The following is a 132,772-nucleotide window of genomic DNA, read 5'->3' as shown; positions in this document are numbered from 1 at the left end:
TAGTTCTTTGCGTATTATGCCTGCGCTTCCCGAGAACAAAAGATAATTTCTGCAATGTCACCTTCGTAGTTACCGCGAGAGCTCTTGATCGATATGCAGAGTCGACAACTGCCTAAAGCAAAAATGAAACGGGCCGACGCGCACGTCCTCTCCCTTAATACTTTTACCGAATGTGGATGCAAGAATTTGAAAACATCAAGGACCGAGTGGACAAAATGCTGTGGGACGATGAAGTCTACATTCTAAAGAATCCATGAGGAGCGCGGGCTACTTGTCGGAAAGGAAGGTGGCTGTCCAAAGTTTTACCATCCACTACCACCAACCAAGCACCACACAGAAAGTGATTACTCCCTTACCAAAGGTCTATGATAACCTCGGCTAACTGTCTCACAATTACTGGTGATGGTGTACGAGAATAGGTACTGGTGAATATAAGGCAGCGACAGAGAGCGAAGGAATAGCAGCATGTATATGCGTGTACTGGTTCGCACAACACGCATTCAGAGTTTAAAGTCAATCTTTTCTCACCTATCTGTGCAGGCATATGCGCTGCTAATTTAGCCACGTGAAATAATTGCTTATGGTGTTTAAAGTACGAAGATTTGCAAAGAAATTGAATCGGTAAAACCTTTCTTCGAGCTAGAACTCACCTGTGGGTTTGTGTGCTACCGGCATCTGAATTTTACAAGGTTAGGTACGCGGTGAAATGTTTTATTTTGACAGAGCAAAGCATGTAAGAGACCTGACTGTCTACAATTATGAGGGGGCGCCCAGTCTTCATCCGCTTCAAACAGTTCCAGGCAACTGAGTCTCAAGACAGTTTTTTTTTTTTTTTTTTTTTTTTTTTTCGCAGAGCATCGCGGAAACTTTTCCGCCATTAGCGTACCCTTTTGTTTGGGTTGCGTACAACACATAAACAAAGTGTGGTCATTAGGAGCATGCTTAAAACTTTGAAGGAAGTCCCCAATTGTCTTTGCAGCGAATTCTTCCTCTCACTGACCTTGAGCAAGCAGAAAGCAACCGGGCCTGTAGTATTCGTCATAGGTTTGCTGAGACGTTTAATCAGGTAAGACTTCTTGTGGAAAGTGGGCACGCGGACTTAATGCATTCCGGCGCATGCAACAGGGAGGAGAAAGTATATTCATGATTCACAGTTTATATATTTATAGTCTCTCCCCAGAAACCCTAGTGCGGCTTATATGTAAAGTAGCAAACTTGCCTCCGGTTAAAAAAAAAAAAAGCAGCACGATTATAACAGCACGTCTAAACAACGCCGTCGGTCAGTGTTTGTTCAATCGCTACCACTTTCGTGCTGCACCAGCACGATGTTACGTATTGCGTACGCATCGACTAAGTGTCCAAGTTGTATTTGCGAGTGACAAAGGAAATGTCCATCCATCTTAGGACGAATATAGCTTGCAGGTAGGAATGAGAATGTTGCGAATAACTGAAGCATAAAGCTCATGCATTGCAGTAAGCTTTACCATTCGGGGAACTGCCTTATTTTACCTCATCTGAAACAGCGTCTAAATAGAACAGCAGAATGTTCCATTTGTTCGCAGTTTTACGGAAATTATATTCTACCAGCGCAACAGAAAGAGATGTGGCCATGGTTTCATGATTGTTATGACTTCATCATCTTTTGTTATGATTAATGTATTTTCGTGTCCAATGTTTCTAACGTGCATCATTTAAAGCAAGAAAAAAAGTGATCTCGACTCACATACCTCGTCCCTTATTAGAACTGCCACCGTAGTGTTTTCTTTATGCCTCTAATTTTTAACATTCATCTTTCTGCAGGACTTGCGTTCCCCTCTTCTTCGTTGTCATGTGCATGTACTTGCTGCCGCTATTTGTAACCGGACCAGACACACAGGCATTCTACCAGAAGTTTTACAGCGAGATGAATCGTCACGGGTGGCACTTGCTTCTCCAGATCAGAAACTTTTTTTACATCTCACCATCGGTAAGCTTTGTGCTTTATCTTACAGCTGGTGACTATGCGCAATACAGCGTTGGCAATGCCTGGTGGGGATGCTGACCGATAAGGAAAAAAGCACCCAATAATATAGAGCGCGTGAGTTCCTTTGAAAATGACAGAAAGTGTCCGCCATGCTCGAGATGTACACTATCTTCCCGGTGAGTTGCAGATCGCCTCTCTAGCTCTTTTTACAAGGCTTAGCCAGGTGTTATACTCAAGTATAGCTTAGCCATGTTACAGTCGATTACAGTCGTAAACAAAAGCAAAGTCTTATGGTTATTAACCTCGCGTTACTGAGGTCGATGTCGCAAAACGCACGACGCTGTGAAAAATGTTTCTAAAACATATCAATGTATGAAATGCGTCTAGACGTAGCTAATAGTCCGGCTTTTTATTGCTAACCTGCGATATTCTCAATATGGCTTGCCGCACTTGTCCAGGACTTTTTTTTAAGGCGAAAGCCTTGATTGCCTTGCCTGATCGTTGTCGTCAGCAAAAGTGTCACGCTTTTGCGGCGGCTCTTAGTGGGGTTGAGACGGGGTGACGTCATGGAGGTCTCGAGCAATCACAGAGCACCAGCACAGTATGCGCGAATGCGTGCCTTACATGGCCATATGCCAATCTATGGTTAGTTCCTAATTAATTAATAATCTAATATTGACGAATAAATAATTACGAATTATTTACTACCGGAATAATAATTACTAATTAATGCCGTGGCCCTATATGGCCCTATGCCAATCAAAACATAATTACTAATTAATGACTAATTAAGCAACATATTGACTGAATAAATAATTTATAATAACTGACTGCGTAACTATATTTGAAATTAGTAATAATTTCGTAATAATAAATCACTAATTAATGCCGTGCACCCGGCAACATCAACAGCACAACAGTAAACGTAGAACTACTGCGAAGATACAAGGAGCATAAATGCACTCGCAGAATGTGAGAGAGTAGTCGCTTGCTTTACTCGTAGCAGCATTCATAGCTACATGCTCAACAGTCGCTTAACAGAATGCAGCCCTCAGGCTTTCGCCTTGCATCACTTTAGTCGCCAAAGTGCCCTCGAACTTTTTTCAGTCACTGTACGAAATGCACGGAGCTTTTGGGGGCCAAGTAAAAATCAATTCACCTTTCAATTGCTTTCCCTTTTAAGTTTCAAGCCTTTATGTTCCTTTATTATTCGTTGTTCATTGTCATCGTCAAGACATTTCAATAGCGGAGTTCGAATTAGACGTTGTACTGGTATCGCTGGACTGACTCGCACCAAGAATTGTTTTTAGAGCTAGACGTGCGACGAAAACTACTGGCCAAGATTTCAAAATTTGATTTGGAGACGGGAATCGATGTTAGCTCAGTTATCACGATATTTTGGGCAAGTGCTAGGCGTGATGAAATATATGCAGTAAACACAAGGGGTGGCGTTGGTGAAGTAAGACCAGCATATAAAGGAATGTCGCTTACATGGCTAGGAGCAGGGAGACCATGTGCATGTGCATGTTCGTGACACAACATCCACGCTGAGGTAATCTGTTTGGCAACTCATTCCCATGCTTGAGGTGCATGGCACTGCAAGTAAGAAAGAATGGCTAGGACGCGCACTGGATGCGTGAGTAGAAAGGGATTCGCGTGAGCATTATCAACCCAGTGTTGTTCCACAAGGGATCCGTCACGAATTGGTACCAATGTAGCAATGACGTAGTTCCCCCCTTGATGATAGCAGCATGAGGTTGTAGTAGAAAGGTGTAGTCGAAATATGGCAATGGCAGTGGCGGTGTGTTGGGGGTTTCGAGAGTCTATAAAGTGAGGATTTCGACCTACATCTGACAACAAAAAAAAAAGGCACTCGTCTTATCCTAGTCGTAGCGGTTTAGCCTTGCGTTAACATAACCGAAGATGAGTGGAGGAAAGAGAAATAACGTTCTTAATGTGTGTCTTGAGATTGTGTGAAGCGGCTGGGCACAGTAAAGCATGCCCTTTTTGGGCCACAATGTCAGTGTTGTGCAGGTATTATCGTTCGTACTTCTTACAACGGGCGAAGGAAACAAAACCGAAGTGACTTCCAAAGATTTGAAAAAAAAAAAAAAAAAACGCGGTGTTGGTATGGACCGTGTTTAGTAGTTATATTTCTTATTGAAGGGTGCGTGTTTTCCCTTTGGGAACTGTCAATTCTAAGGGAAAATAATATAACTATGGAACTGCTTTCTGGAAAGCAGTCATAAAAAGCGACCATATTTTCCCTTTTTATAATTTGTGCAATTCCATATGACGCTTCACAGGTTTCGTTACTTCACACGCGCTGCAGGGTGAAGAGAAGAATTATCTTGTTCGACATGGTTTTCACACATAGGCATGAAAAAAATATAGCAAGAACAGAGGGGAGTGCTTTGAGTTAGCTGCGTTGAAGATGCTGCAGAAATTCAGCATTATAACTCTAAAATAAGAGTAACTGAAGCTTTCTGATGACGAGCAACCGCCACATGAACCATATCAGAGCACGAATATACTGAACTGCCCTCCCTCCCCCCTCCTTCTGCACCAACCTCACCAAACTGCCAACGACCTAACACTACACTTTCTTACATTTCCTTCTAGAAGATGCCACCGCGACATGCAGATGACTCAGTGAAGCATTCTTTTTTCCACAGCATTTTATTTTACATACTTCCAGTGCGTCTTTTGAAGCGTTACTATTTTTTTCAATACTTTAAAATTTTGCTGGGTAAAGGGGAAGGTTAGTTGTTCTAAATTATTCTTGAAACGTTTTTTTTTTCGCTTTTAAATCAAGCATATATTTCGGGCCCCAAATATTGCTTCTCTTTACAGATAAAATAATTCAATGTTTCATGCAAGCATTTGGCAGGAAAGAACACAGTAAGACAGAAAAGGTATCACTCTGGCTACGCAGACACATCGATGCCATTCCTGTTCTGCTGCTTTCTGACACTTTCTCTTCCATGCATTTAATATCGCAGATGTCGATTAAATGGCGCACAATTTATAAGAAGCAAATAAAACTCAATATTAACCGAATTCTTGTTCAGTAAGAAACCGAAAATACTAACTAAGCCACATTAGTGGCTGCAAAATATATCACTTAGATATTTTCCTAGTGTTGCTCGCTGGAATTGTGACATAATTTTCTCTTCAATGACAGAACGTGGTGATTCATTTCTGGTACCTTTCGGCGGATTTCCAACTATTCACGATATCTCTACTGGTGCTACTACTATTTAAAAGGTAAGGAGCGCCCAACCCCTGACACAATACAAAGGCGAGCTTTTGAAGGAATAAAAGTGGAAATGTTGCTTTAGAAGTTTTTTCTTCGTTGATAGCCGATTCGTGCTGAAAAAAATATACCAACACTTTTTCGACGGTTTTGGGACTGAAATTTAAGATGGCCCATGAATTTTCACACTTTTTCATTTAGAAATGTTGTTGAGTTTTGTGCGTTCATTTTAAGATGATTGTTCCTTGCCGGTTTTTTTTTTTTTTTTTTTTTTTGCTATTAGAGGGAGAAAAAATAACCCAGAGGTTTAACCTTACTAAGCCTAGTACAACCAGCGAGGCAGTAGTTTGGCGCCGAACGCCGAACTAACCTGCCTGTTTGAACTAGGGGCAGCGCATAGGGCTCATTATGCTAGGCTCCTGGAAGAGTGGATTGTGATATCACTTATCCTACCATCCGAATAGCGAAGCTCGATTAGGCCTTGCCAACTGAGGCGAATTGGATGACGCGCCAAACTGGTGAGCCAGATAGACCTCGTGAACTAATAATATCGCACTTAAAGAAAATGTGATAACGGGGAACGATACGATGTATGTTCCTTTTATTACTTTTTTTTTTTACGAATATTGCTCGAGCAAGATGTGAAAAGAGAATGAGTAAGTACGTTCCAAGATACTGCCTTTCAGGAACGACGCGTGAATAGCGTTCCAATAAAATATTGCTCTTGCCATAAACCAAAATAAATTTGAGCGACGTGAAAACAAGTTGCATAAGGACCTACGACTGAGGATGATATATTTCTGTTAATACTCCGCCTCAGAAACGGGTGAATTTCACCGGCAGTCTGGGTTCATAGGCAACGAGTATTTAGTCAAAGCAACATTTTTTTTCGTCATTTGCATGTGACTGAAAAGAACAGTGTTATCAAGGAAGTCAGCATAAAGAAAAATGTGATTTAAGCCCCCCCATCGCGAACTCGACAAGTACTCGAAATACTAAATATAATAAAGTCTCATATATCATTTCTAATCATCGAAGAAATGGGTATGTGTTGAGCATTTCAGAAGAGCGAAAGAGCTCTTCAATACTCCACAAGAAGTCCACAAACTTTCCGTTTCTTATACCTCGTTCTGTTGTTGAATACGGTCTTTCTTTTTCTTTTTTTTTTTTTTTTTTTTTTGAACGATGAATTTCAGTGTGTCCTCCGGTATTTATACATGACTGCATGAAAATTTCGGAATTCGTTGAAACTGTTTTTCCACATTACCAAATCAGGATTGCGTCAGGCGCGAATACGAGTACAGGCATGGAGGCCATACATAACCGGTTCTTGTTGCATTTTTTTTTAGATTCAGGAATATTACTTGTCTGACGTGTAGACACAACATCTAGTGTAGATGCTGGAACTACACTAGATACGTTTTCCACTTAATGAACTTAACTGCTACTAACGCGACAAATTAAGAGCAGTTGTGGCTCAATGCGGAACTCAAGCCAGGAACAAAATTTATTTACCGGTTTGGGTTACAATATATTTCCCTCAAACTAAGAGCACGCGCGACTCCCATACGTATGGTGCACTGAATCGTCTGTTGCGGTGACTATGCTGTTTGCTAATCATTCTTGACGCTCAAAAAAGCTGAGAAGAAAATTGTGTCCATGTCTGCCTAAGTTTGACGCCTAAAATACGCGAACGACAAATAAATCTCATTGCTTGCTAGGCCAAGTCGGTCGCCCAAATCCCATACCAGAGGAAAAACATGCGGTAACAGTCACTGATACGTGGAGGATAAATCCTACACTGTGAGTACGCCATGCCTCAACAGGGATAAATTGCCGCAATTCTGAGCCTAGAGCCATATTACGAAACACAATTCGCGACAAAGCTGCAGAGCTAGTAAGAGGCGTCGCTGCTCTCTTTTTAATAATTTTTAATAATAATTGGTTCACAGGAAGGGAAAGGCGCAGTATCTGTCACACTTGCTATGTGGACACCTGAACCGCGCCGTAAGGGAAGGGATGAGGGTGAGAGGGAAAGTGGATAGAGAGAAGGAGGAGCCGTAGTGGAGGTCTACGGAGTAATTCTCGACGAAAACAGCGTCAGGCTTCGAATGTCAACTCTGGCGCGGAAATTTCCCAACCTTTTTAGGTATGCTTGAATTATACACCCTTATTTCAAACCATTGGCAAATATTGGTAAAATGTACGCACGTTTACAGAAGGATTGGTTTTAAGATTATTCTCAGCAGAATATTGAAACCTGAATCATCAATATCTCAGTGTCTTTGGTGGTTGCTGTGGAACGGGGCATGAAGGAATATTCTGTCCAGGAATTTCTGTGATTGATCGAAAGTAGCAAAAATAAAACCTGAATGTAGAAACACAAACATAATGCATTTCCTCCAGCTTCTTCTTCTTGGAAAATTGTTCGGTGGTGGGTATCAGGCTCCCAATCACCTTTAATCATTTGGTATGTAAACATCCTCAAGTTTCTTCTTGACAGTCGCAGGATGCTGGCCGTGGCGGTGTTTTGCCTGTTATCCCTAATTGGATGCTCTATCGGAACATGGGTCGTGGCTAGCCGGGACCTGTCACCATTCATCCTCTTCCCAGGTCCCATTTTGCAGTGAGTATGTATTGGGACCACTTATGCAGATGTAAAGAATGAATTTCACCTCTAATAGTTTGGATTATAGGATTTTACGTCACAAACGAACATCAGCTCTGAGGGTGGCAATATGAAGGTCTTCGGAAATTTATACACCGTGGGCTGCTTTAACGTGCTTTAACATGGCACAGTACACGAAAGCCTTTGTTTTCTTTTCCACCGGAAAGTGGCCGCCGCGGCAGAGACAGAACCAGCCTCCTCGGGATCACAAATCAAAAGACGTAACCCCTGAGCAACAGCGACGGCGCTGCCCCTACTCAGATTTTACAACACTTTTCACATCTTAATGGGCTGCAAGGTCTATGCGAATGAAACACTGTCTCCTACTCGAGAGGCTTTACAGTCACGACCACAAAGCAAATTGTTCTGCAAGCAGCCGGAATGGCTACATGTACTCATCACATGGTCTCAGAAGTTACCGCGATCGGCTACTGATCATAATGTTCCATACTAGAACTCAGATACGAAGGGCTAATTTCAACGATGACAAAACTTAGCATGCCTCTGTTACAGAAAGTACAGTTTTGCTGAAAAAACTCAGGCATTACGCTTTTCCATTGCCCCCCCTCCCTCGCGCACTTCAAAAAGACAATCTTCTCACAGAGCCCGTAACTTGCTTTCAAATAAGTTCCTCTCCTGATCACCTTAAAAAGGGACGAACATTCCAACGACCTCCATTTAGCAAGGGACGATGCTTTTGCAACCTTGTGTCACGCACGTAGAGGCACAGCGATGACAACAAAGCGCTGAGCCCGTGCGTGCGACGCAAAGAGGACTAAGTGTGATTATGTCGTGCTGGACACCGCTTTCCCCATGCTGTACGGATGCACATTTGTCAGCGGTTCCTCTATAATAATATCAACAATCTCTGCATACTTTTTTGGTACTACATTACGTCGGGACGGCTTGTTCGATCAATGCGATGAATGACAAGCAGATGCCAAAACATGATGGAGCACTCCGGTCTGCAGCTTGCGCTTGCAATCAGAACACATAGCGCGAGAACAGTTTTCTACCGCGTTTTAGCGCGCTAGCATTTGATAAAGGCGCAGATTCTGTGATCCAAGTATAGCTTTGAAACTGGGCCCATTGTAAAGGTGTCATGCAGTATTGCTACCCTTACTAGATTACACAAGGCGGCTAACATCCTTATAGCTATCTGTAGGTATTTATGCATATCCATGCTCTCTTTCGTTACAGGGTGATGCTAAAGACGTCCAACGGGTACTACTTCCGGCCCTACTACCATGGCGTGTGTTTCTTTAGCGGCTGCGGGACGTTCCTAGTCATAGAAGACTTTAAAAAACGACAACTCAGCAAGGTATTTGTTGAACTACAGAAGTATGGCTTTTTCATTTGGTCAAGCGTTATTTACATTTCTTAACAGCCTTTTTTTATGTACTTTAGAGTAATATATGTATTGGAATAACAAATATCTTTAGAATATAGATGTACCATCCTTAAAAATGATAAAAGCAACACTGCACAAATAAGCAAGCATACCAGCTATGACATCTCACAGTTTGATAAACGCGCTGCAAATGCCAACCAACAGAGCAGAACTTCCAAATGACATTTTTAGTTTCAAATTAATACCGTGGAATACCCCGGTAATGGCTGATATGCCATTACTGATGGTTGCGCCATCCGTGATAACGGGGAATTAGTAATCGACCAATCTTCATCGCGGAATAATTACAGTGTGCATGCGAGCTATGGCACACGCAATATAAGGTATTTCGTTTCATTTGACTGCTAGTTTTGCTTTTTGCACATGATATCCTTAGCTGCCTACCTGCCATGTACTATACGCAATACAAAACTAATATCACTAGTTGCAGAACAAGGATACCGTGAGAACAGTGTAAAAAATATTGGGACCTATTTCTTGAAATAAAGTTGTAGTATTCTAAGAGTGATATGATTCCATCACTGTTACAACATTGAAAACGGCTAAATGGGAGCTTAAGCTGTCCTTTAAATACATTACGTAACAGCTTTAAGACTCCTGTCTGCGGCAGCCATGTGGGTCCTCGTCCTTCTTTATGTATTTTGGTACTTCCTTCATCGTTAAACCCCTAAAGTGTTTCTCTGTTCTTTCTCACATACTCATTAAGGCGCACTTAAATGAAAGGCCGCTCGATACAGACAATGTTCAGCTTCAACCGAGGTCAAAAAGCGTGCCTGCGTGGCTTAGGCATAGCGTGTCAGACTCAGGATCCAATGGCACCAGAAGATTTGGTTCGATCTCACCCTCCATTGAAAAGAGTTATTTGAGTTGGCAGCTGCTGCCAACTCGCCGACGTAAAATGCATTCGTGACGTGACGCAATCCGCCAGCCAATCAGTGAGTGGTCATACCACCTGCCAAGTAGTACCAGGTGCGAGGCATGTTCGGTATTTTTCGCCCACAACCTCATTGTCTAGAAAGCAGACTCAGGATTGTCTGCAGAACAGAGCATTTAACGTTGTCGCGTTGATACGGGACACTAAAAATACAGGGGCCGACAGGAAACACTCCAACTGCGCAAACTTTCAACCGTAGTTCGAACGATTGTTAACAGTTAACGCTTTGTGTTTCCCGTTTGCCAAAGTCTTGATAGCTCTGCTTATCTCTTAAATATACAACAATGGTTGAAGTCAATTCTGGATGCTAGAGCGCTGTGTGAGTGCATCCAATCAGTCCACATTAGATGGCTCTGCTTCGTATCACGTACCAGCAAGCCCAAGTGTTTACCCATAATAATGTCATTGTCTCGCCATATTTACTTATTAGATGGTCCAAAACGCTTGTAAATTAAACAAAAGATTATTTGGCTGCACCAGGTATCAAATAAAAACATTTCCACATAACGATGGCAGGTTCAGAGCTAGCTGTAACAAACTCCCGTCTTATCAGTCTCCCCGTCATCTCAAGCACAGTAATGGGTAGCTGTGGCATTGAAGCGTTATTGGTCACCTCGGAGCATGGAAAGAAGTGTATGTGTTACGTTTAAACTCAATTTAAGGCAGTTGAAGGGAGCCACTATAATTTCTTTAAATCGGAAACTTCGTTATATTCAGTCAGGTCTTTCTCGTTCACTCATTTCGATACATTCGATTATATGGTGTAGTAGCATATTCAAAAGCTACCGCTGCATCATAGTGGCAAAGCGCAATTGCGCTGAAAATGAAACTGTGGCCCGCGGAAAAAACAGATACTGCAAGAATGTGTGAAAAGAGCTACAAACATTGTTACCCTAACAAGAAGAGCATCAAACGACTACAAATGTATCTCCCGGAAAAGAAAGCCGGAGTTGATTAAATGGGTGCACTTTGTAGGCGAGACTGTACAGATTCCTCTTAAGTTTGAAGTGAGTCCAGCACGTCTTTCGTATCCTCATGTTTTGGCAAACTGCTTTGCAGATAAAGGGCATCCATAAAGTCTCTGAATCAGGAACTTTAGGCGTCCATCACTTCTCTCGCCATGGTGAATTCAACTGAAAATATAAATTCACGTTTCACGGCGCAGTTTGGCAAAAGCAGGACGAAGGCGCTCCCCGATGTTACCATCGGTTCGCAATCAAAACAATTTGGGACGTCCTCTACAAAGCAGAATAAATTGACAATTTGCACCTGCATTTAAAAAAAAAAAAGTTTCGTTAAATCGGGAGACAGATCGCGAAATCCGTTTCTTTATTTCGAGTTAGTCAAAGCATTGAACCCTAACGGTGTCTTAAGGGGAACAGGGATATCTTCTTTAATTCTGGCATTTTGTTAAATCTGGTTTCGGTAAATAGAGTTCCGAATGTATATCCGGTGCTTTCGTGGCGCTTGACCAGAGGATTGCACAAACTGTGTGAGACATCGTTTATGCTACCGACTGTTTGCCGTTTAGCGGTGCCGGACAGTACTACATGCGCCCAGGTAATTCACGTCAGCTGCAGCGAGGACCGACCTTCCTTGTCGCCAGAGTTTAAATCTCCTTATAAAAAATAAAAGCTGTCCTTTTCCGTTACGGTTGTTTAGGCCGTCCTGTGTGCAGGCTGGGTCGTGGCGGTGAGCTGCGCCCTGCTTTGTATCTTCATGAAGCTAGCCTGGTACAGAAGTCCGGAGCCGACTTCACAGGGTGTCACATTACTGGCAGCGTTCTTCGACCGCGTCTTGTGGTCAGTCTTCCTCGTTTGGATCACGCTGGCTTGTTCTTCAGGACGCGGTGGTGAGACTGCTTGATTCATTTTCATACAACATGCATTCCAACGGTACTTGTAAGCAGCAGATGTGCCCTAAACATCTATGCGCCTAACTGCAGGTAATCCAGAGCTTGTTGATCTTGTCAGTTCTGGAACCGCATTTAGAAACCAGACAGCTTCACGTGGCCGATGGTAGGAGGGTGCGAGACGTTGGCGGTGCCTATGACCTGGGCTTGCAGCAATTTGGAGCACACTGGAGACTGGTTTTAGCAGCCATTCTCTGTTTTGAACAACGTTGGGTTGTTTGGATAAACCGCGAGCCACAATTGGCAGAGCAATCCAGAACCTTCAAATTTGTTTCCATGACTTGGCCTATTTTTATACGTTGATGTGTCAGGAACGTTTGTTACAGGTATGAGCAAACAGCTTTGTCGTGAACAAAATTTCCTTTGAGTAGACCCTGATTGTCAGTTTTTATTCGTTTGCTTCGTTTTTGTGCGGCCAGCCTACCTACGTTCGGCCACGAAGCAGCCGTTTAATACATCCCTAAAGGATACGTGTTACGGTGACATTTATGCTACACGGAGAAGGTAACACAAGTGGCACTATCGAGAGCTTTGGGTACGTCAGCATGCAATGGCAGCCGCACGACGTACTCCATTTTTTAATTCTCCTATCTGGAGGGCACTGCACTGACTGACAACCTTTAAAATGTCCTTGCAACTGTGGGCTATGTATGAGCAGCATAAAGGAAGCACTACATTGAAGATTTGTGATGGAACGAAGAGAAAAATGCACATATGGGAAAAATGGTGTGTACAGGTAGCCGCAGATGACAGCATTAATGTTTTCGCGTAATGCCCTAAACCGTATAGATTAAATGTGCTGCAATTTTTTCAGAAACTTTATAGGATTTCATGCACATTGAAACGGAGCACTGCTTTTTTAGTCTTCACCTTTCTCTCTATACTCCCGTCCTACTCTCTTCCGTCTTCAACACAAAGTATCACATGAGTCCTTTTCCTACGCTCCTGCTAAAATCTCTATTTCTTTAAAGATCCTCTCCTTTTCACTCAACGCAGTGCGCCACACAAAAGGCCAAAATATTATGTGAGAAAACTTTAGGTAATGGCGGTCTGTAATTTATACAAAGTGAAAAAATATGGAGCCAATGGTTGCAATTGATGCGCGCAACTTGCTCTGTTGTAGCATATGATGGCACTGCATTTATTTTCCAGACCTGATGGGATGCTTGTGAGAACGTGGAAATTATTCAGTCGGAATTATTATTCCTACTGCGTAGCCAGAAAATTACCCAATACTTCAATTTCACATCCGGATGATTTATGCTTCAAAAAAAGCCAAAATTTCATGCTAAACTGATACACAGACATAACGAAGCTATACAAACAAGCAAGGACTTCTTTAAGCCAAATCTAGCCGGTAATAATGCTAGGCTGAGCAGGTGTGCGTGCTTGCATTATGTTTTTGTTTTCTTTCCCAGCGCATGCAAGAGGTGAGGAATGAGTTGCTTGCAGAATTTACGCTTAATCGAATGATTAAAAGAATTCTCCAAGAGAGAGTAGGTTTGTAAGAAACTAATTACTCATTAACGTCCATCCGAGCTCAGACATACTGCTACAAGGGAAAGCTGTGGAGCCAGGTCGGCCGCTTTAGTGTGAATTTGTCTTAGTTACCGTGCTTTTGGGCGTGCTCATGCTTATAAATGGTATTTAATTGGAGCTTTCGCTCTGCCTCATGCAACCTTCAGTACAAACAGTTAGTGATTTATATGTTGTTGTTGTTGTTTCTTTTTTTCATGGCGGCTGAGCAGTGCTTCAGCCTGACAGATGGCATTGTATTGCTGGAAAGGCGGCACAATGAAATAGATCGCCTTGGCTTCATTGCTTACACGCTTGTCTTCGTGAACAGAAGTTCTGAACGGTACGCACCATAATGACAATAAAAAGCTTGACGCAAAGTAAAAGCTGTGGAGTTCTTTTTTTTTTTTTTTGTAGCACTATGGGGGGGGGGGGGGGGGGAGAGATCAGCGGATTATCAGTGAGTATTTACTCCCTTATACAAATTACACTTGTATCCTATTGCGCTGAAGGAAATTTAGACGTGGGTGTTTTTCAGGTGCATGTCAAATGAATAGGCGAGCATTCCTTATTCTAACGATTTTTCTGCAGGACCTGTAGGAAAGTTCCTGTCCTGGAGTGCCTTCGTCCCGCTGAGCAAGCTTTCATACGGCGTCTACTTGATCCACCTTCCCTTCCTTGAGCTGCTCCTGCACGCCTCTAGGGAGCGTTTATACTGGTCAATATTTTATACGGTAAGGATATCGCTACAACTAGCATTACTAGGCAGTGAGAGTGCAGGCTGCAACGCACTAAATCCATGTTTCCGAAGTGATTTGAAGGTTATCTTGCCCACGGAAGAGGACGCTTCTCAGAACAATTAACCGCTAACGGCCGCAACCGACATTTAACAGACAGCAACGAATGAAAACGCAATGGTGTAACAGTCACCATCATATCATGGTGCGCCAGAACATCAGTTTAAGAAAATTCCTAGAAACGAGCCTAGAGCAAACGAGAGAATGGATAAATATTATCGCGCAACATTGCTCATTGTGAGGCGCCACCGTGTCGACACGTAAACGTCAACTGCAACGACATTATGTGAATTGCGCCCCGCAGACAAAGCAAGGATGCAGACACGAAGGGATTTCTTAGAACCGCTTTGCCTGTAACTTATCGGATGCACTTCCTGCTAAGATTCAAGTGACGTTAGCCTTGTAATATTCCGCCCTTAAATTTATCCGCTGTCCCTCTGCCGTTCATGCACCAGCTTCATGTGGGAGATTTTCTCATAAATAAAATACAAAGGTGCGGGTTCAAGTATGTCATGTTGCTTTGTTTGGTATGATCGAGACCTGCTTTGGAGATAAATACGATTTTTATTAAGTCTAGTAGCCATCAGTGATTGTACAGAAAAACGACTGTACGCTAAGTGACAGAAAACAATAATCAACCATGTGCATTTTTTTCATTTTGTGAGAATGTTCAACCGCATACGCGAATGGAGCATTCTCGTTTTGTCTTCGTTTTGTTGTCAAGGTATTATTGTATCTTTATTGAGTTTTATATGTGATATATCGGTTCAAGCTCAAGCTGCTTTCCTGCCACAGTATGTCTTATCGTCGAAAGCTCTTTTCAGGTGACTCGGTTCTTCGCGGTTGTGGTCTGGAGCTTTCTACTGGCCTACTTGGCATTCGTTTTGTGCGAAGCGCCGACGGGAGCTCTGGACAAGCTGCTTTTCGGCAGGATGTCCCGGCGTGGAAGTTCATCTAAACGACAGCCCTACAATTTCCCGGAGAAGACAGCGCTGGAAACCAAAAACAGCAAATGCTCACGCTGCTAGCAATGGGGAAACACCAAATAGCATCGACTGGCTCATTTCACTGAACGGTCGCGTAAGGAGTAGCCCTAGAGTATTGAGCATCTGCCTCTTCCGCTGCCGCACGCTGCATGCATGGAGTTCACATCTTACTTTACCGCAATTCCTGCTCGTTTTCTTACGAGCTCATGCTTGTCGCGGTGGTTGAAATGTATTGTGCGAAACTTTCGCAGAAATAACCCTTTGACCTCAACTCACTCTTTCCGAAAACTCATCAATCATGACACTATTTGACCAAGCATATTTCGTGCTAATAAACTGAAAACACCGCTCTCACTATCATTCGCTCAGTGAGCGCTTTTCACTGGCAATAGTTTTTAGCGGATGTATGGGCTATTTCAACTCACGCTATGCATAGGATATCAGGTAGGAGCACACTCTATACGGTATGGATGGATTTCCACCACATTCGTATGAAGGAAACCATAACAAATGTTTGATTAATCCGGTATGATGAGCAAATATCCCAAAGGAGAAAAGAAATTGCAGGCGACTTCGCTCTATTGGCAAACGGAAAGTGTGCATGCAAGCACGGCGCGTTTCACTTTGTTTTCGAGGCGAGGTTGCCAAACTGATGCACCAGGCAAACATCTGCGAAGCAGGTGGCTGGGAACCATATGGTTAGTCCACTACTAATTTTGGGGCCGCTTAATCAAATGTCAGACCACAGTGCAATAGAGGCGGATTCTCGAGCACAGATAGATGTTGATGAAGACAACACGCAGTGCAGAACCCGAAATACTGAAGTGTGACCTTTCCTCCACCGTAGGTATGCGCCACATGCACACAGACGAGAGAAGAAGAGTGGCAGTAAGCATGCGAGGTGAATAATAGTGATGATCACCCCGGGTGTGGCAAAGAGTGATTCCTTTCTCTCAATAGCAGGGTCTAGGGTTCCTCGATACCAGCGCCGCCGTACAGGGTGGTGACACCCTTTGGCATGCCCCGCGCCACCGTTTTCTCCGCGCTCGCCATGTTCGGGCAAGGTGCTTCGTGCCGTTGCTGCGGAGTGTCCGAAGCGGTGGGGCTGTGCGCTGGGTGCTGGGCGATTGTACTGTGTTCAGTCGCCAAAACTAGCATGCCAGGCTGTTGTGTTCCACTGTATGCTGGCTCAGCAAAAAAAAAAAAAAAAAGGAAAAAGAAAAAGGAGCCAGATGTTTTCGTTTTCTACGGAATAAGAGACGGAGAAATGTATGGGAGGCGAAAGTGAAACGTGAAGACTGGACGGCGAATGGCAACGCGAAGATCTGCAAAGTAAGCCACAATACCTGTGCTGCTTTTATATATTCATAAAATTTCTTTTCAGCGAATAGGTGCATTTCGATTGTGTAAAAAGGTCTAGCGCAGACGCAGATCACTAGAAAGATTACACACACACACACAAGCGCTTCCGTATGTGCGCGTGTCGTCTTTATTGCGGTCTGTATCTGTTTATACGAAAGCGTTTTATAAGATATTTTGTACTCGTCCAACGCAGTTACCCACTTCTGTTTGGAATCACATTATCTCACGCAGCTTCACCCATCTGCTTGTAAGCACGAGCTTTGTGCGGTTTTTGGATTCCCAATCTAGCATTGTGCGCAACAGATTTTGGTCTGCCTTCAACGTTGAAGCAGGTCGAAGCATCGCATTGCCTGGCATCGGGAGTAGCGCGCTGTGTTATTTAAGTGTAAATTTTGAATTTTCTGTTACGTGAGAGCTCATAAGATAAATATATGGACAATTGCGTCTGCTATGTTGTAGTCACTCGGGAAAATTTAGTGTAAATTTCAGTGAGTGACACTCGATTTTAGTACCATTCGCGTAGTGTTACACAATAATATCTGTTGTTGAGGATCTGCCTTTCTATGTTCATAGCCGCACCAAGAACATGTGGACAAGGTCGAGCCTGGTATTTGCATTTGCCAAAGGTATGCACCATTTCGCCCTTTCGATCGGTCCCTTTTGCACTTGATCTTGAAAGCTGGTGGCAACCGCCGAGGCTTCAGATTCACACAGATTACATTCCCTCTCTCCTTCTCGGAAAATAATGCAATGGAGAGCGATGGATGGCATGTCACCTCGCGACAGAGTAGGAACTAAAACGCAGTTTGTAACAATTATTTTGGTTGTAAAAAAGATTTTAAAAAATCCCCGTGAGTCGACCGCACTGGAATTTGGCAAGTGGGCTTATCGCTAGTACAACATTTCACGAAAAATATATAACAGGTCCTCTGAAGCTGTCTTTTTTAATTATACACAGGAGCAGTTTTTCGCGAGATTTTTGAGATTCGCAATAATATAAAAAGTTGGCTTCTCATGAAACTTAAGTCATTTTAAATATATGATTGGCAGTTCGACAAGTCGCAAAGAAACTGCTCTCGTGAGCTGGAAGGTGTAGCGGCGTGATGTTGTGAAAGCGGTCGTGAGGAAGCAAGGTGCTTGCGCAGCACAAAATTTCATCACAAATGCAGCTTTTCCTTCCCTGTATAATTAAATACACATCGCGAGGCTATGTGCAAGTACTTGTCCCCGCAAGTACTCGTCTGAGGTTAAGCCAAATTTAGGTGAAGCTAAATTTGACCGCCTGACACCCGAATTAGTGCTGTCGCTTGTTTGGCATCTATTGAAAAATTGTGCGAATGTACATGTAAATATCGCATTGCTTCCATAATGTTTTTATTATTTCATTCATTTGTGTGCGCACTACAAAAGACGCAAAATGACCGTTTCGTCGCCTATCTAATTTCAGCGCCGGTTCGAGGGCAAACAAAGCGTATGGACGGTGGCTCCTTAAGTCAACGGCTGTCCCGACATTGTTTGATTGCGTGTAAAGCTTATCGGAGCAAAACGACATCTGCTATTTGAAGAGCCCAGTAAAATCCGTTAAATGCCTTATCGAACAAACCGATCCGATTCTAGTGGTTGATTGCGCGGAACACCCAAAGCTGATAAACAGACTATTAGAGCGGTTTGGGACGATGCGCTTGCGCATTTACTTTAATTGGCTAAGTCAGCCAGAAAAAAAATGATGGGTACGGCAGCAAACTGTAGCTGGCGCCAACTTTGATTAAAAGATGTAGGCGTGCATCCAAAATCAGCTTCAAAGTCTTCATGAGGATTGTTTTGGAATAAAATGCCGTGTGCATCAGCGTGTGACACGTGTCAAAGGTTGATTTACGCATCGTTTTTTGCTGTGTCTTTTCTACGGTTTACGATGGGCCATTGCGATACAAATAATTTTTTATATACGGCTGACTGAAACGTAGACATAATTTTTGATCAATAGCAATAGACGCAGCTGAATGTTATGCACCTCAAAACTTCATTCATGTTCGGCAGTACAAAATGCATTGCTTTATAAAACAGCCAGTCGTCAAAATAACCGCATTTGAACATCCGAGACGGCGAAAGAGTAAATGCCTACCATCCGCAATTTTATCATTTCCTTTTAGAACTATACGCATGCTAGCAAGCAGTAGTTGCTTTCACATTTTTTTTTTCGAGCAAAAAAGCGCTCAAGATTGCGAGCATGTGTGTAAAAACGTTACACAGCTGAGTCTGCTAGTGCAAGCGCGTGCTGAACAAAAAATCGGGCAGACGCTCCGTAGCCCGCCGTATCTGGGTTTGCCCCAACATGGCATCGTTGAAGGCGGTGTCTCCACCCTGTACGGCGGCGCGCTGTATCGAGGCACCCTACTAGGTCCTCTGAGCAACGTCATCTGGTGACAAATAGCAGAAACATTGCTAAAACGCATTAGAGCACATTTAAAGATTGCCATTCCCGTCGTTATTGTAGTGCAATGGTCTTTTCCACACTGTCGGAAAGAGTTTTATTTTTGGCCTGTATTGCAAAGAACGCCAATGAAAGATTTCCTGCACCGCATGGTATACGATACTTATGCGTAGAAAGTGAGGATGGGGTACCATTTGATTTAATTATGCTTATAGGCCTCCACTGTATATGGTGCTCAAGAACGGCTGGTTACCACTGTGATAAAGACGCACGGCCTGCCTGAATTTATTTGCGAAAACGTGTGGACAGGTGTTTGGCCATTCAGAAAGCGGCAGCAGGACCTCCCGAGTGGCTCTTGAGATTAGAGCCTTTGTTGTGTATGAGTGAATTTTAGTGTGGTGGGGCCAGTTCCATGCTGCCTGATCACGACGTCTGATATGTAAATAGCGTTTTTTGTGATTTTTGTTGGTTTTGTTTTGGTGAAATGCGATGTGTGAAAGCCAGGCAATAAAAAAAAAGCTATTGTGGCGCAATGAATTAACACTTGTTTTCTACACGCTGAAATGTCTGTTTGAATCCACTGAGTTAAATTTTTTTGCTATACTTTCTTCTTCTTTTTTTTTACAATTCACAACATTCAAAAATAATTACTAACATATTTCTTGGGGTGGGTTTCTCTTTAGTTTGCATAATGTGATGTTGTTGTTTTTTAAATCCTTAATGACCGCAAAACCAGCCGCAAAGAGAGTCAGGAGGTGACAGTATGTACCGCTTACACTACGCAATTAGTTCACCGTAATCATTCCCTGCCTTCAGTGAGTGTCTGTTACCTTTAGGTTGCGTTCAGAGACAGCTCTCAGCAGCAGTCGACGTCTTTACATGACTGTTTTTATCAACTGTATCGTCATTGTCATCGCTACTACCATCATTACTATTATCACTAACTGCAGCGTAATTATATTCAATGCTATCATTATCACTAATTCATCGTCATTGTCATCACTACTGCCATCTTCACGCTAGACAAGGAGAAGAGCGAAGTAATGGTTGTAATTAATTAGCTTTACTCGTCAAGCAGCCCTGCTCTAAAGTTGAATGTCGTGCGTCGGGGAAAATGGTTGCTTCTAACCTGCATTCCCGCTGCAGATCGATAGCTGCGTAAAAGTGAACGTTAAAATTCGCCATTTGGTATTCGCCGCGAGGAAATGTGGTTTCTATAACCTACATCCAAATTGCGAATTTTAACTATTTGCATCACGTCCTGTAGATGAAGTCTCAGTAGAAATGCATCAAAAGTATGAATCGTTCCTCCGCGTCTACTGTGCAAAATGCCGCCCGCTTCGCGTAGGTCATCCAAAACGATGACGATTGCTTCCGCCGCCCGCTGTTAAGATACTACAATAAGGTACCGGGCATCGCACACCATGCATATTGCATTTCATTCGGTAAATCCAGCAATATGCGGTACCCGCTCCACTTCGATCGTGCAGCCTATATTCACGTGACGCTCTGAACCGCGCCATATATCGATACCGGTATGAAGTTAGCCAAGAGAAACAGCGCGTGGGCTTATTACTAACATTATTGGGCAGTGTAATCCGAGTGAGATGCTACTATTTATAGGACTGTCACGTGAAACGCATTGTCCAATTCCAAGCACACATACACCCAATAGAGCCAAAATTTAATCCACTCAGTTGAAACCAGAAACGGAACACTACATATATTTCTGGCTTAAAGGATATCCACACACCATTACTAATCAGCTCGGATTGTATGTTCATGCGTCAACGCGACTCCCCCAGAACCCAGGCACGAGCTCTTGAATTCGGAAACAAGGTGTCGTTGTTGGTTCGAGTGGCCTCATCTAGAGAAGTGTAGATAGGCGATTAAAAGTTTTGAAATTTGAGCTGGTTTTTGAAGCGTTCAATGTGCTCAGTCCAAGCCCCTCAGTATCTTCCCCGCTAAGGGCGGTGGACCGCATGTTCTGCTGACGCTCATAATGCCACGGAAAGTACGCTAACAGCTCCCTTGGAGAATCACATCCCTACAGCATGTGCCTTGGCAGAAGTCTATTTGGCAACTACTTTTCAAACTGGATAATCAACGCCGTATAGGTATAACGTGCTGAAGCCTTCTCTCTGTAAAGTAGAAGCATTCTGTGAACACTGTCGCCCGAGTGCCGATTCTCGCCCTTCCTGCTGTCCCGCTTATATACGGTAGCTAGGCGGGCGAGTCGGGGATACATTTTCCAAAAACAATAACAGCTCGAACAACGAGAATGAAAGATATGGTTTTTTTTTTTTTTTTTTACCTTTCGCCCCGTTATCCGCGCTGTTATTTTTTGAAAAATATCTGATTGGTGCATTCGAAAGTGATGAGTTGCTCATCTAGTAGTCTCCATAAAGACGAGACCGTGGCGTTAGCTTTTATTGATCTTTTTTCAGCACGGTCCAGTTGCCGGTCGGCAGGTTATCCAAGGTACATGGGCTATCTTCCGCTGCTGTACAGCTGGCGATCCACCGTATGACTGGCCAGATGCGTGGTCCACAGAGCGTCTCGTGAGCAGCATGCAGGCACACAAAGCAGGCAAATCTTCACAGAGTAAACCTAGAATAAAGCGTGTGCCGAGTGCATTGCGAGAGAAGGAAACCTGAGCTGCGGAGGAGAGCATTCTTACTTTCTGGGTCAAGGGACTTATTACATGCACGTGCAGTCGTCCTCCGTTCAGTCTGTGGTTCCGGTTAAGAGTGGGCAAGACAAAATAATTGCCCAGCGCACACCGCTGGCTGGCACAATGGGCTTGATCTGAACTTAATAATAAAGCAATTTACTGATGCCGCTCGTAGATCTTTGCATTGTTGCCCGCCATGAGTGTCGATGTACAGTCTTTGTCAATAATATACGGCCCAAGGTGTTCGCTTCTAAACCTTGTAATAAGGCTCCTGTAAGCAATACTGGAATATAATAGACAAGCTAGAGAAGAGTTCGGACGAGATTTGTCATCTACGAAGTTTCGAACGCTGGAGATGTGCAACGAGCCCAGATACGGTGCTTAGAATTAAAACCCGTGGGCCGTATATACTTTTGACAAATACTGTACATGGCGGGCAACAATAACTACATATATGCAGTGAGCAACCAGGGTGATTTTGATGTAATTTTGGGGCGACGTTTAGTTTACTTTGCGGGAAATAGTTTGTATATTTCCTGCATTTTTCTTTTCTTTGGAAATGGCTAATGCTATTGAGAACACGATCTGTTTTTTCACAACTTAAATTATTGCACGTTCAGTAAATTATTGCACGTTCAGTAAATTATTGCACGTTCAGTTAGCAAAAATAAATCAACCTTCTTTGAAGCGCAGAATATGTTCCGCACCCGCCAAACTAATCAAAATAATAACATTCAACAGACGCACTCAAATCTCAGTCAGATTGTTGATACATTTATTTTATTTGCTTGCTCTATGCGTTTGCAGCCATATTATCGCAAATAACAAAGGATACAGGAACGGAATGCGTTGAAGTATAACATAAAAACATGCAACGAAGTTAAATGTCCGAAATATGGCTAGTAAAAGAAAGTCCAATGCTCCGTCCTATCCAGCTCTGTAAATATTCAAACGGCTCACCAAAACATAGTGCGACACCTACAAAGCTTTTGGTCATCGTGCTTGGGCAGACACATTGTCTGGTTCTTGAATGAGTCCAACCTCTGGATCGCCGTGACCCGCGTCGTCCGCCAGGAGTTGGCAGCTCTACCCGGTATGGCGAAACCACTCACCTCGAAGAAGGCCTCCGGTGAGGTCACAAGCGTCAGGCGGAACAGAAGCTCCTCATCTTCGTCACTGGTGGCATTACGTGGCTTAGAAAAGGCCGCATTTTCCACGCGCATCAGTTCCCACCAGTTGCACTTGCCGGGGAAAGTGGATCGCGCCACCTTGTTAATGTGGGCCACCACGGCAAGCGAGAGCTGGTGGACGGCTGCGGGTTGCTGCCTAGACACTACGTATTCGTTTGCACACGGACAAAACTCGTCAGGGACAAAAGCGTCGGCGCATGTGCGTTCGGGTGGAATCCTGCCGAATAGGCTCAAACCACGCCTCGTTACCACGGGCTTAAAGCGCGGCAGTTCAGCCAGACTAAGAAGAGTTGCGTGCAGGTCGTATGAAGTTATGAGGCGCTGCTGGTTCACCTCCAGATTGACAACGGCTTCGGGGTGCCGGCGGAGAAAGTTCTGAGGGAGCGCTAGGAAACAGGCCGGCATGCCGTCTTCTTGGCGACCCACCTCGGTCATTCGGCTCAGGCCGTAGCGCAGACCATGGTCGGCGAACACGAGTATTGCGGTGTCGTTGAAGGCACCGTAAGCATTCAAGCTCCGCAACATGGCCTCCAGTGGCTGGTCCAGGTAACCAGCTGTATTTAAGTCGTCATGTGTAAAGCAGGTAAACCATAGTAAGGCGAAAATCTTCTGCTCTCTGAAGGATAGAAGCTGCGTGATGTACCTGGAAATGTGGCAAGTTGAAAAAGATATTTTTTATTCTCAGATCTCTGGACTCTATAACAGCATAAAGCGTATGACTACAAAAGCTCCGCAAAACTCAGAATGGAGTAGATCACTTGCAGAGTTTATATGAAATTTGTTATGATCAAAACAAAAGTCTTGCTCATCAGCGCACCCTTCAACCGTTCAACCGTAGCGCAAGGTAGGGATAAATGGTAAACTTTTGAGTCCTCCATGATATTTTCGGCCCACCGAACCAGAGTTTTGTTTGGTTTAAACGGTTGATGTCGCAAAGCATTTCGGGCTATGATGAACACAGTTGTCGAGGGATCTGGATACTTTCTACCCCATGGGTTTCTTTACGTGTACTGGCCTCGCATACTAGCGAACAGAGCTTGTGCCTCGTGTTCGGGTGTTCCTCATCCGAGTTCTACAATCAATAATCCACCATGCTGGGTACTCGCATAGCGAGCATGGGGACGAGGGCTAACTTCATTTTCACTCCAGCAAGGCGCATATATGTCATAAGACAGATGAGTTCAAGGTGTCACAAGTCTAGGTACTTACAGATATAGTATTGCCGTAGTTTAGGTCAAGATTGGGCTCATGCTACACAGGGCAAATAATCGGCCTGCGAATCATCTCACATATTTTCCGACATCAGCTTCACCGTATAAGTCTAAAAACATTTTCCACAACAAAGCAACCTTAATAAAAAGGCGAGACGCTAAAAATTTTCACGAGTACTCTTGACAGTCTTACACAAACATTGACGTGTTTTTGAACTGAGTAAGCGAATACGTTTGTTAAAAGGCGCTGTTAAGAAGGTCTGTTTTCGGCAAGGGGGAGTATGGGGAACGGGAGGTCACATTTTAAGGTCAATGCCTGCCTCACGTGAGCAGTTTTAAGAGATGGCAGCGCAGGTCATGCTCAAGCGTCCTCGCTTGGAATTGTCCAAGCCGCGAAGTTTCTGAAATGGCCAGAAGGTACTTCATTCGGATGTAATCGCAACTGGGCAAGTATCGAAATATGTGTAGCATCATATGGTGGGCGTTCATGCTGCATTTTCTGCGTGCGTCTGTCCACGTGTTCATGGTCACATTTTTTACGTGTGTTTGGCGTTGCTCTGTCTATTGTCAGGCCTAGCCGCGGGAAGGTCATGATGCCTTTTCTAAAAACCGCTTGGCAACCACATTCAAGGTTAGTGAGTAACCTTTAAAGGCCGCATGCATAAGAACCGGTGCCCCGCAGCGAAGCCCAGATGGCAGGGGCTTGGGATTAACAGGAGTCAGCGCCGCGAGGGCACACCGGCTTTCTTGCGTGGCCGCGCTGGCACGCGCGATCAGGTGTCACTAGGGATCTGTCAGGTTGACGCGGGGTCACTCGGTGCGGGCCTGACCTATGTCGAGGCGGAGTAGTCAGCATTTATAATCTTGGTCGCCAACGCGTGTGCGGCCTCTTTGCCCAGACTGTCGGCATATCTAGGTACCGAGTCCACCCTCACCTCCACGTCACGGTCTCGAGAGGCTAAGTAGCAACATGGTTTGATGGTGCTCAATATTGGGCTGATCTCAGAAGCATTTGCAAGGCGTTTGAGGGATTCGCGGTTGTTGATGTTTATGAACAATGACCACAATTTTGGTCATGGATATGACCTGGTGTCACTACAACATACACAACAAGGGAAGGAAATTTATTGCCGCGTTCGTAAAAATGGATTCATCACCATCAGGCGGTATATACCCACTGAAGGGTGCATGCCTCTGCCGTGCTCTTCCAATTAACCCAGACGGATGCTAGCTGCATCCACTTGACCCCTGCGAATTTAACCTCATCCTCTTAACTTTCTGCCGCCCTCTGCTACGCTTTTCTTCCCCTTGATTTCAATTTGTTACCCTAATCGACCATCGGTTATCCTCTCTTCGCACCAAATGCCCATTTCTTTTTGATTTCAAGTAAAACGTCATTCCCTCGAGTTGTTTATCTGCCCACATTGCAAGCTTCATACCTTAAGCTTCATGTTACAACTAGCAATTTTCGTTCCATAGCCCTTTTCGTTGCCAATGTGAGTAGAAATGTTTTCGTTAGCCTCAATCATCCCAAAATCCGTTAGTTGAAATTATTCCGGAAGTATTCATAAAAAGCGTCCATTGTCCATTTTCTACTAGTGTATTTCGTGGAAGTCCAAAGAAAGTAGCGGGATGCGCGCAAATCAATACCATTATCATTGACATGAGGGCTGCCATGTGCCTCCGCGTTAAAATCTCTAACTGCACTGTCTAGTTGTGCAGAAGCATTGTGAAGTAGAAGACAGTATGATGCATACAGACTGACCTAATAACAGCGCAGGTTGGTGTCTTCCAGTTCAGAAGCACTGCAGTAGGGTAGTAGTCCGCAGGTGCTTTCCTGAACCCGGTGACGACTGGGTACACGAACATGCCTACTGTCGGTTCTTCTTCAAGGAACAGTATCAGGTATTGCTTCTTCTTGTACACGGACATCAGGTGAGCCAGCCCGTCGAAGTAGCTGCTGCATGATGGGGGAAACAAGCGCAACTAGGACCGTTTAGACGCGACGCTAATTTCAATGAAACAATTTGCTTAGTCCTCCGTGGAATCATTCATTTATATCAACTCTTTTAATGAAATCACTGGATTGTAGATTCCATTTCTTTCACTTCCGCTGCCCTTCTCTTAAGGCGATGCCCAAGTGTCCTCCGAAAAGTGCGACAGATAATGCGCCTTTCTTATAGAGCAATCTACTATATTTTTATGTTTTATAATAATATGATCACATGTAATACATGAAGAAATGTGTAAGCACATTGTATCAATGTTGAGGCAAACACCTGTTGCAACGGTGATGTCAATAGCCGATTCGGACATCATCACAAACTCGCTAAATGTACGCGAGATGTAACGCTCTAATAGCATGGCCACTGCCGTTCTCGCTTATGCCACTATGGTCTTGCAGTGGTTCGGGCGCTCGACTACTGTGCCCGAGGATGCGATATCGAATCCTGGCCGCAGCGGTCGCTTTACGATGAAGGCTAAAACCAAGGCATTCGTGTACTGTGCGATATCAGTTTGGTTCAAAGCAAAAGGAAGACAGTACATGTCACACTTGTTCTGTGGTCATCTGAACCACACTTTAAGGGAAGGGCAAAGGTGGCAGTGAAGATGGAATGAAAGAAAACGGCGCTAGTGAATGACTACGCAGTAATTTCAATCACCTGGGGATCTTTAACATGCACAAACATCTCACAGGACAGGGACAAATCTTTTCACGGGCAGTTGTCCGCACTGTGCGGAGAAGTCTTCGGACATCTACCACATGGTGTGGGCTTGCCCATCCAACCCAGCTATTCCTCCTCACCCCAATCCACTCGGAAGGACTGGGAGGCGACCCTGCTCGGCTGCTATGACCTGCAGGCCCAAAAGGCCTTGGTCGAGCGCGCCCGGGCAGCGGCCGACGCCACTGGGGTCCCGTACTAGGGACCCCACCTAGTATCTGTAAGAGCTGATAGTCAAAGATCCGGCCATGCATACATCCACCCTTTTAAATCAATAAACGTTTGTCACCACCACCACCACCACCACCATTGAAATGCAGCCGCTGGCGTTCGGGCTCGAACCCGGGCACTCCATTCCGGTAGTCTGGTGTCTTCACAATTTCGCCACTACGGCGGGACCATTTTCAAAGCGAAAGCTTTACTAGTTTTGCTGTCGTTGTGGCTGTAGGAAGAAAGAAAAGAAAATGCATGGGCCTGCTACTGGCTCTGTAGCTGAGCTACCTCCACTGCCTTGTGCGGACAGAAGAGAAAATAAAAAAAAAATTACCGACGATTACGTTACTTCCTAATGCGAAATTTGAGCGCAGCAAATAAGCTGTTTCACCTTTTCGATAGATTGAGGCAAAGAAATCGAGCAACACATGTATGCGCTATCACAGAACTTTTTTTTTTTATTTTTCACACGTATTCATTTAACAAAGACTCCACTAACAGTTCTTCACAGTCATGAAGGAAGCTTTGTGGTTGGAAAAATAGACTGATATATGTTCGACTTGGTACACCAATGCTTGATTCTCAAAGACGAGATCTATACAAGTGCCTCGCGAGGTTGTCACAGCCGTGGGACGCGTTACGAGCGAGAGGAACGGGATACGAAGAGGCGTCCGTGTGCTGTGCGATGTCAGCGCACGTTAAAGATCCCCAGGTGGTCGAAATTACTCCGTAGCCCTCCACTACGACTCCTCTTTCTCTCTTTCCACTTTCACTCTCACCTTCCTCTCTTCCCTTACGGCTTGATTGCGGTGTCCACAGAAAACAAGTGAGACAGTTACCGCGCCTTTCCCTTCCTATTAAAAATAAATCAGTTTTTCTACGCGGTCATGCCCCGCCGGGGTGGTACAGTGGTAAGACGCCCGACTACTGTGCCGGAATACCCGGGTTCGAACCCGACCTCGGCGGCTACGTTTCGATGGAGGCGAAACGAAGAGGCGTCCGTGTGCTGTGCGATGTCAGCGCACGTAAAGATCCCCAAGTGGTCGAAATTACTCCGTAGCCCTCCACTACGGCTCCTCTTTCTCTCTTTACACTTTAACTCCCACCTTCCTCCCTTCCCTTACGGCGCGGTTCAGGTGTCCACAAACTCGTGTGACAGATACTGCGCCTTTCCCTTCCTGTGAACCAAATATTATTATCTACGCAGTCACGTTGTCTTGACTCGCTAGCGGCGGCAGCGGCATCAGACAGTCGCTGCTAGCGCTTCCTCCGGCGACCCCCCCCCCCCCCCCCAACCCCCTTCCTTTCCTTGTGTTATCCGGCTGCTCCGCGCTTCCTGCGAGGCTTCGGTTGCCAAGCACCGGCTCGAACTGGGGGGATGAAAGTGTGGAGGCGCTGGTTACGAGGCCGACGCCGACGCCGACGCGAAACCCAGGAACGAGCGCCAAAGAGCTGCGCTCTAAAATAAAAAGAAGAGGGAGAGAAAGACGCCCGCCGCAACAACAGCCGTCGTCCACCACCGAAGTAGTGGTGGGTGCAATGACGGCCTACAACAGATAAAAATCAGTGGCAGGCCAGACCCCGCCGCAAGCGGCGGTGACCTACCTGTCCCAGCCCCATCAGGGCCAAGATCAGCCACCCTTCAAGCTTTACTAGCCTAGTCAGCGACAAAGTCATCGGTGGGCCAGGTTTGACGAAGCAGAGGAGAGATAGGTGTCGCCGTGCGACTCAGGTGTAAGGAGAAAATGTGACAGATGCGGTGCCTTTCTTTCCTATAAACCAATATAGTGTCCTTGGGACAGCAGTGAACCTTCAAGAAGACAAAATGATGAGTATACTACGGCGTCTGAGTTCCCCAATAACACCGTCTTTTTTACCTGCAAAAAAAAAAGAGTAGTGTGACCTCCAGCTCACATGGGCCTCGAAGGCAATGAAACGGCCGACGCCGCCGCCCGCGCGCTCACTCTCCGGGCAACGCCTTCAGACCCTTATGATACGGATCTCGAACCAAATCCGGCTCTCACTTTTCGAGAAATTACTGAATTATTTCAATTCGGCCATGCAATTTATCCTAAGCTTTGTTAGGGTCTTACAAAGGTGGAGGAACGCACAATCCTCCGCCTTTACACCAAAACGCTGCTGTACCTGGCAGTTTTAAAACACTTTGATCTCGCTTTTACAGGAAAGTGCCCGCACTGTGCGGAAAAGTCTTCGGACATTTTCCACATGATATGAGCATGTCAGTCAACCCCGAACCTCATCCCCAAACCCAACCCCACCCGGGAGGACTGGGAGGCAGCCCTGCTCGGCTGCTCCGATCTGGCAAGCCAGAAGGCCCTGGTCCACCGAGCCCGAGCCGCAGCAGTCGCCAATGGGCTCCGGTGATGAGGAGCCCACCTAATGTTTGCGTGAGGTTGCCCCGGCTACCTCAAGCTTCCTCCGAATGAAGTTTTTACACACACACACACCTTGACCAGACGCCGTGTAGATGTCACAATTAGGTGGTGTTCACCTAAAAGTATTACTGCGCCTTACTTTCCCGAGAAAAACCTCCCTTTCCTTAAGGCGGCAAGGGAGAGAGCCTTTCTCTCTCTCTTTCTTACCACGGTGCATCAGAATTATTTGCAATGCTTTAGCTACGAACACGTGATTTGACCGCCAGCTTCAATATGAGAGCGGCTGAGGAACGAACGAGAAACCGGCAAATGTAAGTAGCAAGAACAAACGCTCTTAATAAATTTCCCCGCCGCGTTAGCGTAGTGTGTAAGACGACCGACTACTGTACCGGAGTACCCGTTTCGATGCCGACCGTCGGCGGCTGCATTTCAATGGAGGCGAAAATAAGAGGCGTCTGTGTGCACTTGTGCGTAAACATAAACATTCCCAGGTGGTCCATAGCTCTCCACTATAGCACCTCTGATCCTTTCTGCCTTCACATGCGCCTTCCTCTCTTCTTTGAGAGCGCGGTTCAGGTGTCCATAGAACAATCGTGACAGATAAAGTGTCTTCATTTCCTATAAACCAATTTATTTAAAGTAATAATATGAAAAATTGCGGATTGAAAAGGTGCTGTTGCAGGGATTACTGTGTATTCTACACGGCTTTTTTCATATCACTAGGCTCAGGCAATGCTTAAAAACCCCACACTTCTTTGACATGCTTTCCCAATCGTGGGTTACCATGATAGCGACATTTATCGACCGAATGAGCTGCATACGGTTTGCATAAAACATCGAAAAACCAAAAAGCGAGAGCTGTTTGTTCGCGGTTACACCTAAATATCGAATGATGCTTTTGGTCTGGCGAGACACAGTTTTGTAGGCGTAAACTCTTAACTGTAATAGATTATCCTTCAGTTTAACCCATTTTGATGGGTACAAAGACAAAGTTATTATCAGCAGTCGCAGCAATGAAGTGTTCATCCCATTTTCGTGTGGCATCCCGGCAAATGGCGATGGAGGAAGCATCGAGCATGAGCAGTGCCTAAAATAACTCATCCCACTAAACCTATTTAATGTAGCCCAGTCAGCAGTTAGACTCAGCAATTCGGACGGCCCAGGCTTAGCTACGAAAACGTCCCGCATGTATGTCACTCTGCTAATAAATTGTTCACGCGTAGAGCGAACATTTTCATCGGTGTGAGTAGCCTGCATTCTTGGTCTCCAAGGGATGTTCATTCATTGCTAGCATAGAAAATAAAAGCGCACCAATGAAGGCCATGCAAACATAAAGCACATGGTCGCCATGGTGCATCGTGGCGAGCCATGCATAGCTGGTACTATGCGTAACGGAAAGAAGCCTTTAGGCGGCGCAACCAAGAAAAGCATATGGGATTTCTTTTCTTTCTAATGTAACTTGTGCTGTTGGCATGAATTAGTACTGTAATTATATTATAGTAAAAATCATATTGTCTAGATATAAAGCAGACGAAAAACAATCCGTTGCATATAGGATCCTAACACAGGTCCTCCGACTTTGGCGTCCAAATAATTCGTAAGAACACAAGGAGTGAAACTCGGAAGTCCTTTTTGGCTCCTGCCCCGCAAATGGTGACATTTTCTGAATACAGCCAATATATGAATATCATCTGAGGCCTCTGACCTAAATGGTTTATGGTTGTTCATCTGCAACTTCCATTACCATCACGTTCGGTCTTCTGTAAATTTTGATATTTGAAAATATTGCGTAACAGAAATTATACACTGACACGGTACCTGTTTCCAACGGATTCCCTCACGGCTTCTCCCGACAGGCCGGTCATAAACGGCATCAAGTTGGGGAACGTATTGATTCCGACCTTGGTGTATCCACGGAACTCGAAGGCGTTAAGCTTCTCAATCAGGAAGCGCCTCATCCTGGGTAGCTGGCGAATGGTGTTGAGTCTTGAGGTGCCGTCCAGGCCGACAATGAGCACATTCAGACGCTCAGCGCTCGCGCTTGTTTTGCCAGTGTTCTGCTTTTTCCTCTTTGGTATCAGGAAGTATTGAGAAAACAAGATATGGCCGGCGAAGGACATCTTGTTGCACCACAAGAAGATGTACTCGGCCTCGGTTAAAGGGTTGCCGAATACGACGCGTTGCGGTATTCCCAGAACGCTCGTGTTGTCGGGAATGGGAGCGCTTTCGTTCCTGAACATTTCGGCGTAAGAACACTCAACGTCTTCGGGCTTCAACTTGTACCTGCTTGCCAGGAGAGCTTCGTCGAGCAGGGGCACGTTGTAATTGCCGAAATAGACGAGCATGTTCTCCGTGCGGCAATAGGAGTCGTTCCCGGAGTTATTTCGGTAGAAGGGAAGTACCATCCAGTGGAGGGAGTCGTAGCTCGGGAAGCGGCATCCGGGCGTCTCAAAGATGAATCCCGTGTTGTGGTGCGGTGCATTATCTTTTAAAAAAACGATGAACCAGATGGTAAAAGTAGGTACTAGGACGCAGGCTAAGCACAGTCTGATCTGCGGCCGAAGGACTCGTATCATGGTCAACACAGTACTTCCGTTCCTGTTCTTTCTGTCTCCTACTGGAAAGCGTCCGGGGGGAGGACAGGGCAATGACACGGCATTGAACGTGCGCCATCAAGAACGTTCTTAGATATGAGAGATTTAGAAAACTGCGCGGTGTAGAGTGGCCACAATGATTGCCTATATGACGTCAGCAAGTCCCAAAACGACTGCAGCGCCCCTCCACCTCCGCTGCGTGGACACCTGAACCGCGACTAAGGGAAGGGAGAAAGGTGGGAATAATAGTCAAGATGGAAAGTTTAAATGTTTATAACCATCTTCTTTCAGCAACGCAACGGGAAAAAACTGCGTTTGCATTTTTTGAACACACTTTTGTGCGCATGAAAAGCCACCGCGTTTGCAGACGTATATCGAGTGGGCAGGCAGCATACGACACGCCTGAGCCGTGTCCGCAACTAACGTTGTCTGCAACCTCCTTGCTTCAGACGCGTCAGAAGACGCGATGCCTTTCATATGCGCAAAAAATGGTGTTTAAAAATGCAAACGCAGTTTTATTTTCCATTGCGTTGCTGAAAGAAGAGGTCAAGTAGCATTTAAACTTTCCGCCTTACCCATCCACCGAAGGGGGACGGGGCGCTGCGATCGTCTTGGGATTGCCTGACGTCATATAGGTGATTGGGCTCTCTCGTCAGTGCAGTTTTCCCAACTGTCTCTAATAGCCATCAAGCACGAAGTCTGGTCGCGTGCATGCGAATTGGTGAACGTTATCGCGTGCTGCGATAGATGGGGCATTGTCCAGGTGTGAATATTTGAATGTGTTTGTGCGGTGTTCATTCGTCGTTTGCCGGGAGGTGCGTTACCCCGAGCTGAGATCGGCTCGCGAGAGAGACTCCACGTACAAGGAAATTACGAATTGGCATAAAACCAACAGACTGAAATATCCAGAACCCCCCCCCCCCCCTACCCTCAGCAAATCACAACAAACACTACTCAGAAAACTTCAAATATGGTCTTTAATCCACATAAATAAGCACAATGGTATCCAGGCGAATACAACCCCTCATGTTCCCTCTGCGGTGCTCAGATGGCAGATCTAGAGAACATCATGTTTAAATATGATATCCTGCACCAGCCGAAGGGCCTGTAGATTACCAATTCGGAACAGTGGGAAGCCGCATTGCTCAGCTCTAATCGAGGCCGGCAACATGCCATCACGGCCTGGGCCGAGGAGGTCGTCGAGCGCCATCGAGCGACGGCCACCACCGGGCTTGAGCAGAAGCGTCCTCTCACTAAGAAACAATATTCCAATTTCTCCCCAATAAAGTTTCCTCCTCCTTCTCCTGTGCTCGCGGGTTTGGCACCCGCAATAGGTTTGGGGTTCGAACCCGACCTCGGCGGCTGCGTTTCGATGGAGGCGAAACGAAGAGGCGTCCGTGTGCTGTGCGATCTCAGCGCACGTTAAAGATCCCCAAGTGATCGAAATTACTCCGTAGCCCTCCACTACGGCTACTCTTTCTCTCTTTCCACTTTCATTCCCACCCTCCTCCCTTCCCTTACGGCGCGGTTGCGGTGTCCACAGAAAACAAGTGAGACAGTTACCGCGCCTCTCCCTTCCTATAAATAAATCAGTTAAATCAGTTTGGCACCAGTGAGACGCAAATGTTCCTCTTTGCGGAAAGCCTCTTTGCAGGCACAGGCGATTAGTGGCACAAAATGACAGGCTGAGGTTAGGTCAAGTCGGTTCTTGAAACGCCATCGGAACAAGGGCTCGCATCTTCTGGTTAGGGTGTTGTACAATACTCTGCACTAGGCACTAAAATCGCAGAGGGTTCATCTGTCCGCCTCGTTCGGCATAGCCTGCCAGCCAAGTGGATTATGTCCGTTAAAAATTAAACAAATAAGAAAAATTTCACGGGATACGTTTTGTCATACGGGGTTCCATGGCTTGAAACAATTCAGGCTATGATTGACGCTATGGTGGAAGACTCTATAATAATACAGCCACCTTTGATTTTCAACGTGCCCGCGCAGAACATGGGCGGTTTTCATCGAAGCTCAGCCGCCTTTGCATGAAGGGCATGCTTTATCGCCCGTCGTAGGCGGCCAAACTATGTGTTGGTCATTCGAGTTCAAAAAATTGCAGGCTAATGTTTATTACATGACCCCGCTCCAAGGATATACCCGTTCTGTTTAGTGTTTGGTCCATGCAGTCGTGGAGAATAGCAGATAAAACATCGTCGCGGAATAAAGCCTTATGGAACTCCGTATGCGGTAACTCGCCTTAGCAGTCTTACACACGCTGAGGAGGTTGCTCTACGGAGGATCCGGGTCGGCGTAGCCCTCACACTTGGTGTACCTCGAACATGGCCTCTATACCGATAGTTATATCCACGTCCAGGGTGTCCTGTCTTTACCTCAAAAAATAATGAAGCAGATATTTATCACTTTATGTCGGTTTGTCCGGCACTAAAGCCGACGAGAATTCGACACCTGCCAGCTGCAGGCCTTTCGCCCAACTACCGTCTTCTTACATTGCTTAGACGCAGGAGCCTCATCATCGTTCCCCCTTAGACTTTCTTAGAACAGCCAACCTTTTTCTTTTATTTAATGCCCCTTTTTATTTTACTATTAAATATTTCTATATGCCCTGAGGCAGCAAACAACGTAAATAAAAAGCTCCTAAATTACTTCGGCATATATTCACCACTTATTAGGACCGTCAGGAGCTGAAGGTAACGAGAATTCGGCACCTGGTAACTGTGCGTCCGTCTGCGAACAAGCCATACTCGTTTTGCTTAGAAACAGCTGACACATCGTCGTAAAATCCTCGATTTTACGGGATCGGCCTACCTTTATTTACAATTTTGCTTCCCTTCCTCCCCCTATTTTTTTCATCAACTCTCGTTATGCCTTGAGGCAATAAACGACGCTGTAAAAATCTTTACGTACATTTTACGCTACTTTAAGTCCGTAGTTGTCATTTCACAGCAGTTTCAGCGCGCCAGTAAACCAAATGGAGCTAATGAAAAAAAATCGCGCTGCATCGCTTGGACAGCGCAACAAAATGACCACTAAACTATACGTCTAATTAGACGCGTAACTAACCGCAAGTCGGGGATGAGAAAAGCCGACCTTCCAAGACACGTACAAGCCTTGGTCATCAGCAGGATCACCTATACTGTCCCGTATTTACACCTAGCTAACTGCAAGAAGGTTAATATTGATGGGATCAAGCATAAAACAGCCTTTGTCCTCCCAATAAGCGCATCTGCAGACAGGCTAATGAAGCTGAGGGTGCAAATACCTTAGCAGAAATGGTAAAGGCCCCAAATCTCCCAATACGAAAGACTGGACGGGGCGAAGCATACTTCTAATACAAGGCATTATATTCCTGAGTCCGTAAATGGAGCACCGCCACATCGCTGACATGGCATGTGCGGCGCATGACGTTTTTTTTTTTTTTTCGGGATGTCTTCCTGCGCTGTCATGATGATATTCGCACAGATAATCTTTGCTTGTTGTCTGTTTCAGTGAGTGGCGCGTTTCTTTCTGCGCTGGACTCTTTCGGTAGTTGCCACTTAGGCATTTGAGGCATCCACAGTGGTGACAGAAATTGAAGACGCTGCACTGCAATACTTGTTGCTGCTGTCACCTCTTCCACTGGAAGCACTGTGCTGTGCTCAGCTTCGCTGCGTACACGGGTAGGTGTGGGCTCGTTCTTTCCCAACGAACTGGCGACGTTCCAGCTGGGACTTTACGTCTAGCACACTGACATTGGCAGTAGTGAGGCCTTTTTCTCCTGGAATCACCTCCATATTCAACCTCCTGCCCTTTCCGGATGCGGTGACGTTTACGCGAGTGTTGAAACGCGGTGCGGTGGACAAAAATGTCCTCGTCAATGTCAGTGCGGTTGATGAAGTCATAGCCGCCTATCACGTTAAACCACTTCACTGTTCTACTCATGCAACCTCGGGAAACAAAGGCTTCCTTCGCGTGTTGCATCGCTTCCTGTTGGTGTTGCATGCGGTTAGCCTCACCTTCAGGATGTTTGTACACGGGTGGGCTAAGGATGCTACGGCACGTGCGAAGCTGCGCGTTTGCCGTTTTGGATGGATAGAGCCATGCATGGACGGACTGCATGCTGAGGTGCTGCTGATGGCCCGGTGACAGCAAGAACCCAGCCACGGTGTCATGCAAGGCGGCCGCCCGGTGGACAAGGATGGAGAGGCTGTCAATGTCCAATGTGGACATAATCGATGCGTGGATGGCATCGTAAAGCCCGTCGACGATGTACTGTTCGGCTGCGAATGCGGGCCACTCGATATTACAGGCCTGAAGAAGACGGACCTTATCATAAATGTAAAGGGCGACGTATTCATCTGGAGCCTGGCGCCACGATCTCATTGTCGTGAGTTTGACGTCGTGCGCACTGGTCAGGGGTGTGAACGCGTCAAGGAGGGCAGAGGTCCAGGCCGACCAAGTGGTGTAGCGGCGGCCTTCATACCGGTGCCAGGCTCGGGCGGCACCACGGAGATGGTCTTCCGCGACGGCGAGCGTGATGGAAGGAGACCAGGCGGAACGCCGGGCAGCAGCGTCGACAAGTTTAACCCACACTTCGGCATCGTCAGAAAAGGCGACGTCTGCTAAGCAGGAGGAAGCCTGGAATTGACATCATAACGAGGTGAAAGAGGAATCGAATTGCCCAGGAAACAGAGGAACAACGCACCGAACGACCGGCTAAACGCCGTGAATATGCCGCCTTTCCTGTAAACCAATTATCATTGGTTTACAGGAAAGGGAAGGAGCAATATCTGTCACACTTTCCCCGTTAAGTGTGTTTGGGCGGTACTCCATCGCTCCTGTCGCGTAGCGTTCCTTGGCGCGCGTTGTGTGCGACTTCAGATGGCAGTAACGCTAGACAAGAACACATCTCATGGAATCTCGTGGAATATGACAGACCTCGCGCACTAATATCACGTACTGGATTGCGTTTCATGAGCCTAGAAAGGCTTTTTCGCCTTAAAATGCATGCTATCAGAACAGCATACCACCCCTATGGTGAACTAGAACCCCCCCCCACCCCAATTATCCTTTCTAGGCTGATGGAAAAAAAATCCCATGCGCGAGAGTTGTGCACGAGATCTGTACAAGAGATCTATCATATTCCGCGAGATTCGAGACATGAGGTCTTGTCTAGCGTTTCTACAATCGCGCACTTGAACGCGTGCCAAGGAACGCCATGTGACAGAGGCGATGGTGTAGCATACAAACTCGCACTTGCTGAAGGAGACGTGACAGATACTGCACCTTTCCTTTCCTGTGAACCAATTGTAATTGTATATAGCACTGCAATGAACGCCGATAAGAGGCAACGCCGATAAGAGGCAAACGATGAGAGGTAAATGATAGGGGAGGAAAGGTAGGCTTTCGCCATTCTCGTCTGAAGAGACAACTAAGAGACCCTCTAATTTTTGAAATGTTCTTATATATGTTGCAGCCATAATCAACTGCTTAGATGTATAGCATTTTTGTAATGGGTCCGAAACAAAGCAGTGGCTAAGGATCCTGATGCTTCCATCAATATAAACTTTGTACATAATTTTTGTGTAATAAACCTGACGCCCAATAAGACCAGACTTAGCTGAGTAGCCAATAACCGTATAATACATCTCTGAATCGACAATGTTGACAGAACAACGAAATATTGGCACTGCAATCACCCTGTATTGGAGAGAGACCTATACTCTTGGACAACAATTTCTGGCTATACAGCCAAGGCAACGGGGTGGAGCGTTTTTTATGGTGTGACTACACCATGTGGTTCTGGCATATCTGGCTTCAGTTACGATTTCGGTTTCAGTTCAACATTTACTTAAAATTATAGTGTTCGAGCTCCCAATCACGCAGAATTCTTTCTTTCGACCGCTTAAAACCTATAAATGAACGTAAATTCACTGTCTGTTAGTGAGTATCACGCGCTGCATATGCTCCCGAGACAAGCCCATTGTAACAACGCACAGAAACCGGCGGATAGACGCAGCAGAAGCAGCTGACTTACTCTTCATGAGGTTCCAAAAAGATAGTGCAGCAATTTTGTTTGCTTGGCGTACTGTACCGATAAAAAAGCGCACTACACTAATGTGTACTGTCTTGGGTTGTAGTACAACCGTGGTGTAATAATAACGTGAACATTTTCGTAATGGCATAATAATCCAGAATACGATCCATAAAATTTATGAAGGGACTATATTCTGCTGCGCAATGAACCGATGCGTTTTGGTGCTGTAGCTATGGCTGCATAGCAAGAAAAAGTTTTCCGGGAGTATACCGCCAAATAGACCAGTCAGCTCTCTAGTGTGATGTATAGTGGAATGATACACACTTTCGTGCGAAATATTGTAGAAGCTGGAATTTATCTGACAAACATTTTACACTAGGCTGCGGCGTACACACTGGCACACTCGTGCTGTACACTGTTGTCCCCAAGACTTACCAAAATTCCATTATATCTGAAGAACTTCACGTAAAGTTATTCGTTAAATTCAGTTCCGAACTCAAGGTTGAATCCAACCACCAAAGCGTTGCTCAATTTGCTTGGCCACGGCAAGGCACAGACGGTCATTTCCCCTCTTCGCCACGACTTGAACAGCCAGAGGCAATCCTTTTGCAGACTTCATAACAGGACACGCCGTCGCGGGCACCTGGAGGATACTAAAGAGCGCCATCATTCCGGGTGAATCATTGAAAAGTAGGTCTTGATTGTGGTAGGCGGCCGTGCTCATTGCTGCTGGCAGAATAAGAACGCCATCGTCACCCAGCGTCTTTTCTAGGCGCTGGCGCAAGGCCTCCACTGAGGCAAGGTGCGCTTCTGCTTTTTCCCTGTGCGAAAAACGGAACGCCGCTGCCGTCTTGCAGTGAACCAAATAGGCAAGCGTGTAGCGGCCTATCCCCACAAGAGTACGGAGGAAGTCAACCAACACGTTCACACCACTGAGGCCGAGGCATTCGGGAGCTTCCGCTGCGTAGACTTTGTACCATATTACCATGGCGTACTGAAGCTCTGGTACGTGCAGACGGCGTACATCCGAGCCAACTTCTTCCTTAAAGTGCCGTACTACCTATAAAAGAAACACAAAAAGGTCCATGTGTAAGGCTTTAGGAATGATTCCTATGAGCAGTTCGCTAAGATGCCGCAGAAGTTTTTTCACACTGTTTTTTATATACAGCGTAATTAACCTCAATTGCCTCCGAGCAAAAGTAGCAAAACTCTTATTGCATCCTGAGAGTAATTGGTGATCCCCATCACATCTTGTTTTAACGCTTTCACGGTATTTCATTATGGGTTGCATCATTTGTTTCAATGATATTCCTGCGACTGCGAAAGCACATATGATATAAGCAATCCACAAAGACCCGGCAAATGCACGAGGTAGAATGCTGCGGTAGTTGCTCATGTAATCATCAGTATGTATGTAATCATACTGTGCAATCATACAAGTACAATTGCCGTACTTGTATTCACATTCTGGTTCTCCATACTATTCTCATACCTTCAAAGAAATGTTTTGCTTTGTTCAGCTGATGGACAACAATCCGTGACGCAATTGCCTAACCCCAGAGTAAATGGCACTACCACTTAGCATTACATGTTGAGAGCCTGATGTTCCTACAGTGCATATCTAAAGATTTATTTTTACACCTTTGTACAACTTAAAAACGTATAACCTCATTGGAACATGTGGAATGGGCTGAACAGTGACATTGTAACGAGTACAAGGCAGCGATCACTGATCGGAACCGTTTCACGCGCTACCTCAGCTTCGTCCTCTTTGTCCTCTGTTCTTCTTTGTCCTCTTTTCAGAGAGGCATGCGGCATTACCCCCCCTCTTCGAAAGCGGTGACTCGACGCTGGGAGTGTCTTCAGATTATGCACACAGGAGAAGCAGGGAACACAAAGCTGCACACGCGCAAAAGATCACTGCCTCTCATAATACGGTTTCATCCGCACTACATGAACAGTTTCAGCACTTGAGCGCCGCCGTGTTGAAGGTCGTTGGCTCCGGGCAACAACTTCGTAAGTCACGTTACTAAGACGCCGAATGACCTCGTATGGCCCAAAGTAACGGCGAAGTAGTTTCTCGGAGAGTCCTCGACGGCGCACTGGTGTCCACACCCAAACAAGATCGCCAGGTTGGCAGTGAACGTCTCGGTGTCGGAGGTTGTACCGACTGGCATCGCGATGTTGTTGTTGTTGAATACGGCATCGTGCGAGCTGTAGAAATATGTCGACGTCTGCATAGGCGTTGGTGACATCGTCGCCATGACTTATGGGTAGCATAGCGTCCAACATTGTGGTGACGGGACGACCGTAGACTAGCTGGAATGGCGCAAGACGCGTCGTCTCCTGTTCAGCCGTATTGTATGCAAAAGTTGCATACGGAAGGACTTCATCCCACGTGCGATGCTCAACGTCGACGTACATGGAAATCATGTCTGCAAGCGTTCTATTGAGGCGTTCAGTCAGTCCGTTTGTTTGCGGATGGTAAGCAGTAGTCCTACGATGACTTGTGCGGGTAAGACTGAAGAGAGCCTGCATTAGTTCAGCCGTAAAGGCTGTACCGCGGTCAGTGATAATAACCGATGGGGCACCGTGGCGCAGTACGATGGTCTTAAGAAAAAACTGGGCTACTTCTGCAGCAGTTGCACGGGAAAGTGCCTGTGTCTCGGCGTATCGCGTTAAGTAGTCCGTCGCCACTACTATCCATCTGTGCCCTGATGCGGACGTTGGGAAAGGGCCCAGAAGATCCATGCCCACTTGCTGGAAAGGGGCTGTTGGCGGAGGTATCGGCTGAAGGAGCCCTGCAGGCTTCAGCGGAGGTGTCTTTCGCCGCTGGCAATCTCGGCATGTTCTCACGTAGTGCTGGACTGAAGGTAGCAACTTAGGCCAATAGTACTTTTGTCGAATGCGTGCTAATGTTCGCGTGACTCCTAAATGACCAGCCGAAGGCTCATCGTGGCATGCGTGCAAGATTTCTGGCCTGAGGTCGGACGGCACAACGAGAAGAAAGGTTTCCTTGTTGTGCTGAAAGTTTCTCTTATATAGGACGCGATTTCGAATGCTGTCAGAGGTTAAACCCCGTGCGAAAGCACGTGGGACAGCTACATCAAGGCCTTCGAGATGCTCAATAAGTGGGCGTAAACCGGGGTCAGCCCGTTGACGCTGCGCCATGTCGGTGGTCGTGACGACAGCAAGAAACGGGAAGTCATCGTCTTCTCGGTCGGGAGGGGCAGCATCAACTGGTGCACGAGACAAGCAATCGGCGTCGCTGTGCTTACGGCCGCTCTTGTATACAACCGTAATGTCGTATTCTTGGAGGCGGAGGCTCCACCTTGCAAGCCGTCCAGAGGGGTCTTTGAGGTTGGCTAGCCAGCATAACGAATGGTGGTCGCTCACAGCCCTAAAAGGTCGGCCGTAAATATAGGGTCGGAACTTAGTTATGGCCCAAACTACCGCGAGACATTCCTTTTCCGTGGTTGAGTAGTTCGTCTCTGCTTTTGAAAGAGAGCGACTTGCATAAGCGATAACTTTCTCAGTGCCATTTTGCCACTGAATCAGAACGGCACCGAGTCCAAAATTACTGGCATCGGTATGGATATCCGTAGCGGCGTTTTCGTCAAAATGGGCAAGTATCGGGGCGGCCTGCAGTCGCCGGCGCAACTCGTTAAAAGCATCCTCTTGATCTTCTTGGCAAACAAAAGGAACATTGTCTCGGGTAAGACGCGTAAGAGGCTCGGCAATCACTGAAAAATTCTCTACGAAACGCCTGTAATAGGCACAAAGCCCCAAAAACCTTCTAACGGCCTTTTTGTCGGTTGGGCGCGGAAAATTTTTCACAGCAGCAGTCTTATCGGGATCTGGTTTCTCGCCCTCAGAACTAATAACATGGCCAAGAAAGCGGAGCTCCTGGAATCCGAAATGGCATTTCTGTGGTTTTATCGTCAGTTGGGCTGAACGCAGTGCCTGTAGTACCATTCGCAGTCGGTCAAGGTGCTCCTCAAAACTAGCCGCGAAAATGACGACATCGTCGAGATACACTAAGCACGTTTGCCACTTCAGTCCAGAGAGAACGGTGTCCATCATTCGCTGGAAGGTTGCTGTTGCAGAACAGAGACCGAAAGGAAGCACTTTAAATTCATAAAGGCCGTCGGGGGTGACGAACGCTGTTTTCTCTCTGTCCCTTTCGTCCACTTCTATCTGCCAGTAGCCATTCTTGAGGTCAAGCGACGAGAAATATTTGGCATTGTGTAACCGGTCCAATGCGTCGTCGATACGTGGGAGTGGGTATACGTACCGTTTCGTTACCTGATTTAGCTTGCGATAATCGACGCAAAAACGCAAGGTGTTGTCTTTTTTCTTCACTAACACTACAGGCGAAGCCCAGGGGCTGGTAGACGGTTGTACCACGTCATCGGTAAGCATTTCCTGCACCTGTCTTCGAATAGCCTCTCGTTCCGTTGACGACACTCGGTATGGGTGTTGGGAAATCGGTTTGGTCTCCGCGTCAACCATAATGCGGTGTTTGGCTACTGGGATACGCCCAACTTTCGAAGACGTTGCAAAGCATCCAGCAAATTCATGAAGGAGGTCTAGGAGTCGCCGCCGCTCAACCACCGACAGATTGGCATTAATGTCCACAGTTGATAGAATGTCGGGTGCATTATATTGGGCTGGCGACGGCGGCGCCAGAGTACAGATGTTCCTTGGCTCAATAAAGTCGGCAACATACGCGATGGCCGTTCCTTTCGCAATGTGCTGAAACTCGGTCCCGAAATCCGTAATCCAGAGCTTCGCACAACCGTCCCGTAAACGAACAAGTCCTCTTGCAGCGCAGATCCCTTTCTCAAGAAGCAAACCCACGTTCGTCTCTGCCAGTACGTCTCGGTCGCATGGTGAGTCGCTTTCTACCAAGACCATAATGCTGCACCGTGGCGGGACCGTAACATCACCAGCTGTAATACGTAAAGCGGACGTTGATGAACCGTCGACGCTAGATCTCGCAATGGCTTGGCTCGGCGAAAATGTCACTCGTGATTCTTGCAAATTAATTATCGCACCACTAGCCTGTAAGAAGTCCAAGCCGAGTATGACGTCTCGCGAACAGTGGGTAAGTACAACGAAGTCGCAAACATAAACAAATCCGTCAATTGCAACTCTCGCAACGCATCTTCCAGCCGGGGTAATAAGGTGTCCCCCTGCAGTGCGGATCTGAGGCCCAGTCCACTCGGTTAAAACTTTCTTCAATTTCCTGGCTAACCCACTGCTCATAACTGAATAGTCCGCCCCCGTATCAACTAAAGCTGTAATGAGACAATCGTCGATAGAAACCGGTATGTCCGAAACTGCGCACTCAGGATCATCGTTACATGTCGACGTCTGATAGCCGTTATCTTGTACTAAGCTTGATGGAGGATGTTCAGCACTTCGCTCGTCAGCGGCCTCACCTCCGCAGGTCGCTGTTCCTAGTTTTCCCGAAGCCTCGGGGAGCGGGGGCTCGTCGAGCGGCTAGTGCGGTGTGTAGAGGGCCGTGGACTTGGAGAACGATAACGGGAAGAGGTAATGACGCGGGACCCGTATTGTGGGACGTCCGGAGGATTCGTATGCGTCGACAGGTACTCCTCGATTTCGGGTGGTCGTTCACCATTCCGAGGACATCGTGCACGCGGATGGAAGCCACGAAGTCCGGCGCGGCGGTACGGACAGAACCTTAACATGTGACCGGCCTCACCACAGTGGTAACAAAGGGGCTGATTGTCAGGGGTACGCCAGACGTCAGTCCTTCGGAATCGTGCTTCGGCTAGAAGAGGAGGATGGCGTGGGCTTGGATCAAGAGTAGGGGGCTCACTCTGGCTCTGGGAGAGCCGTACCCACTGTGGTGCTGGTTTGGATGCGGCACAGTGGGGTTCCCTCTTGGAGGATCACAGAGGTTATGCTGCTGAAGCACGGCCGCGTACGTTGGCACACTCGGTGGCAGTGGCTGCACACCAGGCACATACGGTTCCTGGACGACGGCTTGCCTCACTTCTTCGCGAACGACCTCCGCGAGTGATGGAAGCCTCGACGACGATGTTAGACCCTGTAGCTGAATATGTCTCAGCTCTTCCCTGACCACAGATCGAATCAGCTCCCTTAAGGCATCATCAGAACCGTTGATGCCGGAACCGTAGACGACCGGTGACATGGCGGACACGTTACGGTTATAGTGCTGAGCCCTGTGTCGAAGTGTTTGTTCTATAGTGGTGGCCTCCGCTAGAAACTCTGATGCCGTGCCAGGTGGATTGCGCACAAGCCCAGCAAATAGTTCTTGCTTCACCCCGCGCATTAGGTGGCGCACTTTCGTCTCCTCTGACATATTTGGATCAGAACGCCTAAAAAGGCTGATCATGCCCTCGTAGAACATTCCAATGCTCTCGTTTGGGGCTTGGATACGGGATTTCAGTGCCGACTCCGCACGCTCTCTTCGGTCGTTGGCAGTGTAGGTCGCCAACAGCTGGCGACGAAAGAGGTCCCATGTTGATAGTGTCGTTTCGTGGTTCACGAACCACGTCCGCGCTGAATCTTCAAGAGCAAAGTAGACATTATAGAGCTTCCTTTGCTCATCCCAGCCGTTGTAATTAGCGACCCGTTCGAATTGGTCCAGCCAGTCTTCAGCGTCCTCATAAAGCTCGCCATGGAAGGACGGTGGCGTTCGAGACTGGAGGACGACAAAATGGGGTGAAGACTCTCCGTTAGCAGCAATGTTCGTGTTGGATCTATGCATGTTGGCCACAGGCGTGCAGGAAAGAGGCCCGAACTCTGGCGACTGACCTCGAAGGCGGCGGCTACAACTGCGATGGACCGGTGTCAAATCCGTGGTGGCTCTCGGTTGCCCTTGAGGGGTTGCACTCAGCAAAAAGGGAAATCGTACCCGGCTGCTCCACCAGAAAATGTAACGAGTACAAGGCAGCGATCACTGATCGGAACCGTTTCACGCGCTACCTCAGCTTCGTCCTCTTTGTCCTCTGTTCTTCTTTGTCCTCTTTTCAGAGAGGCATGCGGCAATATAACCTCATGAGATGCGCGAATGGGCTGAACAGTGGTATAGCCTCATGAGATGCGCTTGCTAAGATGGCAGCACATACGCACAATCACACGTCACTTTTAAACGGTATAATTGAGGTCAGAAGGCGCTAGAACGCATTTATCTCTATGTGCGGTAGCCTTGGTGGAGCACGATAGTGCTACTTGCCTTCAGGACAGCCTGACGAGCCTCAGCGGTGACGCGGCTGAAATAAAGGCTTCCTTCAGTGTCCGAGAAGAAAACCTTGAGCTGTTTCATATCCACCTGCAAAAATGTATCTATCATTAGCAGGGCCGCAATAGCTTTCACGGTTCAACTGAGAGCTGTTTAACGGTGCCGCTTCCTGCTTTCTCACAACACACAAAATGGGCTATACGAGTTCATTTTTTTTTTTTTTGACACAAAGTTTCATCCGCGCGGTCTCTTCAGGGGCATTGTACAACAATTCGGGAATTATGTACGCGATGCAACTGAATATATAGACCAATAATAACAAAGTTAAACGACCGCTTTTTTATTGTTTTGATTTTAAGGTGAATTTATACTGCGAAATTCGAATTCATCGACATCGGTGGTGAACCCGTTTTTTAAGTATTCATAATGTTGTTCAACACATCTAACGTCAAATGTACGCATTTTGAAGCTAGTTTAGCATGCGTCTTCGCTATGTGCATTTTAAAATTAAGATGCGGTTTGTACCTCGTCAGAGTAATGTTGATTGCTTCTACGTAATAAAGTTGTACATTAGAACCAAACCGACATCAAACTAAAGGAAAGCGAACTCAACAAGCTTTCAAATGAGTTTAATGTAAATTTTCAAAAGCATATATTAAGCTAACTTTATTCACAAAGCAAGTTTAAACGAGTTGAATCCTGAGGGAGCTTTCAATGAAATTTCGATTTTTGGGACGTTAATATTGTAAAAGGCTCCTATTTCGAAACCACATTGCCCATTAAGAACGTTCTAAAACTCGGGCCACCTTCAAGGGCCTACTATTTCACAATTGTGTTTTGCACCTTAAGAAATAAAACCTGATATATTAATTCATTACATAATTGGCAATTAATCAGCTTCAGCATGTACATAACGGAAGTTGTGCTGTAAATTAACCAACCGGCCATGACTCCACCTAAGCATATGTCCCAATTTTTTAAAACTAAACATGCTTAAACGTTAGAGGCATCACCTCATGTAAATAGCTGTTTGCGACCTGAGGAAAAATAGACTTCCCTGTGCTTATCTTTGCTAGAATATATTCTTCCTTCCAGTGTGCCGGCTGCAACTTGCATTCAGGAACAAACCGGATTCGAGTAATTTCGTCGCCTCGTTCGTCACTCGTGCACACAGGATAAAATAGTGGTCATTATTAAGCATGTTTTACAGTATCGTAAGATAATAATTTATATCGGTACACGGAGTCATATTTCACGCTAAAATTAAGCCTCAAGAACAGCCTGAATGTAGCCAACACTCATTCTTACTGCGCTTAATTGGTAGTGATTTATAGTTAAGATAAATGGAAGCTTCTTTGCACCTCCGGACTGTATCATTAGAGAGATTGAAATAAGCGCAATCTACGAGCCGTTACCGTGATCTGCCACTGCACGTTCCATTGCTCATGCTCAGATGGAAATCTACACACAGACCTGCCGCTTCACAATAAAGCAGCATGTATAGCACTGATGGCGCGCGGTTGCAGGTGACGGTGACGGATTGCGGATAACGCTACTTTAAATCTCTATTGTATGAGAAACGATCGAAAAAACCATATTCGCTAGGTATGACAGGAAGTATTCAGTCTGGATACAAACCTCATCGTCTAGCCTAAGCTGATCGGCTGAATCTCCTGCCAGAACCTTCATGAGCAGAGGCAAATCCTCTGAAAATCTGGTCATAGGGCCGACGCAGTTGTACTTCGCCATGTTTGCTCCAACGTCCGGGAGGAGGCCGGTATTCGGCACCACTCCTGCATGCAAGAACATGGGCATGACGTGCAATCGTTGTTCGTGAAAGCATTTTCAGCTCTGGTTCGGTTTGTCAGCTACAATTATAATAAAAACATAGAACATTTGTGCACAAACTTCCATGTTGCTGCAGAGAAATCAGCTACAGCCGTCACCTAGGACTTTCTCTGGGTGTTCATAGAACGAAATGCTGTGCGCGGGAGTTGTGCGCCAGATGTGCGTGGGATCTGTACGTTGGATCTGTGCGCTGATGTGTCACTTGACAATTCGCTGTCAATCATCCTGATGACGTCATCAGAAAATACATCCTGTCTCCACCGGGAGTCGAACCTCCATCCTTCTGATTTCCAGCCGTACGCTTTAATCAACTGCGTCACGCCAGGGATTTTTTCCTTTATTGCATGAAAGTACTTCAAGCCCGATTTAACCGGGTCGCATTCCGCAACCGTCACGCCCGGGATCGTGAAACGCACGTCATATTTCTCCTTATCTATCGTGAGGATAATAGTAGCGATGACAATGACGCTGCAATTAGTGATAATGAAATTGATGACAGTACCAATGATAATGACGGTGCATTTAGTTGATAATGATAATGAGAGCAAACGTTATGCACCATGTGTAGCCGCAATGCTCCGGCTTTCGCATTTCTGCAGCGTGGATTCCACAGAGTGCTCTCGAAATTTTTTTTTTTATTATTTTTTTGCGTTGATACGTTTTGGCGGATTATTTCTGTTTTACACTAGCAACGCGCCCCAGAAATCACAACGACTAAACTTTGGCCACACGGCTATATTCATAAAAGTGAATTTCACAAAACTGTAGATGAATGCATCACTGTGTCGCGTCCTTTTCATGTTTGGCAAAATCATTGGGGAGCAACTGAGGCACAAAATGATTTCGGGACAACGGAGAAAAGTGTAGGAAGTGCATAGTTGGAATACGGCAAAGAACTCACCAGCTGTTGGCTTGTGGCCGAAAATGCCGCAATACGCTGCCGGTGTTCGCACGCTTCCACCTATGTCTGTGCCGACTCCTATCAAGGAGCCAGCGGACGCCAGAAGACTGCCTTCGCCACCTGCGTCAACAACAAATATGGCGCTGAAGTTGCCGAGAAAAAGTGGTTATCTAATAGAACACCGGCGCGAATTTCAGGAGGGATTCTTCTTTGACACTGTACTGACAAATTCGCGGAGCAAATATGGTCAAAAAAGAAATGGGTAACTATTAGAGACACCGCCGCAGATTTCGTGGTTGAATTGCTGTGTCTTAAGAACCCAAAAATTTATGTTTCGTACTTAGGACTTTCGCATATGAGAAGTGATACTGTAAAGACTGCGTTCCCACTATTTCTCCAGTCCTCTAAGGCATACGGAGAAATATGGGAAATAAAGCTTGTATATGCTTACAAAGTAAGTCGCGCTTAAAATTTATTTACAAAGAGCATCTATAGTTATTAAATATTAAATCCCACCAAATATTTCTCAAACAATATTCAGATATATTACTGCGATGTGTTTTTGTCGTTCCTGCTACTTCTGATACGTTCTTCGCAGGCAATCTCTCAGCCGTTCTTTCGGGAATGCATGATTATCGGATCTTTCCATTAAAGTCCGCTTATAAGTGAGTGGACGTATGCTCTTGCTGAAAATCTTGGAGCCTAGGTGGCTTGGATCAAAGCTGCGTAGTGAATCTCCACTGGTGAACAGGCTATCACAAAAATCAAAGTGTGCTGCTTGATTATTGTAAGGAATAAAAGCAAGGCGGTTTGTAATCTAAATACGCTCTGAAACTTAAACGTTCTGGAGGAAGCATAAGGGATTGTGTTGGAATACAAGCCAGCTGGCGCACCGCTACTTCCTCCTGGACCACGGCGAGTGTCGTGCGGATTTCTGGTTGTGCCGTACAAGAGGTTGTGAGCGTCGTCCCACGCGCACAGTTCGGGCACATTGGTCAGGGCGAGCGGAATGGCTCCTGCAGCTCGCATCCTGGCCACGGCGGGGGCGTCCTCCACCGCACGGCGTCCGCGGTGCAACAAGGAGCCGGCGTCTTGCCGCATGCCTGAAAGCAGAGGTCATAAAGTTATTCTCCCTATGCCTACCAAGTCTGCTCGTATTCAAGACATTTCTCTATGGTTCAACGAAGGTTTCTCATTTTTTTACGCGAAGCGTATTGGGATTGATGTGACGAATAGTCGCTGCCGTACTCAGGTTTGAAAAAAAAACATTTGAGTGGTGCTTACTCCTTCATTCAGTGGCCACCGGAACTGACATGGTACGTATTTGCCAAGATAGCTGGAGCCAGCGTCAACTGTGCGTCTACTTCAACGGCACCCTACTTAGGGACGAGTCGAAAAACGTGCCTCAAAACGATGGACGCGGTGCATATCATATATCTAGTGTTAATTCACTGATTGGATGGCGGTTGATAAAGTGATTAGTTTACTGATTGATTACTGAGTAATGACTGGTGAATATAAAAGATATAACAAATATATCCACCATATGCAACTCTCACCAGCCAAGGGTGTAAACCATGGTGTGGCGAGACCCGTCGTCTCTCCACGAGATACAACACGAGTACGCATTACAAAATTTGTTTTCCTTATTTTACCTATGCCTACCTTAAGGTCTATTCGCACTTGCGACTCGCGAAGGACCAGAGAGAAACCGATGTTCACACTTGAGAATTCGACTTGCGGGTTGGTTTCCCCATCGTGGCTACCTTGACTGTACACCACATAGAGTAAAGCTAATTTACGTTCCCGTCAGCTGAGCCGCTGATTGGTTTAACGGTTTGCGACCAGCAGTCGCGCGACTGGAAATCGAGCAGTGCCCGAACGACCCGCGGCAGTCGCTTTTCAACCGATGCTACCATTTGCGACTGTCGCTTTTCGATCAAAACGGTCGCGCGACCGCTGCGAGTCGCAAGTGTGAGCGGGCCTTTATTGTTTGGCGCTAGCACAACCATATGAGGTGATAACTCCAGGCAATCATTGCTGCCGCATGACTGCTATGTACGCACAGTAAATAAGGTCGGTAAAACATCAGTTGTTTAGCGGGGCGATATTATCTGCAAGGCATGGAATACTTAAGTGTTCTGCTTTTATTGTCGTTCCCAGGCTTCCTAGTGTCTTGAAATATATATCGAGAATACGGAGTGCGCTGACTTTGTCCTCTTTGCTGATAGACATTTCGAGCGGTGTCCCTGAACTCTGCCTATAGGAGGAGCATATCACCTCTAGTCCCCGGAAATATGTTATTCCATACTGCCACAAATTACTGTGAAGTTTTCCTTTTCCTCAAATTATCCTCAAAAGAGGCGACCCGCTGCTTTACCACTTTGCTCCTAATGGCAGATTTTAGGTATAAATTTATCTGAAAAATTGTTAGCCACGCTCACTTTGCGCTATGTTCTTCGAGATTGCCGTGGATGATTACTGAGCCAAATCGTAATAATTCTGCGTGAACTTTGAAACGAATGCGGGCAAGAGCGCGCAGGCCTTCTGTAGTTCGATGGTGACCTAACACGTTTCCTGTTCTTACTACCACCGAGTTGAACGTTTAGTTTTTGGCTGCAAGTCAGAGTAATCAGCTACACACTTCTAAAACGCATTTAACTATCTTCCTGCCCCTAACCTGCCGTAAGCACAGTAGGTACAAATATTACTGAGTACTCTATTCACCCATGCAGTGCATGCAGCCTGATCTTGTTATCAGCCTGAAACGTCATCATATTTCTCTTGAACGAATCAGAGCCCGAAAAAGACGGGCTATAGTATTTATGGTTGTCAACGCCCTATGCATCTTATCTTCAAAATTCGCCACTACCTCTTAAATCAGCACAGACGACAGCGATGGACATTTTGATTTCAAGTAAAGCTCAGTGCATTTGATACTGCTGTCGCCAACCATTTAGTCTAGTCTCTCCGGGCAAAAGTTCGTCCAACAATAGGCTTGTCTCGGTGTGAATACAACCTTCTATTCTGTTGCCTATGACATCGTCCGGTGATGTACAATGCATTTCCACGAATAGCCTTCTGTTTTCGTTGCTAGTAGCCTAGCACTGCTGCTGTCTTCTTTGCAGTCAAATTGAAAAATGTGTTCGGCAAAACGGAAAGGTTAACAATAGGCTTATAATTTCCAAGCATTGGTACCGATTGATTTTCTTCTCAACTAGATTTATGACATCCGTCTTAAGCGTATACTCCAGCCCTGCTCCAGGAGACCTGCAAGACCTTGAGCACATGCCTGTTGTACGTCCCGCTTTCCATTTGTGGTTTAATTTTATTTTATTCACGCACAAAATACAGTAATAGTAATGCCGTCAATTTCACCAGATAGGATGCGGAATAAGTATAGCAAGAAACAAGTTTCGAACAATGGTTGTTGTGAAGATTTAGGTGATTGAATTCCCGCACCTTTAATGGCGATGCTGTTTTTGGCAGTGAATGGCACGCCCAGGAGCGGTTTCTCCTGGCTGAGTTGCCGCATGCTCATTGTGGCAGAGGCTACTAGTTGGTCTGCCGCTTCGGCCTCCCGAAGTGCCTCCTCGAAACGTTCTTCGACGACCGCATTGATGATGGGCTGCACCTCCTGGATACGCTTGATGTACGCCGAAACGAGATCGACGCTTTTCACCTGCAGTCAAAACGTGAAATAAAGTCACGGGGAGCAGCCTTGCACTAGCCTAGCCGACTAGCGTGCACTCTTGGAGACCAGCTTATTATGAATCGGGGAACATTCGAAATTTTTGAATAGACAAATAAATATTATCTTCCGCTACGCGCTGACTGAATTGAAATGTTTTATAATTTATTCAAAAGTAACATTATGTCTAAAAAAACTATGAATATTTGACATGAGGTTAGAATAAGTCTCGTCGCAATTTTTATCGACGACAGCTTCAAAAAGAGGACGCCCCACAGCATAATGCTGAGATCGGCCCTCCTCGAATGCATTCGGATCAAGGTTAATTCAGCACCACGATGATCTTCATTCGTGAGGCAGCATTGATAAGCTGGAATATGGTCTTCAAGACGAGGAGATGATGCTTAGTTAAGGCAGATTTATCAAACACTCTCTTGATTCTGGATCTCGAAGTCCATGGCTCTGAGCTTTCCCCTTTTCCATGTACCACGATTTGGCGCCAGTGTATACACTGACGTCATAGCAGGAAGAGGTAAATTGGCCATTCGTATACCATTGGTATCATAGAGTAAATACCGACTTTATGTACCCTATCCTCTCGTGGAGACTAGTACTGTGTCTCTGAAGAGCTTTTGCTCTATCTCCGTGATATCGCCCGCAGAACCGCTGTTTTTGCTCCGCTGTCTGGCATGAATGTTTGTTATGCACAAAAGATCAAACATATAAAGAATTTAGGTTAGAGTATTCATCTCGGTTCTATTATTTTCAGATTCGCATTTGATTTGGCGCCTGTAATTGTGTAATTGGTCTGGTACCTAGATACATTGTTCTGATCCGATTTGGCTTAGAAAAAAAGTAATATTCCCACCACCCCGGAATCTACAGACAATGTTTCACGGAAATGCAACATGTATTCCATTTCTGTCTTCCTATGCAAATAGCCAGCAACGTATGGAGCAAAGATGGTCGCAAGCACTTTCAGATTTTCTTGCAGCGCGTTCGTTTCATAAAGAAAAGCAGTGCATATTTTCGCTTCGCGTTCACCTAAATGTTTGTTCAGCTGCAGCTGTAAATGGCAATAAGCGCTATCTTTTGCGGTGAGAAGAATCTGAAAATGGCAATCGCACGTTGGATGCTGACCAAATTATAAGCATCTAGCAAAACAAAATATAATAATGAAGTTATATGACCGCAAAAGAAGTTTTTATCTTTTAAAAGTTTTTTACACGATATCAACGTAAGTGGCCTTTACTATTTCATGTGATCGCATAAGCTTCTACTAGCGCCGGGAACCAAATTATTCGAACGCGCAATAATTCGGCTTCGGCCTCTATTAAAAATACAAAGATGATTCTTCGTCCGACGTCATTATAAATAAACCTATTGTCATAACACTTTATTATAATAAGTGTTACTCACCGTTTTGGCTTAGAACAAAGCTTAAATACTGATAAAAGCGCACCAAATTCTTTTTTAACCTTTTTGTTTTAAATTAACAGGGTCGATACTTTTGTCATGCATGTACAACCAGCCAGCTCTTTTGTACCACTTGCAGCTGGTAACACGATAAAATTAGGAACTGCTAGAGCCAGGAACGCGGTGACACAACGACGTCTTTGCAATTTAGTGTTGGGGCCTTCGCTTTGAAACCATTTATCTGAGAACTCAGACATGCTATTTTCTAAAGGGAGACCCCCGTCTTCTAGCCAAGCGTTGCCAGCTTGAGTAGCTTTTCCAATTCTCTCACTGATATGACCACTCTTCGAGCTTTAACGGGCCACAGTCAACCAAAAACCAGGAATAAAATGCACCAACGTTCACGAAAGTTCCATCAGCATGAACGTCTTATCATAGCCTTCAGCAAGCAGACCTAATAATGCGACGTACATTACTCAGACGTAGAATGTCACCAAATTGTAGTAAAGCAGTCCTGGGAACTAAACTACCATTCATGTAGTAAAGTGGTAAAACAACAGCAGGCGGGGGACTCTTGACTGTAGGTCAAAACCATTATACAACTGTTTACAAGGCGTATTTACAACTTCGAAAAGATGTGAAAAACCGTGGACGGCCAAGCCGACTGCCTCAATCTCAAAATACGGATTCCGCATTTCGAAATAATTGCTTAGAGCTCCTTAGGCTAGTTAGACTCAAGGCTAGCCGTTTTATAACCGCCTTGGTCTAGTCAGGCCCTTCTCAAGGTTGTCTGTAGCCACGCGTACAAAATAAAGAAAGTTGTTTTACGTTTTCTGGAAGCCCTCATTTTGGCATCCCGACTGCGATAATTGGTTCCTTGCTACTAGTTTCTTATTCGGTATCAAAGGGGTCCCGAAGGATTGATTACCCTCTCACCATCCGATTTCAAAGGAGCTACCCGAGTAAGCGGCACCTGCCAACTCTACCATGTAATGCCAATACTTGACGTCACACAACCCTCCCAACAATCAGAGACCATCCATGATACCTGCCAACTACATGCTGTGACAGGCATGTCCCCGATTTGTCTCTCACAATGCCTACGCCGACAACGCCAATGACAGATTTTCTCTAGAACGAGGCCTGTAACCTTGTCGCGTTTAAAAATAACTGAATCTTCCAATCGCTATTCATTGCGCACTATAGTTACTCATTTGTTTTAAATTCGATGGCATACATGTGCCTAGCACTCCCGTTCTCATTAGAGGAATTATCTCGTAAAACTTTAAACGGCCATGCTTTGTGATGTTTATATTATTCTGGGTTTAAGGCTACAGCAGTGCTGGTGAATTCGTTTGTTTGTTTGTTTTTGTTTTTTTTTTTACTCTCGAAATAAAATAGGTTATTGGACGATGCATTATTTCATGAATTTTTTCAGATATTTACCGACATAGGATGCAGAACGCCTACGTTGAGCAAGCTGAAGCCGTTTGTCTTTGGAAACAATGAATTTTGCTTTTAGAAATACTATTTTTGAAGCTCATGGTGTGTTAAATGACTATTATCGTTGATGGGAAAGAACATGCTAACGCAAAACGGGACATTTATTTCCGATCAAGCTAACCTAATTCATGACAACTTTTGTATCAGCTTTTAAAAACCTGCTTGGCCTGAGCACTAACAGCTTTGAAGGAGCTTTTAGGCACTGATGAAGATAAGTCCACTTCTAGAAACGTTGGCTCGGCTTGGGAACTGAGGCTTCCCCTCTACCTTGGTTCATTTCTCTTTCCTACTGCGTAGCCATCGTCTTTCTCTCTTTCTACCCTGGATTAACAGCTTCCAAATCTTTCATTTTGGCCCGCTATAGCACTGCCAAGTAAGAAATTGTTGGAATGTGGATTCTTAACGGAAAACAATTTTTTTTTTGTTTTCCAACAATGGAAAACAGAAATTAACTTTTCAGGTGCCATCCCTAATCAACAACATACCAAATGTGAAATTTTCATTGGCACCTAGGGTATTTAAAAAGAACGCAAAACAATATTTAAATGAATCTCCCCTATAATTTCAATGGTGGTAGTAACTGTATTTTTCTCATATGCAATCTTTTTTGTGCAAATATTTTTTGCTATGAAATTTGTGTTATTGACAGCGTGGTCTGTTGATTTGTATATCCAATGAATACTGCATGTACTGATATCTTTTACATATCGTATGTAAGTGTTGCATACTGTTTTTTTTTATATTTTATATACACTAGAGGTGTGTGCTGTTGTCTGTTGTTATCTGTTTTGGGAACCAAGGCCCAGTCAGGCTTGTCGCCTTTTGCCTTGGCTTCCCCTTTCTTGTAAAAGAAAGGAATAAACTTTAACTCCAAACTAATTGCCCCCATAGCCCGCAGAAATTGCGCACTGCTCAGCTATTTATCGCGCAGGTGATTGCTTCGTTCACACCACGGTCCATATACTATAGCACCGGCCGTGTTGTGAACGAGCGCACACTATATTATGACCTAGATCTTACTTTTTTCGGCGTCTGTACCAACGTGCACGTGATGCTCCACGTTATGCCCACATGCCCATACGCATATAATGTGGCGGCCGTGGTGGGAAGCAAAAGGTGAAGGTTTTCGTTGTATACATTTTCTTCTCCGAGATAGCTGTATACTGATCATGGCCGATATGCGGACGCCCGAGGTCTCTCTCATGGCAAAGAAAAAAGAAGAAATTTACTTATTTCATACGTGTAGTCTCCTATACAGTATCGATGTTAGAGCTAATGGCATAAATTTACTTCTAGCAAAGATCTGGTACGCTTCTGCGGCGGCATGTCTTGTCCTCTATGGGAAGTTCGCGTTTAATGGGAGGAGCCGGTGACTACAACGCTCCATCATCGCCTTCTGCGGCCGTCGATGGGACAGGCAAGGCCATAGCTTCCTCCCGCTGCTGCTTCCGCGTTCACGAGCACATGCGGCTTTCATCTGCCAGTTATGCGCACTTCGCTCCGAGCGACGAGCAGCTGCGGGCTTCGCGCATGGCATTGTCTTGTCTTATCCTACGCAGGTCATGCCTAAAATCAAAATCCACGAACGCCATCAGCACGGCGTACTGTGTCCATATCTGAGCTACTGCTCATTACGCTTCATCTTACTTGCACTCCTCCTCCGGCCTCCTCCACAATTCTAGTGATTGTTGTTGCTGCTCAAGGAAGACGGGAAAGAAAATGTCCAACCCGTGCCAAATGGCTCGAGCTCGGCTACCACCACCGCCTTGCGCGCACAGAGGAGAAAAGAAGGAGATGAGAGAAGAAAGATAAAAAGTTAGAGTGCACATAAGACCACTTACGTGCTGTGAATACACAGCGGATGTGGTTCTACCGGAGCCAGTTGGCAGGCGTCTGTATTTCTGTTTTCTTTCAGTCGCAACAGAAACAAACATCAACGTTTCGTCGTGCGTTGCTTGTGAACTGTCTGTGTTTCTGCTCTTGTGGCTTATTTATTAGTTTTTTCGCTATCACTATCACATGTATTGACGGCATCGGCCGGTTATTACTTGCGCATTTATTCAGCGACGACCAGCGAGCCTTTGTGACCATGGTGCAATAAATAAAAAGCCTTCGTGGTAGGTGTGTAGCCTGTCCGTCTCTTAATCTGAAGGCCTTGGCGCAATTCCCGATCTATCCAAATTTACTCAATAATATTTTCACATTAATTACTTTCTTTCGGTCACAAGAAGCTTTCTGATAAATCTGCCGTTAATTCAAATATTTTCACCTGTTCTTCCTCTGACATCTTGTTCCCCTACGGCCCGTTGGAATTTATCGCCGGCTGCGGATTGGGCTTAGGTGGGACGATGTCACTATCGTTGGTGAGTAACCTGAGGTTTCGGGACCAGATTTTCTGAGAGAACAGCTGGTTTTCTTTCTTTGCGCCTTATAAGGCATTTCCCGTTAAGAGAGGAGACGCGCGTCGCAAGAGTAGGCTGCCACCACAGCGGCGAGTATACGCTGAGTGCATGAACAGATACCCCTGTGGCAAGGAGTCTGTCACCCCTTTCGAAGTCTCCTAGGCTCCCAGTTTTGAGGGCCAGGATGAACCACCAACCCATGATCCCGTCCTCTGAAGATCTGCGCCGAGGATTCAACGCTGCTAATGCACCCGTTAAATAAAGCTGCAGTCAGGTTTTTTTTTTTTATTTGACATGGTCGTGCACCCTCCCTAATTTCAGGTGGATTGTACTGTTTCAATGTTGGCCACTTGCTTTAGGCACTGCTCGTTTTATAGCTCCAAAGACATTCATTCTATGAATAAAGCATAACACAGTGCACGAAGGTAGACAACCGGTGTCAGTCTTCATGCTTCTTTTCATAGGCGCCGTCACGAGGTAGGTGGCTTTAAAAGAAGTTAGCACGTTTGTCATCCGCTTCTTCGGTGTGCCAAACAACTTAAGTCTTTTAGGGCACTTCGCCCCAGCTGGCCATTGACGCGGCCTACATATCTTTAACAATGCCTTTAATGTGCTAAAAAGTATCACGAAACTGGTAAGCAAAGTGAATCACTCAGGGTCAACGGTAACGTTATACCAACGGTGGAAACCATTAGAGTTCTGGGATTACGAATTCAGGCCAACGGCAGGAACTCGGAAACGATACAGAGGCTAGACGCTAGCACGAGTCAAACCTGTAGACTCCTGAAGCGGATCGCAAACAAACATGCGGGAATGAAAGAATTTAACCTCCTTAGGCTAGTCCAGTCTTTTATAATCAGTAGGATAGTCTACGTGGCGCCGTATTTACGGCTTCACAAGGCAGAAAAGGAGAAACTTGACGTTCTCATTCGTAAAGGGATAAAAACGGCACTAGGTTTACCACCCAATACATCGACAAACAAGGTTATGAGACTAGGGGTCTCCAATACCCTCGAAGAGCTCATTGAAGCTGCAAGGACTTCACAATACCAGAGACTGTTGCGCAGTCGTACTGGTCGGAGCATTTTGGAAAAACTGGGGTATGAGCCGCAAGCATGCTCCAGACGTACAGAAAAAGTACCTAGACAGGTTAGAGACAAATTAAAAATACCTCCACTCCCCAAAAACATGCACCCCGTTTACCATGAGAGCCGGAGGAGTGATAGAGCAACAGCGCTGCAAGCCCGTTTTGAGGGAAGACAGGACGTCTTATATACAGATGCCGCACAATGCGCGAACGGTAGGGGACGTGTTTCAGTAGCAACTAGAGAAGACGGGGGCTCGGTAGTATGCTGCAGCACCAGAAATTCGACCACAACGGAGGCGGAAGAGGTGGCCATCGCGCTAGCTCTAACACAACAACAGGTCAAAATTATAGTTACAAACTCGAAGTCAGCGATTAGAAACTTTGACGCGGGCCGCATTTCTGCCATAGCAGCAAGAGTGTTGGCCAGTGGTTCACCACCGGCAGAGCAGGTCGCGCTCATTTGGACACCGGCGCACCAGGGGTTGAGGGGGAACGAGAAAGCGCACGTACTGGCCCGAGGATTAGCTACATTCCGGGATCCCAGTGACGACTTATGCGCAACCCCGTACCCCTTGCGCAATGAGGAGCCCCTGCAGTTCGACGACGACCTTAACACCTACCAAGATATCCTAAATCAATACAAATTAGGCAGATCAGTACTACCAAAAGCGTGTAAGCAACTCAACAAAAGCGAGGAGGTTATGTGGCGTAAGCTACAGAGTGGAGTATTCCCGAACCCCCAGCTTTACAGCAAGTGGCACCCGGAAATTTTTAGCCCCAGGTGCAAACGTTGCGATGGCATAGCGGACATGATCCATATGATATGGACGTGTCCTAGATTTAGAGAACCTGACCGAACAGGTGAGTCCTGGGAGGCACTACTTCTCAAGCAGGACGAAAAAGGGCAACGAGAAGTCATCCGTCTTGCCCTGGCCGCTGCTAAGATCCAAGGGATCCAGGTCGACGGCTGAGGGGGAGGACATGGTTTGGACAGAGCTTCGCCTCGGATCCTCACCAACCTTTTGACGGGTGCAATAAATGTTATTTCTCTCTCTCTCTCTCTCCCTTCCTGTAAAACCTAAACAATAGCAACAATACCGCTCTAAAAAACGCACACTTTTCCCACTCATGGAATATCACGAAAATCTATTCCAGCTAAGGGTAGGTGTTTTGCTGTCTTAGCATCATGTGTGTTTGCTTAGGATTTCGCATGGTCTTCCAGATACAAACTTTCTACATAGCCCGCCTTCAACCGTCCTCAAGCGCAGTATGTCACAGACAAGAATGCTGGCCCAAGTGGGCTTGCAATTAGTATATTATTATGAGAACATTATGAAAGTCGGAATAAAGTTATATGTTATATCAAAAAGGTTAGCTTAACGTTCGATTTAATTACTAGTCTAGTGCTCTCTTTCAAATATGGTTATAATGTTACAAATGAGCAAATAATGTTATGTTGTAACTAAACCAGTATATTTTACTCCAATGAGCATTGTTTTGTAGCCTTCTGGACTTATTATAATGGTTGGATTTTAACTCTAAAATATATTAATATTACATTTTAGGCACTGGGTCTCTGAACGCTTCCCACTGTCCTACAAAATGGATGTTTCTCGACAAGCAGTATTTCGCGAAATGAATATCTTGGATTGTGCCTACCATAGGTTACTTGCACAGCGCCACTATAAATTCGCAGACATGTTTTTATTATGGCCCATCGTCGATCATAGTCCACTGCTAGGAAAAGTTCACGACTTCTTGGTAGGAGTGCATTGTGGCATGTTGCGCTGCGTGTATCGTGGAGCACAAGCGTCGCACTTTAGTTTGTCTCCAGAAAGTTAAAAATTTTGTACCTTCATAACTGACGAGTCTGCATGCCCGTGTAGGGCTATTTTTTATATTTTAGAAAGCATTGTATTTTTGTCCCATCTGCGTTTCATTCATATTATTCAAATTCTCGGGGTAGCTGTGAAAAGTTTGATTGAAGTTATTTGACAGTACAAAAACGCTAGAACAAATAGCACTAAGAACACTCAAATAACATTTGACTAGAACAGAAATTGAACATTATTGCAATTGTTTACCGCTACCTGGGCCCCGTTCAGGCGCTGATCACAAAAACTACTATAATCAGTAGCGGAGGTATGCACACTGAAGATTTCTGCGCTCACTTGGGCGTGGCTCAGAGGATACTGTCAGAAGTATGTACGGGGAGGAGGAGGGGGGGGGGGGGGGGAAGAGGGAGGCCTTTGCCGCTTGTTTCATGCTATCCAAAGCCCAATTTCCACAGCGCCTTGTGTCATCGGTAAAATCATAAGCAAATATAAAAAACTGTAAGCGCACGGATTGCCGTTTCGCGAGTTGGTTTCAAAACATTCCGTGTAGCTCGATACATTTCCGCATGCGGCATGCAAGGACATGTAAAATTAGACATGTACGTATAATGCGGTCCGGATCTATTTTCTTTCAATACATCAAACAGTGGATTCGGTTTCAATAAACAATATGTGGAAATTACATCAACTTGGAATCACTGTTTTAGTTTTCACACGGGCTACAAGCGCATCCATGCTCACAAAAATAACGCTTTTATCAGCAACAAACAGAAAAATGCATCGGTCACATATTTTCAGCGGTGGCGCCCACGATGCTTGATTAAGGGAAACTTCTTCCGACAAAACTCGTTCCAAGACTACGCACAAGAAACTGAAACGAGGCAACGTCTTACCTCGCCGTTTCTGATTGCAGCAGCGAGCGATGTCGCCGACCGCAGCAGAATGTCGTCTTTTGCTGGCGGAACTGGTCGCGGCTTTTGCCAGAAAAACCAGAGGTGGAACAGCAGCCTAGTAGCGTTGCACCATAGGTACACGACGATTTCCAAAAGCACAGCCTTGCAGCTTTGCAGGAGAGAAGGCATCGTCGAAAGCGCAGCTTTCGCTCTGCTTCTATACTGTCACAGAAGCCTAGAGCGTGGCGCAATGAAGCTGCCACGGCAGCGTACTGCTACACTTCACGAGATTTTTTCTAGACACTATCGCCTTATCCGGATGTGGCAGGGAGATTAAGCATCCCACTCTCTTTCCCTGTGGCGATAACACGAAGACACCCTGCTAAAGCACATCCCCTAAGTCTACCGAAGCGTTCATCCCACAGAATCAGAGCCTCCTACGTTATCCACACCCGGTCATCGACGCCGAGATGTAACGATGCGAGCGTCTCGCTCTAGGCAGTCCAAGAGGGTGGGTGAAAGCTTCATCCTAAATTTAGGTCTTCCGGGATTGGAGCACCCCGTTGCGGCGAGCACCTGAACTAGACATCGCTGCGATGATGCGCTCGCCAAAACGAGGCGCTGGTATCAACGCTACCAAGCGGATACGTTCTGGCCTGGCATACCCTTCATCTATATTTAAGAGCAGTTTTGTCTTTATCGACACTGACTTTTTTAAAGCGGCATGGGGTTGTAAGCGTTTTCCCTAACATCGCCATGTTTGTTGGTTTCGAATCTCATCGCGCCACATTGTTCACATATAGTTTCTGAAATCGCTGAAATGTGGAATGCAGTTACGAAGGGAGTGTATCTTAAGTAAGGGGGAGGGGGGGGGGGGGTCGAAGAGTTATTCCGTTTTGGGCTTTTTAATGTGTATGCAATGGAGGAGTTCTTATGGTATTACAAATTTAGTCCCTGTCAAAAGGGAACACTGCTATTTTTTTTTCTTTGTGGTTTGGAGCGATTTATAGTACTATTAAATATTTATTGAGGAATCTGGTTTACGTTTTAGGGGCGAGATTGTTCTGGTCCTCAGTACGGGACTCCGTTGGCTGAATGTATTAAAAAAAGTATTGTTAAAAGCTCGTGTTCAGCCTGGCGCATTAGTGTGACTTGTCTTCAGCCAACTTTCTCGCCACTCAAACATCTGAAAAACTCTGATTAGCAGGCGATGACATATGCGCTCAACTGCTAAGCCGAGGTGACCTAGATTTGATCTCGACTGCGGCGGGTATACGCTTCAATGGAGGTGACACGCAGGGCGCCCGTCTGCTGTCAGATATAAATGTAGGTTGAAGAATCCTTTGTATTCGAAATTATAGGAGCCGTCTTCTACGACGTCTCCCATAGCTTATGTTACTTTTTGACATTTAGCCACACAAGAGCCGGAAAGAAGGCGATTAAAATTGCTCTCTAATCATTCGTCGAGGCATTCTGTAGTAACTTGGAAAGCTAGAAACAGGCCTGAACGGAAAGGAAACAGTCATAAGGTCTTGAAACCGCATTATTTTAGTTATTTCCGATTTTTTCTTGCTGAAAAACCTGGTTTCTCCAAAATTTGTGTTTCTTTTTCGGCCTTCGCATCTGAAACTAAACCAGCCACGTTGCGTTGTCTTTAAGGAGTATGAAATAGTAAGTCCATGCCGTTAACTACGTAAACTTGTTTAGTACGAAATCATTCATACGCTCACCTCTACCAGATACTTGTCCGACTATTTCCGTTTGTTTTCAGCGTGATTTTCAGAATGAAAAGTCATCAGAGCAGATTCGAACTGGTCTAGCTCCCAACCGGATAATCGGGTTTAGAAGCTGAGCGGCTTATTCTAAATTATTTTTTTTTATTGCCTGCAAATCTACAACTTTACACTGGTGCTTTCACTCGGTATAACCATGTTTAAGTAGAGTTAAACATACACCATTTCAGTCGGTGGCTTCCAGATGGCGCCACATGTGCAGCTCAAACTGCAGCTTTCCATGCTTTCGCACTATAATGCGTTTAACTACTTTTAAATGTTACAGGGTGTATATTGCGTAATCATTACTAGGGAAAAAAATGAATTTTCAGTGATCACGCATGTATGGACACAGTTTATGTAACATAGTATTTGTCCTGTTTATATATCTGCAACTTCGGCAACAAGTACATACATGTCTGGGAACACTGCACAACAAAATATGGACGTACGATACAGGTTCGCGGTGGCAATTTCACTTAGCGCTGGGCTTCGATTTCTAAGCTGTGATGTAGTATTATCGCTAATTTCTAAAGGACGAGCGGACGTCTGTGGCCAAGCAAGGCTGCCTGTTTAGACTGGATAACAGCAACTGCTAAAACTTAATCGTATACAGCTGTCTGCATATAGACGTCCGGATCGCAGCCTGGGCCGCACTAGATTGTTCTCAATATAAAATGTCCCTTCGGATAGACTAACGTGTGGGGACTCGGGAGCCAGTGCATGTCCATTACCGGCTTTTCTGAAAGGTGCGAAACTTTGTCTGCTGCATTTATTCACTCCTACAGGTAAGTCGCTTTCAAGTTTGTACCGGAATGTCTCAGCGCATTTATATTCGTCCTTCATTTTCGCAGCATATCCCTACAGCCAGCTGTTTTGGCTCATTTCAGCATCATGAAATGATGGCGTCGGAAGCGACGAACTGACTGAGCTTAATATGAGCACTTATATTCATAAACACGCTTTGAAACGTAGGGTTTCGAAACCACGATTTGGCTACCTGGTGGTCGAGCCGCTTTCTGACTGAACCACCCGACACTCTGTTCACTAAGTACACTTCATAATGCTCGTTTTATTAAGGCAATGCAATGATCGATACAGAAAATAACAAAAGTGTTTATCGAGGAAAATTGCTCGAAATTCGTTCTGGGCTGGTACTGATTTTGCGTGGGCTAATCTGCAAACGCAGATCGGTTCAAATTAAGTGCCCGATGACAGACAGTTGCATATTTTGGGATCCCAATGAGCTTGAGAACAGCAGACAGCATAGGAACGCGGAGTGCGTAGTTTTACCACTTCATTTTGCAGGTTTCAAACAAGCGATGATTTCAATACCAGTAAGTGGCGGAGGAGGAGGAGGTGGGGTGAATTGAGGTTGAGGAAACAAGGCAAGAAAAAATCCTGGAAATACGACCCATAGTTAGGCGCAATCTGAATATTCCACTCTAATGAGAGCTTTGAAAACGCCCATGCGCAGCGAGAGACTGTCAGCCAGTCAAATGCGTGAAATGTTATCCGCGTGGCTTAGTTGTCAGGGACAATAAACAATTACCGCAACCTAAAAGCAACGAGAACAGACTACTGTAGGCACTCTACGGCAAACTCAGTGTTCAACAGCAGCGCCCCTATACAAAACGACACGCTCATATGTCATTGATATATTGAGGATTGCCTTCAAAGAAGTCTTCCCAACTTAAATGGTTCAAAGAAATGACTGTGGTCACAGCTACTTTTTTAGAGTGCGCTTTTCTATCCGTAATTTTCTCAAGGGTGCGCCGTTTGACTAGTTGGGAAAACAGAAAATACACCGCGGGGACATTGAGCGAGAAAGCACGCAGAATGCTTGGTTGGTTCGTGGGGTTTAACGTCCCATAGCGACTCACGCTATGAGAGACGCCGTAGTGGAGGACTCCGGAAATTTCGACCACCTGAGGTTCTTTAACGTGCACTGACATCGCACAGCACACGGGCGCCTTGCTTTTCGCCTGCAAAATGAAACGCAAGGAAACTCTTACAATTTTCCTTTTTAGTTGTCTTACATTCAGTGGTATCCTTACTAGCAGTGAAAATAGAGAGGCGCCTTTTTACAAATCGCGAAAGAATGGTGCGCCTATTAGACACTGCAGCGCCAACCCTCTTTCAGATGTTTCTCACGGAGGCCGCAAGGTGGCGAGGTATGATCTGTAATTGCGAATATTTGCGCATGTAAGGAGCATAGCGAAAATCCAACTGAATACCACAATACAAACAAACACGCCATAATAACAAAAAGCGCACAAGCAGCAAACATTTCAGGCAGTGCGGGCCCAAATGTCGCTGGTCGCTCCGCTCCATCAAACTTAGGCCGGCCATTCTTTCCTACGCAAAATGAGAAGATTGCGGTAACGTCTCGAACTGATTTGGCTGCGCAGGTATGTTTTAAAACGTACTAAACTTTAAAAGCCAACTGGGAGGTTTTCGACATTCTCGTTTTCTTGCAAAACATTTGCTGTATGTTTTCGTCTCCGTCCTGAGGCATTCCACCAAATTTGGGAGGCGCACGATGATTCATTTGTGCACTACTCGATTTCAAAGTGTACTGGTTTCATGACCTCAGTTAAATCGATTTCTTCGAACTACAGGTATACAGGATAGGCGTCAAATTATCCGCCTAACCACGGCCCGGAGCCCTTGTACCCGGCCGGCGTGTTCGGCCAGTTGAACTACACCCAGCTGAGTCTCAGAGTGCGAGCTCAAGAATAGAATCTCCCAAAATTCTTACGTTTTTGTCTGTTCATTTGCATTTTACAGAAGGAAGAGGCAAAATTAATGGAATAGAAGAATGTCAGTCAAATTGCGCACGTTGACACTAAAGTTCGTTAAAGCGGTTAATGCTTCAATTAGCTATTTACAGGAGAGATCTAGGAGTTATGCAAGGAAGGAAGGAAAAAGCAAGTTGGGCTTGTGTTTCCTCTTATGAAAATAACCTCGTTCAAAAACGATTTTATTACTCCGCAGTTCTACTACTGGTTTAATCATTTCGTTTGGTGCAAATGTTAGAGAATTGTAGTTGTAGTAGTAATAGTAGGGGTAGGGGTTTATAAATTGAAGAACAGAGGAAGCAAGCAGTAAGTGCGGGCCAAGTTAACTGCCATTTTCTTGCATATTTATTCTACAGCTGTATAAGAAATGAAAGTGAGTGTGCGCAAAGGAAATGAAACATCCAATGCATAGTAAAATATAGTAGAGAGAAATGTATTCGCAGATACATATGCGGTGTAATTACGTGTTCGCTGTATCTGCACCAAGCAGATATTGTGAACAGAACTGCTGGGGTTCATGTATGCCTTTGATAGACTCGTGCTGTGGCGGAGATATAAGAATATCTTACGGAATGGTGGTCCGCTTGGACATTCGTTGATGCTGTGACAGGAATAAAGATAAAAAATGCTGATTGTGAATCCTAAGGCTAGCGATTTCATATCAACTACTGTTTTAATTGCTTTCAATACTCCTCGCCTGTGAGCAAGAACACAGGAGGAAATGCAGGTTCTGCCGAAATATGCACCCACACGGCGTTTCAGTCTCTGAAAGCACAACTGTAACCGCTCGTGATCTATGATGCACTTGTCACACTTGCAGCTCACAAGCGCTGCTTAATCACATCGAGCTGACCTTGTTTTCTTGCTGCAGCAACGAAGAAATTCTGTGTCAATTTGGCTATGGGAATGCAGAAGACAGATGACTGCCCTTACTATGAATCAATCACGGGCTGTTTTCTTGGAAACCAATTGGTTGGCAAGAACATGAGTGCCTTTATTTACTAATTTACAAACTAGGCAGTCTTTAAACGTCATGTTTCCCTCAATCGCTTAAGAAAGGCGGGTAATTTATTACAAATTTACCCTTAACCCCACACATATTAACCTGATGCGAGTAGGTCAGTGAGGCAGCGCTATGTGATCGTACTGCTTATAGGCTTTCACTGCGGAACGGAAACTTTGATTTCAATTTTTCCAACGTTTTTCTCTTATTCCACTATTTGCGACGCTTTACTAAATCCTCGAAATATTGTTAGTTATTTTTTTTTTTTCAAACGTTAGTCGCTGCGTTTAGTTTCCAACTCCAGGCTTTATCCATCCACCGAAGTGTCGCTCGATCTCCTTGGCCACGGCGAGACAGAGCCGGTCGTTTCCCCTCTTCGCCACTACTTGAACGGCCAGAGGCAGCCCGTTTGCTGCCTTCATAACTGGACACACTGTGACGGGCATCTTGAGGATACTGAACAGCGCCGTCATTGCCGGTGAATCGCAGAAAAGCAGGTCTTGGTTGTGGTACGGAGCCGTGCTTGGTTCCGCCGGTAGGATGAGAACACCGCTGTCACCGAGCACCTTTTCGAGGCGCTCGCGCACGGAATCGACGGAGGCCAGGAACTCTTCCGCGTCCTGCCTGCGTGTGAACCGGAAGGCCGCTGCAATCTTGGAGGCAGCCAAAATGGCTAGCGTGTGCCGGCCAGCTCCCACGAGAGTTCGTAGAAAACCGATGAGCACGTTCCCATCGTTTAGCTCGAGAAGTTGGGGCTCCTTAGCAGCGGAAACTTTGAACCACGTAACCATTGCAAACTGAAGTTCTGGCATGCGCAGCCGGTGAACTTTTGAGCCAACTACTTCCTTGAGCCGGCGTTTAGCCTGTAAAACGACCACAAAACAATGTTGATATAGGTGTTGGTACTTTGGATAAAGAGTATAGAACTGATACCGTGCAGTCGCAATCGGCTTTTAATAAGCACTCTACGCACTTCAAGCTGTTTATGCCTCCTTTATGGACTGCTATACACTGAAGCTATAACCAGCCCTTATACATAGCATTCATTGATTACGAAAAAGCATTTGACTCAGTTGAAACCTCGGCGGTGATGCAGGCGTTGCGAAATCAGGGGGTAGACGAGCCGTACGTGAAAGTGCTGGAAGATATATATAGTGGCTGCACAGCAACCATAGTTCTGTATAAAGAAAGTAACAAAATTCCCATAAAGAAAGGTGTTAGGCAAGGAGACACAATCTCCTCAGTACTATTCACAGCTTGTTTAGAGGAAGTATTCAGAGACTTGGAATGGGAGCAGTTAGGGGATAAGGGTAGATGGAGAATACCTCAGTAATCTGCGATTTGCTGATGACATTGCCTTGCTAAGCAACTCGGGGGATGAACTGCAAATAATGATTGATGACCTAGACAGAAAAAGTAGAAAGGTAGGCTTGAAAATCAATATGCAGAAAACTAAGGTAATGTTCAACAGCCTCGGGAAGGAACAGCAGTTTACATTAGGTAGCGAAATACTGGAAGTAGTAGGCGAATATGTCTACTTAGGACAGGTAGTAACCGCAGATCCGGACCATGAAAAGGAAATAACAAGAAGAATAAGATTGGGATGGAGCGCATTTGGCAAGCACTCGCAGATTATTACTAGCAGCTTACCGGTATCGCTTAAGAGGAAAGTATACAACAGTTGCATCTTGCCTGTACTCACCTATAGGGCTGAAACGTGGAGGCTAACCAAGAGAGTTCTACTTAAGTTGAGGACGACCCAGAGGGCTATGGAACGAAAAATGGTAGGGGTAACATTAAGAGATAGAAAGCGTGCAGAGTGGGTCAGAGAAATAACTCAAGTTACCGACATTCTAGTGGAAATTAAGAAGAAGAAATGGACATGGGTGGGACATGTATTGCGAAGAGAGGATAACCGATGGTCGCTGAGGGTAACAAACTGGATTCCAAGGGAAGGAAAGCGTAGCAGGGGGCGGCAGAAAGTTAGGTCGGCGGATGAGTTTAAGAAGTTCGCAGGGGTCAAGTGGATGCAGCTAGCACAGAACCGGGTTAAGTGGAGAAATATGGGAGAGGCCTTCGCCCTGCAGGGGGTATAATCAGGCTGCTGCTACTGCTGCTGCTGATGATGATGATACACTGAAGCAAAACAAGGTAGTAGTATTTGTCTACTTAAACATTCTGGATAATAATTCTGGACGTTGCGTTAGTCTTCTGTTAGGTTAATATGGCCCACCGAACGAATATGGCATGTTTGTCATGCGACTGAAATCATAGAAACGGGACGTATACGTAGTCAGTACGGACATCGTGCTCACAATTGAATATATATGGACTCAGTATGATGTCTAGCCGATCATGAAGAAAATCTCATAGTACTGAAACTGAAAGCGCAAAAATTCTAGTACAGATTTGACATCGCACAGCCTCCGCATTTGAAAGGACTGCTTAAATTGACGAGCATGGGAGGAGTGATTCAGACACATAATAAACAGTATGGGAAAGCTAATAATTCTAACCTAGTGTATCGTAAAGCATGTTGAAAACTAGGCTTTCAGAATATTTTAGAGATGAGCTTTCGGCAGTACGCAACATCTGCTCTCGCACATCTTAAATCACCCACCTGCAAAAATCAATTATTTCGCTTTATTAAATGCAGATAAGATGTGTGTTATTTTATAGGCTTATAGGTGCCTTGACTGGTCTACTCCTACAATATAATTTCGTCAACCTTTTGGGCCGTCAAACTTCTGTTCCTATAATATCTTCTGGTAGTGACCGGAATTTATTAGTCAGTTTGGTAGTCTTAAAAGCTGTGGGATATGTTGCTTCTCGATGCCATTTGGTCTGCGCTTTCCGACGGTCTGGTAATAGATAATTCCCTCTCAATATTTCTCAACATCCTATCCATACCGCAAAGTTCGGTATGACGAGACTGCTGCTTTCTTCGTGCTGTGTAAATGCAATCTAAACATTATTTTGAACACAAGTCGAAGTGAATGCTTAGCGGTTACTCTGGTGTTCCCAAGATCTCGGGAGCTGTACTAAATAAAGGCGTGCGAAAAAAACCTTAATGCGCGAAACTTTAACACACTTCTTATGTCTTCTTTGTGAAAAGCACTAAATGTCTAATTTCTAACAAACCTTAGAATAAGCTGATCATAACTTGCCATGAAAAAGAAAAAGAAAAGCTTCCTGCTAAAGCTACCGCGAAGCTAAGTATATTTCAAGTCCTAGAAATCCGCGTTCTCCTTCCTTTAAGGAATTTAAAGGGCGTTCGCTTCGCATATTTGGACTTGCAGTCCAAACCCTGCCATTCGCATGATTCCTCCCCCTGGAATGCGTGCACCTATGTTTTCGTTTGACTAAACTTTGATCCACAAAGGCTCCCACCCCCCCCCCCACACACACACAACACGAGGTACAAATATACTTCCAAACCGCTCTGCTCAATACGTTAAAAACGCAATGTACACTGATTACCATTTTTGTTTACGAACAGTGGTTACATCATCAACATGGGAAAGGTAGAAAAAGGGGTAGGCAATAGACTTCGGTGTCTATACAGTTTATGTAAATAAAGGGACGGCTGGGCAGGGCTAGTTGGTCCATATTGACGGAAAAGACAACAACGTTAACAGGCTGGACGAGAAAATGAACATTTAATGAGTGAAAGTGGTGGTTTCATGCCAGTGGTGATCAGCATTCTCTTTCCACGACGTCGGTGCTTTGGGTCAGCTTTCTAGCCCGGTCAATTAGATTGCGCTGGTCTTCCAGGTCCTACCTTTACAGGACTGTCTCCGACTGCCCGTGTGTGTCATTTGGAGTTTGGCAGGATAGCCAACATTCCCGTTTTACGTGGTAACATGTCGGAGTCGGCTCGCACCATGGCACTGAGCTTTGACTTTTTGCCAGATACATTAAAGTACATGGCGCAGATTTAGAAACAGCTTCTTCCCTGCCGCGGTGGCGCAGTGATTAATGCGCTCGACATCTGTTCCCATGGATGCGGGATCGAATCCCGATCTCGGCGGCTGCTTTTCAGTGGAGGCGAAAAGTGAGGCGCCCGTCTGCTGTGCGATGTCATTACAAGTTACAAAGAGCTTCAGGTGGTCGATGTTTCCGGAGCCCACCACTACGGCGTCTCTCATAGCCTGAGTCACCTTGGGACGTTAAACCACCACAGACCAAACCGAACCAGAAAATCATTTGTTTTTATTTGCTGCCTGGAGATCACTAGACACTTTAGCTGACTAGCAACAAGAATTTTTGCAAATCAGCTAGAGACATTGCCCTGCCCCTGCCTTTCAGCGCTCTTCATTAGCTATACCGTCCACATAGGTTATAACGCATGGCACTTCGCGCAGTAGTTACACCGACCTCAATTAATGTGAATTAAATATTCAGTTTGCAAGATAGATTTCGTGCAAGGAGGCATCAGAACATGCTGAGTTATCTTGGTGTTGCTCCTTTTAAATTATTTAATATGGTACTTGCCTTCACGACAGCCTGACGAGCCTCTGCAGTGACACGACTGAAATAAAGACTTCCTTCGGATTCCGTGTAAAACACCTTCAGTCCTTCCATGTCGACCTGCAATAACAAGATGGTCGGTAGAGTAACAATGACAAGCTTTGAAGTTGGTCCGATATTGATAAATGTGGTGAAAAACGAGAAAAATAACTGGAATGTTTTGTCTCGCTGTTCACTACCCTTACTACCAGTCGATATAACAGCCACATCGAATTTAGATCTTTAACCTCAATATTTCAAGACGAGCTCGCAATTTTCCTGGCGGCTTGTTTTTTACCCGTTGTCAGTTATATATATGTATGTGTGTGTGCGTTTATGTATATATACTTTGAGCTCGAGCCCGGTCATACCACTTTAGAGCTGTTGGAGTCGCCAATGCAAACCTTAACCATTTTTTCGTTCACCGTTCTCTAATACTTTGTAATGATCAATTCGCTGTTATTTGAATTATTTTCTTAAAAAAAGGTGTGCTGTAAAGTTGCAGATCGTTTTGAAAAACTGCTAGCTATATTCTTGCCAGCACGCTATGACTTCCACTGCCCTATCTGTAGGCCTTTAAAAAATTCTGTCACATCACCAGCTGTTAACTTAATCATTCACCAAGTGCGTACAACTAGCTTCATCGTAGACAGCATGGCCGAGGAAAGTTTTTTTATCTCGGATGTGTCTCGGGGTATTAATTAAAGTGGTGCCGCAGTCAAGAGGAATTTTGTTTTATTGGGCCAGGCATCGTTTTCAGCTGGTAAAAAATCACATTACGTAAATAGTAGTTTTTTTTTAAACAACATAGCTAGGCGTTTTTGGAGATGAGCTGCAACTTTTGCATGCACTTTCTCTTTCAAGCCGATAAATAATAACAAGGTAATTATTCACTAATTAATTACTTTTGAGAGCAATAATTGTTTTTTTTTTTTTCAAATTAGCATAGGCGACTCTGAACAGCTCTTAATTTTTTATTTGACTGTGCTAAGGCTCAGCATTTTTTAAAAACGGTTTAGAGTCACTTATGGTGTAGAAACTAGATTCTGCCTGCTTTAACAATGAACCACGGTCGGGCCTTGCCTGGCTTATCGCCGAACAGAACAGCACCATCACGAGACAACGAAATGACAATATTATAACGTGGTGCTAACATCAATCAGTGGGACGGGATCAATGTTGCACGCTAAGGCAAAAAAAAAAATAGAAAACTTCCTGGCAGATTTGAAGCACAGAGCAATGGGAACAAAGGCGTTGCCGGGGTAGCACCTATATTCGGCTATGAACTTTATGGCTCTTGGAACACGCCTCGCTTGAAGCATATTAGCGAGCTTTAGAATACGGTTACGGGGCGATTGCGGGGGGACAATGCGCACGGCCGTAAACCTGCAACGAATGGGCGTGGCGGCTGCAATTGCTTTGAGCCTGCGGCACCGTGGCCTGCGCTATCACGCCAAGATATTACCATATTTCCCGAACCGATAGGGGACCTCTACTCCACAATTCGCTATTTGCTGATTGTCGGAAAATGTATTTTAAGTGAGGTACAGACCTCTTCGTCTAGCCTGAGCCGCTCGGCTGTACTTCCAGCGAGAATCTTCACGAGCAGAGGCAAGTCCTCCGAGTACCTGACCATTGGGCCAACGCAGTTGTATTCTCGCATGTTGTCTCCAACGTCTGGGAGAAGCCCTGTGTTTGGCACCACTCCTGCGGCGACATAAACACCAAAATATACTGATGACACGATCGAAGTCAAGTGCCTCAAGTGCTGTCGCTCTTGATGGATGCAGTCGAGCATGTACACCCTAGTTAATTCTGTTATCCTTTTAGTTACCCTTTAAATACAGGACATTTCCTCTTTATGAATTCTGCTATTGCCTATATATCAGTCATTTTTCGGAACGCCACGTTAAACGTTTACAACACTCTGTGAAAAAAGACTAGCGAAAAAAAGAAAAAAAAACGACCCGTCAATCTCAAACGGCGGATTGTTACATGAGAGTCAATTTAAATTCCTTTTATCTCCGCAGGTCCAAACATGACTGCGATGACAGGATCGAGCTTCGAAATTATTTCATACACTGAAATACGAACATGGACATCAGAGACAGTACGTAGCTGAAATACCACAAGGCACTCACCAGCTGTTGGCTTGTGGCTGAAGATGCCGCAATATGCTGCTGGTATTCGTACACTTCCGCCTATGTCAGTGCCTAGTCCTATCAGAGAGCCTGCTGAAGCCAGAAGGCTGCCTTCTCCACCTGCAATAACAAGCATTACACGCTTACAGGCACAGCTTGTGTCCGCTGATTCAACAAGTCCGTGGCGAAAATTCACGAGAAACCAAAATCGTCATGCCGAAATCCTGCAGATTTTTCCCAGACTGCCTTCATTCCTAGCGGCATTACAATTCCGTTCGATCAAAAAGTGAAATGTGGGCGCCTATACAGATTTAAAAGATGGCAGCTATAGCTCTAAGACCCGCGTCTACAGACAAACTAACGCAAACAGGTCAAGCACACGCTTAGATCAGTTTATGCCATGAATTTCATTTAATGGCCCGAGAAACACGCCGATGCGTGTTCAGGCGTTGTCTTGCTATAACACTCGGTGAGGCGGCGATTTTTGGGACAAAGATTGTTAATGCTGACATTATAGCGTTAGTGCGGGACTGCCTGTGTTTGGAAGCTGCGTAAGACCGCGGAGTGCTTATTAAATCACTTTCCTGTGATGATATTTGTTGTCTGAATATTGTACACAGTATACGAAGATGCGGATATTTAAAAAATGTACTGTAGAGCTGCTTAGCAGTGGAAGCAACATGGGATGTGTGTACTTCTTGATTGGTTCCATTCGACTCACCACTACTACCTCCAGGTCCACGGCGAGTGTCGTGCGGGTTGCAAGTTGTACCATACACCAGGTTGTGGGCATCAGACCACATGCAAAGCTCCGGCACGTTGGTCAGCACCAGAGGGATAGCTCCGGCTGCGCGCATCCGGGCCACTGTAGGTGCGTCCTCCACGGCGCGGCGCCCGCGGTACAATAACGAACCGGCGTCTTGCAGCATACCTGCATAGAGACAGAGATTGCGCAATTCCTCTTCGTGCACAATATGCCAAAGGTATGGTTATGTGTTCTGGCTGGCAGCAAGATTTTCTCTTGCGGCTGGTGGGCTCACAGGCCTAGGTTTTCATCTGTATGGCATGACCCCAGAGTAGATCGATCTGATACATTCGCGCGCGTACGGCAGACCGGTACGATTCATTCGAGTGTGCACTATAGGTGCCCTGATATATGGCTTACCGGTCTAATACGTTATATTGTGCCTGTAGCACCAGAATAATAGGCATGTATGGCACCGTATTAATGGAAGCAGCGTTGAATTGCACACAATATAATTAAAAGGCTTGTTCTAGAATGGGCAAAGTCAATTGTTCTGTATCCCACCGGAGGATTTGTTGAATAGCCATGATGTTTTACAATACGTTTCCAGTATTTTTCATGCACCAAGCAGCACTATATGTATGTATCCGAAAAATAAGTGAAGGGACACAGAATTGTTCGAATCGGTCACTCACGTCATACAATGGGATCTACGATGATAACGCAAAAATGCGCATAAAACAAATACCTTGTGCATCTGTTTCTTCTGAACAGACACAGTGCATTTACTTGTATGTGGAGAACGTTATCCGCACAATATGCACCGCGAACACTGAGACACAAACCAGTACTCACTGAAACGCGTCTAGCACCAGCATGGGAACCCCCTGCGCCGCGGTGCTCGTGCCACCATTTATGAAATACCATAGTCATATCAAGACTTCCACTCATGCTAGCGCATGACCCGCCTGGATCATTTCTCTGTAGCTCTTCTTAATGCTCAACACGAGAGCAGACAATTCATAGTGTGCGCAGTCCGGCTCCGTCATTTGCAGTAACATCAGAAAGATGACTTTGCGGCAAAATTCCAAAATAACCTCCAATTTTCGACCGTGAGTGCGGAATTCTTGACTGTTCATGTTTCGAATAGCCGCAATCGACGCATGAAGGTGTTAAGCACCTGTCCACCCTCTCTTCGGGTCCGTCTTCCCGAATTTGCGGATAAACTTTGAGATTGCTCTGGGAACCGGCCACCGCCACATTAGGCCTAGGCCTAACCCTTCACTCCCCCGACTTCACGGCCCACCAACAGCGGCATGGTACGCACTGAAGATGGGACTACTGATACTGCATCAAGATGGGACCGAGCCATGGAGGCTCGACGTATGGCTCACCCCGATGTCCTCTCTGCCCAGCAAGCCCCCACGAGCTCGACTCATCAGCCCCCGGCCGGCACAGCCACACCAACGCAGCCTACGCAAGGCAAGTCTTCCACCGTTCTAAAGCGTCCGCCACCGTTGCCCAAGCTCCCGACACGAGACCTTAAAATCGTGTTCCGTCCCGGTGGAGGCCTCGACCTAAGTAAACACAACGGGGGCTATATGCTGTCTCTAGTCACCAGCGCTCTGCAGCTACCAATAGACGCAGTGCGAACACAAGACGCCATCCGAATCAACCCCAGGCACAATTCATTCACGATCAGCACGCCAGCCGAAGACCGTGCCCGCAGATATGTACAACTAGAATCCATAAAGATAATCGACCAAGTCTACCCAATGAAAACGTATATCGCTCCTCCGGACAACGCCATTCGAGGCATCATTTATAATGCTATCTACGACCAGACATCTGAAGAAATTTTTACAGAGCTAAAAACGTTCAACCAAAGCCCCTCCTATCTCATCACCGATGCACGCCGACTCGGCCAAACCAAATCAATTCTGGTCACCTTCATAAATACCAAATCAGTACCTAAACAGCTGCGCTTCTATGGAGCGGTCTACCACTGCCATCCATTCATCGCCAAAGCAGAAGCCTGCTTCAACTGCCGTCGTCCGGGACATCGCAGCGACGTGTGCACGGCACCCAAAAAGGACTTATGCCAACGATGTGGGGAGACCCATGTACCGACCGACCCTCCAACGTGTCCACCCCAGTGCATTCTATGCGGCGGCCCCCATTTTACGGGCTCCCGCGATTGCTCGGAGCGATTCAACAGACCGGGCAACAAGAGACTGACACGCTCGACAGCTGGTGCAGACGCCGAGCAAACAACCCGGCAATCCCGAAGCAAGCACCGGACGAGTTCCACTAACCGCGTCCGCTCCAGGTCCGCCGCGTCCGCCGCTTCGACCAACGCCAGGAACCGCCTTGCGTTGGTCGACTTGCAGTAAAGGCGCCCGACTCTGGACACTTCTCCAAAATGAGGGCATAACCCTTGTCAATGATACACAACAGCACACGCGCATCGGCAACAGTGTACAGAACAACACCAACCCCGATCTTACACTCACGAAAAACATAACACAATGCTACTGGACAAACACGCAAACCTCTCTTGGTAGCGATCACTATATAATTGAGACCTCTTTCTCACTATCCTCCCTAACCCCCCGTGTAAAGAGGAAACTCAAAATCACCAACTGGGATCGTTTTCGCGATCTTCGTACCGCGGCCCCGAAGCAGATAGACCACCTTACAAATTGGCTGGCTAACCTCAACAAGGACGTGAACATGGCCACATCGGAAATGCCGTGCACACAAACCTCGGAGGTGATTTACAGCCGATTACTACACATGTGGGAAGCTCACTCGAGCTTACAGAAGCGATGGCTTAAAAACAAACACAATCGCGCCCTGAAGCTACGCATCTCCGCTCTCACAAGGGAAATGGAGACGCACGCGGCACAGCTCAGTCACCAGCAATGGGGTCAAGTATGCGACCGCCTTGCTGGAAACCTAGGACTTAAGGACACGTGGCGGTTGCTACGATGCCTTCTTGAACCCGATCACACCAAGAATGTACAGCAGAAAAATGTGACGCGTCTTATCCATGGCATAGACATGGACAACGATAACATTATTCAATCCTTAAAAGATACATACCTCACAACCACACCGAAGACACCCTTACCACAGTACCTTGGAACCCAAAACCATGAGCTAGACGAAGACATCACAAAGTATGAAGTCAGAGCAGCCATGCTCCAACTCCGCACTACGTCTGCTCCAGGAGCCGATCAGGTCACGAACAAAACACTTAGAAACCTCGATGAAAACTCCATCCAGGCAATAACGGAACTCTTTAACAAACACTGGCAAGAGGGAACGCTTCCCTCAGAGTGGACGCACGCTCAGGTTACCTTTATACCTAAACCCGGCAAACCGCTCACTCTTTCAAACCTTAGGCCCATTTCGCTAACTTCATGTCTTGGTAAACTTTTTGAACACGTCGTCTTGAATCGGCTACATACACACATGCAAACCCGCGACCTTTTTCCTCACACAATGCTGGGTTTCCGCAGCCACCTATGCACCCAAGATGTTATGCTACAGATATCAGAAGAAATTCTCCATCCCCGACACTGCAAACGCACAAGAGCACTGCTGGCTCTAGACTTGCAAAAGGCATTTGACAATGTCTATCACTCCTCTATATTGGATGCACTATCCACTCTGAATGTGGGAAACCGAACACATGCTTACATTTCAGCCTTTCTCCGGGATCGCACAGCAGAAATTCGGTTCGGTCCCCTAAAATCCCCCACTTTTACCCTCGGTAATAGAGGCACCCCGCAGGGATCAGTCCTTTCCCCTTTTTTATTTAACATCACACTCATCCCCATGGCTAAAAAGCTGTCACAGATCCCAAACCTCTCCCATTCTCTGTATGCAGATGATATCACCCTGTGGACCACCACTGGGAATGTAGGTAGCATGGAAGAAACTCTTCAGGAGGGGGCAGACATGGTGTCAAGATGCGCAGCTTCAATAGGCCTTGCATGTTCCTCCACCAAATCCGAGCTCCTGATACTCCACCCAAGCCCGCGGAAACACCACCAACCCCCTATGCTCATCACCGTAGATGGTCAGCCAGTACCACAAGTTCACAAACTTCGAATACTAGGTATGTTCATACAAGACAACGGCCTTAACACGGATACACTCTCCAGACTGACTAACACAACACATCAGATCACCCGCCTAATCAAACGTATAGCCAACAAGCACTGTGGAATGCGCGAGCATGACCTCAGACGCTTAGTACAGGCATTTATTATAAGCCGCATTCTTTACTCGATTCCGTATTTATATCTAACAAAAACAGAGACAGACAAGGTGGATGCTCTCATCAGACACGCTTATAAGGCAGCTCTCGGCTTACCTAAGCGCACCCCAACCTATCGACTCTTAGGCATGGGAGTTCATAACACCCTCAGCGAACTGGTGGAAGCCCACCGCATCGCCCAACTAGGACGGCTCTCCACTACCCCAACTGGTCGCCACATTCTTTCCTTTCTCCAACTTAGACCATTAGGTCCCCCTCCAGTAGAAACTTATGAAGTTCCAAAGACAGTCCGCGATCACCTCACTGTCCACCCACTTCCGAAAAACATGCATCCCCTTCATAACCAGGCCAGACGAAAAGCGAGAGCACGTGCCCTACACAGAGCACATGCGAACGAACCCGACACGGTCTACGTGGACGCCGCAGAATATCCACAACGCTCAGCTTATGCGATATGCGCGGTATCCAACCGCTTCGAACACATCACATCAGCCTCGATCATTACCCGAACGTCCGTAGAAGCGGAAGAATCCGCTATAGCCATCGCGATAGTCTCTTCCACTGCCACCCTTATCCTCAGCGATTCTAAAACTGCCATACAAAATTTCGCCCGAGGCCAGCTACATGCTGCCTCTCACAAAATCTTAACTACCAACGTTCAAACCCCCCGACCCATAGACCTTGTCTGGGTACCAGCCCATTCGGGCAACCCCGGTAACGAAGCGGCCAATGCTGCTGCTCGAGCATACGTCGACCGAGCAACAGATACCGAGGACCTAGGCAGTGCCAGAGATCGGCTGATCACCTACAACGACATTACACTACACTACCGGTCTGAAAGACTTCACTACCCTCCCCCACACCCCTCCTTAACTAAACCACAACAAATAACATGGAGACACCTTCAAGCCCGTACCTTTCCCTCCCCAGCACTGCTGGCACTCTTCTCCCCCTCTACTCATCAGTCCGAATGTTCCCTCTGCGAGGCCCCGAGAGCTACATTCGAACATATTATGTTCAGATGCCCGGAGTTTCAACCACCGGCCGAATTGCGCCTTACGGACAACGAGGCTTGGGAGATCGCGGTCTCCAGCTCAGAACCGGCTCCACAAAGGAGACTGGTCGACTGGGCTGAAGCGGTCGCCGTCAGGCACTGCCTGCTGGCCACCACCCGTGATCAGGAGCCGGCCCAGCCCTTGTAACGAGTATTTCGCGGCTCCACTAAATAAAGTTTTTCACCACCACCACCAAAATAACCAAGGCCCAGGAACTGACTTTGGTACATCGACCGCGCCGCTGGATAAGAAGAGGAAAACGCGAGGAAGATAAATGTAACTAAAAAGATTTGCAGCGCTAAAAGACGACACAGAAAAAAGATGCACAGGACGGCGCTCCACTTTCAACAATGCTTTAATTCATGTAAACACACAGAATATATATGCAGCGGGTGATGGGAAGTTATCATGAGATGAGCTATAATCTTGCATATCTATCTAAAAAGGCATATTCATTTCTGTGCAGCACCATGGTGACACAACTCATGCAGCCAGACCCAGTTTTTTCAATATGATATGATTCTATGAGCTGTCGGGCGATAGCGTCCTTACATCGTTTTAATACAGTCGTGTCATACAAAAGGGCTCTACACGTGCCATCATTACATTTTCTGCAATGTAAGGTAAGGTTGGAGCCGGTGCCAGTCCTTAGCGAGTTCTTGTGCTCCCGTAGCCTATCATTAATAGATCGGCCTGTTTGGCCGATGTATACCTTGCCGCAAGTGAGAGGGATGCTGTAAACTGCTCCCTCTGGGCATGCCACATAAGGCTTTCTGTGATTCTTGTTGCACCCAAGAAATGCTTCCTTCTCCTTGGACGTTTTCTGGCACACCCTACCGAGCTTGCATGAAGCGGAGAATACCACCGGAACCTTGAATTTTGTGGCTCTTTCTTTCTTTTTCCTTTCTTCTGTTTTCCCCTCTGTCCGCACGAGGCAGCGGAGGCGGCTCAGCTACAGAGCCAGTAGCAGGCCCGTGCATTTTCTTTTCCTTCTTCCTACAGCGACAACACAACAGCATCGCACCGCACACGGACGCCTATTCGTTTCGCCTCCATCGAAACGCGAGAGGCTCCCATCTTGAGGCTGGGACAGGTAGTTCACCGCCGCTTGCGGCGGGGGCTAGCCTGCCATTGAAGTTTTATATGTTGTAGACAGTCATTGCACCCGCCACCGCTTCGGTAGTGGACGACGGTAGTTGCTGCGGCGCGCGTCCTTCTTTCACTCTTCCTTTTCTCTCTTCTCTAATTTCTTTTCTGTCTACACGATTCAGCGAAGACATAAAACAAGTGAGACAGTTACCGCGCCTTTCCCTTCCTATAAATCAATCAATCAGTGGCTCAGCTACAGAGCCAGTAGCAGGCCCATGCATTTTCTTTTCTTTCTTCCTACAGCCACCACAACACAACGAAACGCAGCCGCAGAAGTTGGGTTCGAACCCGGGTACTGCGGCCCAGTAGTCGGACGTCTTACCACTGCACCACAACGGCGGGGCTATCGAAATATCCGTAAAACTTTTTTTTATACTCTGTCAACCTTGTCCAAGTTCGATTTGCAAGTGCCATTCCAAACAACCGACGCGTACTCCAAGAGCGGCAACTATATGGACAGGTACAGTTTTAAGAACGGAAGTGGAGTACGGAACTCTCTCGAAAGTCTGCAAACGAATCCGAGTGTGCGCATAGCCCGCTGAGCTATGCATTCAGTATGAGAGAAGCTAAGGGTGCGGTCAAAAAGTACACCAAGGTCATTCGTTTCATCAACCCTGTCCAATAGCACAGAATAATGGTAAAGAAAGCTGTGTGTTTTTTTATGGAAAAATAAACTTTCAACTTCAACTGATTTTTTATAGGAACGGAAAGGCGCGGTAATTAATTTGTTTTTTTTTTTGTGGACACCTCAACCGCGCCGTAAAGGCAGGGAGGAAGGTGGGAGTGAAAGTGGAAAGAGAGAAAGATGAGCCGTAGTGGAGGGCTGCGGAGTTATTTCGACCACCCGGGGATCTTTAACGCGCACAGCACACGGACGCCACTTCGTTTCGCCTCCATCGAAACGCAGCCGCCGAGGTTGGGTTCGAACATGGGAACTCCAGACAGTAGTCGGGCGTCTTACCACTGCACCACCCCGGCGGGGCTTCTGGGATTTTTCGCTCACGGCCAACGCCGGACGACGCGGGACGACGGCCGCCGACGACGTCACCGACTTTTCTGCGACACGGGGCCCTCAACGCTACCGCGTTAATAATTGGTTCACAGGAAGGGAAAGGCGCAGTATCTGTCACACTTTCTTATGTGGACACCTGAACCGCGCAGTAAGTTGGTTGGTTGGTTTGTGGGGTTTAACGTCCCAAAGCGACTCAGGCTATGAGAGACGCCGTAGTGGAGGACCGGAAATTTCGACCACCTGGGTTTCTTTAACGTGCACTGACATCGCACAGCACACGGGAGCCTTGCTTTTCGCCTCCATCGAAAAGCGGTCGCCGAGGCCGGGATTCGATCCCGCGTCCTTGGGCACAGTAGTCGAGCGCCGTAACCACTGCACCACCCCGGCGGGGGCGCAGTAAGGGTATGATAAGGGAATGGAGGAGGTGTTAGTGAAAGTGGATAGAAAGAAAGAGGAGCCGTATTGGGGGGCTACGGATACTTTCGATTAACTGGGGATCTTTAACGAGCGCTGACATCGCACAGCACACGGACGGCTCTTCGTTTCGCCTCCATTGAAAGGCAGCCGCCGAGGTAAGGATCGAACCCGGGTACTCCGGCACAGTAGTCGAGCGCCTTACCACTGCACCACCCCGGCGGGGCTTCTGGGATTTTTCGCTCACGGCCAACGCCGGACGACGCGGGACGACGGCCGCCGACGACGACACCGACTTTTCTGCGACAGGGGGCCTCAACGCTACCACGTTAATAATTGGTTCACAGGAAGGGAAAGGCGCAGTATCTGTCACACTTTCTTATGTGGACACCTGAACCGCGCAGTAAGTTGGTTGGTTGGTTTGTGGGGTTTAACGTCCCAAAGCGACTCAGGCTATGAGAGACGCCGTAGTGGAGGACTCCGGAAATTTCGACCACCTGGGTTTCTTTAACGTGCACTGACATCGCACAGCACACGGACGCCTCTTCGTTTCGCCTCCATTGAAAGGCAGCCGCCGAGGTCAGGATCGAACCCGGGTACTCCGGCACAGTAGTCGAGCGTCTTACCACTGCACCACCCCGGCGGGCTGCCATCTGCAATCCCACACTTGAACGCGGGCAAAGGAACGCCACGCGACAGGAGCGATGGCGCACCATCCAAGCGCACATTTGTCTGACAAAGTGGGACAGGTACTGCGCCTTTCCTCCAGAATTGTTATTTTGTCTAGCGTTCCTGCCGTCTGCAATCCCACACTTAAACGCACGCCAAGGAACCCCACGCGATAGCAGCGCGCACTATCACCATGCGACAGCCTTTGTCCACGACAGTATGAGCCATTAAAGGCTTTCGCCTTAGTAATAATAAATCAATCTTTATTATGCGCATGGACAACCATGTGGCATTCGTGCTGCAGCACAAAACCTGCATATATGACTGCATATATGACTTCAAACTTTACTGAAATATCTAAGCTGCCTTCCATAGATATGTACTCAATCGATGTCATCCCGGCGGTTTTTTCTCCTGTACTGGTTTCATGACGATTATTATCGCGCCATTCACAGCACATATGCGGAGCAAATTTACACTAAATTTTTCTGATCGGTTTCGACTGAAGAGAGTAAGAAACATATAAAACAAACTTTTCATTCAGCGCTTGAGGATAAAAAATTCTATACCATTCACGGCGATGCTGTCTTTGACGCTAAACGGCACGCCCAGAAGTGGTTTCTCTTTGCTTAGCTGTTGCACATTCATGGTTCCGGAGGCCACTAAACGATCGGCCTCTTCAGCTTCTTGAAGTGCTTCTTCGAAACGCTCCTCTACAACAGCGTTGATGATGGGCTGCACCTCCCGGATGCGTTTTATGTAGGCTGAAACAAGCTTGACGCTTTTTACCTGCAATAAACAGAAAAGGAAGACGGTGAGCTGCCTTCATTTGAATTAACACGCTATAGCAATGCGCGCAGTTATTCGCAGACTTGCGGAATGCGGTTTCACGAATACTCGACGCGTTTTTAGACCACATAAAGCTACCGCTAATGTTACCGCGTATTGCGCACTACCACAAAAACCCCTTTACGCATCTGGAGCGGCGGCATGCGATAAGCGCTACCGGTGACGATATGCGCAATGCTAAAAGACGGCTTGCTTCTTCTCGTGATTTATTTCTGATATCGCCCGGCGCGTTTCGCCTCAAGCCATTCGCGTGGCGTGAACTATTTCTCCGTCATAGTTAGAAGCATCAGTAACATGTTGTTTCCCCAAGGTTAGCGGCAGCGCGACCGCTCCCTTGTCAACGCGTGCACTGACCGATAGACTGCGCGGGCTCTGCTGTGCGTGTGTTTCTGTGCGGGATTGTTTTTCTGCAGTGGCCTGATGTACGCAGCGCTGCAGAGACTGCGTCTTCCATTGTGGAAGTATCTCTCTGGACAACTGGAGAAAGATGGAGAGGCGCGGTTTCTGCAGCGCTGGCACACCCGTTTCTTCGTCGTTCGGGACGGCAGGTTTGTTGTGCCAGCTTTGTCATACGAACTCCCCCCACCCCCCCTTCTATTATTTTCCCCTCTCTAGGGAATCATGTTTTTCATTATATATATGTGCCATAGAGTGTTTTGTATAATGCTTTGCTCTGTGATTAATGTGCGTTTTTATATGTATGTACGTACTCAATAAATTGTCTTTACATCTTAAGCGCGTTGCGCGTTGCGGTGATTCCGCGTCGAACGGCAGGTCGCCTCGCCTCCCTGGCTGGGGTGTTTGTCTGGTATGGCGGGACAGCTCTTGTCGCGCGCAGTTTCCTTCACCTACCGCAAGAGGAGGCATCGGGCTGCCATGCGTCAACACGGTGGGCCGAGTGCTCGCGTCGAAACTGGTCGCCACGCTGCTCAATGGTCCGCTGTACCCGGGGCGCTCCCTGTTACAGTACTGGCTGAGTACAGCTCGCCGGGCCTTTACTGCAGACCAGCACCTGGGCCCACAGGCTGAACGGCCTCTCAGGTTCTACCAAACGGTAGCAGGCTTTAAGACAGCGGTCGACAGCGACCTGCCTGACATCAATATTTTTGAGGTGCCCGCAATGCAAGTCAGCGAGATGGTTGCCGCCTCGAGTCTAAACCGTGACGACCTACCGCACGGCCGTCAACAGGTGGCGTCGGTGGGCGGTGAGCCGTGTGCCTCCCGAGGTCTGCGATTTCGAGTGGCGCCGGCGATGGGGCGTGTTACCCACGCGAGAACGCCTCGCCATGTGGCATGTCGTGCCGAATGACCAATGACCAAACTGCCGCCGCACGGAAACCATGAGGCACGCGTTCTTTGAATGCCCAGTCGCGCTGGTCGTGTGGCGCTTAGAAGGATGTTCTCCGTGCACGGTGGCCCTGGCGCCAGGCCACCACGCGGATGTTTTGCGCGGCTAGTAGTCGCCTGTATATATTTTGTGCTGTGGAAGAGGCGTTGCCTTGCGGAAGCCCGTAGACAACCAGCCAGGGGCATGTACCCAGCGCTGCAGCGACTGTGTCTTCTATTGTGGAGGTATCTCTCTGATCAACTGGACAGAGATGGACAGGCGCGGTTTCTGCAGCGCTGGCCCACCCGTTTCTTCGTCGTTCGGGACGGCAGGCTTGTTATGCCAGCTTTGCCATACTAACCTCCCCTCCCACCCTTTTGTTACGTACCTCGAATCATAAGGAGTGTATTGCCATACAATATTTAATCATCTGTTTTTAAGTTTCTCATTGTTATTCCTTTTGAGCTTGTGTTCTGTGATGTTGCTAGTATCGCACCTTTCGTTGTCCTCCCATGTATGTACTACAGTGCGTGTGCGTGTGTATACAAGTACCTATGTGTGTGGAAGACAATAAATTCCCTCTATCTTAAGCTGTGCAGAAGCGAAGTGCAGAATAATTTATGGCCTTTTCATTACTATTGAAGCAATTTATATCCTAACGACGGAGCAAAGAAAAGGTTGAAGTGGCACTTTATGTCGTAAAACGGTGCAGTGAACAGCACACCACTCAACCCATGAGAAATGGTTGTTCAGTCGAAGGCGCTCGCGAAGCACAGTTTTCTCACTTTAGATAGCGTATAGGGCAGGCTAAGTGAATTCCGCGTTCTATGACGTGAACGGCAGAAAAAATATAAAATGAATTCATAGCACTCAGGTGGTATCATCGTCTTGGCTTCGAACTTCAACGACCTGTTGCAAATGCTTCCCTCAATGCTGAAAGAAATCAAGTCGTCAACGCTAACCCTAAAGCCAGAAAAATTCCCCTTCGCTCACGAGAAGCAGCTCTTTAGCCACAATTTAGCAATGGTAAGGTGCCCCCTGAAAAATTAAAAATATCTGCTTTCTTGGAGTGTCTGCAACCGATGCAAAAGAAAGCTAGTGATGTATTTCAAGGACTGCTAGCGTGCGTATTTGAAACGATTTGTCAAGAATTTGTCCTGCATCATCACACTTAACGGAGCTGGAGTCAGGCGTGTCATTCAGATGGAATCGCCCGGAGCTCGTAAGCGTTCAAAGATCAACCCTAACACTGTAGAGAAGTTTATTGAAACTCCAAAAACTGAGGATACATGCTCATATACACACTATATACAATACACACTGTCCGCCCTCACCCTAACCCTAACACTGAAGAGAAGTTTATTGCAACTCCAAAAATTGAGAATACATGCTCATATACACACTATATACTATACACTCGGTCCAACACTATATCGAACAATGATATACAAGCTGCAGGTTCGCCCTGCACAACGACCACTGCACTAATGCCAAGCTAGAAAGCACACAACATGCACGCTTTAAGACTTCAACATCCCTCCCAAAAAGGGGGGAAAAAGGACGGGGGGGGGGGAGGGGGGCGTTTAGAAGAAACACCACATGACACTTCATAACGCTCAATACAGCAGTGCCGGCATGGCGAGACCATCCGGACGAACAACAAAGAAATGTGTAACCTGTGCTTAGAAAAAGTTTTATTAGACATTAGACGTTCACATTAGACATTCACATGAGCGGCGACAAATGACCAAAACAGGAAATACACATGAGAAACAACAAAGGAAAGTGCACATAAAGATACATCCTAGGGAACAAATACATCACAAATCAGTATTTACATTCAGAATAAAACGTGTAACCTAACCCTAACAACGCCAGCCTTTGTTATGCTTATTTGTTCATCGACAAAGCACCGGAACTTGGTTTATCGCTTTGTTCGTAACGCGAGACGTGACGGCCTTTATCTTGAAATGTCGCCGCCACGAGAAACTCCTTCAACAGGATTAGATATTACGGCAGTCTTTTTTTCCCCTTCTTCGTACACTGCTCTCAGCTTTTATCTTGAAAGTGGCAATGACTCTACTCTGACGATGGCTGGGCGCACTTGCTAACTTCCGCCGTATTATACATTCCTTTATCGGCGTATTATGGATTGGAAAACATTTATTGTCAGCAATGAGTGATTTGCGGGCGCTACACGTAGATGGCGTAAGTCAGCCAAGTAATAAATCTACATCTTTGCTACACAACTGTAGCCGTTTGTCGTCTGCACTGTTTTCACCATCAGATGATAACATATTTCATTTAACAGTTAAATAAAGATGGAACCTTAGAGGCCTTGCGTTTTCTACGCAGTGCTGCCATTGTCGACATAGCCTGACAAAAGCACGTAAACGCCCGAGTATTCGCTGAAGTCAGAGGAAAACGACTGCCTTTTACTCCAGCGAATGGTCTCTATATAAGCAGCTACGTCTATAAAAAAGTACCTAAATGAATCCACAACATCGCTTCTTTCTATTTTTTCCCAAACTAGTGCACTGTTGAGACTGCAGAACTATAATTGATTGGGTTTGTGGGGTTAACGTCCAAAAAGACTCAGGCTATGAGAGACGCCGTAGCGGAGGACTCCGGAAATTTAGGACCACCTGGGGTTCTCTAACCTGCACTGACACCCCACAGCACACGGGCGCCTTGCTCTTCGCCTCCATCGAAAAGCGGCCGCCGAGGCCGGGATGCCATCCCGCGTCCTTGGGAACAGTAGTCAAGCGCCGTAACCACTGCGCCACCCCGGCGGCGCACTACAGTACTATGCAACAAGCTTTCTGGGGTGTCAATAAATTTTCTGTAAATGTTTCCCTGACAGTCTGATCAATCAAAATGTTTATTGCTCAGTAATAGGGGGTAGGTATTGGATGTAAAGCACTGGCTGAGGTCAGTTCGAACTCGGCTGGCCTAAGGTGCCTGCTTATCGATGACAGCTTTCGCTCGTTGTACACGTCCGAGTTTGTCATACTCCACTGAAGATCATTAGCTGTTGTCAAAAAGGCGGGTATTTTTACACAGCCATGTTATTTCCATCAGTTTCGGGGCGCCCTCACACTACGGGCACAACTATGCTTAGTTTCCTAGATACATAGTGTTGCACAGCTGGCCAATCCTTTGACATTATTGCGAGGCGCTGCTGCCCTTAAGATGACAGAGATGTGTGTGTATTAGGGCAAAAGCACGCCCCCAATTTCTGTTGCGGTAATGGGCATTGTCTGCGTGCTGTTCCGATTAGTGCGAAGCAGTTCCTGCACATAAAAGGCTGCTGTACATAGGCGCACTAATACGCTGCAACCAAAGTGCATACAGTACGGATGATATCTGTAAATAGCACACATTTCCGTAAACAACCAGTCATACACACCGACCAATTGCAATCGATATTTACAAACCAACTTAAAACAATTACAAGGGTTCAACGCTGCAGAACCAAATATTGAGCGAGAGTATTAGCTACGGTTGACAGAGCGTTCTTTTCTTTTTTTTTTCCTTCCTCAGCCCAAATATATAGCCCCGCTTTAACCAACCCGTATGAACGTGCCTTGTGACCTATGGGGGTAACGTGAATGCCAGGGTCCGAGCAGGCTGATTCAGGCATAGCCGTCCCATGTGAAACGAGAGACCCAAGTTGGCAGCTCCTGCCAGCCCACGTGGGATGTGACGTCACAGCATCACGTGGGCCAGACGTGGCTACCGCCGCGCTACGCCGACCGCTTGAGTTGGCAGCCCAGCTCAAACCCTAGTGTCACGTGGGGTGTGACGTCACAGCGTCACGTGGGTAAGACGTGACTACCGCCGCGCTATGCTGAAAGCTCGAAACCTAGAGTAGTATTGCTTTCGCAATAATATATTGGTACCTTGTTATAGGCACAATAATTTAGTTAAAGCAAACGCGCCCTCGAGATGTCACGCAAGCCTGACAGGAGTCTTGCTATGCAGGTCACAAGTTTACACCACCCTAAGCAACAAACACAGACACAACAGGAAAAAATACTTTCCGAACTTGGCCACAAAATACATTTCACAGGATTGCTTAGCGCGAAGTAGGACAGCCGAGAAGAAAGAACGGTTCGCATGTTCATTCCCTGTCACGATTTCCGCTCTGGTTCACCTTGGTACTACTTCGCCGAGCAGTCGACATTGGCGCTGTGTTCTGGTGTGCAACTACGGATATCTGCATAAGCTAGTAGGAAGCTGGCACCACGTTATTGATTGTGTAATTTGATTTTACGCTGCGGAGGGTGGATGAGTCTGCTGCCCCTGAAGGTTTCTTAACTGCTCCGCCAAGGTCGAGGATACTAAGCTGGTTCGCAACCGTATTACTGCCCTCAATTGAGTAGAGTCGTCTGGCTGTCACAAATATTTTTAAATCTAGTTACATATTCCTTTTTTTTTTCGTTTTCTTGAAAGCACTAAAAAAGCGACTGCGCGTGCCCCAATCAACAATTAACAAAGAACGAACAGAAGGAAGACTCGAAACGAAGACAAGCAAGTCGTCTGAATACCATATTTTAGATATTAAATTTAGTAATATATATTTCGTTTACAGGAAAGGAAAGAGGCACTATTTATCACACTTTTTATGGACACCTGATCAGTCCCCTATGGGAAGGTGGGAGTGAAAGCGGAAAAACGGCGGTGCCGTGGTGGAGAGCCACGGAGGTTTTCGACCTCTAGGATATCTTATACATAAGCAAAAACATACTGACACACTCCTAATTACAGAGAATAAATTTGCCAATACATAAAAGTGCTTCAGCCTGTATTTTTTAAATGTCAAATCAAGTGGCCTGCATCCAACCTGTCATAAACACTCAGCGCCCGTCGTTGACATTGCGTCATACAATCTAGTGTCATAACCGCCAACTGCTGCACACGGAGTAGGATGCCCTTTGCCGTCATGAGCTCCAAGTCAACCCAACCCGTCTGCACATTTAACTAAACATTTCAGCGCCCGCCCCCCTTCCTCCCCTCCCCTTTTAGACGAGGTGCACGCTATGTTATCCTGATTTCGATGCCGTTCACACAACAGACATCTCCCGAGACAGATGGAAACCGCACTAAAAGCAGAGGTGAAGAAAGAGAAAGGGAGCACTGCCTCACCTCGCCCTTCCTGATAGCAGCAGCGAGCGATGTCGCCGATCGCAGTAGAATGTCGTCTTTTGGTGGTGGCAGCGGTCGTGGCTTTTGCCAAGAAAACCACAGGTGAAACAGGAACCTCGTAGCGTTGCACCACAGGTACACGACCAGCTCGACAAGCACTGTCCTACAGCTTTTCAGGAAGGAAGCCATCACGAATTAACACTTTGCGTTTCTGAAAGAGCCACTCAGTTTTTAGGCAGCAGAAACGATGTGCGTGCTGCTATGCATCGCTGGCAGCAGTATACTACTGCAGCTCAAACATGTATGAACCAGCTATCTTTTATCGCTATGTGGGGAGGGGACCCATGCTTCTACTTTAGGACGGTCGTTACCTGATAACTCGAGGGCGCCTTACAATAGCCCGGGCTACAGGTCTCGAGGAGAGCTGATCACTCCTAGATAGGCATAGGGAGCAAAGTTCGAGCACTGGAGGCTTTATTAAAAATGTTCAGGGTTCAAGCTTCATTTTAATGGCATTTCTTTTTTCCTTGAATTGTTGAATTCTTTGTAGAACACTGACCACGGGGTGAAAAAATAGCGTTAGCCACAAGCTTTCAACTCGCAAGCCTTGTTTTCCATATTCGTTGTTATCGCTTCCTGCCCACCTCCTTATCATTTGTTTGATAAGACGCGAAAAATGCGCTGTACAACAGCAACACTAAAGCAGGGACATTTCAACGATATGCAAAACTATATTCAGTGCATCATTTTCCTTTTATACGCTCTTAATCAAGTCCCGGCTTATTAGCGCGCCGTCGACACGGGAATCAGGGACAAATTAACGACGCCTGTAAGCTGTTCGTGCGTGCAGCACTCATCGAAAGCGGCCTTGTTTTAGGCGGCATATTTTTATGCGGCCCGCGGTATGTGCAACTTCTTGTATATGCGGCCCATGGAATATGTGACTTCGTGATTAAGTAGGACATCCGTATGCGGTTAAAAGTGTTAAACTTTTCCTGCTTACTAAGCCGTAAGCTCCCTCAGCGGCACCCCTTTTATGCAGAAAATGGTGAAATTCTACGGAGAAAAAAAAAAAAAAACAAGAAAAGTTTGAGTTTTCAGAAACATCAGCCGCTGAGTTGTTTTTTTACGGACACTATGGCTGCATGCGGTTTTACACAAACCACATTATTGATTTCCCACAGAACATATGCACTGACCACTACAAGCGAAAATCAAACCTGGGCCAAAATCGCATGAAACGAATTCTTTGCCACTGCCAGTGCAACACGCTGCCTTCGAGGTGGTATTGTATTTAAATATGTACTGAGGCCGAGCATCGACGTGAATGCCTGAATTGGGAAAGTATGAGTGGTTGTCATGTAGTGGAACGCATGTGCGCTGCAGGCTTCATCCATCGGGCTACTTTTACTGTTTAAACGCGGCTAAGGCGGATAGCTTGCTTCGCGTCTTGCTGGCGTGAAATTCATCTAGCTATTCGAGATATAGAGACCATTTCACCCCTACAAGGAACAAGATAAACATTTTTTTTCCTTTTATTGATACCTAATAGCTAATTTCTCAAAAAAAAAAAAAACCACACTTACTTTATTGTAATTTCTGTGAATCCTTCTTGAGCCTGTACAGGCAATTACGTCGTTTCACAAACGCAAGTACTAGGCTCATTCTACCGGTGGTTTTTAATTGTTTACATATTGGTATTTTAAGATGCGCGTTGATACGTCGGTTCGGCCTGTGCAGTTGTATGATAAGTTCGTGTTAGAGCTCAATGACTGAACCATTAGCTTCCTGAAATTACCTAATTTCCATTTTTACCATCATTTATTTCATCTGAGCGGTCAGTAGTATAATAGGTAATTAAAGGTCATCAATATGAAACTTAGAGTAGAATTTAAATTTTTGTTGGGAACGAATTTTAAAATGTTAACGTCGAAACAGACAATATCTAGCTCGCAAAGTTTGCTTATGCCCCAGGGCAAAACATTACAATGGTGTCGCTTGCCTTTCTAACACAGCAGGTACGAAACCATATATGTATTTCATGCAGGAGAAACGGTGAGCGTGATTTCTGCATAAGTACTGCAGCCAGTGAAGCGATTTTAATACAGACATTGCGGAAAACTTTAGGAGCGATACAGTTTTATTTTGAAATTCATAATTTCAAAATTGCGTGCGAATAAAAACGTTTAAAAACAGGATTCAGGACCTATAAAGATTATTTTCAATTTATTGTAATCATGTTGGGCCCTGAATTCAAAATAAAAAAAAAAAAGTTGATTAGTTAATTTTAGTTTTTTTTTTCTTTTTGCACTGAGCTTTATCCCACACGTAATCTCCGCCTAGCTGTTCAAGCGGTCTGTAGAGGCCGCACTGAAGTATCTCTCCCTAGGTCGTTCATAACTATCTGTCAACAGTTTAAAACCCTGTATAATTAAAAAGCGTACAAACTTTCAGGAGAATGTGAAAATATTCCGTTCAAAGAAAAGTTCTAGTGTAAAGAAAGTGCATTAAACCTCAGCACAGTTAACTTGGTGCTAAAATAAGCACTCCGAGCTCGACACCTAGTCCTTCTTACGTGGATGTTTTACGCTAGTAAAAAGTTATGCCTTATGTAGGGTCGTAAAACGACATAAAGTTTGTTTCATGAATGTGAAACTTGCATAATATTCAGCTTATTCAGCGTCCTCTCCGCTTAAGGCACCTTCGTCTTCTGTGAGAGTGCTCAGAACCTCTAGCACATCTTGCTGTTCCTCCATGTTGAAAAACTCTCTAGACTTCTTCCAGCCTCCAGCATCACTGCAGTTTCTTCCGCTGCACGAAAAACACATATCCGGTAGCTACTTATACCACGAATCCTATTCAAATTGATGTAAAAGCAGGAACAACGGAAAACTTGCGCCCGATTAATTGTTGAGAGGAATAAGCCTTTAGGTTCAAATATTTGCGGAGTCGCGTAAGAGAAATAGGGTGCCATATCGATCACAATGGCACATGTATCTTGTTTTCCATAAGGGCATATGGAGTATGCTTCTTTTTGCATTGAGCCTCTAAATTTGACCGGTGTAACATATATTGACGTGTAATCTCCACTCATAACTTATTTCTGAATAGCTTATTCATCATGAATATACCGTAGGTCATAAAATCCGCAAATGTTTTTCTATTTTCGGAATGATTTGATACCTCGTATTTAACACTTTTGAAGAGAGTGCAGATAGATAAGGTTTCTTTGTATTGCGTCGGACCATACCAGGAAGCAGTAAGTGAACTGTAAGTGAAAGAGAGCATAGTAAATTTGTTTTTTAGACTGTAAAAAAGGATTTTAACCTGCTTAATTTACCACGAACGCGAGAAATTCAATTCGGAGAGTACTTATGTGCGGATTAATAATAATAGTAATAATTGGCTCACAGGAAAGGAAAGCCGCGATATCTCTCACACTTGTTATCTGGACACCTGAACCGCACCCTAAGGGAAAGAAGAAAGGTGAGAGTGTAAGTGGAAAAAGAGAAAGGGTGCTGTAGTTGAGGGTGTCGGAGTAATTTTGATCACTTCGGGATCTTTAACATTCACTGACACCGCATAGCACATGGATGCCACTTTGTTTCGCCTCCATTAAAGAACGGTTTTGTGAAAAACAACAAGTAGAAAGCTAGTCGTCGTAGACTGCTTGATGTTACTACTCCGGAACATCAAGCTGAATTCTCTTTCGTTTTTATGCATTATTTTTTGTATTGTTTATGTTTAGGTCTAGCTTGTTGTAGTTTAACCATGAGCCTAAATGCGATGAAAATAGCCGCACATGTGAAGGCATTGGAATCATTACAGAGCTGCCAGCCGACGGTAGTCTTCGAAAAAGAAAACAAACTCACTGCCATTTTCGCCAAAAAGAGATTCATATGTCAAAATCACACGGCACCCACTAACACCTGTGTTCTAAGGGAGGGAGAATTTCATGACTTTTTTCAAACTTCAAACATGAACAGGACCGTATAATGAGATAGAATTAGTGCGCATGCCCGACGTAGACTATCAGCGGAGTAGAGACACAAAATATATGTGTTTGTGTTAAGGAATTGCGCTAAAGACATTAGTGTACATAAATAAGCAGGGGAATTCACTTACACCAGCTTAATAATATACAGTTGAAATTTATTATCGTGCAGGTATGGCTCCGTTTGCCGCCGTAGAACGAGAAGTTTGACATCAGTGATGCGTTTTGGTTACGCCAGACAAGAAAATATCACGTGGAGATTACAGCTCCGTATTTACCTCTATGGTGCGACACATTATTGGTTAATGCTTGCTTGCAGCCTTAGCGTGACTTTGTTCATGTACACCCAGTTGCTGCGTGCGTATACCACAAGTTCTAATTTTAGCTTCTCTAATCACATCGTACTATAATTTGTACAGTGTTGTAAGCTATACAAACTATACGGAAGACTTCCTTACGTAGATAAGAATTATCTTTCGCTAAGGCGCACGAGCCTGCCTGCGTGGCCCAGACGCAGCGTGTCTAACACGCAATCCTTGCGTTCTGGAAGGTTGAAGCTTGACCTGAACCACCATTCTTAAATGCGAAGCGAAGTTCGACAGCGCCTGGAAAACAGACCATGTCATATAGTCTCGTGGTGCCACATACCTCGTAACTGCATGGCCGTCTCTCCGGCCATTTACCAACTGCCTGTGGCATTGCCCGTGGTCTTTCGCTTCCAAAGCCTTCCTTGCCGACGCAAGATTTCTTGAAAACGGGAGCTTTGCACAATCATGTTATTGCTGATACAATCGTTCCTTATTGATTTTTTATTATGTCGGGCCAGCTCGCGCGAGAAATCAGACGATTTAAAATGAACAAAGCAATGGCTGCACTCCTCTTCGTATACGTCAAGCGATTTCAAAGCGTCTATAAGGTCAAAGCGGTCATTTAGCTGTTTAAACCGAGAACTGCAATGCATTGTTGAATATATATATATATATATATATATATATATATATTGCCACGTGCCTAGCGCCGCGCGACAGCCGTGTTTGGTGCCGACGACGACGAAGCGGTGGTTGGCACGAGCGGCGCGCTGGTGCTGGGTTCTGTGACTCTGTGTTCGGAACTACAAGCCGACCTTATTCTCGGGTCCTCGGCTACGTGTACCTTCACGGCTCCCTGTGACTTCAGTCGTGACAATATAATAATTTCATCTTTCTGGTTGAATATACAGAAAATACACAACGACAATTTGGTGCATCTAGTCCTATAAAAGCAGGTGTTGGTCCGATAGACAATTTACACCTGCCACCAGCTCATTTTGCGCTCTGCACTTTTAACCTCAGCATGAATTAGACTATCACTGTGTTTACACGCAGGTATCTGAAAGAAGAAAAATACCACTTCAATCTCATCCGGACCGTAATTATGTTTTGAGGTTACGCGATACAAAACTATAATGTGGTTCTTAGTAGAAAATCCTCCTAGTCATGTTTAAAAAAGAAGGCTCGCTCAATTCCGGTGCACAAGATAGCAACGTATTCTATATTGCAAGAATCACCGTACTTCAGGGTCTTCCAGTGCGAAGCCAACGTGTAGGCACATTGTTAGTCTGCGAGATATACTGAAGATTTGGCAGGAGGACAGTCATTGTTTTGGTACAGTACAGTGGTCAAAAACGCTAGGAATGGATTTACGCCCGACGCTCTATGTGCCTCTGGTACCATTCTGGTGGTTTCTGCATTTCTAAACAATGATTTCGAAAAAAAAGATATGTAGAGGGGGCACAAAATGCCATTTAATAAGGCGGAAACTTCGGCGAGTTGGAAAGCATTTGAACTCAACTTTTCTAGCGCTTCTTGTGTGTCCCTTGTGTGTTAAAGAAGCGCTAGAAAAGATGAGTACAAAATGCCATATTGATGCAAAGTACCTCAGTTCTCGATGTGGAGTAGTGGAAAGCGTATAAGGATGGAAAACGCAGCGAGCGTGGTTCATACCTCGTTGGCGTAAACGTTTCTCACTATATTGTATTGGTACGTCGCCAACTTGGTATGCGCTGAAGTTTTTATCAAACCCTATTTTTACTGGCTACCTGTGCCGTCAACAGGGAGCGTTCCGGCGTGCCTATTCACAGCACTCTGCGTCCCAAAAATGACGCGGGATACTACAAGTGAACTCACTAACAGATACAGGAACCATAGTCATGTAGGATGTTAGGACAGTGGGTCCAAGCGGCGCTGGATTGTGAAGTAAGGTTGTTTTCCGAAAATGGCACTGCAAAATATTAGTGCAGCCACCCACACATGGGGTAATTGCTTTTTATATATGAGAATGCTTTCTATAAGCGGGGACCTTAGTTTCGTGAGACGGACACAAAACAGCCGTGTTTTTATAAATGAAGGTCGGCAATTAGTGATGTTCCTTGATGTTGATGTTTATATACCTCTAAATAGATCACCAAATATGTTTCTCATTTAGTTGTGTTTACTGTCTCTGCTAATCCTCTTAAGAGATCGCACAAACTGGGTTTATGCTTAATCGATATTGTCACGTGGTGGTGACAAGGCCGATGACACAAAAGAAGAGTCTGGGAGTGTACTTAGAAACTCTTTATTGGACTGACTTACGGCCTTATAAAAACTAAGCAATTCTGCAGCGACAGCAACAATCGTGCTCAGCGGTCGTCGAACAAAAAATGGCCGTTGCACCCGTCAACTTTGAATTTAAAGACGGCTAGGAAACATCTAGATAAAGCCACCAACGGTGACTAGCACTACCTCGAACATTGCAGAGACACACGCGAGTGGCCAGAACCTTCAAGACACATCTCGACGCATCTTGAGCGACAAGAAACTGATAAAGCGGCGTCTCTCAAAAACGGGCCTGAACAAACAAATAACACAGAAACTATAAGTCCACTGAAATCACAGTGATAAGGCTGCATGCTGGTGGTTGCCGAAAAAGTACGAATAAAAGATTTTTATGGTTCGCGGCATTACTGTGCCGCCTCCCCTTAAAAACGCACCGCTTCGATGCCCACAGAAAAAAAAAAAAAAAAGAACTCAGGAAGTAAATGAAATACTATAAATAAAAAAACTAAGGCTTTAGCGCGTCTAAAAAGGTTTCAGGCGCACGACATGCAGTGACTGTAATTGTGTAAATTGCTAAAACCGCATTTTATCGTTTGTGTGATAGAATGCATTGTTCGCGTCTGAGCTAGGTAGCAAGCAAATGATAAGGCGGTATGTACAAGGCGATAACCAAAGATAACAAAAAACAAAGCCGGGGGCCAGAATACACGTGCCCCCGGCTTGTTTTTTCTTTTTTTTTTTTTTTGCAGCGAGTGGTCCGCATTATATAAAGCTTTTCATGATAGAAGGGGAAGTGAAATGCTTGAAAACAAACCATTCATCCTTACGGTTTTCAATAAAGCTTCCAGTGCTCGAAATGGTTTACTGCTAACGTAGGTAGAACTTTGCGCCTAGCTATAAGGCTCAGCTACTTTGGTCATCTGATGGGAAGAGAGGAGTCGCTGGAGAAAGATTTGATGTTGGGAAAGGTTGAGGGTCCCCGGAGAAGGAGTAGGCAGCGAACGCTGTGGTTAGATTGCATCCTCGAGGCGCTGCAGATGAAGTTATGTGATGTTAGAAAGATAGTGAGAGACCGGAAAGCGTGGCGTGATATCGCCCATAGGGTCACGAAGAGTCGGACACAACTGAACGACTGAACTGAATAAGGCTCAAAGTGCTAAGTACAGATATCCACGTACAGATATCAACCCCTCGAGCTATGAAATAAAGACGGCCCAAAATAGGAAGCATTAGTACCCTCCACCAAAGTGATAAAAAGATAGCTGGCACATACATTTTTGCACAGCAGCAGTACACTGCTACGAGCGATGCATTGCAGCAGTCACTTCACTTTGGTCGCTGTCTAAAAAGAGGGTAGTTCTTTCGGAAACGCAAGGTGCTTCTTTCAACGATGGCTTCCCTTCTGAAAAGCTGTAAGACAATGTTTTTCGAGGTGGTCGTGTACTTGTGGTGCAACGCAACGAGGCTCCTCTTTCACCTGTGGTTTTGTTGGCAAAAGCCGCGACCACTGCCGCCAGTAAAAGACGACATTATACTGCGATCGGCGACATCGCTCGCTGCTGCTATCAGGAAGGGTGAGGTGAGGCAGAGTTTTGCTTTTCATTCTTCATCGCTGCTTTTAGTGCGTTTTCCATTTTAGAAGATTGCGGTTATGGGAAAGGCATCGAGACTGGCATACCATATCCTCTCCTCCTCTCCTGTCGTTGAAAAAATCTTATGCTTTCGCCTGGTCCAGAGAAGATGAGTATGTCGAGTTAAAAGTTCCGACGTGTTGGAAGAACTTAGACTGCAGACGGCACAGGGCACCCTATACTGCCGGTGCGGGAGGTTTCGACTGTCACATGTTCTTGTGACGCAGAGCGACAAAACGCACCGTACTCAATGATGGAGAGCCCCGCTTTGGTGGTGCAGTGGTAAGGGCACTCGACTAATCTGCCGGGAGTTTTCGACTGTCACATGTTCTTGTGACGCAGAGCGACAAAACGCACCGTACTCAATGATGGAGAGCCCCGCTTTGGTGGCGCAGTGGTAAGGGCTCTAGACTAATCTGCCCAAGGATGCGGGTTCGAATTCTGCCGCGACGGCCACAGTTTGATGGAGGCAAAAAGCAAGGCACCCTTGTGTTGTGGAATGTCAGTGCACGTTAAAGGACCCCAGGTGGTCGAAATTTTCGTAGGCCTCCACTACAGCATCACTCATAGCCTGAGTCGCTTTGGGAAGCTAAACCCCATAAACCAAACCAACTAATGATGGAGACATAAGGCGACTGAAACACTTCGGCATAGCGACAAATTTAATTTCTGAGGGATGGAGAGAGAATGCTTTATTTAGTCTCCAGACAAATTTTTTGTCTTTATTTCCGGTCTTCCTTCCATTCGTTACGGCTAACTGGCGGTTGATACATTCGTGGTCGCAGCTTTTATTTCCTTCAGGGAAACAAAAATAAGTATGTCAGAATACTAGCAGTGCAGTTGATTTCCCCTCTGGATCTTATAGAGGGAATTATGTTGATGATTATGGTTGAAGGGTACTTAATGTCTTGCAGATTCAAGGTTGCTCAATCACATTACTCGAGGACACTTCCGGAAAGTTAACTACTTATTAACAATTATTAAAACAAACAGTAAGATACAAGCAAGGAGAAACATATTTACAAATTACTGACTCGTAGTTGGACCTGACGAAACCAGCCCTTGGTTCCATTAAAACATCTTCTTTTAAACCCTATGTCCCCGCCCTCGGTGGGGACAACAACCAATGGGACAAATTCACAGTCACCCAATAAATCTTTAGGGAAAGGAAAACATAACCAATTACGAATTGGCGAAAGTAGAACACTGCCAATGAAGGACAAGGGAAATAAGGCAAGACATCTCAAATAACACTGTACAAGCGGATACACTTTCCCCTATCGAAATATCAGAGGATTCTGCCTTTCTCCCGGAAACCCGGCATAAATTCCCTTCCCCGCGGGTGCATTTTTTTCCAGCCTCAAAGAGTTATTCCGTAAACGCCGTTTCACAGAAAGGCAACGTCCGAGGTCCATCTACTGAGACGTGGTCGCTCGCAAGCAGACGGGTGCATCTCTGTACACGGACAAAAATGAGAGGTCATTCTTCATGCCCGCTGCCTCCGCGGTCACACTGAGAGCGCTTTCCGAAGCGGGGCTGCAGATACTGGTTACAATGCCCCGTCGCCGCTCTCACGGATCAGTTTATCCGGGAAGAACGGGGTTCCGCGCGTCGTCTACACAAGAAGTTGACCTCTTGACCCCTCCTGTATTCTCGGAGAGCTGGCGGGAAGCTCCTCTGTAGATATTGTGACTCTGCCCTCCTTCTCCACTGAATAGTTAAAAAAAACACTGAATAGTTAGTTCTTTTTCTTTTTCCGGGAGCAAAGACGCCGCAAACCAGCCTAACGTCCAAACTTCACTAGTGCCTTAAATGCATGCATATTAAAAAAAGCTTTTGTGACAGCCTATGCCTTTACTCAACTAAGGACACTAAAATGGTTTGCGCGTAGTTTAATATCGCACCTGAACCGCGCCGTAAGGGAAGGGAGGAAGGTGGGAGTGAAAGTGGAAAGAGAGAAAGAGGAGCCGTAGTGGAGGGCTACGGCGTAATTTCGACCACCTGGGGATCTTTTAATATCCTTCACCTTCGCAGGCATGGTTAGAAGACATTCAGAGGCACCAGATATATCCATCCCGAGCAGCGTGAGAAACAAATTAAGCAATCAATAGCGTGGCGCCAGCTACATACTAGCGTGCACAGATGGCACAGCTGGAAAAGTTTTAATAGTACTGCGGATATGCCTACTTCTCGGAGCAGTGGCACCGACCTGGAGAGTGGAAATCAGGGAGCGAAACACCTATCCGAGCCGATCATGCTGATCGAGCGATAATCGTTTGCTGGACTGCTATTTGCCCTGAGAGACTCCGAGAAGCATGTTTTCCGGCCCAGTTCTGAGAGTACTTTTTCGTATTTCGTCTCTTTCATGTTTGTTAATTAGAGTCGTGGAAATTTGTGACCTGCGTAGAGCAAGATTTTCACGCTTTCGTGAAGTGTCTCGAGGTCGTTTGCTTTAACTATATTGCTGCGCCGATGACGAGGTGCCTATAGGTTCAGTTATTCGTCAGTAACAATTCCAACTGGTCACTGGGCATCATTTGGGATTCACCCAAACAGATAACCTCACTCTGTGCAGGGGATAAAAATACGTTCGGAGGTTTATCTCGGTAAAAATTGTTTACCAGAGCTTAAGCTCTGTTAACCATGGCTGCACTTTTATATCGGCGTTTCTAATCTACGCCGCTTCTCGCTCACCGCCGGTCTTTGCCTCGAACCGATCAAACTTCCTTCTCGCGGCTACTTCTTGGCGAGCTATATGGGTTGGATGATCAGACATCTACGCTGAAGCGTTGAAGCATTCATACTGACACGCACCTCACGCATGGGTAGACATAGCAAGCAATTGCCGACGAAGCATTTGTTAAGCCCCTCTCGTCTAGTTACGGGGTAATAAATCGTAGAGCCTCCGTGACCATGATGGTGATGATCGCTCGGTGGCCCTGGGATGGGCTACACACGAGGAAGACGAAGAAGCGGGCATTGGCGCGGGAAGGAGCACTCTTGTTAGGCCCGCTCGGGCGGCTCAGGGTCAAACTTTGGGAGTTGCAGTGCGAAGAGTAAAACTGCGTTCTGAAAAAATTGTCGCAGCTCCTTAGGGCGCCAATGCGCTACAGTCTATTATAAGCAGGCGTCGCTTCGCACTTATCAGAGCAGCCCTACCGGCATCGATCGTTCCAGCATCAGGAAACATGGACATGCGTTTTGTCCTAACCCGCTTTAAAATTTCCGCCTCTCAGTGCAGCGACGCAAGGCAGCCTGTGGTCGCGCGGTACGTTTATTGAATGGGCCGGCTCTACAACACCATGTATACAGGGAACCACGCGGAATCGGTCGTTCTCGCAGCTTGGGTCCGCCCAGATACTGATATACACAAGGCAGTGTGAAAACAGTCCGGTTTATGACCACAGTATAAGAACGTTAGTGCAACAGAAATAAACAACTCGGGCATGCGCAACCAGCGAAAGCCGACTGACAGGGCTAAGTCGGCAGGTAAGGCCACTTCAATTTGAAATGAAAACTTAAGCAGCACTTTTCATCTACCCCCTACTCCTATCCTACTGAGCAATAAGTTTTCGATCGAAAATTTCATCAATAATCATTTATCGCAAATATTGATACCACATGTGCTTGATTCAACGTTGTATTTTTGTGCATTTGGTTTGTTAAAGGGTCATATTGTAAGCAAAAGGGGTTCATTTGCGTATTTTCTTTACAAAAGTACCTCCCTAGGCAGACGACGTTCACCGGTGTAAATGCAGTTCCTTTCCTGCCGTTTTAATCGAGTGCCCTAGAGTATACATTCTCCTGTCAGATTATATGGGCGGGGGCAGTACTAGGTAGACGGAACAAGACCTCACAGCTTCCTTGTTTGTATCACTGTTATGTGAAATACATAACCATGTGTTGGTTACAGCGGTGTAGATGACTATTTACTATTTAGCTGACTTACACAGAGAAGGAATGAATAATCCGTGGGCAGTAGCAAGCGCGCTTGGTGGTAGTCAAAGAAAAATCACTGCCACTCTCAGTATAAAGCTGACGATCAACATACGAAATAAAGAACAGAGTTTACCATATGCAATAACGATCTGTATGTAAGCAGTTGTGCGTGGCGGCCACCATCCCGATAAATGTTGTCGCACCTCGCGTTACAAATTGATAAAGCCGCTTGGCGGCAACTTCGTCCATGACCAAATAAACATAGCAGAGGATCGCCTGGTTACCGCCCTGAGCAACACTGATCGTCTCTGAACGCCTCCAAGTTGCGGGCTTGCATCTGATTATCACATCTGACATCTTCAGCTAGAGCATGTGTGTGCGGAATTGCGCCGGAAAATTCTTGACAATTCGTTTAAAATGTGCAAGCGTTCCTTAGAAGCTACCCTCAGCTTTCTTGAGTACCAGTTGCGAAAACTCCGCCATAGCAGCTGGTTTTGTTCTGCGCGTACCTTGTCCTTGGTTAGAGTGTGGCCAAAAAGCGGCTCCTTGTAATCTAAGCATCATTTTTCTAGTTTTAGGGTTAGCTCTGACAACTTGATTTCCTCCAACACTGCCTGAAGCCATTTCAGCTGGCCGTCAGATTTCGAGGCAAAGAAGGCAATAGAATCTGAGTACACGAAACTGAATTGCCCCTTGATTCCCGCGTCGACGTTAAAATGTTACCGGGGAAGAAAAAAGAATGCATGGCATTAACCTGAATCAAGCATTAAGCATTAAGCTGAAAAGTGGTCTTGATAAATTCGTACCTTGATTTGCATGTGACCATTCTTTAAACTGACAGATCAGAAGTATTTGACATCGCAAAGGCTGTCCAAGATATTGTCGATCCAGAACATCAGACTTTCTTGGGCATGTTGCCTAATGGGCGGTAATAGACGCAAAAGAGGACTCCTGTCTTTATTGACTATGATGAACGGTGCTACCGATGATCATATGGCATGTGACGCAGAATTTTCTCCACTTTATTCCAGATGGCTCCGCCGCAAGACGGCGCTTCACATGCAGTGTCCTTCGATGTGCCATGTTTGCATTTAGCTGACCAGATGCAGTATTAATACATCCAGTATTGCTACACCTGAGCGCACATAGTGCCATCTGGCGCCCTTAGGTTCGTCTGCGCATGCGCATGACCTCGCGCTGTGGTGGTGGGAGCTACGCGGTGATGGTAGCGGTGTCGTTAAGCGGTCTGCAAAAGGTTATTCGTGAGCCTCCGCTCGATAACGTTTTGTGCGTAATTATTGCTCCCTGGTCTCGTATGAGAGGGAAAGGCTGGTCACAATCATTTTATTCTTTATTGCAGGTAAAAAGCGTCGAGGTGGTTTCGGCCTATATCAAACGCATCCGTGAGGTTCAGCCCATCATCAACGCTGTTGTAGAGGAGCGTTTTGAGGAGGCGCTTCAGGAGGCTGAAGCTGCCGACCATTTGGTGGCGTCAGGAACCATGAGCGTGCAACAGCTGAGTCAAGCGAAACCGCTTCTTGGCGTGCCAGTTAGCGTCAAAGACAGCATCGCCGTAAAAGGTATAATACATTTTTCTGAAGTGCTGAATGAAAAGTGTACTTTCTTTTTCTTTGTTTCTTACTGAGTTGATTCGAAGGCGTTAAGCACGATGTTACAGTGTGAGAATTCGCTTAGCCTGTACACTGTGAATGGAGTGAAAATAAAGTCCTAAAACCAGTACAACAGACAAAATCGGCAAGATGAGTTTAATACAGTGCATATGTGTGGAACAAGTGGTGAGATATTGAACTACGCATTTTTGAAAATAAGTATAGCAGATAAGGATGTTAATACACGTGCAGAAACATGTCTATGCATTCATGTATGGCAAAAACAATGCAATACTGCCGCTAAGTCACCATGTGTAGCTTTATTGCTGTCCTTAAAAACACTATCAAGCCGCTTGCCCTTATCTCTTGCCTTGTGATCACACAAGGACCCGTTGGAGATAAAGCACCAGAAAAAAAAAAAACAGATTTTTTATTTCGTTGACAGTTCCTTGGGGCGCTTAATTAGCACACCTGTCCCGTGTAAGCTTTGTTCCTCTTCAGAGGCGATGAATAAAAAAAGAAAACAAGTATAATATACTTGCAAACATTTGTCTGCTATTTTTCGACACGATTTATAACTTCTGAACTGACAGCCTGTTCCTGAGGCCAATGACTAGAAAGCTAGGTAATTAGCTTTGACTAAAAATAATTTTTGAAGAACTAAAATATATACCTCAGACTACGCCAAGGAAAAAGACACAAACACTCCACTCAGCTTGAACAATCAGTTTTTGCTTTTAAACTCTGTAGCATTCAGTTGGGGCACCCAGTACACAGGCAATAACGTAATAAGTAACAAAATCTGTTAACGCACGACTGCGAGCATTGAAGAGAATGGAGTGGTTTTCAAGAGAAGGTATTGGAAAACAAAACATAGTTATGCGATCACCTGGATTCTAAAAAAGGCAGGTTATAAATACTTGACATAATAATTAAGGATAAAGACGAAGCATCGGAGTTAAACTCCAGCAATAAACCAGTCACTTAAGGACCGTCTTCCCCAAGTGTAGAGAAAATATGTAAAATGTTATGGAAAGAACGTTTAAATGGTATGCAAGGCAACTATGATCCTACTTTAGGAAGCTCAAAGAAAACTGCAGAGAACAGCTCTCAGGCTGGGGAGATCTGAGGTTATGCGACATCATTCAGAAAGTTCCGCAACTTCAAAGTTGCTGATGAGGATTTGCTTCTAACTAGTTCACTGACGACATGCGGCGTGAGATTCTAGTATAATTTGCCAATTCTCGCATAATCGTCGTAATGGTGATGATATTTCGTATTAATATTTATAACTTTATCAGCCAGCCCTTAAAAAGGCAGTTTTTAAATTGTTTATTTTTAGGAGCGTTTGCTCCTTTAGAGCTTCTCAGTAGAATTGCCTACCGGTCATGCGCGGCATAACAGTTCTCAATTAGACTTATACTATATTTTCATCCCTTTTCCGCTTCTTGCCCAGCGGCGCTGTTGATACACCGAAGTGAGTTCCCGCGCCTTTAAGAGGACGGTTATTTCAGAATGTCCTTCATTGTCATCATCCTGTTGCTAATGCTTTTCAACTGAATGAAATACACGAGCGAGAAAAATCGCAAACATCACCGAGCAAATTGCACAGTCGAGAAAATGTTTTTGTTTTCGGGGTGAACCTAAATAAACGATATGGAGAAATGGTTCAGGCGTGTACAACGCTAACACGATCGAGTGGAGGTTCAGATATGATTCAAGGGTTTTCGGAATGGCACGCGAGCCTAACGGGTGTTTTCATGACCACGATGCAGTTAGGCTAGACGCATATCAGTAAATATTGGTTCAAGAGGGCGATGTATTGCATGGAGCTAATAATCTCCAGCGGCGTGATATGATCCATAGGGTCACGAAGAGTCGGACACGACTGAACGACTGAACTGAACTGAATGATCTCCATAGCTAAAAAAAAGTCTACCGTTTCTTCTCAGAAGAAATGGATACAATTCTCAGCGTCCCGAAAGATTTGTCGAACTAGAGCTTAGCCATTTTTGTGGTGATTGAGCTCTTGCGACTGTAGTGCTTTTACATCAAAGGAACCTTAGCGGAGCAAATTCTAACCGGTTGTGTTCGAACACTGGTATCCGGGCTCAGTAGATGCGTCCTAACCACTCAGCTGCCGCGGATGGTGCTTTCGTTCGTTATAACAAGCTTCAGGGAAGATTAAACCTTTGCCCCTTTTGTGTTCTTTGTCGACATTCTCTTATGATCCACACTTTGTGCTGGGAAAGTGGGTGAACAATAATAGAATTGATTTCTAAAGCTCAAAAAGTATTCATTAAATCCGCAGGTGTATTACAGCGCTTTTTAATTTACCCGCTGTACACAAGTTGTTTTAATACACTGTGGGCAATTCAAAGTTGGTTGCACTGATACGCTGCCCCGACTGTCTGTCATTATTCTGGAGCGACGTTCACACTGGAGTTATCTGCCCGGTCGGGTATTTATCGCGGTCGCCTGTTGTGCACACTCTAATGAATCAGACTGGATTACCTTGCGCGAACGAATGAGCCGGACCGGTCTGATCTGGTGCAGCGCTATACAGACCAAAATCTGCTCTTACGAGCCCACCAGTCACAAGAAAATGCTTGCTGGTTACAGCATGGTCTTTATGTGTTGTTTTCTAGTGTTATTTTCGCTTGATCATCACCTGTAATCTCTCTGGTGAAAACACAGGAAGGGAGTGTCAGTTCCGTTGCCACCAGTTCGGGTCGAAGCGCTTCCGGCGATCAGATGAGGGCGAAAACAGCGGAAACGACAGAAAACTGGAATGCGGCCTTGAACACACATAACCATTTTGGTAGATTTTTCTACTGGGCAAGAAAAACAATTGTGCAATCTCTGCCTTAATGCAGGCATGCGACAAGACGCCGGTTCGTTACTGTATCGCGGACGTCGTGCCATGGAGGACGCCCCTACAGTGGCCCAGATGCGTGCAGCCGGTGCCATCCCTCTATACTCCGTTTCATACATCAGGTGCAACGCAGCGAAAGCTACGCAAGTAGTGCGCAAGAAAAAAAAATGGAGGCGTATCACTACACGCTCGTTTTGTGGTAGAGTGGTTCTTGCGGAAACGGACTGTATTCCGAGCATACAAGTTTGCAACAACTTGCTTCACGTGCTTAGACATCTTCGCAGTGCGGATCTTATAGAAAAAATGCGCACCGAAGAACCATTTTCTCAAAATGAAATGCGCAGCGCAGAGGGCACAGTCAGCGCCATCTAGTGGCACAGCTGGCAAGGTTGCGGGGCAGCGAAAACGCGACACGAACGAAAACGACATAAAAACATACAAATTCACCGAATCCGATCCTTTCTCCTTAAAAAAGGTGCTCTTTATGAAGTTGATGGCAAATGTAAGACGTATTAAGCTTGCAGACAAAATAACTATTATTTGCTCTCGTCAAGAGCAGGCACTATTTTTCATCGCGGATGCGGAGAGCGCAAACAAGAGCTGTAGCATTGGCAGTGTTGCACTTGATGTATGAAACGGAGTATAGTACTGACCAACGTGCCGGAGCTTTGCATGTGGACTGATACCCACAACCTGGTTTATGGTACAACTTGCAACCCGCACGACACTCGCCGTGGACCTGGAGGTAGTAGTGGTGAGTCGGATGGAACTAATTAATATTTGCACAAGCTCCGATGTTGATTCTATGGGCACGTCTACCGTGCTGTTCTGCTAACCGCTACAACTACGTCCAATGCATACGCTATCCAAACAACACATATCATCATAAAAATTAAGCCTGTGTTATATCCTCTTCGCGTTAATGACATATAACTTAGCTTGTTCTTTGAAAGAACGCAAATGGAACCGTCCTCGTATTGTCAGTTTTAGGAAAAAAGAGCAATGATCCCGCATGCAGGAGAGACCGCATCATAATTTACAAATAGGCACACCAGCACTGTAGGAAACGCCAGTACATACTCTTAGGGCCAATACGTTTATGCCTATTGCTTTCCGTGCTACTAGGTATATAACACTACAATATGACCCGATTTTATGTAGGTAGAACGAAAGGAAGAAGATGCCCAGACGAAGACAAGTCCACTTGTCGAAACGTTGGCTCATCTGCGACCTGAGGCGTACCCTATTTACCCTTGTTCGGTTCTTCTTTTTTATACCGATTTTATGTACTTACATGTACACTCTTACATGTGCGGTGTTCCATTCAGTGTCGTTTTTACTAGCGCTTCCACTTTTCCACAATGAACCCTTAAATTCCGGACTGGTGCATAGTTCCATTTCCTTAGAGCAGTTCTGCTCGAGATCTTATGCAGATCGGAATGCAGTTAGCCCCGCAGCCATGTGGGAATATGAGCTCCCATAATATTTGTCTCAGAAACCACCGCCTCATCGAGTGTCACAGTGACGCAACGCCTCGCAAACGCCTCCATCGGCTTCTCGTCCCTTGCGTAAAATTCATAGCGTAAAGCCAAAAGAAGCGTACACTTGATCTATTTGTGTTGCATTTTGGCTATAGAGCGTCGATCTTATAAGGCTAGTTACCTTCTTACAAACCGGTACAGGACTCTCAATTCCACTTTCCGACACGTACAGAAATGTAATGCCGTTAGCAGTGAATGGAGTCTGCGAAAGGGTTGTAGAGACAGTTTCGGCATGTTAAAGAATTCTCGAGAATACTCTAGCGACATTTTCTGAATAACAGATAAAAAGATACAATGTGATACCGGCAAGTGCATAACGCTTGTTGTTACCGTTGGACAAGAACGCCATTAGCAGTGAATGCAGTCAGAGTCGGAATGTTAATGAGTTCTCCGGAATACTCTCGACAGACTTTTCTAGAAAACAGATAAATAGATGCAATGGGATACCTTCAAGGGTATAATACTTGCTGTTGCAGGTGGAGAAGGCAGCCTTCTGGCTTCAGCAGGATCTCTCATAGGATTAGGCACTGACATAGGCGGAAGTGTGCGAGTACCAGCAGCATATTGCGGGATCTTCAGCCACAAGCCAACAGCTGGTGAGTGCCTTGCAGTATTTCAGAGATGTACTGTCCGTGATCAACGTTAGTTTTAGAGTATATCCTACAAGAGCCTGAGCTTTTCCTCTCACTCATTTAGGATTATAAAGAAAAATAATTTCAAGGGCAGCTGCTTTAATTTTCGAGAATTCTGCGATTATCAAGGCTTAAAATCTATAAACGCTGCGGGTAACGCAAAGTATTTTTGCGATCTGATAACGCAGTCAACGATCAAAACTAGAGTTTCTCTTCACATCACCGACGTACAGCGGAGAAGCTCGGTGATGCCGTCACGAACCGCCATATTTCTTATTTTTGTAGTCTTTGCCCACATCCTGCGGGGCCTTTTCTGACGCAGCTAAACAATATTTCTATGGCTCTGCTTTTCGGTAGCGTTAGTTTTACTCTTAGAAATTGAGCATTTCTATGCTGGAAATGTACTGCTACCGTCAATGACGTCATCATGCGCCCTGATTCCGTCGCTGTGCTTTGTGGAGAAGCCTGATAGCCGTTGCGGTTTAAATCAATAATTGCGCCAGGGTTTCAAATGCTAGCGCCAGATTATTTTACACGCTTAAACTGCAAGCTACATTCATTTGATACCACGAAACTGATTGAAATCTAAAACCGCTGTAGTTTTCCTTTAAATGAATGCTAATGCAACATTCAGTGGTATTAAAATATAGGCACATGCACAAATATTCTCAGCTTTGCGAATTTGTCCGGCGGGTCGTTTTTTTACTGCGTCTCTCGTTTGAAAGCTTTGTGGACAATAGAACGTGGCGTTCAGGATAGTCGTCTCACATTGGCGAAGATGCTCAGTCATAGGCATAGCCGAATGCATCAAGAGGAGAGGTGTTGTGAAAACAAGGCAACGCAAGGCGAAAATTAAATGGGGATTACTTGCCCGACTGCTTCACCGAGAGTGACAGCACTTCACTACAATTGCGCCATTGGAATGTTTTAATGCTCTGTCGTCGCAGGCGTGGTGCCAAACACTGGGATATTCCCAGATGTTGGAGACAACATGCGAGAATACGTCTGTGTTGGCCCCATGGTCAGGTTCTCGGAGGACCTCCCTCTGCTCCTGAGGATTCTCGCCGGAAACGCAGCCGAGCGGCTCAAGCTAGACGAAGAGGTCTATATTCAAATCAAGTAATATTTTCAGACAACCAGCAACGAGCTCCTTTCTCATTTCTACGTGCTCCTTAACAGCTGCGTCCTTCATCCCCATTACGTATGTGGCGCCTTAAATCTGCTATTGTTTTCGTTTAGCGCGCAATAGTGCTTCCGTCCCATTGACAGATTAGTTAGAACCGTTATGGGATATAGTCGGCTCGTCATCTCTTGGTGGTGCGGTTTGTTTCTGCGATAAGCGAGACGATAGGCCCCGATGTTATTACATTGATAGTGCAAGCAGAAGCCACATGCCCGATAGCACTAAGGGGACAATGTTATGTTAAACAAAGTGAAGAATGGTTACATATCAATACAGTGTACAAAAGTCGAGCTGGCTTTGAAATATTTTAACTTTCTTTCTTGGTAAATAGAAGTGATGTTTCAGGAGATAGCTTGCTCTTGAAGCATTAAAGTTGGGGCGAATTTTCATCAATCGTTGATAAGTGTCGCGAACAGTGCGAAAAAGCATTCCTGTTGTTTCGCGTAGTTCGCCATCTTTAGCCCTGTCGAAACAACTTGCCAAACTTGCTATTCCCACTATGTACCGACCGTCTCCTCTTTTTTTAGGTCGACATGGGAAGGCTGAAGGTGTTCTTCACGGAAACGGAAGGAAGCCTTTATATCAGCCGTGTTACTGCAGAGGCTCGTCAGGCTGTTGTGAAGGCGAGTACTATTACTATAATTCAAATGACATACCAGAGCAGAGGAATAAGAGAGAGAGAGAGAGCACTTGCTGGCGCGCCGCTGCGTTAAATCTATTTTGTAGAGACAACTTCGAAAGGAGCGTAAGAGTATTGTACTATGTTCGATGTGTGTGGACCTTAAGCTTTGAACAGCGCTAACAGACCGAGGGGAGCAGGTGATTTCTTCAGCTAACAGCGATTTTTTGTTGATATCCAGCGCAAGTGTTTGTCTTCGCAAATAAAGTCACCTCCTGGCTGCAAATAAAAACACGCCTTTTCAATCTACACAACTACACTTTACTGTATCCAGAAAACAATAAACATCATGCCTGTGGGGCAGGAAGACACCGACACTTTAACACGGGAATTTTCAAGCAGAATGGCTTCATCCCAAAGGCCAAATGCCACACACTAGCACTCGAAGGCAGGCCTGTCTAGCTCGTGCCTGGAATACCAACGAAAGCCAATTAACCGGTTTGGAGAACTAGCACGAGCCACCGGCGACCTTAACTGAGGATGCTGACCACAACTCTTTAGAGACAACAATCTGCACTCAATAAATTTTCTATACCTCGCATTTTGCCCGTTAACAAAGTTAAGTGGATTACGTCCTTAAAGCCAACTAGCCCTAATAAGCACTCTTCTTGAGCTCACAAATTCTGCTGCAATAGAAATCGCTTTCCTGCCCTTCTCCCATTTTTTCTGCGTTAAGTTTCGTTTGGTTTGTGGAGTTTAACGCTAATTATGTATTCAATGTTCCCAAATAAAACATGTATAAGCAGATCACGTTTTCGCAGTCACAATTTTGACATTTAGTGAAAAGTGACGTTGCATAATATTTGAAAGTGAGTAGCTTCTTTTATAATTCAATTGTGGTCGTATAAAAGCAGGTGACGTAATATAGATGTATTCCTGCGTATGGCATTATGGGATTGGCTTGGTTAGAATGCGAACGTAAATGTGCGAGAAAACCCTTTGTCTGTAAAGGTTCGGAAAGCTGAATTTGAGGCCTTAATGTACACTTACCGTCTTGATACCTTTGGTATATCGCCTTTTTTTTTCATTGCAGGTTCCTACCGAACCTGTTTCTACAGTGTGTTTAAAATGAGACGTTAAAGGGTTTTCACAATGAAAGGCAACCAATGCATTAGATGTTTCTCGGCATTAAGGTTTTCTGAAGATGCCTTGGTTTACTATAACTCTTGGGAACGCCAACATTACATCCACCGCGTATCGGTTTACGGCATGCGTTAAATTATTTATATTCCGTTTACATTGTATGAGTAAAGCAGTAAGCCTTTGATTCTTGACATTGCATAAGGGAAAGCTTTGAGAAAAATTACTTGAGAGCAGCATACAGTATCAGGCTCCCGAAACGTGCATGGCAATGGCATCAACAAGCAAGACACGCCACAGGACAGGTGTCGAGGCCTAACATTTGGACCGCCAATCTAAATTCGGATACAGCCGGCAGGGAATTGATGAAGGATAATAGCTAGCTGATCGCAGGCCTGTAGGTTTTCTCGGAACACTTTAGAGCCTTTCAGCTCAAAGACGAATGTAGCGAGCAAATCCCCTTACGTCCCTTGAACGAGTCTTCTGGCGATTGTCGCAACTTGCGTAATGAAAGAGCTCTCAAGCATTATGGGAATTTTGTCTGAAGTTTCGCTGCGCCTAATCATCTAGTTGACCTTGTGCTTGTGAGTTGGGAAGCTCTTTCATATTCGGACTGCTTTGTATGGCACACAGAAAGCCAGAAGCGGCTCCTGTCTGCCTGGCGTTGAGCTAGAAAACGACGAATACGCGCATGCGCAGCAATAAAGGTCATGAGATAAAAAGATGGTGTGCTCTTCTAATATTTTCCGCATGGAAGCCCAAGCCGCACAATCCTTTCTGAAATATCTAAATTTCTCATTAAAGGTTGTTGCCTATAACAGCACGTATGGGAGCAGGAGTGACCGCGTTTGAACAAGAAACCAATGCAGGGAAAATGAAGAGCTTCGGTATCAGACTTTTAAAAGGGAAGCCAGCGCCTCTCACACAAAGGAAAGCGTGTTTTTTTTTTTTGTGTCGATCATACTGAAGTACGAATTAATCGTGGATAGAATTTACTATAGGGAAGAAGCAAAAGCAACCACATGACGCATGAAATCCGAAACCACTGTCTCCGAATTCGCGATCTATGTTCTACCACTGAGCTGTGGCAATGGCTGTTTAACATTCCACTTTCTTTAGGGCTTATGTTGATGCAACATATTCTTTAGACCGTCCGCAAGCGTCATTTTGCTCCATGGCGGTGGACCAGGAACGTCTTTTGAAATCGTGAACACTCGTCCGCTAGTCGCGTCCATTTTCCTCCTCTTCCGAACACTCAAACGCTCCCGGTTCTGAGCGCTCGCTACTTGTGGTGTGTGCGGACTTTCTGTGCATCAAGGCCTAGAAAAATGAAACTTGAGGCGATAAAAAATACGAGGGAAAAATATTTTGTTTTTAGCCCTACGCTAACGGCTGTTTTAAGGATGTGGAGATTGGAAGGAGTTGATCATGCAAGTCGAGCTGGATAAGAGCAAGAAATCGAGATTGGTTGCATTTGAACACGTGAAAGGTCAAGGCAGCCATGCCTGTAATGAAAGATGATGGTTGTGCGCAATTAATGGAAGATGCGGAGGTGGCACGGCGCAACCAGTACGAGTGCTTATTGTTGTAGTAACCGGAACAGTCAGGACAAGTTGGATGTCAGGGGTGCTGAAGGAATAGATAGGTAAAAGGAGGGTTAGGAAGGGTGTGATGTAGGGGTCATTGGAGGTATCAGCCTGTTCGCGAGTAAAAGACGACGAAGTAGGCGAGAAGAAAAGGAACGTGAAATAAAAAAAAAAAAAACACTCTGCCTACCTCTCGCAGTTTTATTAGTCTTCAGATCCTGCGCGCCCATACCGTTAACAAGTACTGAGATGAAATGTCTCCATTCCTTTAAACAAAAGCTTATTCAAAAGGTTTGCAGCCTCCTTGTTACTGTGCACATTTATGAGTAATATTACTGGGTTCAAAGCAGATAGAAGTACTGTTCAACGAGATTATCTGTGGCTGAAAGTATAGCCTGTAAAACTCTGCGCAAGATGACTGTAATAATAAACATAATACTACTACTACTACTACTAATAATAATAATAATAATAACAATAATGATGATAATGATGATAATAAATAAATACAGATTTATTCATCAAAACGACGAAAAGGGCCGACGAAGAAAGCTTGAGCTGCTTGACGAGCGCTCGGCCCCTACATGTACAAAGGCATCACGGTAACATTAAAAACATATTAATTAACGATCTCAAAATAACAAATATTTGCAAAAACGTATGATGTACACATTGTAACTAAAGCAAAAAGAAAGAATATACAACCAGACTATTCTTTAAAGCGTAGGAAATGCTCACGAAGATTACGGGTCGGTGTGCTAATTATGTCAATATTTTTATTGTGTAACGTGTTTAGGCGTTTCGGTAGCTGTGAAGCAATCATTTGTAAGCCGTAGTTTGTTCTTGGAGTTTTTATCTTCCATGGGGAGTGTTGTCTCGTGGGATACAGTTTCTCGTTGAGCGTTAGACAGGCTAGTGTCAATAAATAATTAGTATGACGAAGTTGCTTCTTTTCATACCTCGAAAGCAATTGGAAATTATAGATATAAAAAATTCTCATAATACCCGCGTCTTCAAAGTATTGTCTTGTACTCTACTTGAAATTAAGCATCAATAAATCCTATAACTTTCTTTTGAAGTAGGTATGTTTATTGAAGATTGGTTGGGGTGGCCGTGTCCCAAACAAGGTGACAATAATTCAGATGAGTCAAAAACGATGATTCACATGAGTTCTTTGATATTCAAGAAGCGTTGTTTTTAGGCGATATAGATGTCCTATGACTCGAGCGAGTTTGGGCATTATAGTGTCTACATGATGATTTTATGACATTGTTTCGTGAAAGATATCTCCTAGTGTTTTAAATTTGTCTGCCATTTCAATCTCTTCTGAATTTAATAGTAGTATTTTATTAGTATGCAGAAATTTGTTCTTTGGTCGGAAGATAAAAGCTTTGCTTTGATTTGCGTTTGTTTTAAACCCATTTTGTTCTGTCCATGTGTTTAGCTGGGAGTAACGTTTTCTTTGCATACCAGGGCATCGCAGTCATTCGAATAGAGGAAAATACTAGTGTCATCTGCGTGGATAAATGTCGATGCCTTTTTCAGTGATGCTTACTATGTCATTAATGTGCAAGTTGAAAAGTAAAGGTCTTAAAATGCTGCCCTGTGGCACTCCACATGTAATATTATTTAAGCTACATTCATGCCGACATCTAAGAATTGGCGAGAAATTAATTTGAAGGAATAATGTGGAAAACAAATTACGTCTGAGTCGACAGCAGAGGTCATGGCACTCTGTGCCCGCACTGATGGTGCTCTCTTGATACGCCCCCATACGGTTAATCCAAGTAGAAAATGCCTAATCTCCGCTATAAGCTCCTGAAGTCAGAGTAACGGGATACCTTAACACCGTCGAGCACTCGGTTGTGCAGAGAGGACGCAGGCGCCCTGTCCTGACAGTTACAGCGTGCAAGACGTCATCAAAGGTAGGAGATGCGAGAAGCTGCACGTAAAGACTGGAGCCGCACGCGAATCGCTAGCACACTTTCTGGCAGTCGCGTTCCATAACTAAGCAATTTGGTAAAATTATTTTTGCCCGCACTTTTTTCGATAGATTCACGCCCTAATTATGAGGCGTCAGCTTTAAAGGCCTCTTCCTGCGGAAAATCTGGGGTTGCCAGCGCTGTGAGTGAAAAATCGGGTTCATTGCTTCACTGGGAGGAACTAGGCAGGCCGCAATGCCGAACCCTGATTCGTCCATGAATTGTGTGATGTAATGACACTACATGACGTCAGGAAGTTGGGAAGAATTATCAGCTCGGGTTTCTAATCTCAGGTGGGAAGCTAGAATAAAAATCATCCTTGCTGTGCTTCTGGATGTCGAATCAGCCTACTCCGGCTTGCACGATAAAGTTGGAGCTAAGTCCAGACTTAAACGGTCCAGACTTAAACAAGCCGCACGCTTCGGTTCGGCTCGTGTTCACCAGAGTGACTTCCCTGAACGCCCTCAGCAACCACTTGGGGCATTTTTCCTCGTAACACAATCTTAAGCCGCAAAAAGCAATGGCACGGATTTTACACAGTGCAAGATTGACCGAATGTTTACATCTTACCGCCAGGACAGGGCCAGCGCATCCCTGTATTTTCTCAATTTCTCTGTTACCGGGCGTCCTTGTGTCTTAACTATAAGGCGGCCTAGAGTCGTAATCGCACAAGCGACTTATTCAAGTCAGGACTGAAGCCCAGTCTTAAGTGCTCTTCTTTTTTGCAAATGTAATTTCATCGCATGTATTTTTTAAATTTGAGTTTTCAGTGGTTTCGGAAGCTGCACCATCACAATGTAGTCGACATTAGGAGGAGAGAGAGGAATCAACGCTGTTGTCTCATTTTACTTGTATAATGATAAACATGCTGGCGAAATGTCGGAGATTACTCAAATAAGATAAAAAAACGCGATCCAATCTTCACAAACGTCTACAAAGCCTTAGTGATTTCTCCTGTTCTGACGCAATGACCAAATCGTTGCGGCACCACATTTACGATTCTGGAAAGAAATATTGTCCCGATGGTGACTACGATGAAGTATAGAGTAGTAGAAGAGGAGGAAGAGGCGTGACAATATGTTATAATTACCCTGGAATACATGCGCATAATTGTTACATGGTCGTTTCACTAAAACCAAAGGTGCGCGTACTCTTGATATATTGCCACACTACGACAGACGTGGATACGCACCATCTGCCAAAAAAAAATATATTTTGTGACCACTGACTTGACTCCCCAAACGTGCGTGTTTTCGAGGAATGTTTAGGCATCATGGACTTCATGCGATATGATAAATTCGTAACAAATGGGAAACTTGTGTCTTCTAAAAGCCCTCGACGCTCTTTGGCCTAAGATGCCCTTGCGCCATAAAAATCAGTTCATCATCATCATTCTAAAAGCCCTCGAATCGGATGCATGTAGCCTCTCGCACGATCTCCCGGATGAGGTCCCGAAGGCTCTCTCCGCTTGCAGATGTGCCGGGGTAGTGGCATGAGTAGTTTGGTTGAAGTGGTCGCTCGTAGTGGCGCATCCGGGTATCCAACGTCTTCTCGATGGTCGATGCTTCACTCTCAAATTTTTCAACAGTTTTCGGCGGGTTCCGGACAAGCCCCGCAAAAAGCGACTCTTTAACGCCTCGCATTAAGAATTTCACTCTGTCATCTTCGGTCATGCTAGGGTCGGCGCGGCGAAACAGGCGTTTCATCTCCTCTACGTAGGCCAGGACAGGCTCGTTTGGTAGTTGAATTCTTGATTGCAGGAGGGCCTGAGCTCTTTCTTTTCTGACAGAACTTGTAAAGGCCATCAAGAACTGTGCTTTGAATATCTCCCAATCCTTGAAAGAAATCTCGTGATTTTGAAACCAAACTCGGGCATGTCCTTGAAAAACAAAGTAGACCTGCCTGAGTTTCGCAGCGTCGTTCCAACCGTTGAATTCTGCCACACGGTCGAAAAGGTTCATCCAGTCACCCGCATCTTCATCCGATCGTCCATGGAAGCAGGGGGGCTCACGGGGTTGGACGAAAACAACCGGTGCTGTAGGCTGGGCCATTGTCAGCGTCGATGCCTTCCGAGATCGACTGGGGTCAATCAGCAGACCGTGTTCGGGTTGTAGGCCTTGAAGTCGGCGGCTGGCTCGGTGACCTGTAGGCTGGTCTCCCTGGGCGAAAGGAACACGGCTTGGGTCTTCGCTTGAAGGATCAAAGGCAGCACCTCCACCAGATGTCACGTAGTGGTGACGAGGTCGACGACACAATTGAAGGGTCGATGATTGCACTGAAGAAACTGTTTATTTGGGCTGACTTGCGCCCGCAAAAGAACTAAGCAACTCGGCGGCGACGATAGAAACAAACGTGCTCGTCGATCGTCGAACAAAGAATGCCCGTCACACTCGGCAACGCTCAATTTAAAGGCTGCACAGAACAATCTAGATAACGTCGCAAACAGCTACCAGCACGGGCTGGAACATTGTGGAAAGACACCCGAGTGGCCGGAACCTTCGAGACAAATCTCGGTGCATCTTTCGCTACAACAAAACTGATAAAGGTGTGACTTGCGACATCGAGCATTAACAAACAACGATTACGGAACTAATACGTGGTCCAGAATCTGAGTGATAAGCCTGTATGCCGGCGGCTGTTAAAAAACAACAAATACTGTTTGAAGGTTTCGCGGCAATATATGCACAGAAACATGTCTCGCTTTCACGTTTGGCAAAAACAATGCAATGCTCTCTCTGAGGAACCATTTGTGTAGCTTTATTGCTGTCCTTACAAACACCATCAAGCCGCTTGCCCTTATCTCTTCCCTTGTGATCACACAAGGACTCGTCGGAGACAAAGGCCCAGGGAAAAGCAGATTTTGTTTGGTAACCGTTCTTTGGGGCGCTTAATTAGCACACCTGTCCCATGGAAGTTTTTTATTCGTCAGAGGCGATGAGGAAAAAAAAAAGGAAAAAAACAGGTAAAGTGGATATGCGGTCAAACATCCGTCCTCTATTTTTCAGTATGATTTATAACTTCTGAATTGACAGCTTGTTCTTGAGACCGATGGCTAGAAAGCTAGGCATTTAGACTTTATAAAAAATAAACCTTCAAGAACTAAAAAATTATGCCTCAGACTACGCCAAGTAAAAAAAAAAAAAAAAAAAACAAGCACTCCATTCAGCTTGAACAATCAGTTTTTGCTTTAAAAACCTGGTAGCACTCAGTCGGGGCAACCAGCATACAGGTATTAATGTACTAAGTAACAAAATCAGTTCTAACGCACGACTGCGATTAGTGAAGAGAGTGGAGCGGTTTTTGAGAGAAGGTATTCGAAAACAAAACATAATTATGAGATTAGCCGGTTTCTAAAAAAAAAAAAACATAGGCAGGTAATAGATACTTGACATAATAATTATGGATAAGGACAAAGCATCGGAGTTAAACTCCAGCAATAAACCAGTCACTTAAGGACAGTCTACCCCAAGTGTAGAGAAAATATGTAAAATGTTATGGAAAGAACGTTTAAAGAGTATGCAAGACAACTATGATCCTACATTAGGAAGCTCAAAGAAAACTGCAGAGAACAGCTCTCAGGCTGGGGAAAACTGAGGTTACGCTAAATACTTCAGAAAGTTCCGCAACTTCAAAGTAACTGATGAGGATTCGCTTCTAAGTAGTTCAGGGACGACATGCGGCATGAGATTCCAGTATAAGTTTCCAATTCTCGTATGACGGTCATGATGGTGATGATATTTAGTATCAATATTTATATCTTTATCAGCCATCCCTTGAAAAGGGACGTTTTACATTGTTTCTTTTTAGGAGCGTTTGCTCATTGAGAGCTTATCAGCAGGATTGAATGCGGGCCATGCTCGGCACAACAGTTCTCAATTAGATATATACCTATATTTTCATCCCTTTTCCAATTCTTGCCTAGCGGCGCGGTTGATATAGCGAAGTGATTGAAGGGAACAAACTGTAGCGTGTCAAGGTAAGGACGGAGAATGAAGACCCACACAGCGCTAACTTCCAACTAATATTTATTCAAGAAAAGAAGGATGGTTTTTATACCACCGCATATCCCATGCGCCTAACGAACATGTGCTACCAAGACGTAACAGCCAGATGCGCAATCTCCTTTGCAACAACGCGACAGAAGGGCTGTCTATACATTCATCTTTCAAGAGAGCAATCCATTCAGCTTCAACTATTTGGCGCCTAACAGGTTCTTTGCACTTTTAAAAGCAAACTTTTTTGAGAAAGGGAATGCAATTGCAAACACGGCAATGAGCCGACAGACCTTTAGCACATATGTTGCTAATATCACGGCCATGCTCACTAAGCCTATTATTGAGGCATCTGCCCGTTTGAACAATATATTGCTTACCGCACGAAAAAAGTATCCGATAGACTACCTTTTGGATGCAATGGACAAATTTTTCTTTGTGTTCTGGTGTGTTTCTTTTGTGCAGCTTACCACCTTCTTGACTTCTGACGAAGTTTTAGTTCATAAAGGAGTCAACCTATTCGGAGCCGATAAAGGCGCTCGAGCTACCGATCGCTGCGCTATTTATTTATTTATTTATATATTTATTTATTTATTTATTTATTTATTTATTTATTTATTTATTTATTTATTTATTTATTTATTTATTTATTTATTTATTTATTTATTTATTTATTTATTTATTTATTTATTTATTTATTTATTTATTTATTTATTTATTTATTTATTTATTTATTTAAGTTATCGGACAGCCTATGGATATAATGGATGACGGCAACTTTTTCCTCCTTACGCGGGGCCTCTGGACTGATGTCCGCTTTATTCTGGCATAGTTTTTTTAGAACACCTTCGGCCGCAGACACAAGAACATGGGAAAGGTACCCAACACATACCAGCAGCTTACACTGCTGTGAATGGATGAGGTGCGGGCAAGCGTTTTAGAGAATTAAGAAATAAAAGCGAGCAATTGAACATTTCAAAAGTTGAAAGTGCGATGAAGTGAAAGGTAACGATAATTTTTCGCCACAAGGTTTGAATATCCAGCAGGTCCGATCATAATGCAGTATGACGTTAATATCTAGTAATTGAGTAACACTTGTTTCAGGTAATTCAAACTTTAGTTCTAGAGGGAAGTGGTCACGAAACAGCGCGAGGATATTAAAAGCGTCATCCTGAAGGAACCGTAATTTCTGTTTAGTACAACGAAATAGTCGTCAACATACCTTTCTCCGTCCTTGTCTTGGTGCGCTACATTTTGCTCCCTTCAGTCATGTTGCAACAAGCCCAAGCATCTACCCTTTAGGCATACCGAAGTGAGTTCCCGCATTTTTAGGAGGACGGTTATTTTAGAATGTCCTCTATTGTCATTATCCTCCTGATATTGCTTTTCAACGGAATGGAGTACACGAGTGAGAAAATCACATTCATCACCGAGCAAATTGCAAAGTCGAGAAAATGTTTTTGCATTCGGGTTGAAACTAAAGAAACGATACGGAGAAATGACTCAGGCGTGTACAACAATATCACGATCGAGTGAAGGTTTCGATATGATTCAGGTGTTTCCCGAATTGGGCGCGAGTCTATCGGGTGTTTCCGCGCTGGTGTCAGGCCAGACGCATTTCAGTAAATACTGGTTCAAGATGGCGGCATATTATGTAGAGCTAATGATCCCCACATCTAAAACAATACTACTGTTTCTTCTCATTAGAAATGGACGCGATGCACAGCGTCCCGAGAGATTTGTCGAGCTAGACCTTAGTCACTTTGGTGGTGGTTTAGCTATTGCGCCTGTATACTGCTTTTTACATCCAACAAAGGCACCTTCTTAGCGGAGCAAATTCAAACCGGCTGTGTTCGAACTCTGGTATTCGGGCTCGGTAGATGAGCCTTAACCACTTAGCTGCTGCGAAGGGTGCCTTCGTTTTTTATAATCAGGAGTAGGTAAGATTAAACATCGGCCAGTTTTACGTTTCTTGTGACAGTCTCTTCTGATCCACACTTTGTGCAGGCAAAGTGGGTGAATAATACTGGAATTGAATTCTAAAGCACAAAAAGTAGTAATTGAATTCGCACGTGAATTACAGCACTATTTAATTAACCTTTTGTAAGTAAGCTGTTTTAATACACTGTGGACAATTCAAATTTGGTTGCACTGATATGCTGCTGCCCCACCTGTCTGTCGCTAATCGTCTGCGACATGTACACTTGTTTTCAGCCCGGCCGGCAATTTCTCGCGGTCGCCTGTTGTGCACTCTATAATGGATCGGGCTGCTTTTCCGTGCACGCACGAATGAGCCGGACCGGTCTGATCTGGTGCCACGCTATACAGAAAAAAAATCTGGGCCCGCTTGCACGATAAAGTCCGAGCTAAGTCCAGACTTAAACAGTGTCTTTAGCAAGGCCAGGCTTCTTTAAGACTGCTCGGGTTCCGAACGCTTCCTTCGGTTCGGCTCGTGTTCACCAGGGTGGCTTCCCTGAACGCCCTCAGCAACCACATGGGGCATTGTACCTCGTGACACAATCTTAAGCCGCAAAAGCAATGGCACGGATTTTACACAGCGCAAGATTGACCAAATGTTTACATCTTACAGCGGGGACAGTGCCAACGCATCCCTGTATTTCCCTAATTTCTCTACTTAGACACCTGGCGTCCTTGTGTCTTAACCAAGATGGCACTAGAGTCGTAATCGTGCAAGCGACTTATTCAAGTCAGGGCTGAAGCCCAGTCTCTACTCCAGTCTTAAGCGGCCATGCTAGTAGCCTATCCTTTGGACTCAGTTAAGTCTGGACTCGGCTAAGACAGCCTTAACATCGTTTCGTGCAAGCGGGCCCTGGTCTTATGAGCCCTGCAGTCAAAAACATGCTTGCTGGTGACAGCATGGTCTTTATTCCGAGTTTGCGCCGTTTCCAGAAGTACTGTTTTCGCTTCATCGTCATCTGTCATCTGTCTGGTGAAAAAAAAAAAAAAAAAAAAAAAAACAAGAAGGCATTGTGAGTTCCGTTGCCACCAGTTCGCATTGAAGCGTTTCCAGCGATCAGATGAGGATGAAAACAGCAAACACAACAGCAAACAGGAATGCGGCCTTGAAGGCACATAAACATTTTGGTGGATTTTTCTACTGGGCAAAGAAAACAATTCTGCAATCTCTGCCTTAATGCAGGCATGCGACAAGACGCCGGTTCTTTACTGTATCGCGGGCGTCGTGCCATGGAGGACGCTCCTACAGTGGCCCAGATGCGCGCAGCCGGTGCCATCCCTCTGGTGCTGACCAACGTGCCGGAGCTTTGCATGTGGACTGATGCCAACAACCTGGTGTATGGTACAACTTGCAACCCGCACGACACTCGCCGTGGACCTGGAGGCAGCAGCGGTTAGTCGAATGGAACTAATTAAAAACTACACAAGCTCCGATGTTGCTTCGATGGCTAGGCCCGTCTACAGTGCTGTTCTGCAAACAGCCCCATCTGCGTACAATGCGTACACTATCCAGACAACACATATCGTAGACATTTGTTTAATATGCTCTTCGCGTTAATGACATATAACAGCGTGTTCTAAGAAAGAGCGTAAATGGACCGGCCTTTGTATTGTAAGTTTTCGGACGGTTTTGCAATGATCACGCATGCATCATAATTTACAAACAGGAACGCCAGCACTGTATACGAAACACCAGTGAATACTGTTAGGGTGAATACTTTTGTGGCTATTGCTTTGAGTGCTACTAGCTACAGAAAACAAACAATATGACCTGATTTTATGTACTTACACGTACGCTCTTACTTGTGCGGTGTTTCATTTAGCGCGGTGTTTTGCTAGCGCTTCCACTTTTCCACAATGAACCCTTAAATTCCGGACTGGTGCATAGTTCCATTTCCTTATAGCAGTTCTGCTCGAGACCTTACGCAGTTCGGAATGCAGTTAGCCCCGCAGCCGGGAGGCAATATAAGCCCCCATAACATTTTTCTCAGAAAGCGCCGTCTCACCGAGTGTCAGTGGCCCGACGCCTTGAAAACGCCTCCACCGGATTCCCGTGCATTGCGTAAAACTCGTAGCGTAAACCCAAAGGAAGCGTATACTTGATCTATTTGTGTTGGTATTCGGCTATAGAGCTTGGATCCTAAAGGGCTAGTTACTTTCTTATAAACCGGTACACGGTTCTAAATTCTACTCGCCGAACGGAGAGAAATGTAATGCCGTTAGCAAAGAATGCAGTTTGCGAAAGGGTTGTAGGAAGTGCTTCGGCATGTTAATGAATTCTCTAGAATATTCTCAACCGAATTTTCTGAATAACAGATAAACAGATACAATGGGATACCTGTAAGGGTATAGCTCTTGTTGTTGCAGGTGGAGAAGGCAGCCTTCTGGCTTCAGCTGGATCTCTTATAGGATTAGGAACTGACATAGGTGGAAGTGTGCGAATACCAGCAGCATATTGCGGGATCTTCAGCCACAAGCCAACAGCTGGTGAGTGCCTTGCTGTGCTTCAGTGATGTGCTTTCTGTGCTCAACGTTAGTTTGGCAGAGTATGAAATCCTGCCGGAGCCTGCTCTTTTCGTCTCACTCATTTAGGATCTACAAAGAAAAAATAACCGAAAGGGCAGTTGCATCAATTTTCCAGAATTCTGCTACATTCAAGGATTCAAATCTATAAAGGCTGCGGGTAATGCATGTTAAGTATTTTTGCGCTAGAATTCAGTCTGGTTACGTAATCGACAATCAAAACTCGAGTGTCTACTCTCATCACTGACTTACAGCGGAGAAGCTCAGTGATGACGTCACGGACGGCAATATTTATTATTTTCGTGGTCTTTGCCCAAATCCTGCGGGGCTTTTTTCTGACGCAGCTGAACAATATTTCTAAGGCTTTCCTTTCGATAGCATCAGTTTTACCCCTACAAATGAAGCGTTTATGTGCTGAAAGTGTACTGGTACCGTCAATGACATCATCATACGCCCGCCATCCGTCGCTGTGCTTTGTGGAGAAGACTGATAGCCGTTGCGGTTTTAATCAATAATTGCGCCAGGGTTTCAAATGCTAGCGACAAATTATTTAACATGCTTAAACTGCCAGCTATTTTCATTCGGTACCTCGAACCTGATTGAAACTTAAAACCGATGTAGTTTTCCTTCAATTGTATCCTTACTCAACATTATGTGGCATTAAAATATAGCCACATGGGCAAATATTCTCGGCTTTGCGAATTTATTCAGCGGGTCGTTTTTTTTACTGCATCTTTCGTTAGAAATCTTTGTAGATAATCAACGAGTAGAACGTTGCGTTTGGGATAGTTGCCTCACATTGGCGAAGATGCTCAGTCATAGGCATAGCCAAATGCATCAAGAGGGAAGGTGTTGTGAAAACAAGGTAACGGAAGGCAAAAATTAAATGGACATTACTTGCCCAAGAAAGACAGCGCTTGACTTCGGTTATGCATTGAGAATATTTTGATGTTCTGGCGTCGCAGGTGTGGTGCCAAACACTGGCCTCCTCCCAGATGTTGGAGACAACATGCGAGAATACAACTGTGTTGGCCCAATGGTGAGGTTCTCGGAGGACCTCCCTCTGCTCCTGAGGATACTTGCCGGAAATGCAGCTGAGCGGCTCAGGCTAGACGAAGAGATCTGTATACAAATCAAGAAATATTTTCGAACAACCAGGAAAGAGCTGGTTGCTCACTGCTGCGTGTTCCTTAACAGAACGATAGAGTAGATTGCCGAGTAGAGGTGCTACCCCGGCTGCGTCCGTAATCCCCATTACGTATGTGGCACCTTAAATCTGCCATTGTTTTCGTTTAGCGTGCAACAGTGCTTCCGTCCCATTGACCAATTAGTTAGAACCGTTATATTATATAGTCGGCTAGTCATCTCTTGGTGGTGCGGTTTGTTTCGGCGATCAGCGAGACGACAGGCCCCGATCGTAGTACATTGATAGTGCAAGCAGAAGCCACATGCTCGATAGCACCAAGGGGAAAATTTATGTTTAAAAAAATAAAGATCGGTTACATATCAATCCAGTGCATAAACGTCGAGCTGGTCTTGAAATATTTCAACTTTTTGTTTCTTGGTATATAGAAGCAATGTCTCCGAAGACAGCTTGCTCTTCAAGATTTAAAGTTGGGGCGCCTTTTTATAGATCGTTTATAAGTGTCACTAACAGTGAAAAAAGCAGTTCGCTATCTTTAGCATTGTCGAACTAACTTGCCAAGCTCGCTATTCCCACTATGTACCGACCGTCTCCTCTTTTTTTAGGTCGACATGGGAAGGCTGAAGGTGTTTTTCACGGAAACCGAAGGAAGCCGTTATATCAGCCGTGTTACTGCAGAGGCTCGTCAGGCTGTTGTGAAGGTGAGTACTATTACAGTATTTCAGATGAGATACTGAGTAGAGGACTAAAAGAGAGAGAAAGAGAGCACTTGCTGGTGCTCAGCTTCATTAAATCTATTTTGAAGAACGAATTTCTAAACGAGCGTAAGAGTATTGCGCTAAGTTTCATGAGTGTCGACCTTATAAGCTTTGAACAGCGCTAACAGATCGAGGGGAGCAGATGATTTCATCAGCTAACAATTTTTTTGTTGCTAGCCAACACAAGTGTTTGTCTTCGGCAATAGACACCTCCCGGCAGCAAATACACACTTTTTTAATCTACACAACTACACCTTAATGTATCCAGAAAACAAAAAAAAATTATGCCCGTGGGGCAAGAAGACACCGACACTTTAACACAGGAAAGTTCGAGCAGAATGGCTTCATCCCAAAGGTCAAATGGTACAAACATTACCAGTCGAAGGCAGGTTTGTCTAGCTCTTACCTGGAATGCCAATTCAAGCTAATCAACCGGTCTGGAAAACTAGCAAGAACCACCAGCGAACAGAGCTGAGGACACTGACCACAACTCTTACAAAACAACAATCTGGACTCAATAAATTTTAAGTGTGTCCCGTCTCGCCTCTTGACACTGCTAAAGGGATTCCGTCCTTATAAGCCGACTAACCCAACTTAGCACTCTTTCTGAGCGCACAAATTCTGCTGCAATAAAAATCGCTTGTCTGCCTTTCTCCTAGCTTTCCTGTGTTTAATATGTATTCAGTGTTTCCAAACAAAGCATGTCTAAGCACATCGGGTTTTCGCAGTCACAATTTTGGCATTTAGTGAAAAGTAATATAGCATAATATTTGAAAGTGAGTAGCTTCTTTTATAAGTTTAATTTTGGCCATATAAAACAGATGGCGTAATTTAGTTGCATTCCTGCGAAGGAAATTATGGGATTGGCTTGGTTAGATTGCGAATATAAATGTTCGAGAAAGCTTTTTCTTGTCTGTAAAGGATCGGAACGCTGAATTTTAGACCTTAATGTACTCTTAGCTTCCTGTTACCGTCTGTGCGTTACTTCTTCTTTTTTAATGGCAAGTTTCCGTCTAAGCTTTTTCTACAGTTTGCTGAGAATTAAACTTTCAAGGCTTTTCACAATCCAACACAACCAATGCACTAGATGTTGTTGTTTTTTTTTTACATTAAGGTTTCCTGAACATGCCTTAATTTAATATAACTCTTGAAAACGCCAACATTACATCCACCACGTATCGTTTTAAGGGATACGTTTAATTATTTTTATACGCGTTTTTAACAAGTCCTCCTATTTATAGCAAGCCCTTCATTCTGGAGAATGCATAGGGAAAAGCTGCTGAGAAAGATCACCTTAGAGCGCCATATAGTATCAGGCTTCTGAAAAATACGTGGTAATGGTATCACCAAGCAAGACGCGCCACAGGACATGTTTCGAGGCCTACCAGTTGGACTGCCAATCTAAATCCGGATGCAACCAGCAAATAATTTATGAAAGATAATAGCTAGCTGGTCGCAGCCCTGTAAATTTTCTCTGAACACTTTAAAGCATTTCAGCTCAAAGACGAATGTGGCGTGTAAATCTCCCTAGGTCCATTCAACAAGTCTTCTGGTGACTGTCGCAACTTACATAATGAGAGAGCTCTGATGCATTATGGGAAGTTTGTCTGAAATTTCGCTGCACCTAATCATCTAGTTGTTCTTGTGCTCGTCAGTTGGGAAGCTCTGTGATATTCGGATTGCTTTGTACGGCACCCAGAAAACCAGAAGCGGCTCGTGTCTGCCTGGCGTGGGGCCGAAGAAACGACGAACAGGAGCATGAGCAGCAATAAAGGTCATGAGATAAAAGGATGATGTGCTCTTCTAATATTTTCCGCATGGAAGCCAAAGTGGCTTAGTCATTTTCGAAATATCTAAATTGTCCCAATGAAAGTTATTGCCTAACACATCACGCATGGGAACAAGAGCGACCACGTTCGAACAGGAAACCAATGCAGGGAAAATGAAGAGCTTCGGTATCGGACGCTTAAAAAGGAAGCCGGCGCCTCTCACACAAAGGAAAGCGTAGGGGACTTTTTTTTTTTTTTTGTGGTGATCGCATTGGAAGTACGAATTATTTGTGGACATAATTGACTATAGAGAAGAAGAAAAAGCAACCACATGACGCATGAAATCAAAAACCACTACCTCCTGATTCGCGTGCGCTGCTCTACCACTGAGCTATGGCAATGGCTGTTTAACCTTCCAATTTCTTTAGGACTTTTGTTGAGTGTAACATATCCTTGAGACCGTCCGTAAGCGATATCTTTATCCATGGCAGCGAACGGAGAACGTCCTTTGAATTCGTGAACACTCTTCTGCTAGTCGCGTTCATGCTCATCAGGAAGGGTATGAAACAGGGGTCATCGAAGGTAGCAGCCTGTTCGCGATTAAAATACTTCAAATTAGGAGAGAAGAAAAATAACGTAAAAAAAAGCATTCCGCCCTCTTTTTGGCAGATTTATTAGTCTTAAGATTCTGCGCGCCGATACCAGTAGCAAAGTAGTGATGTCATGTCTCCATTCATTCAAAAAAAAAAAAAAGTTTTAGAATGTTTGCGGCCTCCTTCTTACTGTGTACATTTGTGAGTGATATTACTGGGTTCAAAGTGGGGAGAAGTACTTTTCCGCCCAGATTATCCGTGCCTCACAGTGCAGCCTGTGAACTCGGCGCAAGATGATTTTGGCGGGAAATGCTCTAAGGAAAAGCAATGCGACTCGTGTTTGTACGAATGGCATTGATTTCTGTTGCAATAATGCCACCGTCTAGGAATTGGAGACAAATTAATCTGATGAAATTTTATGGAAAACAAAGGAAGTCCGAATCCCCAGTAAGCTAACGAGGGAGTAATAGACCCAGCTGAGGTCGTGAGAGTCTGCGTCCGAGCTAATGGAGCTCACTCGATACGCTAACGCACGGTTAATACAGCTAGAAAATTCATATTCTCCGCTATAAGCTCCTGATGTCAGAGTAACTTGATACCGTATCACCGTCAAACACCCGGTTGTGTAGAGAGGACGCAGGCGCCCTGTCCTGATAGTTACAGCGTGCAAGACATTACCAAAGGTACCAGATGGAGGAATCTGTATTTCAACACCGGAGCCGCATGCGAATCGCTAGCGCACATTCAGGCAGTCGCGTTCTCTAACTAAACAGTTTGGTAAAAGTATCCTTGCACGCACGTATTTCGATAAATTCACCCGCGAATTTCAAGGCCGCAGCGTTAGAGGCTTCTTCCTGCGGAATATCCGGGATTGCCGGCGTTGAGGGAAAAATCAGGTTCATTGCTTTACTGGGAGGAACTTGACAGGTAGCATTGTCGAGAACTGACTCGTCGATGAATTGTGTGATGTAATGGGACCACATGGTATCATGAAGTTGGGAGGGGTTGTCGGCTCGGTTTGCTAATTTTAGGTGGGAAGCTCGGCTAAGAATCAACTTTCCAGTGCTTTTGGATGCCGAGTCAGGCGCGTATCTCCTGATCACTTAGGCACAGTCGTAGATAGCTTGATTAAATCGAGGCTTTGTATCAATATCAAGCTCTTGCTTACGACCGGAAGCTAGATAACGGTGTCGCTTAGGATATCAGAGGATCAAATAAATGGTTGTTAATTAAATGACCTGATACTGCATGTATATGAGCCAGGAACCGTAAGCGAAGCGCTTACGGGGGCCAATAACGCTACTGTGCCATACCCTTTAGGCTGACCGTACGTATCCCCACATATATCAGCGCAGCTATCTCTAAGCATTTGCGTATGCAAGGTGGTGATAGTAAAAAGGCAGCTTTCACCTGTGTGATCTTTTCGCTCCCATGACGATTGCCTCCTATCGGAGGCCCACATCGTCAGAGAAGAAATGTCGCTTTATCACTGTGGTGCCGTTGGAAGCCTACTCTTCATACACTATTGGCCTTGCTCTCGATCCTCACAGCTTTACCTGCGCGACTTAGATTGAGTGTGAAACCTTCAGAATAATACCTGTGAAGAAACTTGCGTGGGCTAGAAAAATTCTATAACTGAAATCGAGGAATGCAACTACCTTTGATTTAATAAAAAACATGCATGCTATTTGCATTTATCAAGTGGATTAATTGATTTTATTAACTGGACCATTTAAGATGTGCAAAAGCGGATTTTTTGTGCTGCCGAAAGTTCATTAACAACTATCCTGGAAGTCTAGTCTTTAGAATACTTTTAAAAATAAGGAGTAAGTAATAAGAGTGCTTACCATACTGTTTTCTTGTGTATAAACTCCACACCCTTTCTCACCTTTTGAAACAGACGTTAGACGCGCCCACTTAATCGTTCAAGTATGGAGGCTGTGTGATGTCGAATCTTGGTAGAATTTCTATGATTTCGGTGTTATTATCGCAAGATTTCTTATTGGTATGCAAGAAATCATATGGAGTCTGTATATTTTATATTTCGTGCGCGCTCTCTGCATAGGCGGCATAGATGACGTTCGTGTAATTTCCGTCACATAGGAAGCACGCGCCATAACCATTCGGAGTCTCACATTATCTTAACAGAAGACTAACGCAACTTTAAGAACTATTATACCGAATGCTTACTAGGAATCAGTTCTTTTGCTTCAGTGTTGTGCAGCCAATATGAAAAGCATAGCCACTTTGAACACCACCGAATCCTTTATAACTACAGGTAGCGGCCGGTAGTGATTACGTACTGTTGACGCATAGTACCGACCGCCCGACAGACATAATGTTTTTGTCTTTTTATAGGTTAAACGCCGGCTCAAGGAAGTAGTTGGCTCAAAAGTTCACCGGCTGCGCATGCCAGAACTTCAGTATGCAATGGTTACGTGGTTCAAAGTTTCCGCTGCGAAGGAGCCCCAACTTCTCGCGCTAAACGAGGAGAACGTGTTCATCGGTGTTTTACGAACTCTCTTTCGAGCTGGCCGGCACACGCTAGCCATTTTGGCTGCCTCCAAGATTGCAGCGGCATTCCGATTCACACGCAATAAGGACGCGGAAGAGTTCCTTGCCTCCGTCGATTCCGTGCGCGAGCGCCTCGAAAAGGTGCTCGGTGACAACGGTGTCCTAATCCTACCGGCGGAACCAAGCACGGCTCCTTACCACAATCAAGACCTGCTTTTCTGGGATTCCCCAGCAATGACGGCGCTGTTCAGTATCCTCAAGATGCCCGTCACAGTGTGTCCAGTTATGAAGTCTGCGAATGGGCTTCCTCTGGCCGTTCAAGTAGTGGCGAAGAGGGGAAACGACCGGCTATGCCTTGCCGTCGCCAGGGATATCGAGCAACACTTTGGTGGATGGATAAAGCCCGGGACTCGAAACTGAGCGCAGCGACCTACTTTGGACGAAATGTTTAAATACGAACTTCAGCGGGCTTTAGAAAAGCCTGTGAAATTGTGGGCTGAGAGGAACGCAGAAAATTTTGAAATTTTGGAAGTCATTTTTACAATAAAGGTTTTTCCACAACGACAAGCTGTAAGCAGTATTTGGCATTATGAAATCACATGGTGCTGGCTATCTGATTTCGCATCAGCTCTTCCTTCGTAGTTGAGGTTTGCAGGATAACCTTCCCATAAACTGTTCATCTTTCTCGAGCGACTGAGGGCAACGTGATTTTTCAATATATGAGCCACTTAAATTAGTGACTCCGCCAATTTTGATTTTTTCGGACGAGAAGAGCTCGGGATTTATTCAGAGTAAGCGCAGCGCTCGCCACAGTTCACGTAGCCAAGCTGACATAGAATTGTGATGGTTCGCGCCAGGTACGATTTCATCTTGGTGCGAACAAGTACAGCTTATTTGCTTAAATAGTGACAAGAGCATCAAATATGATGCCCTATTACGGTTGTCTTTTCCGCAGGATCCAAAAGTTTGCCTATGCTTAACCTGCACGGTAGGATAGAGGAAAAAAAAAACAACAAAAACACCTCTTAAGAAATGGCTAGTCAAGCTAAATCTTTCACACTAAAGAAATCCTGCGACAGCTCCAAGAAAACTTCAAGCGAGCCACCATTCAGCATGATATGTAAAAGAAACGGTGGTAAGACGTTTTTGTACCAACAGTGTTCAACTATACCTTACACTTTGTACGGTAAGCTCAGGCTTTAAAAAACAACTGACATGAGTGCTTTAAAAAACAACTGCAGCGCTCAAGAAAGTATGGATTCGAATATAAATTTCAAAAGAGAGATTGGGACGCTGTCTATATTGGCGAATCTGGGGATATACAGAAGACGAGTAAAAGACCATAAGCACGATGCTGCTAACGATAGAAGCGAGTGGAACGCCTTGACAGCTCACTACGAAAACATCGATCACACTATAGATTGAGACGCAGCCACAATCACTGCCCCAGAGAGAAGAGTATCACCACGCTTACTGCTACAGTCTTTGCAATTGAGCCTACCCAGCTCACAATTCATCTGACCCGTGGGCCCATGACGGAAGCATACGCATGGTAATTGTGAGGCCCATCACCCAAATACAGCGGAACCGTTCTTCGTGCTTTAATATGAACAACAGACCCGGAAGGGTCCTGAAACATACTTCAGTATTAAATTCCTTCCTTTCCTCCGGCGATTGTTTGCTTCGAATTGGTAAATGCCAGGAGATGTGCATTTAAGAGTTACAATAATTGTTCAAACACTTCGCCAGTGATGATAATAAGAAATGAATTTAAGGCACTAAGTTGTCGCACACTGCTGGTAAAAAATGGCAATTTAAAGAACTGCCCCAACTTAGTTTAAGTATTTTGCGATATCTGTCAAAAAACTCGGAAATGTTATGTGGGAGAAAAAATTTACTTCGTCACGGGATTGCAAGTGGGTATTGCCAAATATTACGCATCAATTTTCGCCTTAATTTTCTTAATTTTCTCTAATTGCTTCATCATTGTGGATCATTGCTTAAGGCGAGGGCTTTAACCAAGGACCCCGGTGAAATCCCAGCCCCGGCAGCTGGGACTGAACTCGCGTCCTTGGAATCACTAGTCGAACTCTTTAAGCAGGTTCTCTAAATTTCTTCAGCCCTCCTCTGCGGCCTCCGTAACAGCTTGAGCCTTGTTGGGGCGTTCAACTTTGCCAGCCAAAGCAAACCACTCGAATTCCCGTTTTACGCAGAATACTGTCATCATCATCATCGTTTTCTGAT

The 132,772-nt window shown here is 45.5% G+C and overlaps 6 protein-coding genes across 6 annotated transcripts in view; 2 read left to right on the top strand and 4 right to left on the bottom strand.

The window, feature by feature from the left end:
* The window catches only part of LOC146196441 (nose resistant to fluoxetine protein 6-like), a 52,817-nt gene extending 37,333 nt beyond the window's left edge, over nucleotides 1–15,484 (top strand). The window contains exons 8-16 of the mRNA XM_084597016.1: nucleotides 980–1,066; nucleotides 1,801–1,966; nucleotides 5,148–5,230; nucleotides 7,723–7,845; nucleotides 9,088–9,208; nucleotides 10,663–10,678; nucleotides 11,911–12,084; nucleotides 14,251–14,393; nucleotides 15,281–15,484. Coding sequence (XP_084453142.1) covers nucleotides 980–1,066; nucleotides 1,801–1,966; nucleotides 5,148–5,230; nucleotides 7,723–7,845; nucleotides 9,088–9,208; nucleotides 10,663–10,678; nucleotides 11,911–12,084; nucleotides 14,251–14,393; nucleotides 15,281–15,484 — 1,117 coding nt within the window. The remainder of the gene's footprint in view (nucleotides 1–979; nucleotides 1,067–1,800; nucleotides 1,967–5,147; nucleotides 5,231–7,722; nucleotides 7,846–9,087; nucleotides 9,209–10,662; nucleotides 10,679–11,910; nucleotides 12,085–14,250; nucleotides 14,394–15,280) is intronic.
* A 6,194-nt stretch (nucleotides 15,485–21,678) lies between these two features.
* Nucleotides 21,679–32,218, bottom strand: LOC146196440 (uncharacterized). Its single transcript, XM_084597015.1, has 4 exons — nucleotides 31,461–32,218; nucleotides 26,076–26,270; nucleotides 22,892–23,742; nucleotides 21,679–21,845 (listed from the first exon to the last, which is right to left on the bottom strand). The coding sequence occupies exons 1-4, from the start codon at nucleotides 32,216–32,218 to the stop codon at nucleotides 21,679–21,681; spliced, it is 1,971 nt and encodes a 656-aa protein (XP_084453141.1).
* A 1,029-nt stretch (nucleotides 32,219–33,247) lies between these two features.
* Nucleotides 33,248–36,983, bottom strand: LOC146196439 (uncharacterized). Its single transcript, XM_084596359.1, has one exon. It carries the CDS (start codon nucleotides 36,602–36,604, stop codon nucleotides 35,849–35,851), a length of 756 nt encoding a protein of 251 aa, XP_084452485.1. The 5' UTR covers nucleotides 36,605–36,983; the 3' UTR covers nucleotides 33,248–35,848.
* Nucleotides 36,984–38,570: 1,587 nt separating this feature from the next.
* LOC146196438 (fatty-acid amide hydrolase 2-A-like) lies at nucleotides 38,571–61,571 on the bottom strand. The gene is made up of 7 exons (XM_084598195.1): nucleotides 61,069–61,571; nucleotides 51,704–51,923; nucleotides 49,135–49,344; nucleotides 48,242–48,361; nucleotides 47,131–47,285; nucleotides 45,483–45,582; nucleotides 38,571–39,314 (listed from the first exon to the last, which is right to left on the bottom strand). Exons 1-7 carry the CDS (start codon nucleotides 61,255–61,257, stop codon nucleotides 38,755–38,757), a joined length of 1,554 nt encoding a protein of 517 aa, XP_084454321.1. The 5' UTR covers nucleotides 61,258–61,571; the 3' UTR covers nucleotides 38,571–38,754.
* Nucleotides 61,572–65,672: 4,101 nt separating this feature from the next.
* On the bottom strand, nucleotides 65,673–90,266 carry LOC146196437 (fatty-acid amide hydrolase 2-A-like). The gene is made up of 7 exons (XM_084598194.1): nucleotides 89,951–90,266; nucleotides 83,196–83,415; nucleotides 74,016–74,225; nucleotides 73,295–73,414; nucleotides 72,706–72,860; nucleotides 71,139–71,234; nucleotides 65,673–67,507 (listed from the first exon to the last, which is right to left on the bottom strand). Exons 1-7 carry the CDS (start codon nucleotides 90,137–90,139, stop codon nucleotides 66,932–66,934), a joined length of 1,566 nt encoding a protein of 521 aa, XP_084454320.1. The 5' UTR covers nucleotides 90,140–90,266; the 3' UTR covers nucleotides 65,673–66,931.
* Nucleotides 90,267–97,910: 7,644 nt separating this feature from the next.
* LOC146196436 (fatty-acid amide hydrolase 2-A-like) lies at nucleotides 97,911–131,029 on the top strand. Its single transcript, XM_084596358.1, has 7 exons — nucleotides 97,911–98,099; nucleotides 103,451–103,670; nucleotides 122,411–122,620; nucleotides 123,595–123,714; nucleotides 124,716–124,868; nucleotides 125,498–125,595; nucleotides 130,373–131,029. Exons 1-7 carry the CDS (start codon nucleotides 97,911–97,913, stop codon nucleotides 130,946–130,948), a joined length of 1,566 nt encoding a protein of 521 aa, XP_084452484.1. The 3' UTR covers nucleotides 130,949–131,029.
* The last annotated feature ends 1,743 nt before the right edge of the window (nucleotides 131,030–132,772 follow it).

This window comes from Amblyomma maculatum, chromosome 3 (assembly GCF_055883805.1).
Source record: "Amblyomma maculatum isolate TAMU_Amacu chromosome 3, ASM5588380v1, whole genome shotgun sequence".
NCBI classification, from domain to species: Eukaryota; Metazoa; Arthropoda; class Arachnida; order Ixodida; family Ixodidae; genus Amblyomma; species Amblyomma maculatum.
Note: the sequence above shows the minus strand (reverse complement) of the source record. Positions and strands in the feature narration are given on the sequence as shown.

Excerpts from the sequence above, each read along its gene's own strand:
- LOC146196436 (XM_084596358.1), top strand. The coding sequence starts at position 97,911 with ATGGCTTCCCTTCTGAAAAGCTGTAAGACAATGTTTTTCGAGGTGGTC. Across the intron at positions 98,100-103,450 it reads CTGCTATCAGGAAGGGTGAG|GTAAAAAGCGTCGAGGTGGT; the intron begins GTGAGGCAGAGT and ends TCTTTATTGCAG. Across the intron at positions 124,869-125,497 it reads GCGGCTCAGGCTAGACGAAG|AGGTCGACATGGGAAGGCTG; the intron begins AGATCTGTATAC and ends TCCTCTTTTTTT.
- LOC146196439 (XM_084596359.1), bottom strand. The coding sequence starts at position 36,604 with ATGAGATCGTGGCGCCAGGCTCCAGATGAATACGTCGCCCTTTACATT.
- LOC146196437 (XM_084598194.1), bottom strand. The coding sequence starts at position 90,139 with ATGGCTTCCTTCCTGAAAAGCTGTAGGACAGTGCTTGTCGAGCTGGTC. Across the intron at positions 73,415-74,015 it reads TGGACCTGGAGGTAGTAGTG|GTGGAGAAGGCAGCCTTCTG; the intron begins GTGAGTCGAATG and ends TTGTTATTGCAG. Across the intron at positions 72,861-73,294 it reads CAGCCACAAGCCAACAGCTG|GAGTGGTGCCAAACACAGGG; the intron begins GTGAGTGCCTTG and ends ATGTCGCCGCAG.
- LOC146196438 (XM_084598195.1), bottom strand. The coding sequence starts at position 61,257 with ATGCCTTCTCTCCTGCAAAGCTGCAAGGCTGTGCTTTTGGAAATCGTC. Across the intron at positions 47,286-48,241 it reads CGGCCACAAGCCAACAGCTG|GAGTGGTGCCGAATACCGGC; the intron begins GTGAGTTCTTTG and ends TCTTGCATGCAG. Across the intron at positions 39,315-45,482 it reads TCAGGCTGTCCTGAAGGCAA|TACGGCACTTTAAGGAAGAA; the intron begins GTAGCACTATCG and ends TTTTATAGGTAG.
- LOC146196440 (XM_084597015.1), bottom strand. The coding sequence starts at position 32,218 with ATGATACGAGTCCTTCGGCCGCAGATCAGACTGTGCTTAGCCTGCGTC. Across the intron at positions 26,271-31,460 it reads AGGGAATCCGTTGGAAACAG|CAGCTACTTCGACGGGCTGG; the intron begins GTACCGTGTCAG and ends CCCATCATGCAG. Across the intron at positions 23,743-26,075 it reads CCAACCTGCGCTGTTATTAG|GTACATCACGCAGCTTCTAT; the intron begins GTCAGTCTGTAT and ends CCACATTTCCAG.